General features: G+C 34.9%; 1 protein-coding gene across 1 annotated transcript; it reads right to left on the bottom strand.

The window, feature by feature from the left end:
* Positions 1-43,780: 43,780 nt before the first annotated feature.
* On the bottom strand, positions 43,781-119,714 carry Pfdn5 (prefoldin 5). The gene is made up of 5 exons (XM_090400513.1): positions 119,585-119,714; positions 98,260-98,394; positions 91,716-91,790; positions 71,261-71,366; positions 43,781-49,370 (listed from the first exon to the last, which is right to left on the bottom strand). Exons 1-5 carry the CDS (start codon positions 119,675-119,677, stop codon positions 49,294-49,296), a joined length of 486 nt encoding a protein of 161 aa, XP_090256639.1. The 5' UTR covers positions 119,678-119,714; the 3' UTR covers positions 43,781-49,293.
* Between the last annotated feature and the right edge of the window lie 21,666 nt (positions 119,715-141,380).

Consider the following 141,380-nt stretch of genomic DNA (forward strand, 5'->3'; position numbering starts at 1 on the left):
TTTTTTCGTAAAGTAAAATCAGGGATGCTAGTTATATTCGAGTACATACGGTAGCGCTTACCGCCCACCCTCGGAGTTCACAGAACCCCCAAGGGGACGTACCGCCCAGGTTAAAAACCACTGATTTAAGTGCAAGCACAAGTACCGTGAATTTTGGTAAATGCGATTATTATGTGCGAAATGCAAGCCTTCAGAAATGTATCGGTGGCAATTAATGCAATTTTCCTGCAAGCTGTGCCAATATTAATTACAGTTCACTTATATCAAATTCAGACTTTTACAAGAAAAAATTGCCCATTCCATCAAACGGTGTTATTTTAAAATGCTTAATATTGGAATTTGTTTAACTCGTTCCATGTTTTAAAATGTGTGCTTCTAACACTTTTAGCCAAGAGACTAATAATATATTATGTAAAGATTTGTTTGTCGCACTGGATTTACTTCACCACCACCACCGTATAAACTTCACTTCACTTCACTTCGTTTACTTCACTTCCCCCGTATAAACAATGCAGATATCTTGTAAACACCCGTGCTTCTAATTAATTTCTGAATTACAACGGTCTTTAAAGTAAATAAACAACATGCTCTGCCCTTTGATTTTACAGACCTCCAAGCGGGTTTAAAAGACTTATTTCCATTTCCGATTGCCATAATGTTATATTGTTGTGTTATGCTGTTTACTTGTAAGGGCCCTAAAAGTCCACGTGTTGTCGCTATGACTAAATTTAGAGTTGTTTTATTAAATACTCCCGGTAACGTAAGTTGAATGTTCCTGATTTACGCTCTGGCGTAGACCCACACTTCACCGTTGGTTAGTTACTCCGTATTCAGGGAGTGTCTTATGGCTGTAAATCCGTGTGTATTTACGGTTTACCTGTTCTGAGGGACGAAAAACCCGAGTTAACGGGTGAAAAAACTCTCTACCCCGTATAAGACCGGCTAACTCATCTTTCATGAGTTAGCCTAAAGCACAAATCACCTAAACGAATGATGCGAGAACCTTTATGTACGTTTGAATCATTTATCTGTATCTCAGTTTTTGTTTCTTGAAAAAAAAAAAAAAAAAAAAAAAAAAAATATATATATATATATATATATATATATATATATATATATATATATATATATATATACTGTATATATTTATTTATTTATGATTAGATTACTTTTAAGTCAAATTGGTTTAGAAAGAAACATTCTTTCTGAGAATTTCCACCACCTATGGTTTCAGTCTTATTTAGAAAACTGATGGCAAAGCAGTTCAAAGAAACGGCAGAGAACCTAATCAGGTATACTGATAATACGGCAATTGTTTTCTCATCAAGCGACTTGCCAACCGTAAAGCGTAATGAGGAATCTGATTTATTAAGCCTGCATACATGGTTCAGTGAAAACAAAATGAAAATGAGCAGTCAGGAAACTAAATTCATCCTATTTCAACTGAAGGATAGGAAATCAGTCTTGTCAATGAAATATCGTACCACCTCCTGCGACCCCAGAAGCATTTGCGAAGCTACTCAATGGGTCTACAGCAGTATTTCCCAACGTTTGTTGAATCATGCCTCACCTCAACGCCTCAAAGATTTTGATGTCCCCCCCCCCCCTCGTCGACAATGGTGAGTGTTTTGAGTATATCAGTGATGAGATGACGAATGCAACATCATTTTCTAATTGTCCCCCAAAATATTCAAATTGTCCCACGTTGAGAAACACTGGTCTACAGCTACCGATATTTGGACATACACGTAGATCATAATATAAAATGGAAAATTCATATTCAAGCTGTTATAAACAAACTAAGGTATACACATTGCATAGAACGCGTAACATTAAACGCATAGATCCTCATACCATTTTTACAGACTATATTATGCACTGGCATACTGAAAAATTCGGTAAGGAATTTGTAACTTCCGGGACCATACGAACATATCCTTGGCAAATTGTACAATTTACACAAAAGCATATTAAAGAAAATCTTCATGTTTAATTACATTGCAGTTAACAACTGTAATTCAATTCTCCTCAACATCAGTTATATACGAGTATACATTTATACCTTGTACGTATACCTTTAGCGTACTTATCTTCTTACATAGAAATAAACATTGGAATAGACTCATTAACCCTGTACCGTACCCTCAGGCACGATGGTCTAATTTTCCAGATACCTGAGGTATCTGGAAAATTAGACTATTGGACAATATGGGAGGTGTAACCCTAACAGAGCATATGCTGTTAGAACTGCCTGGGAAAATTTCATATACTTTGAAGTTTCAGCCAAAAAAAAAAGCTGGACAGAGTGTCAGGGGAAACCACCATGATTCAGGGAAAAGGTAAACGAAAATCGCAACTTGGAATGTAAAGAGCATCGCACATAAGAGGCACTTGATGAACATCTCTAAACCACGTCAATGTAACGATATATATAGTGACAGAAACAAAGAAAAAGTAAAAATGTACCAAACAAATAAATGACTATATACAAAAAAAAAAAAAAAAGAAAGAAAGAAAGAAAGAGAAAAGTCAGGTATAATGATAATGACACAGGAATATATGAAGAACAATATTGTACATTAAAATTACTGGACTGAAAGGCTAATAGAAATTAGACTCAAAACATTAAAAGGTCACATAACAATAATCGGGGCATATGCACCAGAAGATAGGAAAGAAGACAGGAATATCTTTTACGAAGAACTGCACAAAATCATAAATAAAGCAGACTACTTACTACTAGAAGAGGACTTAAATGCAGGAATAGGAAACAGGAAATGTAAAACAAACAGAGAGATCGGGTGAAGATGCATGTTATCAAAATAGTCACAAACTGCGAGATTTTGTCATTTATAATAATGAGAATAATGAACATAAAGAAATGCAGCAATATATACACTAGCATACAACTAACCAGTATACTGGTATACTAAGAAGTGCCTTGAGATATGCGGTGTGTCGTATGAAACTATCCTACCCTTTATCTGGTTTCTTCGAACATGAAATGGTTGTGTGAAATATGTCCAATAAGCCCATCACACGTTTAATCAATAATTTCCGAAGCGCATGATATACATGAGCCACTTTACGATATTTCAAGGATGAAAACGTTCTGCTTCACATTTTACTGATTTCGTTTGTTCACAAGAGATATAAAATTTCACATGTGTGAAAATAAAATAAATTACACCTATTTCGAAATATGAAATCAATCTTAGCAATACGTTTGTTATTACTGGCATTTTGCTATCAATCCGGTTACACAAGGTATTTTATTCAGGTTCTTTCATTTTTCTGAAAATATTGCAGAAATTTTTCGTGTTATTTTCAAATGCTTGCAAGAAAATATTACATATGAAAAACATGATGGTTTAAAATAATATTAATGGAAATACCGGTATATGAAGTTTGTTTTTGTTTTTTTTCGTGAAAGTCCAGTGTACTTTGTCATTATGCTTACAGTTAGATACTTTATTGTTAATTAGATGTATTATTATTATTATTATTATTATTATTATTATTATTGGCAACTCCAAGGAGTCCTTAGATTCATTGAGGGAGGCCCTCACATTATGTCAAGAACAACATTCACACAGTATCTATCATACTTCGCCTTGAACTCATTCATAGTCATGGCACCCACCAGTGGCGCACTCAGGATTTAATCTTGGAGGGGGCCGAGCGCTCAGGATTTAACCTTTGGGGGGGGGGGGGGCCGAGTTGAGTAGACGTTTTGCGAATACACACTACACATCGCATACGACCTATAACTGAGCATCTGCAGTGATCGCTAATTCATAAGTATCACACAACATAAATAAAAAAATGAATTTTAATTAGGAAAAGATTTTTGGAAATTTTTCTAGTGTTTTTTCCTTTTCTTTGGGGGGTGCCCGGGCCCCTTGTCCCCCCTCTGGGTGCGCCACTGGCACCCACAACAGACTCTGACAGCTTATTCCACTCATTCACCACTCTCCAAGTAAAAAACCTAGCTCTAACACCTTTCCTAACCACATTCTTGCCCAGTTTCCATGGATGGCCCCTAGTCCTCCCACCATTCCTGTTCTCAAAAATATAATTAATCCTATAGAAACCCTTCAGTAATTTAAATGTCTCAATTATATCATCCCTCTTCCACCTATCAACCAATTTCTGCAACACACAAATCTTCAACTTGTTCTGATAAGGTTCATTCCATAGACCTGCTATCATCTTGGTCTCTCGTCTCTGGATCCTCTCCACCTCCTCTCCATTAAGAAGAAACCCTGGCACCCAAATCTGGAGTATCTTGGAGTACGAAAGGAGAAAAGAGGGTTTAACTTTAGATACAAGCAGGGGTGTGCTGGAAACATTTTTAACAATCGGCTCGCTAAAATAAAATTAAAAAAAAAATTAAATGCGGCGGGTTCTCCCTTTGTGAGAATTATGAGAATGGCACTCAACTCTCCCCCCCTGGTTCGTCAGGAGCGTCCAATTGTATCACAACGCCAAGATGCCGGACATTCTATCCTCCCGAAAACCACTACTGAAAACCTTTTACTACCACAGACAACCATGCCAGCCAACTAATCCATCAAGCCACCAACTACAACCTTGGAGGCATTTAAAGATATAGAAGACTGAAATCCATCATTGCAGACACACCAGCAATCGCAAAAAGCTCACAAGGAGCGGCCGTGAGCCCCCCCCCCCCCACCACACTCATAGTTGCAAACCCAGATGAAGGGATCAAAAGTCAAGGACTCAGTTCATTCACCAAGGAAGTTAATGGTCCGTTAGCCGTTATGGGTTGAAGTGCGTTCCAGGCTACAGTTTCTAGCTGTTATCGGTTTAATATCCAGCTCCCAAAAATTCTTGAAAATTCAACAACCCACTGGAGCGAGCAGACTCCAGCACACTGTTGGATGGAAGGCTTTACAAAACACAAACAGGGATATCATTTATTTGAAATGTATTTATCGTAAATACATTTTATCTCAATACCTCAATGTACAGAGGCTCATAAAGAGGGGGGGGAGCGCATATTTCAACGATCGTCCTGAAACAACCAGTTAATAATTCGCTATACTAGATAACTTTTATTATTAACACAATTCTCCTGGAGTTAAAGACTCATCGAGGGAGGAGTTTTTGCGACAGACCTCCTTAGTAGGGTAGTCAGTCGTCCCGGTTTACCTGGGACATTTCAAATCCTTATCCTTTGTCCCAGAACTGTCTTAAAATCCCGGATTTTGTAAACGGAATCCTTAAAGAAAATAAAAATAAAAATAAATTAAGGGAAATGAATTGTAAACCAGAATCTGTAATAAAGCGTTGTTTTTGGTTTGAGCTATTTGTTGTGATTGATTTCAGCTTTTACATTTCAGCAATAAGCAGCAATCTTTACGTCGCTTATTTTTAGGTTTCCCCAGACTGATAGTGGGTCGCGATCATTCTTCATTAGAATGTAAGAGGACTCCAATTATAATTATTAATAGTATTATTTATCAATAAAAATGTAAAACATATATAATATGCATTTTATTCAGTTAAATAGTACACATATTCTAAAAGAAACGATAAAAGGAAATGACTGTGGGACACTTCGAATAATAATAATAAAGGGTCGACCTATTGATGGAAGGAACGCATCTACATTAGACGCTTAAACCACTTTCCATATAAAGAAACATTTCAACAGTGGATAATCGATAACAGCCCCCCCCCCCCCCCGAATACTTGCAAGGCAAGAGTAAAAATGGACGCACGCTTACTTTACCGTAGGTTTAATATTAAAAGTTATAAATCAAGATAACAAATTGTTAAATAAAATAAGTTATATTCTCCTGTCTTGACAAATATGCCTTCATAACGACATAATCGAAAAATGTGTGTCAAGTTACGGATTTTCCATGACTCAAAGTAGACAAAATATCAAAAATGGCTGAATTTAATTATTATCGCGCATGTCTGGCGGTTTGGTCGATGCGCTGGCGATGTAATAAAATAAAGACAATAAATAGTTTATAAATTATTATATAGTTATTCAGTTATTCTGTGAAATTTATTTTTATATAAGATACATTCTGAATATTTCTATCTTTTTTTTTTTTTTTTTTGGTGTTTGCGATATTCGTGTTTTCTAAATCACGGAACAGTGTGCTTCTTGCCCAGGTATAAGGGTAATACTAACCTGTATCTTTCAGGAGTTTATAGACCTCTATCCTATCATTCCTCTTTCTACTGTTTACCTGAATTTCATCGCCTGGTGTGAGACCACCTCTTTGCTTATTGGAGGCCTGAAGTTGCTTGAAAAAGATCCATGTTTCGTCTATAGAGCAGGGTTTCCAACCATGCAAAAATAAATAAAAATACAAAAAATAATAAACTGATGAAAAATTTGAAAAATCCTCAGTGTTCCCACGATACATATGTACTATTTGTTTGCTTGAAACCTTTCGTGGGGAAGCTACATAAAAAAAATAATAAAAACAGGTGATTAAATCTGCTTCAACGAGGACTTCTAAGGCCGGAACAGACCACTCTAAGCCTAAATCCTCGACAAGCATGATGATGATTAAATCTGCGCAAAGTAGTCAAAGTGCGGTCGTTTCAAGTTTGTTGAAGAGGCAAAATGACTTCCTTATCCTTATCCTTATGCTCACTTATACATCACAATTATTCTCTAAACTGCATTTTCGTTTTTTACAATGCGACATTTGAAATTCAGTTTCATATCCACCATAATGCCCAAGATCCCTGGCCTTATCAATTTCTTATAACATAATCCCACCAATATAATATATAGCTGGAAATCTCATCATGCCTACGTGCATACTTTACCTTAATAACATTGAAGTGATAGTCATAATGGTCCATACTTCTAGGCTGCTGAAATCCTTCTGCATCCCTGATTGCCCTGTCTATCTTTGCGTCACCAGCAAACAATTGCACATCTCCTGTTAGACCCTTCCCATAATGTTATTAATATATAGATTGAACAACAATGGTCCAAAGACTGATCTATGGGGTACGCCACTGGTCACCTTAAATCTGGTAGATTTACACTTGTCATGCACCACTTTCTGATACCTATCCATCTGCCACTCACTTATCCAAGCTAATACTTTATATTCCGAATTCATATTTTCCAGTTTATGCAAGAACCTTTTATATTGTATCCTATCAAATACCTTATCTGAATTATCGCACATTATTGAATGACAAACAATTCGGATTAGATTTTTGAATACCGTTGGAGAATCACACGGAATGCACAGGTATTCAGCATGATAGCTGAATACCCGTGCAGTGTGATCTCCCTACAGATATATTAGTAAGAAAATATTATGCCAGGGTTTGTGAACTTCTAAAGTTGGTCGTCCTACTCTTTAGTGTCCATAATTTCATTAACACATCTATTGTAAATCTATTCATTCTCTAATTCCATTTACGTATTCACTTACTCTAAGTAATATAATAAAAAAAATTCTTGAACTTGTTCAGCACAATCTTGTGCAACTTCTAGGAACGCCCCTAATACTTTTCCCTTTCCCTAGTTCTACCATTAAAAAAAATCTCTCCTGTTCCCATTCAGTAAACACCTCTCAACAGCTTAAGCGTTGCAATCATATTCTTCATTCATAGATTTACACATCGCAACTACATGGGAAAATGACAAGTCAAAATCAGCGGCTTTTCAGGAAATTGAACTGAGATTATTTGCGCTAAATTCAGCTATGAAACACGTCATTTTAGGACAATATGATAGATTTTACAAGTTGACCGTACTGTACGCAGAAGTGACTAATAGTAAAGAAATATTTATGATACAATTTCTTGGCTTGTGGCATTTTGCATTGTTCTTATAAAAAGCGCCATAATCCTAAATTTGTCATGCCTTCCCTGCCCAAATTATAATAGATCATATGGATTCATTCAAATGCTAATATTCCGGAACAAACTGCGGTCATTTCAGCTGAACGGAAAAAATTACACTTCTATTTTCTTGGAGTGATTACTGTAAATAACTTGCGTGGTTGTGATTAATTTAGTGCATCCATTCGCATGCTTTTAAGCAACGTACTTAAAATCAGCAATATTTGAAGTGTCATTTTTTCCCATTGGTTGCGATACATGAGATTATACAAATTAAGGTATTTTAAAGACGAAGTGCATATCGATAGTAGCATAGTTTGGTTACGAATTTCCGCAGTCCTTCTGAAATTCGTAGCAATGCGCCTTCATTTTTCATAAAATATCATTTCACTGATGCCCTTCTGACACAGGCCAAACCATAGCGTTCCTACCTCTGCGTATTGATATATCTCTTAGTCTTGACAGGAAAACGTGACAGGCGAAGTTTCTGGTAGTATTACGTGTGATATAACACAAATTAGTGCAATAATTTGGAAGATGAACGTGATTTGTTTGCCAAGCAACTTTCGTTTGCAGTTAACAGGTGTACACACAGTTAAACTATTCAATACATATTCAATACATATTAATAACATTATTATTGTTAAACTTGCACTTCGTTTGTAAAAAGATTGGCAAAGAACATTTCTCAATTCAGCATGAGAAATTGGATACATCCATTCATCAACACATCTATCGTAAATCCATTCACAATATAATTCATTTTGCTGCAGCAAATGAATAACCAGTTTGAAGGAAATATGGTTTTCCAATTTGAATGGAAATGGTGCTTTTATAAAAGATCAATTTATGGTGTTCCATGGGGCTTTTATAAGTATAATTCTCAAAAAAATATTTCTTTATACCGAGTGCCTGGGGATGGGAGAGAGAGAGAGAAAATAAAATAAAACCAGAATTAATTGCTTGACACCAAAAAAGTGAACAAGAAGTCGGGTAGCTCTAATGTAACAACTGCCGATACTCCTGTCCATTGACCATAATTTTTCTTTTTAGTTACCTTTAAAATTATCGGATTTTTTTATTATTTTCTCCTATAACTCTTTAGAAGTGAACAAAGGAGTTAAGTGAAATTTTCATGGCAGAGTGGCATTATCTGCTTACTGTTTTTTTTTTTTTTTTTTAAATTTTAATTATGAACATTTTACATTTTGAGTTGCACTGAACTTTAAAATTCGAAATGCATTATATATATATATATATATATATTATTTTGGGGACAGTAGAAAAGAAATTATGATTTTTTATTTTGAATGGGAGAGGAATTGTTATTCTCCATTTGATTGAAAGGATGTATATTATAAACAGTTCAGAAAACAACGGCTTTCGATTAAAAACAGACTTGTATATTTATAGTGAAACTACCATTTTTGTTTACAGTTAGTTCTAATAAATATTGCTTCTTCTTCGGAAATCTTCTAACAGCTAACGTCTTTTATTTGCTTGTCAGAAAGCCATTATACCGAAAATGTTATGTACTACTTTTTTTCTTTTTTAATTGATGTAATCAAGAACCTTTAGTGATTATATTTTAATTTAATAGTAACGAGAGAAGCATTTATTTCCCCCCAGACTAATAAGTTCGCCCACCGTTTGTAGATCTCTCCTTGGCATTTTGCCAAGAATAGTCGATTCATGCTGAAGGGGAGAAAGAACGTACGAATAGATCGCCAACATGCGAAATCACATGCTTTCTTGTCTGTCGCTGTAGTGGTACTAGCTTGATTTTTGTTGTCGCTTTTTTGCATTATTTTTTATTATTAATTTGTATGATGGATCCAGTACAGTCAACAAGCTCTGTTGTTAAACGTTTCAGTAGCTCTTGCAAAAGAATATTGAATAATGTGCTTACATTCTGCGAAAAAGAACCGTCTCCTTGTTTCCCTTTCTCAAGTCATAAAACGTGCAAGTGCAATTGCGGGCGTATCGGGATCGACTGTTAAAAGAATTCGTAGGGAATCAAAAGGTGAAGGCAAGCCAAAATTTAAATCTCCTAAAAAAAAGCGCCAGAGTAAAGAAAACCATCGAAACCGCAGCTTTGAATGATTTTGATGTAGACGTTATGAGAAGAACTATTCACGAATTTTACGTGGTCGAGAAAAGAGTGCCAACTGTTCCGAAATTGATTCCTGTGCTTAAAGAAAAAATAATTTTCCTTGCAAAAGATAAACTTTAAGGAAAATACTTCATGAAATCGGATTTTGTTTTAAAAAGTCCCAGAATAAAAGGAAACTTATCATGGAGCAAAGTGACATTGTTTTATCTAGAACGCAGTATTTGAGAGCAATAAGACGTTTCAGGGAGGAAAAAAAACCGATTGTGTATCTAGATGAAACTTGGATTGATAGTAATTTAAATTATGGAAAATGTTGGCAGTCAAAAGAAGAATGTGGAGTGCTACAAACCGGAAATGCCTCGCGGCGCATAATAATTTTGTGTGCGGGTGGAGAAATGGGTTTTTTACCGAATTTAAACTTACTATACAAAGCCAATTATGAGGCAAATGAATTCTACGATCTTCAAAAAGTGGGCAGAAGAAAAACTGATTCCAAACCTTCCTAAAAATGCTGTTGTTATAATTGATAACGCTTCATATCACTCTGTTCGATCAAACAAAGTTCCAAATTGGTCTAATAAGAAGTAAGTTCTTATGGATTGGCTCTCTGCAAATAACATTTCTCATTCCCCAGATATGCGAAAAATTGAATTGCTTAATTTGGTCAAAAGAAACTCGCCCACAACTGAACTATTTGAATTCGACACGATGCTCAAAGAGCATGGATTTCTAGTTTTGGGGTTACCACCATATCATTGCGATATCAATACTATTGAGTATGTTTGGGCAGAAGTGAAAAGTTTCATTCGCCATCGCAACGTAACTGGGGATATTGACATGTCGAAACTTTTTAAGTTTCAGAACAGGCGATTGAAAGTATTACAGTTCAAAACTGGGGAAAATATTGCTTTCATGTCACCTCATTGAAAAATATGTATTGGGACAGAGACGGAATTATCGAAGAATTATGCGAACCTTTGGTGATCAGTTTAAGTGAAAGTGATGGCGATTCGGACACCGATTCAGATGACTATGAAGATTAAAAGGATTTGATAATGGTATTATTTTCCAACCTTTTTTTGCATGGGTTTGTTAAAAGAGTCACAACAAGTCATACATAATTAATCGATTTAGGACATTAAAGTGTCTCAGTTCTCTCAACTGTAAGTTTAGAATATCTAAGTTCACTTGAAAAAATTTCTGTTTTTCATTATAATTATTTTTATTTTATAGAAAACTTTCTTAAAAATAAACTTAGTTAAATTTTTGTTTTATGCTATACCTTTTTTAATTTTGTTAATACTCCAACTGTTATACAAGCAAAATAGTTACACTTTAAAAACGACAATGTTCGTAAAAGAAAAGCTAAATTTTCCGACCTGTAATAATAATAAACACATACATCCCAGAAGACAGATTGATTACCCTATTATCGGAAGAGATTCTCCTTTTTCTGACATGAGCAGAACTGTCGAGGGACCTCTAATCAGTGGGCGAACTATAACCCTCGTATAACGCGAATGTTAGGTTCCATAGAAATGCCGCGTTATATAAATCGCGTTATGAGAGACTAAGATCATAGAAAAAGTAGGGTTATGTTCCGAAATCGTTATATATATAAACAATGGCATATACAAAAAATAGGTTTTTATTTAATGCAGGTAATTCATGTAAGTTAAGAAGACATAAACTATGAAACAAATACAGTACTATAAAATTATATAAGTTACAAATTGTACTGTGTAATTTGAAAATTTTAATTAAGTGCAAAGCGCGTTGCTCGCGTAACCGAGCAATGTTCTTTGCACTTACTGTTGACATCAGCAATAACACTTTCTCGAATGTTATGTTCATTTTGTTTAATTGTTCGAACTGTAGATTCATTTAAATTCAAAGTCCCTGCAAAAACTCATGGTTTTTCTCCATTTTTCAACCGATCCAAGATTTTAATTTTTTCTTCGAGAGAAATGAATTTTCTTTTCAACGATTGTTTTTTTTTTTTCCTTTCGTTGCAGTTTCAGTGGCCATTAGTATAAAAATAATTTTTTTTATATTAAAAAAAAACTTACATATTAATTATGTAACTCACCAGAAAATATAAAGTGCTCAGCTTGAGATTAACAAACTTATGATTTTTAATGCGCTTTCCTGGCAGAAAACGAAGATAATTTTCAACAATAAACACTTTATACGATGAACAGTTGACGCCACACACACACACACACACACACACACACACACACACACACAAATATATGTACATACGTGCTAAAGGGTATTTCCCCTAATATAAATTCGCTACTTATAACTACGTGCGCGATAAGGGCAGACAAATTTAACGAAGATAAAATTTAGTTTTTTAATAGAGCGGTGAAAAATATATGAAAAGATAAAGGGTTATTACAACAATTTGCAGACCGCGTTATATCGAAACCGCGTTGTATAAGTATCGTGTTACAAGGGTTACCTGTATTTACTGGCAGCGTACGAAGCATTCCTTTTAGTTGTTATAATATTCTTCTTCCTATTATTATTATTATTATTATTATTATTATTATTATTACAATAATACAAGAATGGTTTGAAAAGTTCTCGGCCTCGACCATAGATGGAAACACTATCGGCAAAGTTTTTTTCTAAGTGGGTACATCTGTCATAAGAATTCATATGAAATTGCAAGTCATTCTAACAAGTACAGTAGTTTTTGTTTTTTACAGCTGTCTGAAGCAAAAGTGTTGTCTGTATCCCTTGAAATGGATAAAATTGAGTATCGTGCGGTTATAAAATTCTTTGCAAAATAAGGTTTAACACCAAAACAAATTCATTCGAAGTACATAAGAGTTTACGGGCACTCTTCTCTTTCGTTTTCGACAATTAAGAAATGGGCTGCCGAGTTTAAATGGCCTTCAAGATGATCCAAGTGAAGGACGTCCAAAAAGTGTAACAACACCAGAAATCACTGATCAAGTGCACGATATGGTATTGGATGGCCGACGAGTCAAAGTTCGTGAAATTATGAGACTATATTCATTTCAAATGAACGTCTAGGATATATTTTGCATGAAGAATTGCAAATGAAAAAAGCTTTGTGCAAGATGGGTGCTGCGTTTGCTCACAGCAGATCAAAAATGCACTCGCATGAAAATCTCTGAACAGTGCTTGGGGCACTTTAACAAGAATAAATCTGATTTTGTGCTTCGATTTATTACTATGGATGAGACTTGGATTCACCATTAAACACCAGAATCCAAACAGCAGTCAAAACAGTGGACAGAAGTCGGTTGTTCAGCGCCAAAGAAGTTGGTTCCATCAGCAGGAAAGGTCATATCATCGTTGTTTGGGGATGCTAAAGGTTGCATTTTGTTTATTAATTATCTTGAAAAGGCTAAAACAATAACCGGGGAATATTATTCCCATCTTTTAACCAGACTAGACGAAAAAATTCATGAGAAAAGACCCAGTTTGCAGAAGAATAAATCATCTTTCATCAGGACAATGCACCTGCCCACAAAGGTGTTTTGGCAGTGGGAAAATTAAGGGATCTGCACTATGAATTGTTGGAACATCCATCCTGTTTCCCAGATTTGGTTCCCGCTGATTCTATCTCTTCCCCAATCTCAAATTCCTCCTCGCTGGTCAGCGTTTTTCTTCGAATCAATAGGTGATTGCAGCTGTAGAGGGGTAGATTTTGCAGCTCTTACTGAGAACCACTACAGGGACGAGATAATGGCGCTGGAGCAGGGCCGTCGCCAGATTAGATTGCGCCCCGAGGCAAACAATTAAATATCGCCTCTGATGGATCATAAGACAAAAATATAAGAAAATCTTCAATTGCTATTTTGTTTTTATTACAAGAGAAATTAATACAAAACGATTACATAATAATATTAATTAAATGTTTGCAATACAGGGATATCGTACAATAAAACTGTTTATAAAAGCTCTTCTAAATTTAAATTATAAGCTATGTCCGCATCTATCGGCAGGCTGCCTCTATGCTACACCCTGCCGACGGCACTGTGGTGGAGCATCACTGGAATAAATTACACTGGCCAACAAAAAAAAATTTTTTTTTTCTGCTGATTATGATCTGACACTTGTTTTTTTACTAATTTGGGTGCGCTGATTTCAAATATATAACCCATTTTTCTCTATAACGTCAGGTTTTTCCTCTATGGCATTTTCTTTTTGCTAATTTGTAAGTTTTTGATAGTTTTAAGGAGGCAGTACTATTTAGAAGATCAACAAAATCGATTTTTTAATATTATTTTCTGAAAGTATGTACTTTTAAAAATCTGTTCCTAACTTTTTATCAAGAAATTCAAAAAATTCCCGAAGATATAGCCTATTATTCAAAGCGTTGTGCAGATCAGAATCGGAGCGCTCACCGCTCTCGCTTGTTAGTAAACGAATAAATGCGTAAGAACCTGCAACGGCACGTACTGGCGCTTTGAATGCGAGAGAGGCCGATAACCGACCTAATACATTTAGGTGATGAAAAGTAGGCGATGACAACTGCCTAAAACAAATGAATGCATAGCGAACAAAGAACGATCGAAATCAGTCAATCGTTAATCGATCGTGAAAGTATGATGAGCGCTTATAACGTTTCAATAACGTCTCTGGTTTTTTTTGTCTTGTTAATTGCATGTTAGTCGGCAGTGAAGAAAATACATCATGTCTACTACCGAAAATGTGTCAATAGTGTAGATTCCCTCTGCTACATTTGTGGCAGCTGTATTTACTGTTCCCAGTCAAAGGACAAATATCACTGATTTCGTTAAGAAAGTGTACTTTGCATACTTTGACGTAAAACTTGCAGATCAGGACAATTCATGGGCTCCAAATAAAGTGTGTAAGTCATGTGTAGAAAATTTACGACATGGAGCAAAGGAAAACGCCGGTTGCAGGTTCTTACGCATTTATTCGTTTACTAACAAGAGAGAGCGGTGAGCGCTCCGATTCTGATCTGCGCACGGCTTTGAATAATAGGCTATATCTTCGGGAATTTTTCGAATTTCTTGATAAAAAGTTAGGAACAGATTTTTAAAAGTACATTCTTTCAGAAAATAATATTAAAATATCGATTTTTTTTGATCCTCTAAATATTACTGCCTCCTTAAAACCATCAAAAACTTACAAATTAGCAAAAAGAAAATGCCACAGAGGAAAAATCTGACGTGATAGAGAAAAATGGGTTTGATATTTGAAATCAGCGCACCCAAATTAGTAAAAAACAAATCTCATATAAAAGTCAGCAAAAATTGTGTTGGACTGTGTTATTCCAGCGATGCTCCAGGTATTCCAGGTATTATTCCATGCAGATTATGTTGAAAAATTAAAATAATTTTGAAATTATAAATTCGTTTTTTCATTGTTAGGCCGAGAAGTTTTCAAACCACCCTCCTACAATAATACCCCCACGAGGCTTTACTTTATGATGATCGGCTTAGACTCTTTTCAGTTAAGACCATTGTCCATTTACAGTCGTGCAAACGTGACTGTTTAACGATGTTCGTTGCTCGCTACATCTGTTTGTATTTTGGTGTTTCGCTGTAAATTATAAATTGTTTATAACTATTACATAAATTGTAAGCCAAACGGCTATTTTTCTGGCATCCTTAATAATAATTAAGGGGATACAAATCCCTTGTTGTTCAACTATCGGCGAATCCAACACCTTGTTGGATTCGCCGATAGTTTTTTTTTTTTTTTTCTTTTTGCCTTGGTGTTGTACTACCAAGTGGTCATTTACACTTGGATTCGCCGATAGTTTTTCGGTATATATGAAACTCATAGATTCGTAGTTCTCGATCTTAGAGTTTTGCTTACTGGCAGTTGAACAACAAGGGATTTGTATCCCCTTAATTATTGTTTATAACCATTGTTTATTTTACTGTTCTTAATAATGGCAGATACAATTCAAAGTAAGGGTACTGTCGCTTCCAGTGAAAAGAAACACCGAGAGAAGCCACAGGCTAAACTTACCTCGCACTACTGTTGTTGTAGTTGTTAATTGTTATTAACAAATTGTTAATAATTGTTAATTGTTAAGGTAAAGTGCTACGATAGTCTACAATAGTGAATATTACAGTTATCCGTAAACGTGACAATCTCATTGATGAAATGGAAAACTTTTAATGTTGTAGATTAGTAAACAAAGTGGTTGGCGCGTTCCCTCAAGCGAAGCCATTTAGAATAACTTGTACGTTTGTGAAAATTATTCTTTTTTTTTTTTTTTGCGTGACTGATGTAAACGAGTTCTTTATTTACGTCACTTACGCACATATATGACTGCTTAAAAGGTGTTTTAACCGTTACATGCATTTTACACGTTTACAAGTGATAAAGAAAGACATGCTATACTGTACCATGTGGTCCTGAACCTAACGTCGTATGACCAGGTATGCCTCTATTATTATTAGTAGTAGTATACGTCTCTGGAGTCAACGACTCATTGCGGAATGTCCTCCGTCATACAGGCTCATTTCATCATAATGCAACTTGAAAGCATTCGCTATATCCACACTCACCACACTTCCGGGCAACTCATTCCAACCATCTACAACTCCTCGTCCATTTGCTCACGCCATTTTATACAGCTTCCAGGGATGGTTTCTTGTTGTCCCCCCCCCCGGTCGCAGCCCAATCTATGAAAAATCGAATTCACATTAATCTGGTATGTAATGATCCGTATGTACAGATCATCCCCCCCCGCAACTTGTCCTTGTATCCAATAGACTCTGCAATTTACATTTCTTCAGTGCCTTTTGATACTTAGCATTCCAGAGACCAAAAAACCACTTCAGTCAATCGCCTCTGAACCATTTCCAACATCTCCTGATTCTTTTGAAAATCTGGTGACCAAATCTCTGCACAGAAGTCTGATAAAAGCTTTATATAGTGGAACCGTAGCGTCCTTATCTCCTTCATGTGAGTGTTTTCCTCATCATTGCCATAATGTGCTGTGTTGTCCTCACAATTTCGGCAAAATGTCTCCAAAATTTCAGGTCTTATCCACCACACGATATCGTCCCACAAATCTTATACTACGCATCCCATCTCATCTTCCAAAACTATAAAGCCTTACACTTTGCTACGTTGAACTGGTCCCTTTCATTCGCTCATTCAGAAAGTCTATTCAAGCCCACTTGCAAGGCTACAACATCATCCATTGCACAACATCCTCATAGTTCTTTCCAACTTTGCATCATCTACAAATAACTGTATATCACCACTCAAGACCTTCCCAATGTCATATCTACGATAGTATCATCTTGAAGATACTATCGATATGGACTGATCAGCTATACCTACGATAAGGTCTCCTGCCCTTAATCCTATTGAGCATATCTGGGATACTCTAGATAGATTTATTGTTGTTATTCCCCCCCCCCCCGCTCCCCGGAACTTTGAGAGACTTGCTTTCCAGGAGCAATGGTTGTTATTATCAACCATTGCTCCTTTACATCATTATAAATAGCATGAAACATTTTGCCAACCATATTTCACTGACTACAATAATCTGGACCACTGAAGCTGTCAATACCACTGTTTTATAAGATATAAAAGAGATGTCAATACATCTCTTTTTTTATCTTCCTAAACAATCTACTAAACTTACCACATCTACTAAATCTACCATTCTTCTCGAGAAAGCTAATAAACTCCATGACGTAAAATTCATTTCCACATACGCCCCTCATCCTCACTCTCAATAACGCTACTTCTCTCTCTTTCTCTCTCAGCCATTTAAAGCGATGCTGATATCTAACTGCTGGGATGAAAACATACCGCAAGCAGAGAATACCACAAAATCTGATAGTATATGGTCTAAACTATAGTCCTTGAACGGTGGTGAGATGGATGCTATTATTGAAACACAGGACAAAACGCTGACAAGATACGCTAAAAAAAAAAAAAGCCCAGCAGTACTCCAAACAAAAGAAACCTCAAAATGTAAACTACCCACAGCTAATTGTGATCTAACCAAGCAAAATTCCTTGTAAATTTAAAACAAAAACTTTAGTAATTTATCTCGTAACTGATCTTTTTTCTCTGCCAACTACATTAACGCTTCCGAAACAATCTTGTCCTTTCGGTACATCATATTTTTGATGATACCAAAATAATTCCAATATGATAGCGCTCTCGTTATGACTTATTTTCATACTTTCTTTCATGGTTACACAGTTGTCAACATTCATTGTGTAAAAATTGTGAAGGCTGATTCCCTCGTTAGAACAATTACTTTATTTACAAACTAAGATACCATTCGATATTTCGACCTTTATATCAAAGTGATTGAGAAAACACCCCCCCCACACACACACAGGGTAATTGCTTTATTAACCATTGTGTGATTTTTATTAACCCAAGTGTGATTTCATGTGAGGGAAAGAAAAAGGAGAAGAACGGAATTTAAATAAAAAAAATAAATTAAACAAATAAGTGAAGGAATATCTATCAATTGTTACTAATTTAAATTCACTACAGTCCTGTTATTTTTAGGTTCTCCTTGTGTAAATGCACATACACAAATATTGGAAGCTTAATGGAATGAAACACCACTGGGAAAGGATTAAAAATATCATTTAATTCTTCCAAAATGTGTCTCAGTCACAGAGATATTTTCAGGGAATACAATACAAAATTCTTTCGGAAGTTTTTTTCACTTGGTAATACTATGAATTAAAGATATCAAGAAATTATATAGTTAGTTTAATCCTTTATCCAATTGTAAGCAAACAAGTTTGGGCCTGAACTATTTTCAGGACTGGGGTAACTCGTATATAGAAGCTTATGACTTCACATCAGAGGCGTAGCTAGAGGGGGGGGGGGGAGGCAGTCCGCCTCGGGCGGCACGTTGAACATTTTTGAACTTTTGCAGTTAATTCTAAAATGCAGTCTCGAGAACTCAGTTCCAATTATTGTAATACTACAGCGAATTTTCCTCACAATTGCTGTAAGTGTTACTAGTTGTGAGGAGTTTTTCTAAATAAAACTGATTAAGAATTACTGTGAAATAGACTTTGACAATGTCATCGACTATTTTGCTAACAGAAAAGCAAGAAAAATAACGTTTTAGAATATTGAAATTAAAGTTTTACTTCAAATATAAACATAGTGTTTTAATTTATTTCCCTATACGTCGTTTTGACTTTTTGTAGTATTTTTGGTGTGTATTGAGAGGGGCGGCAAACTCAGGGACCGCCGCGGGAGGCAAATGCTCTAGCTGCACCACTGCTTCACATCACTTGCTTTAGTATTCCATAATACAAAGCACATATCCTTATGGGTATGTATAACGCTATCCATTTTTGGAAGGGTCACTGTGGGTGAAAAACGTATTTCTTTCTAAATTTACTGCGATGAATCATGGTGGTTTTCTTCCATTTGATTCCTTGTGAGTCGTATATAGTGCATTTTGTCCAAATTGCCAAATTGCCATAGTTATTTGCGCCTTGCATATGATGGGCAGATAGCGGATGGTGGGTGACTTAGTGCATCGATTAGCCTTTCTCAAAGATGTTAAGACACAGGATTATTATCCAATTAAATTAAAAATCAAGTTCAAATAAAAAAAAGTCCTCCGTATCTACTGGAATAGATCGCTGCTTCGCGCATCAGCCTCGTCTGCTTATGCAGCAATCAGCTCAGCTACTCTCAACGCTCTGCCATTCTCTTTGTATATTTCAGCAGCCTTTACTCATAAAAAATATTAAAAATGAAAAATAAATACATCAAAGAGTACAGCAATCTTTGGTATTCTAAATCTGGGCCTGAAGTTCAACCTCTTTATATCGTAATTAACCTGTCATCAAAAAGGCTTAATGAAGCTGCGTCAGCATCCGAAGTCTCGGTAGCGATTTTGCCGTTGAAAGAAGGTACTTTCACTAGACTTTGTGTTAAACATTGAATGCGGAATCAGTAACTAAGCCCCAGAAATAGCTGACATCATAAGAATGTTCTATTAGGTTTGACGACGCCAACATTTTTTCCAGAACTTCTCCAAAAAGGAATCTTACATCTTGCCAACTCAGTGTCCTCAAAAAGCTGCACAAATATTATTTAATAGTATAATCATCACCAGAGCGGATAAGAGTAGTGACGCAGTTGCCCTTAACACCTGCGAAGAGAATAAAAAATGAACCACTCTTAGAGACCTCCCTACCTACTTACCATTATATTATGATTCCACTAAATCTCAAGTCAAAAAACTACTCTACTCGAAAAGGTATGTTTCTGGCTTCTTGAAATCACAAAAAACTTAAACCCCCTCAGTTGTCTAGTTCCTCCCTCCGGATATACAGCTTACCTAAAATTTACAAAGACAACCCCCCCCCCCCCCCAAAGATCTCTTAGATGTTACGGATTCCCTGATATTAATTATCCCAGCAGCTAGCGAATTATCCCCTTATTGCGATACCACATCATACATGAAATCTCTACCCATTTTAAAATTTCAATTGAAAATCCAATTGTTAATAATACGGATATATCGGTCAAAGTTGACACCACTTCACTGTTTCAATATTCTCTTAAATGACACCTTAACACTTTTATAAAGTGTTTTCCTCCTGATTTCAAGGATCACTTTCCTTTGAATAAATATGGTTCGCGATTTTGCTCTTGGAAGAACAAAATATGCAGAGAGTATACCTCCCCTCGCCAATTTTTTTTATTTTATTTTTTTTTACATGGAGGATTTGAAAAACAAGCTATTAACTCTTCCCCTCACAAATTTATCTGACTAAGATATGTTCGATGATGTGTTCTCTATTTGGCCCGCGGCCCATATTAGACTGTTTACTGTAACCTCAATTGGCTACTCCCCTCGAATACAATTTACAATGAAAAAGGAAACTATGAATAGTCCAGTCTTCCTAGACGTCTTGGTAACACACCTTCCTAATGGTAACCTTTCCTTCTCGATATACAGGAAGCTCACTCACACAAGCAGATTCTTTCATCAAGTTTTTCATCATTCTCCTCTGTACAATATGGCATCTTAAAACACTAATTATTAGCCTACAACTTTTGTTCCAATGAGGCCTCGGTAAAACTCAATTACAGTATATACACCACACCTTCCTATATAATGGCTACATTTCCTACAGAATTAAAAACATCAATCCTTCCGCCAATTCACACCTTCTTCTTTGAAGGATGTTAGTGATGCTATCACCATACTTTTCAGATGTAGAGGATGTAATGTTAGCACCATCTCCTACATCCAAGGTGCATCAGAAAGGGGAAAAAAATACAGAATTCTAGAGTATAACCCTCTCCACAGTTTTCACTACTATTTGAAAGTAGTTACCGGCTCCACAAAGGGCCAATTCTCTCCTCACTCAATTCCTGGTGTATATGATTCCTAGATTTCTTTAAAACTCTGACTATTGTTTCCGAAGTACCTCGGATGTAGAGTATGATGAAAGCATTACTAAAATCCTTTGATGAGCGCTCCCTGTTCTTGCAATTTGGCCTACTGTGGACAGATAGAATATTTGGAGATCCCAGTTTACCTCCGAGACAGCTGACATATGCCCACAGAGGGTAACATACCCACCTACCTAGGACTCTAAGAGACAAATTTCATATGTTGTACTCCCAGAAGATGTCTCTGTGACTGAGACGAATATTGTATTGGTAGAAATAAATATTTTTAATTATTCCGCAGTGCTTAATTATTTTCAATTATTTAATTATTATTATTATTATATTTAGTTATTCTATTTTTAATTATTCCACAGATAGAGAGAGAGAGAGAGAGAGACAAATTTCATATGTTGTACTCCCAGAAGATGTCTCTGTGACTGAGACGAATATTGTATTGGTAGAAATAAATATTTTTAATTATTCCGCAGTGCTTAATTATTTTCAATTATTTAATTATTATTATTATTATATTTAGTTATTCTATTTTTAATTATTCCACAGAGAGAGAGAGAGAGAGACAAATTTCATATGTTGTACTCCCAGAAGATGTCTCTGTGATAGACGAATATTAGCATAAGTAAATATTTTTAATTATTCCGCAGTGCTTTTCCGCTCCATTGAGATTTTTAGGTTCGGTTTATTGTCTAGGTTTTATATGTAAGGAGGCTTTTGGGGTTCTAGTATTATGCTATTTTGTTATTATATTCCTAGATGCTATATGGGTTGCTGATAGGCCTTCCAAACTCTCATCATCATCATCCAATTCCTAACATGTAACTTTAGGAGAGTACAACATATTATGATAATGCAATGTCTGACAATTTACATCATTGCTAACTTCTATTTTTCTTCCAAATTAATCTATTATATTTCAACATTTCCAATATTATCAGATCTTATATTTTTGTCTTCTAAGGCACTTCTTACTGTATCAATCTAGTCATATATAATATATGACTAGATTAGATCTTCCCCTGAGTGTTTTTCATACCACCCCTGCACGAAACACTTGTTTGGAATTTTGTGATTACTCTCGTCGCAGTGGTTGGGAGCCATACCTCTACATCCAATTCTATGTTAAGGATTAACGGTAAGTTGCAGCACTTCTGTGTTAGATGGTGGCTCATGAGGTCACGTTATATGATGCTATATTCCTAGCATTTCTGTGTTGTAGAGCAGTGCATTTATTCATGCGTGGAGGATAAACGACGAGAAAGAAACCAATAGGTAAACCTATTGGTTTCATTACCAATAGTAATGGCAAGCGAACAGAGATGAGTATGGCACCGAATTCAGAGTCCCGTGAGTGCGTCTGGAAAATGTGGCGTTTAGTTGAAATCGTTCCATCGGCTGACGGCGTCGCTAATCTCCCTGAAAAGGCTGTTATCCCAAATGGGTGCGAGGCCCATAGCTGCTGCTACTGTTGTCTCCTTCGGGTGTGATCGCATTGGAGTAGGAGAACTTGAAAGTGCATCCTTAAGTGGGTGAAAAACTCCTCTTAAGGCTAAATACAGCAGTGAGACAGACAGCAAACAAATACCATGAAGGGAGTATTGCAAAGAACTTTGAAAAAAGAATACGAGAGTAGGGTCGTGTCATTGGGTCTTGAATAATCCCAAGGCACAATAAAAGTGAAGGTTGACGTTCAAATTGTCTTCGTTGGGATCTCGTGTCGCAATCACGGCACTTCAGACATAATGGCCCGTCCTACCAGCATCGTCGGTGGGGAAAAGTGAGATCGTATACGCTGGAACCCGAAAGATAACGTGAAAGGTAACTACACCTGGACAGGACGAAGCTAGAAGAGACTGGTGTAGGTCCACAGGGGTTCTGACCTGCAGATCTAGCGTCAGAGCCAGGTATAGAAAAGAAAATCGAATGGAACCATATAATATAATAGCTGGTTCTTTCCGAAATTTCCCTCAGGATATCTGATGCTCGAGGGAATCAGTCTCTTCCAATAAAGCAAATGATTTGAGTCCTTATTGTGGAAACGACCTCAACTTATTCTCAAACTATAAATGGATTAGAGGTCCGGCTTGCATTAGTTGAAGCACGGACAAAGGGTATGAGTTCCCAGCAGCACTCTTGGTAAACAGAACACTGTGTGATGAGCATCACGTTATGTCACCCAAGGCGGAATACTCATGAGAGCTCATGAAAAGTATTGGTTGCTATAAACAACAGGCGAGTGACTATGGAAGTCGGACTCTGCTGAGTGTGTATTAACTCACCATCTGAACCAGCTAGCCCTGAAAATGAATGACTGCCACAGATAAGCTTGACTCTTATAGGGCAGAGAGTAGGAAGGTCGCAGAGTGTGCGTGGAAAGTGTTGGGCAACGTCTACTTCGAGTTGCCGTTGGTGCAGATCTTGATGGTAGTAGCAGATCCTCATCTCAATAATCGTTTAACATACGATAAGTTGAGCTTCAAAAAAGGGGAAAAAAAAGATTACTAGCTTTAAAGGGTATATTTTGAGAACTAAAGACTGTTCCTTGTAATACAAAGGAGATCCATAGTCATTTTACTTGATACATACATACGCTATTAGAAAGATGTCAACTGATACCATGGCTGTTTATTCTTCACAAACAGCCATGGCGGCAATAACAATGCTCAGATATTAGGGGGACTTGTTATAATTTAAAAGCGTCGTAAGACGTGGTATTACTGTTCTATTTAGAGGTTAGGATGTCTGCCATACTCTTGCTCCGAATTCTTCAGTTATTGTTTAAAATGAACTCAATTATAAGTGGACTGATGTAGACCTGTTGCTTACCGATTTCCAAAAGTTGTTTGGGACTAAAATAATATCACCCCTCTTTCTCCTTTTTGCTAGTGTCTGCAGTCCACAAATTCTCAACCTGTCTACATAATCAGTATTCCACAATCCTGATATCATTTTTAAATCTCCTTTGCACTCTCTCAGCTGTATCAGAATCACCACAGAAACTAGAAGACCAGACCTACGCACAGTAGTCCAAGTCTTATCAAGGCCTTGTAAGGAGGCAAAACGACTTCCTTATCTATACATTTTAAGGTTTGTTTGAACATTGCAATTGTCTTCTGAGTTGTATCTGCAGTCTTTGCTGTATTGGCCCATCAAGTTCCTATCTACTAAAACACTTAGCCTGATCATTTTCTTCTAGAATAATCTCACCAATATAATATGACATTGAATATCGCATCACACCAAAGTGTGTGACTACATTTTCTAATATGTAGTCACATATGCAGTGCCATTTTCACATGCCCACAATTCTAGCCTGTTCAAATCATTCTGCAATGCTGTATATTAGCCACATTTCTTGATTATCCTTCCTATCTTTGCATCATCAGCAGCAAATTGATGTATGTTTTCTGCTAAATCTTTCACAATAGCATTAATGTGTAGATTGAATAACAATAGACCATATTTAATGTACAATAAGGACTGATCCTTATTGTACATTAAATCTGGAGACGTACATTCCCCCATATACCGCTTTTCGATATCTGTCAGTCATCCTCTTATCCACACTAATATTTTACAATCTAATCCCATATTCTCCAATTTATTATCCAATTCTTTGCAACACTTTTCCGTGCTGTATTCTGTCAAAAGTTTTAACAAAATCTACAAGCATCAGTACATCCAATTCCCTCGTTTAACCCAACTATTACATTCTTATAGAATGTGAGCAAGTTGCTGAAACATGAACTACCCTAAATAAACCCATAGTGTTCAATGTAAAGTATAGATGTCCTGTCAACCCATTTCTGTATTGGCGATCCCTGCCAACTTTTCGAAAATCTTCACCAGCACTCCAGAGATAATGATAGATCGATAGCTGGATACATCAATCTTTGTGCCATCCTTGTGAAATGGAATTACCTTACAATCTTTTCACTCCTATGTATTCTTCCCTGTTCTGAGACTCAAATTATATAGCCTGTTTAAAGAAATATCCAGTTCAGCTGAACACTGTTTTAGTATCTGTTCAAATTCGTATTCAGTTTATGCAACTGAACTAGTATCTTCATATACCTGAGTTTCTTCATCCATTGAAGAGCGAAGGACACTTTATCGTCCCTCTAATAACATCCTGCCTTATCATCTATCCCCCCAAATCGTTACATCACCTTCAAAGGCTGTTATTTCATTGTAATTAAGGTTTTTTTACTAATCCTCTAAAATACAGAATAATGAGTTCCTAATGGCGGAGCCTCCACCCTAGTTCAGTTGGTATATACAATGCACTTTTGGAAAGACCTGAGTTCAAACCCCGTTTAGGAGTCGAAGAACCTTTATAGGGGGCTTTTCAACTGAAGATAAGTAAACCAGTCTCATACAAAAGTAAAAATGATTTTAATCAGGCAAAACTGGACAGAAGAGCAACTAACAGACATAATACTCTGGCCTGATAAACAGGTCTCATGAGCTCAAGGTTGCATATTCCAGGTTGATAGCTTTTATTTCTCTTACTCGCGGCATAACGATAAAATTCTTTTGGGTTGTTTTTATCTTGCAGAGGCAGTTTCTTTTCATACTTAGACTTAACTTTCAGTACAACAGTTATAACTTTTCTGGGCTGTTCGTTATAATTTTCATATCTAACATCATCCTTGTGCACACAGAATTCTTTTCACATAATATTTTTCTCAAGAATCTCTTGCGTAAATCTGATTAAACATCCATTTCACTCTTACCTATTTATTCTTCGTACGCCAGGGACACATTCCGATATTGCTTCATTTAATATTTTTAAAAGCTTCCCATGCTCTGTCGATATCCTTCCCATTCATCCAGCCGATACCACAGCACAGTGATTTTCAACCTTTTCCATAATAAGGCACACCTAGACTAATTATGAAAATTCTGCGGCACACTAAAAATATATTCTTTTAATTTTTTTGATGATCTGGCAAAAAAATAGGCATAATTTTGATTGATTTACACACACAAGAGGAGGGAAGACCTGACACTAATAAATAAATGCGCAAATTACGACATTATTTCTTTCAATTAATTTGTTTTCATAAATCTCGCGGCACACCGGTTGAAAATCGCTGCCATAGCACTATCCTCAGTTGGTCATAATTTCCTGCTTTGTAATTCAGCATGTGACCTTTTCTGAATGGATCATTCACAAACTCCTCTTTTCAAGTGGGTATACCGCATGATTACTGTCACCATGCGGAAGCAGAATAGTTACATCTTTAACTGAAACACACTCTGACACTCTAATCAGCTCAATAAATGTAGTTTCATTCTTCTCCTGAGAATTTACTGCGACCAAATCAATGTGCGAGTAATCAAAGTCCTCCATTATGATTACTCGTTTCGCACCTATCATCGTTATTTCGTAATTCATTACGTAATCACTGTAACGACATCCCACTATGTATTTGATAATGTTAGACTCCAACTGACACTAGATGGTTTCAAACTCACGCCACATGGAAAGCTGTTACTAGTATTGCAGTCATAGGCCTCAACGCTAAATTAAATGACCAATAGTATTGGTCATTTAATGATATTGGATGATCAACATTATTTCCTTTTTGCTATTTAATGCACTTATTAAGCTTTGGTAATTTTAATTAATCAAATATTCTATACAATTAGTGTTTACCGTATCTTATCAAGTATTTTTATTAATTTATAACGTTAAACCAGGCCTTCTTATTAAGTGGAATATTAAGTAGTATTAATGTTAAATTTTCATTGTTAACTCCCTTACTCGCGGCATGCCGCGAGTAAGAGAGTTAACACGCCTTGCATTATTGGTGACCAACAATACATAGATTGAACAATACAGTTATTTGAACGATTACACAAATAATAACTCATTTGCTTCCATTACAGCACTACAATTTCTGCGTAGTTACCGAAACGAAACTACAATTACCGAAACGATATTATTTTCTAAGGGAAAAAAAAAAAAAAAACTCTACCAGCAGAGATATTCTATTTATTCTCTCTCTCTCTCTCTCTGGGTATTGAGTTTATTCAAATCCCGAATAGACAACACAACATATTTCCGATGGTAATTTGAGTTAGGACAAAGTTGCTTCTATTATGCATAGCATTATAGAAGCAACTGGTGCTTTACACCAGTAGTTAAATTCCAAAAGAATAAGCTCCGGAGACCTTAAAGTAAGGATCATAAATGTGAGGCTATTGTTGTCGCAACATTTTTATTTTTTTTAAAATTTTATTTATTTATTTATTCTGGAGTTAAAGCCATCCGGCCTTTATTTCGGATGATCTACAAAAGGTCGATTATACTTCAATATGATTTCGTGAGCTAAAGAGTTCTGTTCTTCTACAATGTGTCGCAATGAATTCTCACTTTTACTTCTAATAATTGCTTCTGCACTTTTGTGAGATTTGGTTTCTCTATGTTCGTAAATTTTCTTTCTGAGTTGCTTCTGTTGGCATTGTTTAGATCATCGTTTCCCAGATTTTTCCTACGATGGAACACTTCACAAATCCTGAAATTTTCATGGAACACCTTGATTATTTTGTAATGTATTAATAATTAATTATGGCATAATCATAGAGTATATACGGTGTGACATGTTGAAAAATATAAAATTACATTTGAATCAGTTATCAATCACTGAACTAATGAAATCTTGTAGCATGTCGTAGATTCCTCAGGTCAACATCATTAAATTAATTTGTGCTGATTTTCAGTGACATATCCATTCTGATCACCAAAAATTTATAATATATATTATTATAAGTACTTACGAGTGAATGCAGACTTTTTCTCCTGTGTGCTGGGAGTTTTTCTCTCCGTTTGTGCATCCTGGAGATCGCTTTGTAGGCTGGAGGTGGATGTCACAAACACCTTCGATAAGACATTTCTACACCAAAATTAAGCCAAGTCCCTTGTCTCTTATTCATATTAAAATTTAAATCTGTAGGCCTATTACTTTTAAAAAATCATGGCACTACTGTTTCGAAACAAGCACCTTCACCCTACAATACGAACTTGCGAAGAAAATATTCAGTATTACTAGATTTGAGAATCGGATACAGATTACCTTGAACTTCAATTTCAGTGGAAAAATGTTCTTTATACTTCCTTGCTTGTACCAACAACAAATTGGCTATTCAGTAATAAATTGGTATTTGTTAAAATTAAAATTATTATACACTAGTTTCCAAAAATTAAGGAACAAAGCAAAAAAATAGCAATAACTTGGAGTGGGTGAAGGGAAAAAAACATATGTAAGTCAGGTACGTTATGTAAAAAAGTGACGCTGAGTCTGGTTATCGTATACAATGAGTGGCGCTATCAGCAGTATATGAAAAAAAAATTGTCACTGCATAAAAGTGGCCGTTTTGGAGTGGTTTTCCATTTCGTGTCTGAAGTGAGAAGATGCTTTTCGTGACAGTAAAATTCTTGGATTGTGCAAAATTCTACAATATATCATTTAATCGATGAATTCAGGTGGTGAGCCATCATAAGACTAGAAGCCGGCCAAAGTCAAGCAGAGGTAGCTACATGGTTATGTGTGAATCGTTCCATGGTTAGCAGACAGTAGAACCAACTGCAGTGGGTGACTGATATCTCAGATTAGCTCCCGCCGAAACACCGAATCAGCTAAGAATGACCTAGCGTTGGCTACACTTACATTGGTATCTGCTTCCACTTTGGGCAGAAGGCTTCATGAAGATGGTCTCGTGTGGTAGGCCATCAGTAATCTGTGTGCCGTATCCCTACACCTCGCAAGCGTACGTTTGAAATGGGCTTGGCCCATTAATTATTTAATAACTGGACCTAAGACCAATGGAGTTAGTATTGTTTACAGACGAGTCAATTTACTGTACAAAATGATATGGAGACAGCCAAGGACACTTTATCATCTCTCTAATAACATCCTTCCTTACCATCTGTTACCCCAAATTGTCACATCACTTTCAAATGCTTATTTCTTTGTAATAAAGGTTTTTTACTAATCTTCCAAAATGCAGAATAATGAGTTCCTAATGGCAGAGCCTCCTTCTAGTTCAGTGGTATATACAATGCACTTTCGGAAAGACCTGAGTTCAAATCCCGTTTAGGAGTTCAAGAACCTTTATAGGGGCTTTTCAACTGAAGATAAGTGAACCGGTCTCATACAAAAGTAAAAAGGATTTTGATCCTGATAATCAGGCAAAACTGGACAGAAGAGCAACCAACAGACATAATAATCTGGCCTGATTAACAGGTTTGGTCTCATACAAAAGCTTTAGTTACTTCAGCTGTAACTCCAAACAGGCAATGGCCTTAGTCTTAATTGCTTCTGCCATAATTCATATCTAAATAATGTCTAACAAATTTATTATAGCATAATCTCATAGCAGTTCACTGCAAAACTGGTCCTAGACAGGGCTATAGATGATACAAAGCAAATGATATCTCTACCTTCTCACACACACACACACACACACACACAGAGAGAGAGAGAATTAAAGTGTTATAAAATTTTATTTGCAAAACAAAAGTGAAACCAATATATGATTCAGCTAACACCTTTAATTCCCTTCTAGGGAGTAGATGAGGCTGTTTTAGTCATATCTAACTTTTTGAAGACTGAGTGGGCAGTTCAATCTCCACTTGTATCCAATCAGAGATAGCTAGCTAAGGCTATCACTAATTTAAGTGACCTGCAGTGAGGAGACAGCTCAGCAAGTGCTACCATATCTCATCATCCCTAACCCTAACACAATAGTTTTAATGTCTGAAATAGTGTGGGTTCTATGGACTATTTTTTGAATTTAAGGGATGAAAAACCCGAGTTTCCGGGAGAAAATGTATGTATATATATATATATATCAGGTGAATATTCCGGGTGTGCGGTGCTCATCCATGAAATATCAGTACCACTGATATTAAATTTTTCGCATTTATTCCAGTTAAAGACTCTCCTAATTATTTGCAGACTTTGTGCAATTACTAAAATTGAACACAATATACTAATGCTTCATTGTCCTCTTCAGGAGGGTAATAAAGCATTATTGCTTCATGAAGATGGCACTTTTTGCCATGTAAACATTGCGTCACATTCGCGTTAATAGCTCTGGTGTGCTTTCAAAATGCATTCACCTTAGGGCCCTTCGAAAAGATGTAAAGAGGGTGCAGCGGCTCAAATTCTTAGCGTGCAGTATTTTTAAATCGCTGAGAAAGCGTGACTAGGTGAGCTAACATTTTGAGCTCACCCATCACCTAGCAGCTGTGATTGGTTATTGTATCAAGCAATCCAACTGAATGTTGTCACTTGTTATGAATTGAGCGCTTTCTGTATCCGATGGCTGTATTACAAACAGCTGTTACACGCTTAAATATAAAGAGCCAACAGGCTTCATTTCGGCAATATAAACATTAATTAAATTAAGGGTATATTAGATCCTACATTGTTTTAAAACCGAATAAGAAACTCAAAGATTGGAATCAGAGAGTTTCATGCCGAATATAGAATAAAAGACTAAAAGTATCGGCGAATACTAGCGTGAGCTAAATGCAAGTAGTCCTAGAACGTAGTACAAACACGGGCAACTCGTTGCAAAGGTGGGGAAAGTTCTGATCGCTATTCTTGGTATTTTCCATAATGTAAAAACACATTTCCTAGGAAATGTATACTGTTATTACATTATGGTGGCCAGACCGGTTTCAGCCTTTATTGAGGCTTCATCAGTGAGTAGCTAGACCAAATTAATACCAAAGGGTATAGCGAAAAGAACTTATATACTCTGCTATACGAGTTGTCCAAAAGGTGCACCCATTAAGTTACTTAAATATAAAGAGCCAACAGGCTTCATTTCGGCGATATAAACATTAATTAAATTAAGGGGATATTAGATCCCACATTGTTTTAAAACCGAATAAGAAACTCAAAGATTGGAATCAGACACGTTTTCTGGAACTGAAAATTTGAAAGTGGATGTTAGGAGAAAAATGATAATTGTTTTTTCTTTTGCTTGTGCAATACAGCATCTGTTGAGGTTCCAAAGTTTTTTAACAGTATAGAGACATTTTTATTCGTCTTCGGAAACAACAGACAATAAAAAAAAATCTATTCCTGAATAAAAATGAATATTCTATGTATTATAAGACGCTGTTGATCTACAACAAAATACCAGCGTAAAAATATTCATAATTTTAAATTATGACTCTTTTTTAATTGTTTATGTTAGTACCTTATTAGTTTTGGTTTCATAATACCTATTGTTGGCACTTGCGATGTGCACGTTATTGATGTTATTTTATCAAAATGAAATGCAAAACAAAAAACAAACAGCTAACGCCTTTTATTCTCTTATAGAGAATACGTGAGGCCTTTATACCCTATGAAATGCAAAGCATTTAAAAAAAAAATTATCTACTTACTGGATTTGGATAGTTGTGTTACTTTCAGAAATTTTATTGTGGTTTAAAATTATTAAGTGCTGTGTTTTGTAAAGACATTCTCATAACGCTAACGGAGACGACAAGTCAGCCATTATACATAACTTCTTGCTTGCCACTTTCATGGAGTGCGCATGCTCGCCAAGGAGTTTGATGGGTGATTGGCAGCTGACAGAGAGAGCGTTCAGTATCGAGGTAACAAAAACAAGGGAGCGTTCAGAAGTAACTGAGGAAAAACAAAAGAGAGCTAATGGAAGTTTAAGAACGCAGGCCGGCAAATTTTTGTTCTTAATGATAATTGAGTTTTTATGTGACAGTCGGGGACATATTAATAGAAGATTCCGAAAAAGGAATCGTAGAACTGTGAGCCTTTAAAGTAGAGGAGTTAAGATCGTAAATAAAATAAAATATTGCAATTGACGTTCATAGGAATGTTCAAGGAAACGCTGATTGAAAAGTTCATCTGTTTTAATGGCGTCGGACCTTATTGTTATTTATACTGGAAAAGGAGATGGAATTTAGCAACTTAGATAAAGCAGTAGAAGAAACGTTTTTTGCTGGTACAAAAATTGAACTGCATGAGGTAAGAGTACCTATACTTCGGTGAATTCAGAATATTTTACTTCAGAGTCAGGAGGAATAATGTGTGCTACATAAGGGTGATGAGTAAGCCTAACGCGAAACAGACAGCAAAGGCAGGTTATTAAAACGTGCATATGATTGGTGCGGTATTAACAAAAGATCGTGCAACCGAAAGATAAAAGCATAGCTGACAATTGAGTTGAAATGCTAACTCTCTTCAACCGAATTCCATATGTGAAACTGCCATAACATTCATTATATATATATATATATATATTATATATTACTTAGTTTTAACTCTTACGAATTTTAACACGTTCGGTTAAATTTTATTGTTGACTTGGGAAATCGAACTCACACACATCTAATTAATAACAATAATGTTTAGTTAGATACTGTGTTTGCTCATGCCACATATGATTTTGTTTCAGTTTATACATCATAGTTTCTGTATGAGGGGAAATGTGATTCATTAATTAGTGTGTTTTTATCCCAGTTGTCTGTAATTGCACTATTTGTTGAGAAATATATTGCAGACTCCTCATACCTTATTCACTGGCATAATAAAAGGACTTGTTTTTATTGCCTCTGCAGTATAGTGATTGTTAGGGAGGGGGGTTGTTTACCACTGGAAGCGAGTTACTGTCTCCCCACATGAACTTGTTTTAGCTTTTTTTCATGTGTGAAGTATATGCGAAACTGTTATTGGTAACAGAAAACTAGCTCGGATGACAGTGATACTATAAAACGAGTTTTGATATGTATATATATATAAAGTCAATATCAACAGTCCCTGATTACGAACGCGTGATGAAAGGGACAGGGAGATTTGAAGCTTCCCTGGAGAGCATTCGAAGTAAATACAATTAACCACTGCTTTGAAATTAAACATATGAATAAACAATATTTACTAATATTCATTAAGCGCCGAAATACGCAGGAAGCAAAGTTTGTGAACCAACACCAATGTGCGAATTTTTCCATTAAAATATAAAAAATAACCAAAAAGAAATAATAAAAGTTAAATACGTTTCTTTTAAAATAAAAAAAAAATCTACTTAGTCTTAAAACATTTTAAATTTGTTTTCATTATTTCACGGCCCCCCTGAACAAAACCTACGGCCCCCAGTTTGGGAAGCGCTGGTCTAGTAGACATGATTTAGTATATGTTAAATAAACCAGTAATAGGAGTCAGAGAATGGGTGATCTCTAAAGTGTAAGTTTCTTTTAAAAGGCCTTGGATCCAATTAGTTTTGTAGTTAGTTGTGTAATTTTATTTGAAGTGTATATATTGTTTTTGTTTTATTAAATGTGTATATTTTGTATTTTGGTCTTGAGTTGGTGATTTTTCGGATTTTGAAAGAAACAGTTAAAAGTCTTGCACCTATCGGAATTGAACCCTTGTGCATATAAATAAAAATATTCCGAAATAGAAATAATCGTTATTATATAGAAAATCTCATAACAAATGAGGATTGATAATAAATAAATAATCCCCTCTTTATAACAATTGGTAACAGAGATTAAATCTCTTTATAACACCAGCATAGCATATGTGAGATTGATAAGACAGAAGAACTGCTGATACTAAAAAAAACTAATGAATGTAGGATTCCCGAAAGTGTGGATAATTCCGATAATGATCGGATGTTATGTATACTGAGTCACAGTAAACAAAATAAAATTCTTGATAAACGGAGCGAAATATATACAAACCAGAGAAATACACATAACATGTGCAACAAATTTTACGAGATGATTTGCTGCTCCATCAAACCATATTTATTCCTGCAATACTATCGCTCTCTCTCTCTTGTTTTTTTTTATTTTTAATTATGCCATCATAAATTCACTTATTCATGTTTGGACTTTATAGGATCGTGCTACTCGCTCTACCCAGCAACTTATAGGACACACATATCACAAATGATAATTATTAATTCGTTTACCATTAATGAAAGTGTTTCTACTCACACTTATTCTTTGCTATTCTTACATGTCTTATAAACGATGGTTCACATATTTTCATCTTTGAGTATTTCAAATATACCATATACCAACCAAATATAGCATTCACCTTCATTGTTTTCTAATAAATCCTAAAAGAAACAGATTGTCGCGCCCCCACTCGACGCAGAAGTATTCAAAGTTATCCTGCAATTAATTGCATTGGACCAATTAAGATGAGCGCTGATGCGCTATGCACTCGCAAAAATTTCATACCTCGATAAAAATGCAATCACACGGTCATGTGTGTCCGCAGAGGGAGGGGGGATTTCCCCCGGGATCGAGTTAAAAATTCTACAATTTTTTATATATATATATATATATATATGAAATTGTGCAAAAAAACTGTATTAATTCTGAATACTTTTTTTCCAAGAATTAAAGATCATTAAAATCGATGAAAATGAAAATAATGTATTTATAGTTTACATCGACAAATGCTAAAAACGTTTATTAATGTAATTATTTAATTAAATCAATAACAATAAAAATTTATTGATATAATTATTTGTCTCCAAGCCCCCCCCCCCCCCCCGGAAAATTTTCTGCTGACGCACGCCCATGCATACGGTCAAATTGACGTAAAATTTGTAGCACGGGTTGAATAACCCACACCCAACCGAAATGGACACGTGCCCATTTCGGTTGGGTAACATACACGAAATCGCTGTATCTTATCCACAATCAGCCACTGAATTAGAAACCTTCATGCAGAGGTACCAAAACGTCACTTACACAGCGTTACTTGGTTACGTACGTCATCACGTGTTTTAGGCAAGTATTTCAGAATGCTGATGGTCAGTAATCATCAATAGTGCTGATCACAATGCGAAAATAAAAGGACCTTTTGGAGTTTGACTAAAGGACTTATTGTGGGTGCCTTTTCTACTTGAGTCATGATTTTGAAGATAGCAGAGCTGACTGGTTTCCCAAAAGGTGAGATATCCCAAGTGTTTAATGAATGGAAAAATAATCCACGTTTGTCTATGAGGACTATAGTTATGCCTCTTTTATTATCACTGTCATCTAAGAAGGCTTTATTATTATTATACTGTTATTGTTATATTATTATGTAGGCATATGAACGGCTACATGGTGATATTGCTGCTCCCGTTTTTATAGTTTTAAAATGGTTCAAACTCCTAATTACTTTCCAACATTTTTTTAATTTAAAAGTGTTGCAAAGTAATTCTACTTGTCATGCTGAAGACAATGATATATAATTCACCGAAATCAGCTAAGTAGAAATTTTCAGCATCCAAATTTTGAATGTTGAAAATTGAACACAGTGTGGCTCGAGGTGACCAACGAGCGAAGTACAAAGGATGTCGCCATCTTTATAGTCATTGTGCATTTGCTCGAGGAAAGAAAGGTGAGTCATGAAGTGCAACGAGTGCCTGAAGGATCTATCGTTCGACGGAAATCATATAACCTTAGAAATCTTCACTTTACATGTCCCAGCATTTTAGAAACAACCTGGCAACGTAATTCTATTGCAAAACGCGAGAAATAGAAGTGCCTACACTGCATGGAGAACAAAGAACGCTGCTACCTACCGATTATACCGGAAGCAAAATCAGATGATGAACTGAACAGGCAAAAAAATACAAGTCAGTGCTATAATTTGAATTCTCTAAATATTATTATTTGACACCTCCAGGGAGTCCAAAGACTTATCGTTGGAGGGCACCTGCTCTACAGCTCTGTCTCCACCACTCAATCCACCAACTGACTGCAACTACACCAACGCCATCTACTGCCGACCACCACTATTTCCACAGGCAATCACAAACATCCATGCTCACAGCGGGATTCGAACCCGCAGCCCTTTGGAGAGCGAACACACTAACCACTCGGCCAACCAGGCTGGCCAAACATACTACTAGAAAACTGTTTAGAAACTATAAAAGCCAGTTTAGTAGATCTTGTCAAGAACTCCTTGATAAGCAGAACGAACAAATAAGAAAAACATTTAGCAAACATGGGGATTTTGTTAAATAAAATAATTTTGCAGTTTAAAGTCCTGCAAACGGTAAAAGACATCACAACTAGTGTTAACGTACTAACTGGCAGGCAACATAATTGACATCCCCCCCCTACAGCATAACAACATTCAGACCATAAATCGAATTGCCAGGAAGAGCAAAAAGAAGGCTTGCCATGACCCGCACCATAGTTCGACTCACAAGCAAATTCACAAGAGACAATCTCATAAAAGCTAGCAGACTGAAAAAAACAGTGGCCAAGGACTTGAATGCATCACAAGACAATACACCAATCTTCCAATCTGAGTATTTAACACTATTGGACCAGAATCTATCGCACTAAGCAAGAAAAGCAAAACAAACAAACAAAAAAAAAAAAATACTAATTGTTATGGATCAAAGATGCCAAGATATTCTTGAGGAAGTCACAAACTTCAGTCGATACAAATCAAAAGCTCAGAAAATACAGATAGGCTGCCACAGTGAAAACAAAAAAATGAATGTGAACCATCAGACAGATGTAATAACACCAGAAAATATCAGCAATTGTACTTTTTACTCACTCGATGCATAAAAACAACACAGTTCAAAAAAGAGGACTCTGAGAGTCCTCTTTTTTAAACATATTAACATCAGAAAACATTGATTAATGTTAGAGGCTTATCTTAAGAATTATACCGGTGTTATTGATATATTCCTAACAGAAGTATTCGTTACTAATGATGAAGCAACTGCCTTCCAAATTTCAGGCTTTCAACAACATAGATCCTGCCGCCAAACAAAAAGAGAGGATGGAATACAAGAATTAATTTTTATCGAACATAAATTAATAGCAAAAGAAACTATCAGTTTGAACAAGTCGACAACATCCCTTAACACTAAATGCTATTTACAGGCAAACCAAACTTAAACGTGATAAAATTCTTGTACGAACTCAATTGCTGGCTTTCACGCCAAGAATTATGCACAACTGAATACCTAATGATAATTGTTGATATAAACATAAATAATGCAAACGAAAACCATAACAACTCTGTACAATACCTAGATATGCTATCTATGTATAACCTAATACCAACCATAACATCATGTAATAGAGAAGAAATAGACGGAAATGCTATCACTGCTTCTTGCTTAGATTATATAAACATCCGAGCACCACCAAATAGTTACACTGTAGCAGTCATAAGTGCAAATAGCAGACCATTACTTCACAGCTCTAAGCCTGCACACTAAGACAATATCCATGCAATGCTCTACATATAAAAAGCAACACAAAACAATAATAGACGAAGAAATAGTCAACCACGAAATAAGAAAAATCGATCGGAAACACATGGCGTCACCATACATCATAGATACCTTATACAACAACATTAAACTCTCACTGGATGAAATATTTACGAAAGCTGCAAAGAAAGTCAGAAAATTTGTTCAAAAACAAGCCAACATCCGTAAAATATATAGATATACACAGAAAGGATATCCTATGGAAATAATTAAAGCGAATATCCAAATGGAAATAATTAAAGCAAATATCCAAATAAAGCAGCAGCTTTAAAATCCGAATATAAGATAACGAAGAATCGTCTTACAATACAAAAAGAAACTATTAGAGAGAAATTAAGCTCCGCAGAAAATAATGTGAAACAAACCTGGCATCTCATCAACGAGATGCTGGATTGTACTCGCAATACCACCGCCTCTGAAACCATAAAACACGGCTTAAAGACGCTAAATCTATCCAACAACTAGCAAATGGCTTTAACCAATACTTTATAGACTCCATCCAAGAACTACAGAGAAATATCCAGCCAATCTAAAAACGTGATCCTCCACTTGGACCAAAAAAAAAAAAAAAAAAAAAAAACCTTCAGAATTATTGGAAATTAGTGCTAATTTAGTTCCTTTTACTGAAGAAAACGTTTCGCGATTGCAGTATGAACAGGACAGCCAAAGTGCTTCAAGTGATTTAATTCCAGTCTCATGCAAAAGAATTCGGATACTGTCAGAAAGTGAGGGCGAATAAAATTCGAATTTATGTTTTATTAGTGACACACTATTTTCTTCAAGAAAGATACATATATATACACACACTTTAAATAAGTATTTAAAATAAAAACAAATACTCCATTAAAATTAGCTAGTTTTATTCAATAATTTCCATGTGTTTTGTTTGAAAATAATCTTGAAAAAACTTATTGTTCGTATCGGGGTTTTCACATCTGGAACCATTCTTCTATTTTTTCATATGCACTCTATTCTTTTTTTACACGGTGTTTATCTGGAACCAATCTACCGTGTAAATGGAGAATGCAAGCTGAGACATTACATATCAACCGAAATCAACACACAGACATTATGGATCCCAACCAGCATTCGCCCCTGGTTTCATCATTGTAATTATTTATTATTATTATTGCTATTTAATTATCTATTATGGTTATTATTGCTATTCAATATCTACTATTTTATATATATATATATATATATTTGTGTTAAATTTAATATATATATATATATATTAAATTTAACACAAAAATATTAGCATACTTTTTGTTTTCAAAACAACGATGGTATTATGATGTTTTGTCAAACGCAAATACGTTCCTGACATTACAGAATAATTACATTAGAAGAGCTATTTTCTTTTCTCGAAAATGTTCTTCCGTTGACCTGTTCTACTAGCTGAAGTAATTTATATCTGGTGTAAAAATGGATATTAATAGTTTAGGAACTCGGGAAAAAAAAAAATGCCGTAACTGAATTAGAAACCTTTCTAGATCTGATTAAAGCACCCAATCAATAGCTATTATGCTTTAATTATGCGTAAATTAGCTTCACATTGTAAGTATTTCACATTTGGTGTTCCACTATAATGCTAAAGAATTTTGATAAGACTGCTAATTTAATAGTCGATAACTACTTCCCGGGTTATTTCAGAATAAGTCAACTGCGAATTCTGAAGATGATAATGTTTATCATATATAGAAAATATTTGTCATTCACATATTCAAGAAAACAAGATATTAGAAAAGTGATAGAGACAAATCAAAGAGGATCCTAATAGCATTAGGGGTATGATTGTAAACAAGGTGTCAACTTTGGCACTGGTTAGTGCAGTGTTTCCCAATGTTTTTTGGATTATGCTCCACCTCAATGCCTCAAAGATTTTGATCCCCCCCCCCCCTCAGCATAATAGCCAGCCAAGTTCTGAAAAACTATAATTTAAATAGATATTTCAAATAAAAAACGAACATAGTAGGTAAAACTATTTTTAATTTTACTTTCTTCAATGAATATAAATTTTATATTATGCTTTGTATATTATTATGTATATTATAAAAATAAATCGAACTGAACTTGGGAAAATAAAATCCAAGTTAATGTGATCCTTGAGCTTGATGTCTGCTGCAGTTTTTATTTGAGGTACTAGTTTAGTCATTTTCAATCTCAAATGCCCACAGTTTGTGATATCCAAATTTCTTTTTTTCAATAACAAGTCATTTACAGCACTAGACACATTCAACTAAATACAACAATGGGAAGGGCAACAGTAATTTTTTGCAAAACTAGTTGAATTTCAGTATATCGTTTCTGTCTCGTCAGAAAGCCATGCCATTGTTCCTTTTATATATATTGAATAAAGTTCTAATAGACTCATCATTTTCTAATTGCCGCCCAAATATTCAAATTGCCCTGACTTGGAAGGTGCACGAATATCGGGACTGAAGAACAAGATGAGTCTGGTGAGTCAATTCTTATTAATCCTAAAGCGGGTGCTTGTCAAAATATTAATGGATGAGATTGTAAAGCTCGATCTTTGAGTTTATAACTTTCTTTTAATAATAATAAAAAGGATAGCATTAAAATATGAATAAAGAAATCCAGCAAGTATTGTAGAAAAGGAGCAGTTTAGGAATGAATGTGAACAGCAAGCTTGAAATTTAGAAATGATTATTTAGAGATACGAGGTTATGGGAGAAAGGTGCAAGATTTGAAGTGAGAAACAGTTGCAGGCTAGAGGAGCAACAAAATACCAGCAGAATTTTAACATTATGTGGCTGGTAGGTGCAAGAGGATGATGCTTTGGTATAGGAGTGATCATAAGGTATTTTATGCTGATGGAGATGATTTTGTTTCGGCCAAGTTAAGTTAAGTGGTCGGAGATAGGTAAGAAGAAGTGTTTTTGATTGCTAGGCGATCACGGACAAAATGATTTTTTTGCCATATGGCATGTCAAAGAATTGCCAGTGCTTCTGACTTTGTTTTTAGTGAAGGCTGAAGTGACTCAAGAGCCAAGTTTTTGTTAATTAAAATCAAAAACATCAGAATACACGCGTATTTTCATTTCGACAGTACTGCTTACGGTTTTGGTCAGAGAAACAAGCAGTTCTGCAGTAAAATATACTTTGTAACCCAACAGCAAAACTTTCAACTATCTCTGATACAGAGTATTTAATAATATGGTAATCTGCCTTTTTACTTGTATATAAGAAAATATATGTCATCTGCATTGATTTAACCTTGTCTATAGCATGACTCCTACTGATGTGGCTTGCTCTGATTAGGGCTCTTTGGTGGGTGTTTGCTCTGAGAAATAAGGTTCTTGGTGGCCACTTGTGAAAGTTTGTTTGGCTTCGTTGTGGGTTTTGCCTGCCAATTGAGCCAAAGCCTTGGTAAGTGGTGTCTAGCAGAATCGCTGTTGGTTTTCCTGCAGTGATCCAGATTGAGTAATGAATTAGAATGATCCTTTCGGTTTAAAGCGACCCAAAAGGATCATTTTAACCTCACCATTTTGAATATAATTTCCTCATGATATGAAACCAGTCTGGGGAGTGGCTCTTCCATATTTTTGCATTATGGAATAGTGAGATAAATGATGTGAAGTCGACAGGGTCTACATGCAGATAATCATCAAGATATTTCACCACACACACACACACAAACTTTATTTGCTGATACTTAGGTAAGGATTAAAACAATATAGTTTCTGTGTCACATGGAGGCGATATTAGATCTTTAGTTAATTACAGTGTTTGGCATGCACATAAAGTATGCCATCCACACTTCACGTGAGAAAGGAGGGGCAGAAATTAACTTTGATTTAGAGAACAGATGAGAATAGCAACTTCAGGCAATAAGTAAGGTTATGGCGTTTCACCAGAAAATGAAAGTAATCGACCAGCTAGGAGCTCCATTTGGGATTTTCACCAACAATGGTATGGTTTTAGTCCACAATACTTGCTTTGTGACCAGAGCTCAGTCTATGCAAACAAGTCACATTATGACAAGGTAAAGTTGGCTTAGCTGGAAGATACTGTTACACATCAACGTTAGTCCTTTAAAAACTTAAATGAGGTCAATCCAACTTCCACTGTCTTCATGATGTTTCCTGGTTGGCAGTGGGTGGGTGTGCCAAAGATTTGCGACTCGATCCTGCATCCTCTCATGATGTTCTCAATTTCTCCTTGTCAGATTGATGGGCTTTAAAGCTGCAGTTCATTGTTCTCAAATGCATATTTTATTAGCATGATCTTCCAAAACTGCACTAAGATCATTTCGCTTATGCAGTGACAAGCCTACTTATAAGATTCCTGAGATTTATAAGAATCTCTGCAGACATTGTTCACATCTTTGACTTCATCTACTCTGCTACTTCTAATATTAAAAGAAGTTCTACAAAAAAAAAGGTACAGCCATGGGTAGTCCTCTTTCTCCAACACTTGCCATTTCTTGCAACAATTTGACCTTGCCTACTGCACAGTATCTTTCCTAAAAGCCCCTAACATACAGGTATGTGGATGATATCCTTGCATTTTAGTTTGGTTCCTTTACACAAGATTTCATCACAATGATCAGAATCCCCTATCGCATCTGGTTTACTGTAACAAATAATCGAATTGCTACTCTGAATTTCCTTCTTCATTAATCAAATGATAGCTTTCGCTTCATCTTTAGAAAGATAATTCATACCCAACTTTACACTCATGCTCATTCAAATGTGAGCAATAATCCACGTGTGTTCTTATCAAGGTCTTATAAAAAGCCAAAATGACTTCCTTATCCTTACATCAAGGTTAACTTCAACATCACAATTATCCTTTGAGTTGTATTTGCAACTTTTGCTATGTGAACTTTGAACTTCAAATTCCTATCCACCATTATGTCAAGATCCTGAACCTCATCAGTTTCTTGTAGAATAACCATGCTAATATATATAATATGCTGCTGGAAATCTCATTAGCATATTGGCGAGATTTTTGAGTATATCGGTGATGAGGTGACAAATGCAACGTCATTTTCTAATTGTCCCCCAAAATATTCAAATTGCCCCACATTGAGAAACACTGCATTAAGTGGTTTTCAATCTTTTTTTGACATCTTAATACAGCTTATATTACTTTGGATAAGTTTGTCAGCCGAGTGGTCTATATAAATGCAACTTTCTTTCGGATTTCTGCAGAATTTCATGGGAATCTTTATTTACTGAAAACGGGCACTAAATATTGATCTAATAAATATAATAAATTTAGTTTAATCCTTTATCCAAGTGTGAGCAAACAAAGTTTGCACCTGAAAGTATCTTCAGGACTGGGGTAAGGTGGTACAACACTCCTATCTCAGTATCTCCCATAATGCAAAACACATCTCCTTGCGGATATGTCTAATGTTATGCATTAAGAGAAGTGCCACAACCCAGACTACTTTCGACCTTTATTGAGGTCTCTTCAGTGGGAGCCAGGCCCAAGTGAAGATACCAGGCAGAAGCATTAGCAGGTCATCTCTACCTATAGGAGTTGCCAAATGGTGTGCCACCCTTACTTTGTTTGCTCACAACTTGGATAAAGGATTAAACTAAATTTATTATACTCTAACCAAGTGAAAAATAAACTTTCAACATCTTTCTCTAAATCCAGAGTAATTCATTAAAAAAGGGTGGCACACCATTTGGCAACTCCTATAGGTAGAGATGATCTGCTAATGTTTCTGCCTGGTATCTCCACTTGGGCCTGGCTCCCACTAAAGAGACCTCAATAAAGGTCAAAACTAGTCTGGGTTGTGGCCCTTCCCTTAATGCAATGCATAACATTAGACATATCCGCAAGGAGATGTGTTTTGCATTATGGGAGATACTGAGATAGGAGTGTTGGTAGCTTGCTCCACCTTTGCAAGGAGTGCCCTGGTGTTGTACTACCTTACCCCAGTCCTGAAGATACTTTCAGGTGCAAACTTTGTTTGCTCACACTTGGATAAAGGATTAAACTAAATTTATTATACTCTAACCAAGTGAAAAATAAACTTTCAAGATCTAATAAATAATAAGTATAGTCTTGAAAAACGGAAATAAAAAAGGTTTGTTTCTGTGATTAAGGCAGCATTTTATCAAAATGGTAACTACAAGCAGTCTTCAATAAACAAATCATTTTTATGTCTAGTCATTTATGAATAAATTCAGGAAAAAAATTATTAAAAAATAATAAACCACACGGCAAATGTGCAGACAGATTTTATGGTTAATCAACATATCTCAGAAGGATCACATATAAGTTGTTGGAAATACATTTGCTATTTAAGGATTCAAGGGCTGCTTGATAAATGTTTCTATAGCACATTAGCACCATTTGAATTTAGGATTACATAATTGGGCAACCCTTCTCAGAAACTGAAACGTGATGTAATTTTTTAAGCTGCTTCATGCTCCAATAAACTGGATAGCAGTTGTTTTTTTACACTTGGCAATGATATTCAATTTGGCACACAGATTTTAACAAACATCAATATCACAGCAGATTCAAATTAAAGGACAGTTAAAGCAAGGTGAAAACATTATTAAACTAGTGACCCACATCAGGATGAAATATTTCATGAACTATTTACAAAACAAAACTAATGAATATCTAACCAAAATAAATAAAAAGTAATAACACAAAAATCTTAAAATTTGCAATCTGTGAGATATACAAGGTGTGTTCAAAAAAATACTGAATTTTGCTATAAAGACTATTGCTCATTTTACATTTTAAGCACTGTCACCATCAAAGTAGTCCCCTCTACTGGCGATACACTGTTTCTTCCATTGTTGGAATGCTTCCTGGAACACACTTTCTGTGATGGTGCACAGTTCTCTTATCACATTGTCCTGAATCTCCTCTATGGTTTGGAAACGACGTCCTTTCAACGTGGTTTCAAGTTTGGGAAACAGGAAAAAGTCTGCTGGGACTAAGTCCGGAGAATAGAGTACAACAGATGCCTGATGTTTTGCCATACTGGATGACTGCACATCATTGTCTTGGTGCAACATCCACGTCTGTTTTTTTCCACAATTCAGGCCTCTTTCTGCGCACAGCATCCCTCAAATGTACTAAAAATCCCGGTACAACTCTTTGTTTACCATCTGACCATGTGGTACAAATTCAGGAGACAATGTCTTTCCAATCAAAAAACACAACCAACATCACCTTGAACTTTGACCTGCACATCCATCGACACTTAAACCACTCATACAGTCCTCGTATGCTTGGTTAAGCAATTGAAATGTCTCTGTAAAATTTTTACAAAGTATGCAGCAAAATTTCACACAGACATTGTTCTTCAAGCTCTTTCATGTCACTAATTCAAAGAACAGCTTGTGCATGTGCTCACTTCAGCAGACGTAACTCAACGACTAATGCTCATAGCAGAATGGAGCAAATGGCAGTTCGTTGTCAAAACCTACAGCTTGGTGCATTCACCAGCTACAGCATGTCTGTGCCAGTTGGCACACTATTTAAAAAGATGGGCAAAAAGTAACTTCTTCCCAATTACCTTGAAGGGCTGGGAATTATATTCCTTGGAAAACACATAAGATGGTGCTGTTCCAGAGGGCAAAAGTGGAAGGAGAAAGTTATTTCTGGGTTTGGAGATGCACTATGTGGGAGTGTTGCTAAACACATCCGACAGAGTCAGGATATTATTGGTGCTAATTCTGATGAACTGTCTGTTTGAAAGTCAGTGAAGTGTATTAGTGAGAGAGGGGTCATTAATCAGTCTAACTGCCCTTTTCTGTACAGAGTCCAGTATCTTTAGAGAGGTCTCAGAGTAACCACCCTAGATATGAGAGTAGTATTCAATGGTTGGACAGATTTGTATAAGGTTAGCTGTTTGGAAATCACTTGAGACTTGACAAACTTTCCCATGGTATTTGTCTGGATAAGGGTGCCAAAGAGAGATCACCTATTGATCAACAGTGACAGAATCCATACTGGCAGTTAATTATTACTCAAGAGTCTTCAAGGTAGCATAGCAGTTGAATGTTGATAGCTCTTTCCATTACTTTAAAAAGTAATGGAAATGATGGTGCTCTTTTTAAGGACAGATTGAAATTTACAGACTGCAGGTAGATACCAGTGGAATAAGAGTGTAAAAAGTCCACATAGAATGAGATAAACTCTAGAGGAGAAATCTTTAGGACAACTGGAGGAATGCCATCAGGGCCAGAAGATTTTTAGTATCCTATTTCAGCAATGCAATTTTTTACCTATCTTCTTCCAGCAAAAGGACACACTGGGGCATTGAGTGTTTGGAATGGCTGGGGGGGGGGGGGGCATTTACCAAAATCAACAGTGACAGAATTGGAGTAGGAAGCCAGGAGGTTGGCTTTTAATGGGTAATAATGCAACAGAACCATCAGTATGCAACAGTGGTGGGAGCAGTGTTAGAAGTTACAACCAACAACTTTGGATAGAGAGACCATGGCTGTCATTTCATAGGGAAATTTGCTTCCTACCATTAGCTCTTTTAAAGTCAGTTTTTGACAAGTTGATAGTTTGCTTGCAGCTATTACAGGCTTTGGTAAAGCAACACAGGTAGATGGAGTTTTGTACGCAAGCCAGTTATGGTATGCACAATTCTTCTCTTTTAGATATTTGGCACACTTTGAGAGAATCAAGGCTTAGACAAGAGTGAGGGAATAAATGTTCCAAGCTGATAATTATTTCAGCAATATGTTCAGCACAAAAATTTGGGTCACATAGCTGGAGGCAATAATCCAAGGAAATGTGGCATAGTTGTGTACATCATCACACTTGCTTTTCTTGTAATACCATACAATGCATGGATGGGAGTGTGTTCGTGTAGTTTCATGGATGATCAGGAGTTTGTAGTGCAAAATGTCTAAAGGACAGACAACATTCATAGTGTACTTGGATTGGTCAGTATTGAGGAAGAGATCCAAGGTATTCAGAGAATGGTTGGGATCGTCTGGTGTTCTGGTAGGCATGTGTACTATTTGCATAAGGTCGTTGGTGATGGCAAATGTCAGTCTCTCTACCTGCTTGATATCTGCAGTTGGAATAAGAGGGCAGCCAGCTGCTATGAAGACTGAGAAAAATGACCTCATTGTTAAGTAAGTTGGACTGAAGAATACTGTCTTTTAAGGAAGGGAAATCAAAAAAGTTTAGAATGATTGGTAGCATTAGTAGAGCAGTGGAGACAGCAAATGAATGTGACAATGGGGGTACAAAGATTTTCAGCCAAAGGAGGTCAAAATCTGGAGTTCCAGGTTGGAATTCCTTGGCATGTTATATCAGAGCAAACATTTGCACAAACCTTACTTTTGAGGCAAAAGAAGTCAAAGAATGTGTAACTGGGAAAGCTTGGGGGAAGTGGAAATATGCATTTGTCAGGAAAATGGGCCTTGCTGAGGTTGCAATTGAGACATGTATATTGGTGTAGTGTATTAGGAAGGTTCTGGGAAGTTTTCTGTTGACCGCATGGGTCATGCACAGTTATCTCGGTAATTCTTCCCACTCTAAATCTCTTAAAACATCCGTAGCAGCTGTTCAAAATCAAGGAACATATATTCTTCATTTATCCCCATGCTGTCTCTTGGACATTTGAAACCCTCATACATTTCTAAAATTTCAAGCAAAATCTGCAGGTCTTAAAACCCAATGTTAATAAGCTTTTCTCTCTCTCCTCAACCTGCTAAATATAAAAAACTCATAAATAGAGAGTGAACAATCTTTTACAGATAGGATTACAATTTAAAAAATAAAAATAAAAAATCACAAAACTGTTTTTTATTTTGAAATGTGAAAACACAATCATCATCACAATTATTGGATTTAATCCATATCCACTGTTATTCAGTCAAAGCTCGGTTCAGTAGGTTAATAAAATTAACCTACTTCAAGAAATAATTATCCAGCCTTAGCTGGTCTTTAAACTGTTCACCTTATTAATATGAGTAACAAAGGACTACACGTCAAAGAAGTACACATGATTTGCAAACTTTATATCTGTCCACATAAAGGTATAAAAAATGTATGTCAACATATTCTGTTTAAAGTTTGTGTCAGTGTGCAACTAAGTACCTAAGTTTCTTGATTTGTCATATAATAACTGGGAGTGAAAGAATCAATTTGATATACTGTTACATATTAGATTCAATAAATGATATAAATTAAAATCTAAATGCAATGTCTGAAATTAGATAAAATGCACCGGAAAAGTAAATTTTAGTTCCATAAAATATAACATTACGTACATTTATGTGTTTAAGAATTTATTAGTCACAACACAATTAGGGCAAATATCATGCAGTTTTAAATAAAGTAACAAAAATATCCTACAAAGTGAGAAATGATAATTCCTTCATTTACTGTACACATTTTCATTAAATTATGCCAAATATATTCATCTACTCATATGAGGTTGTCAAACACTGAATATTTTATCACAAAATTTTGCAGCTATGAGGGTGTAGTAAATTGCAAATTAATGATATAGTGATAAACCACTCACAAAAACATTTAGTAGCAATTTTAACTTATGGAATGTTTATATGTATTAATCTCGATGAAGGAAGAGCTGACAGCAAGGTACACAAGAAAATTTTCTATCTATAAATGTAATGTTCCTTAATTTTTAGTCAGAAAATTTCAAAACTGATTTCAAAATTCAAAGCTATTTCAACTTTTCTGGAACAAATATAGATTCATAATACAGACTAAGATTTAAATTATTATTTCTCAACCACTACAAGAAAATCTTGTTTCAATGTCATTAGTCTAGAATATTGAAAAACTCATGTATTAAAATTTCATTCTCAGTACATGTAATTTCAAATAATAATAGTATAATAATAAAAAAACATTGTTATCCATAATACATATATCATTTAATCAGACTGTCTATTTTATGATTATCTCTAGATTTGAAAAAAGATCAAGTTTCCTTAAAAATAACAGATTCGTCAAATGAATGGTATGGTTGAAAACAAATTAATTAATATTCAAAATTTTTAAGTATTATCTATTTAAAAATACTGATATGTCTACTGAGTAGCCAAAGGACTGTTTTATGAATCTAACATACATAATAAAATATCCAGTACATGTGTTAATTTCATACAAAAAGTAACATGAAAAAAAATTACGGCGTTTTATTTTTTTTATATAAGCTACACAAAACCATTATGAAATGTGATTGCTCTTTTATAATAAAATACATGCAGTTTTATGACTTACATAAAAGGGAATGTACAAATACTCAAATTATATAGTGAAAAAAAAAACAAAAAACTGAGATATTAATAACACGAAGGTTTACATGATGGGAAGTTGGATATGATTTTCCAAAATTAAATCTTACCACATCAAAACAAAAAACAATACTTTATAACACACTGGAGTCAAGCAAATAACAGAACTTCAACTTAGATTGCAGACTATTTCCATACACTTTTTGATCTCAATGATGCAATCCAATGTGAGATAAACAAATAAGATTAAAACTTTGAAGTCATCAAGTAGAACAATTTCACAATTATAAATATATATCCTTCAATAGAAAAGAAGAATATCTTAAAAACATTAAGCATAAATTTATAGTGATCAAAGTTTATTATACAGCAACTGTTCTATACATCCAAGAAAATCTCAAGATTTTGAGGCTGATGCCATCTGTTGAGTAGCTAATGTAGCTTGCAATTTGGCCTCCATTGTATCTATTACCACTGCACAAAAGGAAAAAGAAAGAGAGAAAACATTATATATCAGAAGAAATAATAATAATAATATTGTGTTGCTAATAAATTATAGCTATTACTTTTTTTCTGATCCTTTCATTTGGTGCAATTTTCAACTGGGAGAGGGGAGAAGGGGGAATCAGCTCCCTGTTTGAAAAGTGTTCAAAGTATCCTCAACTTTACAAAGAGCTTACTGTATATTTCCTAAGGTTCAATCCAGATGACACCAGTAGAATACTGAGCAGGCTGAATACTAAACAAGTCTTGTGGTCCTGATGATATTTCCCAAAAACTTATACTTCAGAATTAATCCTATCTTGTATCTTTACAATCTTTCATACTCATCTGTCACTACTTAATAGAATGGATGAAATAAAGCCTATATATTTTTTAAACCCATCTCAATCAATCCACAGATCTCATCCACATCACCCACTTTTGGACACAGGCAATGGAAACGTTTGAAGAAATTCAAGTGATCACTCATGACATTCCACATGTATTTAGCTGTGGCAGACACAAAGGCCTACATACCAAACTATTATCTTATGGTCAACCATCTGCTTTTCACAACTGTTTCTGATTTGCTCTCTGATAGCTACATGTCATCATAACAAAAGGCTTAATTTTTTTCCGATTTCCCGACCAGCAGCAATAAATCTCGATTCCAGAATTACTCAGGGAATTGTGCTTTTGTTCAAGCTCTTTCTCCTACCCATAGATGCCCTTCTCCCATTAACTTCAAATCCTTCACATACTTTTGCTGATAACAGTAAATTCCATTCCTCTTTTTTTCATTTGATAAACTTTGCAAGCCTCAAATATCCCAACCTTCAAAATCATCCATAACTCTAAACACTGATTTTGCCACATTTCAAAACTAATTCAACCAAAACAAAGTATTGTTTTATTTCATGGTGGAAAAAATAAAATAATATAAAATAAAAAATATCACAAACCTGTGATGAATTCATCACTAAAAACACACGTAATAACTATTTAATTCGTAAATATTTATTTAAACTACTGTAATGATGATGTCCCAAGATACTTGGGATGAAATATTTACAAATTAAATAGTCATTACTGTGGTTATTACGTGTGTTTTTAGTGATCACACGCTTTATATTTTTTCACCTCTAGTAATACTTTGATCTCCAAGCAAAATTAGACTTCTTGCACATCTAGCCTTTGCTGGTATAAGCACACCACCTTCATAAATTAGGCTGCTGCAAAAACCAGTGGCCTTTTCTGCTCAAGACAAATTGTATGTGTAAAACTTTTAACACTGCAAATCTCAAATATATACTCTAAATTAAGAGAATCTCACATTTGGCAGATGGCGCATAAAAAAAAAAAACTTCCTAAAAATCGGAGTCCAGTTAACTGATTAATTACCCCACTCACAGTCTTAGCTTCAATCATTTTCTAACAAATCAAGATCAGATTTTTGCCATACAAAAAATAGCTGAGAAATCTAGGCACAAGGTGCCAAGAGATATTTAGTTCAGAACATTATACAGAGCAATATGTTCTCTATATTTAAGTTGTAAATCAGTAGTTAGAATTGAAAGGAGCACAGAAAAGTGGTTTCATGTGAAGATAGATGTGAGACAAGGGTTTACTATCTCTACTCTTCTTCATCATCTACATTATGAATGAAAGTGGCATTAAACCCGATATCAAAATTAGAGATAACTTAGCTCTTTGCTTTAGGCAGATGATACACTCCTAAACAAATCTAGTGCAAGTTTCCAGGCTTCTTTAACTAAGCTAAACATAAATTCTTTGATGCTTTAGTCAAATTGGTCCTTGTTGGGGATCTAAGTAGCAGAGTAGGAAATGATTGTCAGACATACAGAAATGTTTTGGGAAAATTTGGAGAAAAGAGCAAAGCTAATAATAATGGCAAATACCTGTTGGATTTCTGCTCAGGACATGTACTGGTTATTACTAACACCATGTTCCAACATAAAAATGTGCACAAATTCACATGGAGGGGCATGGAATAAGAAAAGTCTCACTGACTATGTTATTGTTGATAGTGATGTTTTCTTCCTGGTACAGGACACCAAAGTGTACAGAGGATTTGAAATTGGAAGTGATCACTATTTAGTCTTGAGCAGGATAAAACTGAATTTCATATTGAAAAGAATAACATGTAAGAAAGTTTTAAAGCGAATAAAAGTTGAGCAGCTCTCAGATGTGAACTGTAGACTAAAACACACAAAGATTATAGAAAAAAAAATGAAACAGTTTGAGAACAGGAACCAAACCTTGGAGATTCAGTGGCAAGCCTTGAAGAAAACCCTGATTGATTCAGCCAGAGAGACATGTGGTGAGGTTGTCTGCAAGGAGAGAAACATCTCCATGGTAGACAAAGGAAGTAAAAGAGGCAGTGAAGGAAAAGAAGAAAGCATATCAAAAGTTCTTGTCAAATAAGTCAGCTTGTGCTCTTGGAGAATACAGAGACAAATGTAAGAAAGCCAAACATTGTGTAAAACTAGCTAAACAAAAGTCATGGGAGGATTTTGGCAAGAACATGGAAAATAAATTTCAAGAAGGTGGGAAAATATTCTGGAGGTTGTTGAAGAAGCTTAAAAATGGAGGAAAGAGTGCTGTAAAAAGAGTTAGAGATGATAAAGGTGACATGAAAAGGGAAAAAAAGATATCCTTGAAATATGGAGTAATTACTTCGAAAAATTGCTAAAAGAAACAAACAGTGATAGCATAATATTAGGTAAAAAACACTCAATACAGTCAGGAATACATATCCATACTTGAAGTAGAAAAAGCCATTACAGGCATGAAATGTGGAAAGGCAGCAGGAATAGATGATATTCGATCAGAAATGCTGAAGTATGGTGGTATAAAAGCCTTACAGTGGCTGCACTGCATAGTTCAAAAGGCCTAGACAGAGGGACGAATTCCCGATGATTGGAGTAGAGCTTTCATAGTATCCATATATAAAAAGGGAAATAAAACTGAATGTGCGAACTACAGAGGTATTTCTCTACTGAGTGTTCCTGGCAAGATTTATTCAAGTATACTTGAGCAACGGTTGATAAGAATTGTGGAAGAAAAGCAAGCTGGATTCAGGCCAAATAGAGGCTGTCAAGATCATATCTTCACTTTATGACAAATAGCTGAGAAAGCATGGCATATATAACAAAGAGGCATATAATATATGCCTCTTTGTTATAGAGGCATATATTATATGCCTCTGATAATATATGCCTCTGTAATAAGAGACATATAATATATGCCTCTGTTATATGCCAGGAATATAACAAAGATCTGTATTTAAGTTTTGTCGATCTGGAAAAGGCATATGACAAGGTGCCAATAGAGAAGCTATTTAATACTCTACAGATATATGGTGTCAATGGGCCATTATATCAAGCAATGCTTAGTCTTTATTTGAGTTGTAAGTCAGCAGTTAGAACTGATGGAAGTACAAGAAGATGGTTTAATGTTAAATCTGGTGTGAGATAAGGATGTACACTATCCCCTCTGTTATTCATTATCTATATGGATCACACTATGAAGGAAAGTGGTATTAAACCTGATATCAAAATTGGAGGTGTTAATCTCAGCTCTTTGCTTAATGCAGATGATGTTATACTTCTAAATAAATCCAGTACAAGTTTGCAAGATTCCCTAACTAAATTGAATAACTGTTGAATAATTGTGTAATAGATATGGTATGAAGGTCAGCAATAAAAAGACAAAGACAATGAAAATAGGTAGAATCGATGAAAATGTCAACTGCATTGTGAACGGAGAACCTGTGGAACAAGTAAAACATTTCAGCTACTTAGGCACGATTCTCAGTGAAGATGGTGAATTAAATATGGAAATAGACAACGGACTCAACAAAGCTGGTATGGTAGGAAGTCAATCCAATAAATTCATATGGAATAAGAGAGAAATTAGTCGGAACACTAAATTAGCTGTATACAAGACAGTGTTCAAACTAATTTTAACTTATGGATCTGAGAGCTGGGTCAGAACTAAAACACTTGACCAAAGACTGCAGATATGAGAGTCCTGAGAAAGATTAGAGGCGTGAACAGATGGCATCAATGGCAATATCATATTAAAAATGAGGATATTAGGAAAGAACTTGACATTGTCAGCATCCAAGAATGCATTAGCAGAGCTAATCTCAGGGGTGGTATGGTCACTTAAACAGAATGGGTGAGGAAAGATTAGCAAAACAAGTGTTCTTCGCCAGGTTGGCAGGAAAATGACCCAGAGGAAGACCAAGAAATAGGTGAATTGATACGGTACAAAGTGCCTTAGATGATAGAAATATAAGATCTGATAACATTGGAGTCTTGACAAGTAACAGACTGATTTGGAGGAAAATTGTTAATAGGAAGTTAGTAATGATGTAAATTTTTAATGTAGTACTATCATATCCTGTACAACCCTTGAGGGCCACATGTCAGGAATATGACGATGATGATGATGAATAACTATCACAAATTTGGCATGAAAATCAGCAATAAAAATGCCAAAACTATGAAAATAATCAGGAAAAATTGAAAACTTCAACTCCATTCTCAATGAAGAATCTATAGAAGTAAAATATTTCAGCTATTTAGAATAAGGCAAATTAAATACAGATTTTTTTTTTGTATCTCCAACCCATTAAAGATTTAAAGAGTAAGGATTTTTTAATATTATTAATTAAAGAATGTATTACTTTGTTTTTTCAGCATTTAGTGTTATTCATTTAAAAAAAAAAACATCACCTATAACAATATAAAATGATCAAGCAAAGACATCTTTGACACGTCTTTGCAAGATAATTGTATTTTTTAAATAACAGTATTAAAAAGAATCCGTATCATGTAAAATTTTCCAGCATTTAATTTCCAGCATCTAAGCTAATTTACGATGTGAGCTGTGAAATTATTTTTACCACTCACAACAGAAATTCTTATCATCATCATCATCAAATTTCTGCCATGTACCCTCAAGGGGTGTACAGGATATGACAGTACTGCATGAAAAAATTACATCATTCCTAACTTCCTATCTACAATTTTCCTCCAAATCAGTCTGTTATTTGTCAAGAATCCAACATTATCAGATCTTATATTTCTATCGTCTAAGGCACTTTGTACCGTATCAATCCACCTATATCTTGGTCTTCCTCTGGGTCGTTTTCCTGCCAACCTGGCAGAGAACACTTGTTTTGCTAATCTTTCCTCTACCATTCTATTTAAGTGACCATACCATCTGAGATTAGCTCTGCTAATGCATTCTTGGATGCTGACAATGTCAAGTTCTTTCCTAATATCCTCATTTTTAATATGATATTGCCATTGATGCCATCTGTTCACGCATCTAATCTTTCTCAGGACCTCTCATATCTGCAGTCTTTGGTCAAGTGTTTTAGTTCTGACCCAGCACTCAGATCCATAAGTTAAAATTGGTTTGAACACAGTCTTGTATACAGCTAATTTAGTGTTCTGACTAATTTCTTTCTTATTCCATATGAATTTATTCAACTGACTTCCCACCATACCAGCTTTGCTGATTCTGTTGTCTACTTCTATATTTAATTTACCATCTTCAATAAAAATCGTGCCTAAGTAGCTGAAATGTTTTACTTGTTCCACAGGTTCTCCATTCACAACACAGTTGACATTTTCAATGATTCTGCCTATTTTCATTGTCTTTGTCTTTTTATTGCTGACCTTCATACCATATCTATTGCAACAGCTACTCAATTTAGTCAGAGAATCTTGCAGACTTGTAGCGGATTTATTTAGAAGTATAACATCATCCGCATAAAGCAAAGAGCTGACATTAACATCTCCAATTTTGATAACAGGTTTAATACCACATTCCTTCATAATGTGATCCATATAGATAATGAATAACACAGGGGATAATGTACATCCTTGTCTCACACCAGATTTAACATTAAACCATCTTCCTGTACTTCCTTCAATTCTAACTGCTGACTCACAACTCAAATAAAGACTAAGTATTGCTTGATATAATGCCCCATTGACACCATATAACTGCAGCGTATTGAATAGCTTCTCTCTTGGCACCTTGTCATATGCCTTTTCCAAATCGACAAAACTTAAATACAGATCTGTGTTATATTCCCATGCTTTCTCGACTATTTGTCGTAAAGTGAAGATCTGATCCTGACAGCCTCTATTTGGCCTGAACCCAGCTTGTTCTTCACCAAGCTTTTCTTCCACAATTCTTCTCAACCGTTTCTCAAGTATACTTGCATAGATCTTGCCAGGAACACTCAGTAGGGAAATACCTCTGTAATTCTCACATTCAGTTTTATTTCCCTTTTTATATATGGGTACTATGAGAGCTCTACTCCAATCATCGGGAATTCGTCCCTCTGTCCAGGCTTTCTGAACTATGCAGTGCAGCCACTGTAAGACTTTTATACCACCATACTTCAGCATTTCTGATCGAATATCATCTATTCCTGCTGCCTTTCCACATTTCAAGCCTTTGATGGCTTTTTCTACTTCAAGTATGGATATGTATTCCTGACTGCATGCCTGGTCAGTGTTTTTTATCACTGTGCTGTCATCACTGCTTGTTTCATTTAGCAGTTTTTCAAAGTAATTACTCCATACTTCAAGGATATCTTTTTCTCCTGTTTTCATGTTACCTTTATCATCTCTAACTCCTTTTACAGCACTCTTTCCTCCATTCCTAAGCTTCTTCAACAACCTCCAGAATATTTTGGCACCCTTCTTGATATTTATTTTCTATATTCTTGCCAAAGTCCTCCCATGACTTTTGTTTAGCTAGTTTTACACAGTGTTTAGCATCCTTGCATTTGTCTCTATATTCTCTAAGTGCACAAGCTGACTTATTTGACAGGAACTTTTGATATGCTTTCTTCTTTTCCTTCACTGCCTCTTTAAACTTCCTGTGTCCACCAGGGAGTTCTGATTTTTTTATCCTTGCACTCAACCTCACCACATGCCTCTCTGGCAAAATCAATCAATGTTTTCTTCAGAGTATGCCACTGAATCTCCAAGGTTTGATTCCTGTTCTCAAACTCTTTCATTTTTTTTTCAATAATCTTTCTGTATTTTAGTCTACAGTTCACATCTGAGAGCTGCTCAACTTTTATTCGCTTTAAAACTTTCTTACATGTTATTCTTTTCAATATGAAATTCAATTTTATCCTGCTCAAGACTAAATAGTGATCACTTCCAATTTCAAATCCTCTGTACACTCTGGTGTCCTGCACCAGGGAGAAAACATCACTATCAACAATAACATAGTCAATGAGACTTTTCTTATTCCTAGCCTCTTCTCTCCATGTGAATTTGTGCACATTTTTATGTTGGAACATGGTGTTAGTAATAACCAGTCCATGTACTGAGCAGAAATTCAACAGATATTTGCCATTATTAGCAGCTTTGCTCTTTTCTCCAAATTTTCCCGAAATATTTATGTATGTCTCGCAATCATTTCCTACTCTGCTATTTAGATCCCTAACAAGGACCAACTTTTCCTTTTTCATTGTGTCAGTTGCTTTTTCTAAAGCCTCAAAAAATTCCTCCACTTCTACCTTAGTAGAACCTTCTGTGGGACCATAGGCACAAATAAGTCTCATTGGCCAGTTCCTCATTCTCATATTTGCCCACATTACTCTACTTGAGACTGACTGCCATTAAAGAAGATTAGCCTCGTATTTTGTGTTGAATACTATGGCTACTCCTTCTTTTCCTTGATTGTCATTGCCTGAATATAACATTTTGTATTTATTGCTCAGAAAGATCTCACCAGTTTTGGTCTTTTTTGTTTCAGTCACCCCTATTATGTCGATCTGGTACTTATCTAATTCCTCAGCTAGCTCCATTTCTTTGCCATTCAGGCTTCTTACGTTGATAGTACCGATCTTTAACTCTGGTGATGTTGAGTTGGGGTTTGTTTTCAGATTTGTTCCAGTAGCTGACTTTTCGCTGTTCGCCCTGGTTCCCTGGCGAAAACAACGGGGGCCTTGTTTAACCGGGCGACGCCCCAGCCGGCATACAATTTTGTCATGTTGTACCATCATTTTTTATTTTGATTTAACCAATAAGAATACAATTTGGTCGGCTAAATCAAATCCCAGAAATTCTTAAGATAATACAATTAAAATTGCACAGCTACTTAAGGGATGAAGGTGTTGCACCATAAGTATAACACATAATGGTGGCTCATTTTTATGTTATGACAATGATGACAGAACAACTGCTGGCAATGGGGGAAGATATGGAGGGTTGAGTTTTTAATTGCTACAAAATAACAAACATAAGAGAGAAAAATAAAGTTCTAAATCTTAAAGGAGATGAAATGTAGGAAGAAAGCAAAGATGATTAGCTCACATTATGACTAAAATCACAAGTGTTTTTGTGATTCTTTAAAAGGGTACACTACATGTTTGAATTAAGGATTTCAAATCCCAAAGTTTTATTTCCAACTCTCTGGAATTAAAACTTCTTTAAAAAATTTGCTGGCAGCCACTTGTGATCAAATAACTTGAAAGTGAATGAGCTGTTTAAAAAAAAAAAAAAAGTGTATATTATGCAAAATATATATATATATTATGCAATAAATATATATATATATATATATATTTTAAACGCATTTAGAAAGAGGATGCAATTTCACTTGTCTTTGTTACCATAACTGTGGCAAGTGGATTACTAGAGCCAAGCACGTGCGTGTGTGTGTGTGTGTGTGTAGTATTTTTTAATCAATTGTATACATATTCCAGACTCCTAGCTCCAGAACCAAAACGTGAAATATTTTTGAGTCACTTCAGGCCAATATGCAGGGCATCTCACACCTAAAGGATGTCTGAAGATGTCCAAGGTGTGATTGAACCAACAACCTGTTGAGTGAAAAGGAGTAAGTTAACCACTCACCCAACCATGCTGACAATAGACAACAGAATGAGCAAATCTGGTATAATGATGCATCAAATGAATAAATTTATATGAAATAAGAGAGTTCTGCAAGTTCTCCTGACTAAAAATCAAATAACTATTGTAATAAATTCGGTATGAAAATCAGCAATAAAAAGACAAACACAATGAAAATATAGAACAAGTAAAACAGTTCAGATTATAGGCACAATTTTTAGTGAGGATGGCAAATTAAATATGGAAATAGACAACAGAATTAGTAAGGCTGGTATGGTAGGACGTCAGCTGAATAATTTATATGGAATAAGAAAGAAATTAGGCAAAACACTAAATTAACTGTATACTATACAGTGTTCAAATCAATTTTAACTTATGGATTTGAGGGCTCAATAAGAAATAAAAAATTTCATCAAAGACCAGAGACAACAGATATTTGAGTTCTGCAAAGGATTGTGGGAGTGAACAGATGACATCAATGGTAATATCATATTAAAAATGAGGATACCATGAACAAATTTGATATTGTTAGCATGCAAGAGTGTGTGGGAACAGAGCTAACACTCAGGCAGTATGCTTTCAATGGTCAATTAAACAGAATGGATAAGGAAAGCTTAGAAACCAGAAAAAGACCCAGACAAATACCAAAATCTAAGTGGACTGATACCGTAGAAGTCTCTTAGAAGGCCAAAATATAAAATCCAACAATGCTAGATAACAGATTAATTTGGTGGAGGACTGTATAGGAAATTCATTGTAACGTAACTCTTTCATGTTGTACAATAATAATATCCTAACAAATCTGCCTGCGAGGGATACATATCAGGAATATGATGATGATGAATAATTTCAAGGTTATTTAGTTCAAGAAAATTAAGTATGCAGTAATATATTTGTTTGTGATGAAGACATTCTGGTTCCAGACTAACCATCTCACTTGTTATCTAGTTGTAGAAACATACTTTTGCAGCAAAGTTTTATAGAAGATTGATAGTGGCAAATGAGCTAACAGACAAGTAAGTAGCCAAGTAACAGACAAATGAGAAGAAAATTAAGAACAGAACAGAGACCAGAGGATATGTTTCAGAATTTTGTATAAGATTATATGAAATTGCAAGCAGATGTGAATCCTGCCTTTCCACATTTCAGGTTTCTGATGGATTTTTTGACGTAATTACTTTGAAAGATTGTTAAATGAAACAAGTGATATCACCGAGGTAGAAACACTTAACAGCAATGCAATCAGAAGTCAAAAAATCCATCAAAAATCTGAAATGTGGAAAGGCAGGTGGACATGCACTTTTCTTTCAAAGTTCAAAAAAATGCTATAAGGAAATTTTTAATGAAATGTCACGATCATCTTGAAATTTCAGTATGTTGTTTCACCAGCAAAACAAAAACCACTAGCCATTTTCATCAGGATGAACAGTGAAAACTCAGCTACTGCAACAAACTTCAATATCAATAGAAATGATGACAGACAATCAGTGTAAAAAAGGAGAAAAAAAAAGTGAAAATGAAAAATTGACCTGTATCACAGTGACAGGTCACAGGTCACTGTGATACAGTTCACACAAACTAGTGCCAAAGAAAAGAATAACAGTGGTGAGATTCCACTAATGAATAATTAGCAAATGATATATAAAAGACAATAAATAACAAGGAAAGCAAGAAGTAGCTACAGTATTGAACACATTAAAAGAGATACCATCAAAACTAAATAAAACACTAAATTAAAAAATGACAAGAAAACTGAAGACAAAGATATTTTAGATGTCTAGAGTAATTACTTTGAAAAATTGTTAAATGAAACAAAGTGTTGGAAGTTTTTTCCCCACTTGGTTAGATCACAGAGGTCAAAATGCTCAACAGCAATGCAATCAGAAGTCGAAAAATCCATTAAAAACCTGAAATTTGGAAAGACAGCTGGAGTAGATAATTAACCAGAAATGCTCAAATATGGAGATATGAGGGAGAGGGGCTGAAAAGTTCTGATAAACACCTAGAACAAATCTTAAAATCCTTTAACCCCCATGTTTCATGAAATTTTAATAATAATTTGTTCTTTTAGGATATATATAAGAAGAGTTGCTTCAATATCATTTTTGTTCTAGGTGTTTATCAGAACATTTTAGCACCCAACCCCACACACTCATATAAAAGGAGTAGAGCTTTCATAGTACTCATCTATAAAAAGGGAAATAAAACAATAAAACTAAATGAAAGAATTACAGAGAAATTTCCATACTGTTGTGTTCTCAGTAAGATTTCTGCAGACATACTTGAGAAAAGGCTAAGAAAAATTGTGGAAGGGAAACTTAAAAAAGAATAAGCTGAGTTCAAGCCAAATGGAAGCCAGGTTCAGAGTTTCACTTTAAGACATAGTTGAGAAATCATGGGAACATAACAAGGATCTGTATTTAAGTTTTGTAGATCCATAGAAGGCATATGACAAGGTGCCAAGAGAAAAACTGTTTAAACTTCTACACTTATATGGTAATAAATGGGACATTATATGAGGAATAGTCTATGTTGTTCAAGTTGAAATTTGTCAGCAGTTAGAATTGGAAAAGGTACAGGAAGGTGATTTGATGTTAAATCAGGTGCAAGACAAGGGTGCACATTATCTCCACTGCTATTCACCAACTATATAGATCACACTATGAAGAAAACGGTATTAAGCCTAATATCTAAATAAGTCCAGTACAGGTCTGCAGGACTCCATGACTAAACTGAATAACTGCTGTAATAAATTTGATATGAAAATCAGCAATAAAATTACAAAGACAATGAAAATAAGTAAAAGCAGTGAAAATGTCAATGGCATCCTGAATGGAGAACCTACAGAAGTAAAACATTACAACCATTTAGGCACAATTTTTAATGAATATGAGAAATTAAATATTGAAATAGATAAGAGTTAGCAAAGCTGATATGGTAGGAAATCAACTGAATAAATTAATATGGAACAAGAGAGAAATTAGTCTAAATAATAAACTAGCTGTATATAAACAGTGTTCCAACCAATTTTAACTTATGGATCTGAGAGCTGGGTTAGAAATAAATCACTTGATCAAAGACTGGAGACTACAGACACGAGAGTTCTGAGAAAGATTAGGGGAGTGAACAGATGGCATCAATGGCAGTACTATATTAAAAATGAGGATATTAGGAAAGAACTTGGCATTGTTAGCATGTGTTTGCAGAACTAATCTCAGGTGGTATGGTCACTTAAACAGAAAGGTTAGCAATCCTGCCATCCTGGCAAAATGTTCTTTGCCAGGATGGCAGGAACCAGAAGAACATGAAGATCGAGGTGGATTGATATGGTAAAGTGCCTTAGAAGACAGAAATATCAATTTCCTGACAGGTAATCCCAACTGATGTTCAGGTTACTATGATAGCACTACATGATTAAGTTTACATTAATCTCCTATCAATAATTTTCCTCCAAATCAGTCTATTACTTGTGAGCAATTCAATATCATCACATCAAACATTTTATGCTTCTAAGGAACTTCTGACTGAATCAATCCACCTCGACCTTGACTTGTTTTGGTAATTTTTCCTCACCCATTCTATTTAAGTGCTCATACCACCTTAGATTAGCTCTGCTGACATTCTTGAAAGCTAATAATGTCAAGTTCCTTTCTAATATCTTCATTTTTAATATGATTCTGCTACTGATGCCATCAGTTCATGCTCCTAATTTTTCTCAGAATCCTCATATCTGTGGTCTCTAATCTTTGTTCAATTGCTTTATTTCTAACCCAAATCTCAGATCGATAACTTAAAACTGGTTCACAACTGTCTTGTATACTGCTAGTTTAGTGTTTTGGCTAATTTCTCACTTATTCCATATAAATTTATTCAGCTTGCTACCCATTATACTAGCCTTGCATATTCTGTTGTCTATTTCCAGATTTAACCTCAAACTGTAACTAAATACCTGAAGTATTTTACTTGTTCTATAAGATCTCAATTAAGGATGTGGCTGAAGTTTTCTATGCTCCTGCCTATTTTCATAGTTTTTGTCTTTTTATTGCTGATTTTCATGCCAAATGTTACAGCTGTTATTCAATTTAGAAAATTCTGGAGAGAGAGCACTAGATGTGTTTAGGACAGCATCATCTGCATAAAGCAAAGACCTAAGTTTGATATCTCTAATTTTCTAATACCTAGCCTGATCACATTTTCTTTCATAATGTGATCCATGTAGATCAGTGGGTGGTTTGATTACTTAAGGGGGTGCTAAGAGGCAAGCAGGCAGCAGGGGGACGCTGAAGGTGTGCTGCAAAATGTGCAATAATTAATTGCGGCTGTTTGATTATTATTATTGTTGTTGTTGTTTTCAAGACATTTTTTGTTGTTTACAATGTTGTTGTTTTCCAAGACATATACTGTTTCCAAGACATTTTTCGAGTTTTTTGTTGGTAATTTCTGAAGTGGTCCTTTTTTACCTTAATAGTACTGAGTGTGTTATCATGTATTTTCCCACATTCTTATTTACTGAACAAAAATGTGAAGTGTTTAGCTATGTAAGTGTTGTGTCACAGCTTGGCAAATTATAGGTTCTGTTATATTGTGAGGATATAAAGATAAAGATTATTATTTATAAAAACTGTTTTCAGATATGTATGTACACTTATTTCTGCATGTTCCAGAATAGAAATAGTAGATGCAGATACGTCAAAGAAGAAATGTAGGCAGTATAGCTTTGAATACCTAAAATATGGATGCATACCAGCACCAACAAATCAGCAGCTGCCAATGTGCCAATTTGTGAAAGGGTCTTCTCAAATGAGGCCATGAATAATTGAACATTTGAAGAAGGTACATCCTGACAAGGCAAGTAGATCAAGGATTTACTTTCGTTGGAAGTTCCAGATTAGATAATAAATCCATTTTCCGATACTGAGGTAGTGGGAGCCATGGAGGAAAAACTAACTGAGCTGCAAAATGACTTTGAGCTGATGCCAAAATTTAAGAAATCTTATGAAGAGTTTTGGTTGTAGAAAGAGATCTGCTCTTTCTGCAAAGAGATTTCAAAGCCGAATAGAGAAACTATAAAAGTTTTGGCGGATCCAAGGGTAAGCAAACTTTTCATGACAGGAGCAACTCGTAGTAAACATGGAGTAAGCTCTGATCACTATCCTTAGTATTTCCCATAATATAAAACACATCTCCTAGTGGACATGTATGATGTTATGCATGTCCACTAGGAGATGTCTTTTACATTATGGGAAATACTAAGGATAGTGATCAGTATTACTCCACTTTTACTACGAGTTGCTCCTGTCATGAAAGGTTTGCTTACGCTTTGATCTGCCGAAACTTTTATAGTTTCTATATTCGGTATGAAACTTTTGTAGTTTCTCTATTCGGCTTTGAAATAATGTTGGATTCAATATCCACTTAATTTGAATAAGACTCCAGATAACTCAACGTGGAGATTTAAGACAACTACTAAGTTATATTAAACCAGACATAGGAAAATTATGTCTCCATGAAGTCCATCCATCACATTAAGGATTTTCAAAACATTCAAGTCAATAGCTGCCTTATAATACAATGTTTTATTAGATTTTCATGTAAAGTTGCTATTAAAGTTAAATGGGTTTTTTTGGATTTAAAATAAATTTAAATTATAAATTAATATTTGTTTTTAAAATGTTATTACCATTCCTGTGGGTTGTGTGAATCACTTTTCTGAATGTAGGGTGGATTCAGGTAAGACACGGGGGCACTGACGATGAGTTTATGGATTCAAGGGAGCAGTAGCCCGAAAAAGTTTGGGAACCACTGATGTAGATGAAGAATAAGACTAGAAATAATGTGCATCCTTGTCTTATCCCTGATTTTCCATCAAACCATCTTCCTGTATTTCCTTCAATTCTAACTGCTGACTGACAACTTAAATATAGACTATATGTATTGTTCTGTATTCAACTCATATAATTGAAATTGAAGTGTTTTGAAAAGTTTTTCTCTGGGCACACCTTGTTATATGCCTTTTCCAGAGCTACACAACTTAAGTAAAGATCCTTGTCATATTTCCAAGATTTCTCAACCATTTGTCTTAAAAGTGAAAATCTGGTCTGACAGCCTCTATTTGGCCTGAACCTGCTTGTTCTTCTCCAAGTTTCTCTTCCACAATATTTCTCAATATCTTTTCAAGTAGGCTTACATAAATCTTACCTGAAACAGTAGAAAAATTTGTCTGTAATTTTAACATTTGGCTTTATTCCCTTTTTTATAGATGAGTATTATGAGAGCTCTCCTCCAATAATTGGGAATTCGACCTTCTGAAGCCCTTTGAATTATGAGTGTAGCTGCTGCAAAACTTTTATACCTTCATACTTAAGCATTTAGTCAATTATCATCTACTCCAGCTGCCTTACAAAAATTCAAGCTTTTTAATGCTTTTTTTTTTGTCTCAAGTTGATATGTACTCCTCTTTGCATTCCTGTTGAAAGTTTTCAAGTACAGTTCTGTCACTGTTGGTCCATTTAACAGTCTTTTAAAGTAATTACTCCAGACATCTTAGAATATCCTTGTCTTTAGTTTTCATGTCACCTTTATTGTCTCTGATTCTTTTTACAGTACACTTTCCTCCACATTTCTAACTTCTTCAATAGAGTCCAGAACATTCTGCCACCTTCCTGATATTTATGGAAAATAAATATCAGGAATTACCCACAACTTTTGTTTAGCTACTTTAATGCAGAGCTTAGCTCTCATACATTTTCCTCTGTATTCTTTTAGAGCATCTTATTTGCTAGGAAATTTTTAGTACGCTTTATTCTTTTCCAGGACTGCTTCTTTAACTTCTTGTGTTCCCCCATAGTGTTCTTATTTTTCTATCCTTGCGGACAACTTTATCACATACCTCCCTAGCCGAATCAATCAACGCCTTCTTCAGAATTTGCTACTGAGACTCCAAACAATAATCAAGGTTTGGTTTATTGTTTTCAATTTATTTCATTTTTTCTTCAAAATGTTTGTATGTATAGTTGCATCTACAATTTACCTATAAAAGCTGCTAAACTTCAATACCTTTTAAATTCATGTCCTTTTCAATGTGATATTAATTTTTATCCTGCTTAGCACTAAATAATGATCACTTCCAATTTCAAATCCTCTGTACATTCTTGTATCCTGAACAGCTTGAAGACATCACTATCAACAATGACATAGTCAATGAGGTTTTTTTTTAATTTCTTGTGTCTTCTCTCCAGGTGAACTTGTGTACATCCTTAAGTTGGAACATAGTGTTAGTAATGACTAGTCAGTGTCCTGAGCAGAAGTCCAGTAAATACCTACCATTATTATTAGATTTGCCCTTTCTCCAACTTTTCTCAAAATGTTCCTATATGCCTGGTGGGATTCATTTCCTACTCTGATGTTCAGATCTCCAACAAGGACTACTTTTTCCATTTTCTTTATGTCAGCTGCTTGTCTAATGACTCAAAAAATTCCCCCACTTCTTCCTTAGAAGAACCCAGTATGGGATCATAGGCACAAATAAGTTTCATTGTCCATTTCCCCATTTTGAAGTTTGCTCAGATCACTCTACTTCAAACTGCCTTCCAATCAAGAAGTTTATCTTCGTGTTTGGTGTTGAATGCCATCACTACTCCTTTCTTTCCTTGATCATTATTGCCTGAAAATAGCATCCTAAACTCATTATTTAGTAAGATCTCAACTGTTTTTGTCTTCTTTGTCCATGTGTACTTTTTCAATTCTTTTCCAAGTATGATTTCCTTTCCATTAATACTCCTTATATTGAATGGTTCTTATCTTCAGTTATTCTGATGTTGGGTTTATTCTTCTTCTTTTGGATGTTGAGTTGGAGCTTTTCCAGTAGCTTTTCACTGTTCACCCTGGTTCTCTGACAAAACCAGTGGAGACCTTGTTTAACCGAGTGATGTCCCAGCCATGATGAAATCTCATCATGTTGTATCATCATGTGCATTTGTAGTTTAAGCCAACATAGAGTACAATTTGGTCGGCTAAGTCCCTTGCCAGACCATCCTCATTTGTTCAGTACCCAGCAGATACCTACTAACAGGAAGCATCATGTGAAGGTGAGGATTGGACATTAGGTCAGAAGCCTTAGTCAGTTCTCTGCATTCTTGAGCGGTGATCTGGGGATCTCCTTCCAGTTATTTGGCTATAACCCTTAAGCAATCTCAGACAGAAATATAACATTTGATGATACTGGAGTATTGACAGAAAACAGATTAATCTGGAAGAAAACTGTCAATAGTAAGATAGTGATGATGTAACCTTTTCATGCCTTACTATCATATCCTGTACAACCCTCAATTTCAAGTAGAGGTATATGGGCAAATTTCAAGAGGGTTTTATTCATCAATGAGAGGTTCTATTGAAAAAGAAGTGGAGGAATTTAAGTCATCAAGACAAGGCAGCTATAAAAAAAATAAAAATAAAAAGCTGTTCTTGCTTGAAACAACACAGTAATAAATTAATTCCATACAGAAATATTTGGAGAAAACAACAGCCATAACTCTGTTCAGAATATGTTTCACAGAAAGATGGGCAGTAATCAACACTGAGAGAAAAAATAAGAAGTCTTGTTTGCAATGTTGTTCATAGTGATATATTGGTTCGGGATACCAGAACGTATGGAAAATTTGAAATTGGAAGTGATCAAGATTTCTTTCCAGAAGGATAAAAATGGAATACCATACTGATATTGAGATGAAAATATATCTTCTATTTTAAAAAAGGATCAAAGTCAAGAAGCTTTCCAAGGTGAACTGTAGATTCAAATATTATTTAAGGAAAAATGGAATAGTTTGAAAACAATAAAATTCTAGCAAACTCCAAGAAAACACTGAATAATTCAACAGGGATGTGAATTCAAGAAGTTAAAGCAGCAACAGAAAAGGGAAAAAAAAAAAAGTCAAAGTAAGTCAGCATGTGCTAATACAAGAAAGCAAAAGGAATGTGTGTAAGAGTAGCAATACAAAAGTTATGGAAAGACTGGTAAGAATATAAAAGATAAATATTATCTTCCATATTTATGAGAGATAATATTTATTATTTTTCATAATAAATATAATGAAAGTGGCAAAATGTTATAAAGGCTATCTCAGTAATGGAGGAAACAGAAATCAGAAAACGGTAAAAAGAATCAGAGATGATAAAGGTGACAAACTACTTGCATAAAAAATAGTCAAGTTCTAATTTAAGCTTACAGTTCTAAGCATATTGAGAGAATGAACAGATGGTATCAATGGCAGAATCATTAAAAATGAAGACAACTAGAAAGGAAATGGCTATTTTTAGCATTCAGGACTGATGAGTAGAGCAGAGAGACAGAGAGAGAGAAAAGGTTAGCAAAGCAGCTGTTTATTGATAGGAAAAAGACCTAACAGGAAGATGCATTAAGAAGTGTTTTCTTCTGATCCCCTTTTTTATAACCATATTTGGTTATGGGCCTTCCACATTTCTTCCATCATGTGGATATCACCAAGTGATTGTCTATTGATCCCCTTTCACCCAGGCAATATGTCCTGCACATAATCTTAAAATCACTTCCTCTGTATTGAATACTCTTGTTTCTTGTCATATATCTTTGTTCTTCTTATACATTAGACAACGTATATTGTTATTTTAATTAAAAAACTTTAATCAATACTTCCTATATTTCGGTAATGTTACATTACCATCTTCAGGGAACATAAATTAATGATATGTGCATGCAGGCACTAACACTTAACAAATATGGCTGAAGTCGGTCCTAGAGTCCTAAAAGGTGCCACCTATGGGCTAAATTGGGTAGTGTTGGCTGTTGGGCTGATGTTCTAAGAATGCAAGCTTCCCATATTTGGGGCAGTCTAATGCATCCAAATTTATTGAGGTTTGGGGAGTTTTTTTTAGCGCTGAGGCTGATTCCAGGAATAATCTCTCATATTTATACTTGCTGTGGTGTAGTAAGGAAGCTTTCTTCCAGCGTATTTTGTGACGGGTGTCCAAACATGATGAGCAAGTCCTGAGTGGCTGTATTGGTGGAAACGGATATAATCCTTATGTTCAGATATCCTGATATTAGCTGTCCTGCCTGTTTGGCCATAATAAGACAGTTTGCAACTACAAGAGACCTGGTATGCTCCAGGTATGTCTAGTGGAAGTGGCTGGTCCTTGGGGGAGCGGATAAGAGATGCTAATTTTTTATATGGTTTATAACAAGTTGTCAAATCATATTTTTTAGGATTTTTCTTAGCTTTTCAGAAGTACCCTGAATATAAGGAACGGTGATAGATTTATAGTAGTCCCTGTTAGGGGGGGGGGGGATAATTGGTTTTAATATTTTTAGGATTTTATGGGGGTTGTAGCCATTGGCTACAAAGGTGTTAAGAACATGGTTGTTCAGTGGTAAGGGCATTGTTATCTGAACTGATTAACTTTGCCCTGTTATATAGAGTTTTTATAATCCCATATTGTTGGGGGTGGAGTGATTGCTGGTGAATGTATCTACCTGTATGTGTAGGTTTTCTGTAAACAGAGAAAGCCAGGGATCCATCAGGGTGGCGTGTAATCAGAGTGTCTAGGAAAGGAAGATTGTTATTGTTTTCTTTTTCGAAGGTAAACTGGATCCTGGGGTGTTGACTGTTTAAGTGTGATAAGAAGTTGTGGAGTGTGTCCAAGCCATGCATCCAAATAGTGAACACATCATCTACATAGCGTAGCCGAGTTTAAGGCTTTTTCTTCAAAGGTCTCCATAAAGAAGTTGATTAGAGGTGGAGAGAATGGAGAACCCATAGCTGTCCTCTCTATTTGTTTATATGATTTTCCCTGCTGAATGAAATAGCCTGAGTTCATGGTAAACTGAAATAGGGCTGAGATATCGGGAGGAAACTTGGCTTGGATGAGGTTCAAAGTATCTTTGAGTGGGACATTGGGGAATAAAGAGAAGACATCAAAACTGGCCATTATGTCAGTGTGTTGGAGTGAGAGGTTTTCTATACTGGCTTTAAAGTGGGCTGAATTTTTTTATGTGTGAAGGTGTGTTGCCAGTATATTGTGTGAGCACTCTGTCTAAATGTTTGGCTAATTTGTATGTGGGGAAATCAATGCCATCCACAATGGGACATAATGGCATATTCTGTTTATGGATTTTTGGAAGTCCATATATTCTGGGGGGTCTAGAGTTAAAAGGTTTTAGTTTGTTAGTCACTTCCTCAGGCCAAGAAGTAACCTTATTAAGGAGCCTATGGAGTGTCCTGATTTGGGAGCTAGTGGGATCATATTCTATAGGGAGGTAAGTAGACCGATCTAATAGTAAAGAGGAAAGCTTACTTGTGTAGTCAGTTTTGTTTAGAACTACAGTGGCATTTCCCTTATCCACTTTAGTAATTATTATTTTACTGTTATTTTTTATTTTCTGTAGAGCTTTGAATTCTTCTTTAGATAGGTAGCTTTTTGGAGGTTTGGCTTGGGTAAGAACACCGGCTACGTCTAGTCTGATATTTTGGCAATGTGGTTGGGAAGGTTGCGGATACCACGTTTGTGGTATCTGCAACCTTTAGCCAACTAGGAGGGCACCTTTTAGGATTCAAGGACTGACTTCAGTTGTTGTCTTCAGCTATATTTGTTCAGTGTTAGTGCCTGCGTGCACATGTCATTAATTTTATGTTCCCTGAAGATGGTAACGTAACATTACCAAAATATAGAAAGTATTAAAACTGAAAACTTTATTAATAAGAGACCATACGATTTAATGAATAAAATACAAATTGCCAACCAGTTTCACTAGCTACTGTCTAGCATTATCAAGGCTGTACTGGTGTAAATACAAATGCACCAAGTTACATGAATACAGAAGCGTTAGTACCTATTAGGCCATTACATTTGATAATTCTCTTTTGGAAGTGTGCATGCATTAGTCAGAATCCGGTGCATGACCATGTGTTGTGCGGTTTTTCATGAATTGTAGTTCTGTTAAGCTGAGAGAATTGATGAGAATTTTCCATATGTCTTTAAGAATAACACCCTGATTTCTATTTAAATTGCTGCCTGTGTGTAGCACCACTGCTGATTCTTTAAAAGTTCTGTGTCTGTAGTCATCCTCGATGTAAGGCAGAGAACTGTTTTTCCGGTCTATAACGTGATTGGATGTCGAAAAATGGTGAGCTAAACCTGATGTGATTATTCTGTTGTGATTTACGTCTCCTACATGTTCTTTCTGTCTTATTTCAAGACTTCGAGAGGTCTGTCCAATGTAGGATAGGCCACATGTGCATGGAATTACATATACTCCAGGATGTTTGAAGAATGGGACTTCATCTTTAGGTGATCTTAATACACGGGCATCAATTATTATATAGATTTCATATGTGTGTGTGTACGTATGACAGTTGTGTATCTTTGTTCTGTAGTCTTATGTTTAGCATGGCTCTCTACATTTTATGCTCAATATTTCTCATTCTGTCCAATATTTTGGTTACTGAACATGTCTCGGATCCATATATCATAACCGGGATGACAACACACTGGCTGAAAAAATGACAAAGTGATAGAAAGAAGGATCAAAATATGAGATGTGACAATACTGGAACCATGGCAAATAGAACTAATTTGGAGGGAAACGGACAATAGGAAGTTAGTAAGAACGCGAGTTTTTTGTGTACTCTTAAGTATACTGGACATGCCTTGAGGGTACACATGATGGAATCAGTTCCTGATGCATCATTTTTTTTGTGGATTTAACTAATATATTCATAACAGTGACTAATTATTCAAATTAAAATCATCAATAAGGAAAAAAAATGATTCTGAGGTTATAAATTTGAAGAACCGTTAACATGCAGATTCTAAAAATTTCAACTTAACATATATAATAAATAGTATAACAATTTTTTTAATAAGTCTTCACTACATTAAATTAAACAATTAGAGAAAATAGCTGGAGTAAAAAAATTTTCTAGCTACCTTCTCGCATTGTTATTTTATCCTGTGCTATTTGCTGAACTTTCTCTATTTGATTTGAAAGAAATTTCACTTTTCTTTTGAAGTAATCCTTTGTTGCAGATACATCCTGTATAAAAAAATGAAGAGTGTGAGATTAAGTCAAATATCATAATGTATTATCTATACAAAAAGGATTTATATTAGATAAATTCCTGGTACATTGGGTAAATTTTAAACTGAACTTAAAATTAATAATCAAATCATTCTAGGCCGTGAGGGTGAAGTCGTTTACCAATCAGCATCCAGAAGAACACAATTTTTTCGAGTTTATAAGAACAACAAACAGGCAGATTTATTCTGTATTGTCTTTTTTTTTTTGGATTTAACTAATATATTCATAGCAGTGACTAATTATTCAAATTAAAATCATCGATAAGAGAAAAAGATTCTCAAGTTATAAATTTGAAGAACTGTTAACAAAGTTCACTTAAAAGTTTATAAGCGATGTTTTTTTTAACAACTTGTCATCAGTTGACTCCTGCTACGGAAAATTCGCGGATACTGCAGGAAAAGCTTTTTATATTGGATAGCTAACTGGCTACAGTGACTTCTGCAGTTTAAAATGCCAGGCTTCAAGACTTAAGTAGTTTGTCATAATCATGTTTGCTATTAGTGATTCAACAGTAAATATTTTAAAAAATATTTAAGAAACTTTAAAGAAAGACAGATTTCCAACAAATGGGAGATGAATATTACAATACTAATTTTATACAGAGAATAAAATCTATCAGGAATAAACTTATTGTGCACTATCCTAAACATGCATACAAAAATTATCAAGGAATTAGAATCAAGACAATGATTCTGTAAGGCAAAAATCATGTGCTGATAATATATTTGTTATGAAGTAAATAATGAAAAATTTATAGAATTTAATAAACCAATATTTATGTGTTTTTATGATTTAGAGAAAACTTTTAACAGAATGAGATTACAGGAGATCCTGAAAGTATAATATCAAGATAGCAAATCATCAAAATGAATAAGATATTACAATACAAATATACTGAAAAAACCTGTGAGGAAAGAGATCAGTCAAGGAGCTTCTTTTTAAGGTCATGTTTATTTAATATAATTATGGATGAAATAATAACAATCAAGAAACAGAAATGGAACAAAAATAAAAAATAAAAAAAGTTAAAATATACAGATCGTGTAGTATTATTTGCAAGAAATGAAGATGATCTCCAAAAGCAGTTACTTAAATATAAAGAAATCCAAAACAATGGTAATTGCAAAAATACCAATAAGATTCCATGCTGGAACTAAATGAGAAAATACTGTAACAAATAATGAAATTTAAATATTCAGTAAGAATCTAAAAATTAGTAGTATAACCACTATTAACAAGAAACATTAAACAAGAAGCATGTAAAAAAATAGAAACATCAAAAATGCAATAGATGAATACCACATGTGAAATGAAAACATACTCAGAAAAATAATTTATAAAACATCCAACAGAATAAAAAATTGAAAGGATTTGAAAACTGAATAGATTTGAAAATCAAGATGTAAGTGGAAAATATTATAAAACTAAATAATTATGGAAGTCATTTATATAAAATTGTTTATTTGTAGAATTTTCAGCTATGTTTCATAGCCATTTTCAATACACCACAGGTAGATAACCAGAAAAAGAGAGAATAATTAATTTGAAAGCTAGGGATGCACTATCAACTGCAGGAGAACAACTCCATCTGCATTAATAGATTAAAAAAAAAAAAAAAAATGAAAGGATTATTGAAGTCAATTACTACTCATAAATGAATGGATAAAAAAGAAATTAGAATGGAATAAACATTTTAACAGAATGGACATAAAAAGAATAGTTAAATTAGCAAGAAACTGTAAACAATACAAAAACACTAATTGGTAGACTAAGAAAACCATGGACAGACTAACTGCATTAAAGCATTCAAAATACAACAAGCTGATAAGCAGGATTGTATTGCTGGGAGATTGTCTCGCAGCAGCAGTTGACAAAATTCAACTACCTAAATCTTATTTAGTTAATTAAGTTAATTATCAAAATGAAATGATAATTAACTTCCTATTTTAACTTTTTGTGTGTTCTCCCCATATGTGGAAACCTTTATGTTAGACCATGGTGTTATTAATGAAGAGATATCCAGCAGGTACTTATTATTATTAGCTTAGCTCTTTTCTCCAAATTCACAAAACATTTCAACTTGTATGGAATTCATTTCTTACTCTCCTCTTTGGTATCCAACGGGAACCAGATTTTTTTTTTTTCTTTACTTGAAAATTTCTCTTCTGCCCTAATAGAAACCTTCTTGGGATCACAAATCTCAGTATTCAAGTTTACATTTTGAAATTTGCCCACATCACTCTACTTGAAATTATCTATTATACTTGACCAGAAATCATATTCATTTTAACCTTTTGCCAAGCACAAGCAGAGTTTGTATGTGAAATATCTTCATAACATGTCAACCTGTATACAGAGACTATTGACTTCATATTAACTGCTTTAATAATTGTCTATCACTGAAACTGTCTACCATTCAAAATGTACAATACCTGCTCCTTTCTTCTTTCCACCTTCTCCAATAGTGCATCTGAGTATACAATTTACTTCTGCAAGTTGATTAACTTCTGATTCTTTTTAAAACTCTCCTACAAGTTTTTCTTTTCAACATAATACTCATTTTTATCCTGCTCAAAACTAAATGATGGTCATTTCAGCATACATCATAGATCCTCAATTTTATTAAATTCCATGTAGCCAAAATAAAAATTGAGACTTTAAAATGATGCATTTCAATTAATTCATTTAGCCATAATCCAAGAATACAGATAGACAAACTAATGTAATAGTTTGCAAATACCATATCATGATTTGATGCTCATCTCAAGGACATGTGAAAGTTGTCATTTAGAACTGGAACATGTACATTTTTTTTAATTAAAAAAAAAACACGCATCAATAAATTCTATGGTTTATGATATCCCACAAAGCAGGAGGACTGTTTTAGCCTTAACTTGAAAATCAAATCAAAAGGAAGCCAGTATTCATCTTTCATCATTTTTGTGCTTTTCTACAAACAAAAGACAGTATGCATTTTATTGTTGACTTTGCTATGGCACAGGTTAAAACCAGAGTCCTTCCAAAGAGAAAATAATTACATGGCTGCAAATAAAAATAGTCAGAAAATCCAAAACATCTCCAAGTTTTTAAGATTTTCTGAATAAAAAGTTTGCTTACATATTTTTCTGTTAAATTAACATCAACCATTTTGATATCAGTTTAATACTACTTTCCTTCATAATGTGATCCACATAGATATCTATGTGGATCTCATTTTATCTGCACTGTTGCTCAAAATGAGCAACACTGGAGATAAAATGTGCACCCTTGTCACACACTTGATTTAACATCAAACCATCCTGTACCTCCTTAAATTCTAAATGGTGACTTAGAGCTCAAATAGTGACACATATTGCTTGATGTAACATCCCATTTACACCATATAGCTGTAGCAGCATTTTGAAGAGGTTTCCTCTTGGCACCTTGTCATATGCCTTTTCCAGATCTATGAAACTTAAATACAAATCCTTGTTATATTCCCAAGACCTCTCAACTATTTGTCTTAAAGTGAAAATCTGACTTTCACCACCTGTTTGGCCTGAATATAGCTTGTTCTTCACCAAGCTTCCCTTCCACAACTGTTTTTAGCTGTTTCTCAAGTATATTTGCATAAATCTCACCAGGAATACTCAGTAAGAAAATATCTCTGTAATTCTCACAATTGTTTTATTGCGCTTTTTACAGATGATACTATGTTTCTATGAGATACTATGAGAGCTCTGCTCCAATCACACAGAATTCGACCCCCTGACCAAGTCTTCAGTGGTGCAATGCAGCCACTGTAAAACTTTTATACCTCTGAATTTTTGAATGTATTAAATGAATGTTTGAACATTTCTGAATAATGAATATTTGAGCATTTCTGGTCGAATTTCATCTACTCCAGCTGCCTTTCCACATTTCAGATTTTTGATGGCTTTTTTTTTTACTTCAAGTACGAGTATGTAATCCTGTTAGGTGTCTTCTGCCACTATGCTGACAGTGCTTGCTTCATTTAGTAGTCTTTCAAAATAATTACTTCAGACATCTAGAATATCTTTATCTTCAGTTTTCATGTCACCATTGTCATCTCAGATTTCTTTCACAGTACTCTTTCCTCCATTTCTATACTTTTTCAACAGTCTACAGAATATTTTGCCACCCTCCTGATATTATTTTTCATGTGAAATTTTACCAAAATCTTCCAATGACTTTTGTGTTAGCTTGTTTAACACAGTGATTTGCTTTCTTACAATTTTTTTTGTATACTCTAAAAGCACAGGGTGACTTACTGCCAGGAACTTTCAATATGCTTTCTTCTTTTCTTTGACTGCCTCTATAACTTCCCGAGTCCACCATGGAGTTCTGATTTTTCTATTCTTACACACAATCTCACCACATGCTTATCAGGCTGAATTAATCAATGTTTTCTTCGGGGTTTGCCAAAGAATCTACAAAGTTTGGTTCTTGTTTTCAAACTCTTTTATTTTTTCTTGAATGAAGCTTGTGTATTTTAGTGTAGAGTTCACCTTTGAAAGTCTCAACTTTCGTTTGTTGTAAAACTTTCTTAAATACTTTTTCTTTTCAATATGAAATTGAATTTTATCCTGCTCAAAAATGAAATAGTCATCACTTTCAAATTCTCGTGTCCTGAACTAGTGGATAAACACTGCTATTAACAATAATAAAGTCAACAAGACTTTTCTTATTCCTTCTCTCCATGAGAATTTGTGTTGGAACATGGCATTAATAATAATTAATCCATGTCCTGAATAGAATTCAAGCAGGGATTTACTATTATTATTATTGGCTTTGTTCTTTTCTTCAGATTTTCCAAAAACATTTCTGTATGTTTGATAATCATTTCAAACTCTGCTTCTTTGATCTCTAACAAGCACCAACTTATCTTTTTTGTTATATCAGCTGCGTTCTATGATGCCTTGAAATATTTCTCCACTACTTCGTTAACAGAACCTTCTGTGGAATTATAGGCTCAAATAAGCCTTATTGTCAGTTTCACCATTCTTATATCCCCCCTCCCACACACACACACATCACTCTATATGATATTGCCTGTCTTTCAAGAAAAATGAATGATATATCTAATTCTTCTTTTTCCTGATTGTTATTGCCAGAATATACATCTTATTTGTTGCTTAGAAAGATCACATCTGTTTCTGCCTTCTTTGTTTCACTAACAACTATTATGTCCATCTGGCACTTATCCAATTTCCACTGATGCTTCTTACATTGAAGGTACCAACCTTCAACTGTACTGATTGTTGATTTGAGATGTCTTCTAGAATTTGTTCCAGTAACTGACTTTTCTCTATTTGCCCTGGTTACCTGATGCAAAAAAACAGGGGCACTGTTTAACTAGGCAATGCCCCAGTCAGCATGAAATTCTCTCATGTTGTACCATCATTTTGCATTTAAGCCAACAGGAATATGAATTGGTCATAAAAATCCCAAATTGCCAGCCCATCCTCACTTATTCAGTATCCAAGAATAAGATACCTAACAGAGTACATCATGAGAAGGTGAGGACTGGACATTAGTTCAGAAACCTGGTCAGTTCCACATTCCTTATAAGGCTATGTGGAGGTCCCTGCCAATTATATAGCCTTGACCTTTAAGCATCCTTGTGGATTCTTATATAAATGCCTGCTAAAAGAAATAGCAATAATTTTTTATTAAACCATACAGAAAAATGAAGAGAATATTCAGCCATTCTGCTATTGTGTCAGAGAGAAAATTAGCTTTGCATAGTCAGTGCTGCTAGGTGTATAAATATTCCAGAATACTCCAAACATTTGAATAATACTTCTCCTAATACTTCTCTATGGAAGTGAATGCTGGAATCTCAAAAAAAGCTGAAGAGAAAAAATTCTTAACTACTGAAATGGGTTGGCTAAGAAGATTACTCAGAGTATCTCTGCTAGATAGACTATGAAAGAAGATGATGCTATTTGGGTAGATGACTGACAATGCACACAATGACAATGACAAAAATTTGAATTCTATTGGCTAGCAGTGCTTCACGTGATGCACAGCATACGTGCTTATGTGAATTAAGGCTATGAGTTTATAATTGTCTGCTACAGTTAATCAGCGATCTTTGAAGCACGGCAGTGCACTAAACATGATCCAACAACAACCTAGCAACATAATCTAGCTGTGAGAGAATCCCTTTTTTATTTTTTTTATTTGCAATTGTATCATACACTAGTCTAGGTTTTTTTGCATTTTTATTCAAACATTTTTATAAAATTTTTTATTAATAATATATTTATTCACTCAGACAACAAGAAAAAGAAAAATTGCTGATGAGTGATGAAAATTTCAAGAAAAATGGGAATAGAATTACTTCTGTGCAAACAAAGGACAAAATTATGTGCATTATTTGTAACAAAACAATTAGTGTTGCCAAGGAATATAATATAAAAAGGCACTAAAATAAAATTCACAAAGAACTATATTCATGCTTTGCGGGTAAACTGAGAGAAGAAAAATTAACAAGAATGAAGAATTCACTTCAAAGTCAACAATGAATATTTTCAAAAATTATGAAAGACAATGAATCAGCAGTGAGAGCCAGTTATGAAATGAGCTATTTATTAGCAAAACATTCCAAACCTTTAGTGACAGTTCCTTAGTTAAGGAGTGTATGATAAAAGCAGCTGAAAACATAAGCCCAAAAATGTGTAAGTATTTAGTAATATTTCTTTGTCCAGAAATACTGTGATCAAAAAGAATAACCGAAATGGCAGATAATCTGTGTGACCAGTTATAAGAAATATCCACAGATGTACAGTGCTTTTCAATTGCACTTTGTTGTTCAAGTTTCGATGTTCACAACATAGTCAAGTTGCTCTGTTTCTTCGGACTTCCAACGACAATATGAACATTACTGAAGAGGTCTTGGAAATGATTCCCATCCATGGAACCACTACAGCAGAAGACATTTTTGATGCCATGTGGAGCATTTTGGAAAAATACCAACTTCCTCTGAACAGGCTTATTTACCTATACGAGATGCCAAAAGGTGTACCACCTTTTAATTTAATAATAAGGTGGTACACCTTTTGGAAACTCGTATAGGTAAATATGACTTCTCCATTGCTTTTGCCTTAGTATCACCACTTCTGAGTCTGGCTCCCACTGACGAGACCTCAATAAAGGTCGAAAACGGTCGGGGTAATGGCCCTTTCCTTAATGCATAGCATTATACATGTCTGCAAGGAGATGTGCTTTGCATTATGGGAGATACTGAGACAAGGAGTGATGAGAGCTTGGTCCACCTTTAACACGGTTGCCTGAAACTTTGATAATCACACAGATTATCAAAGTTTAAGCCTGAAGATACTTCAGGCTTAAACTTTGTTTGCTTACACTTGGATAAAGGATTAAACTGAATTTATTAAATGTCAGACTTCAGGGGAAGGATCAGTTAATAAACAAAACCAATTTACGTTTTAGATGTAAATTGGTTTTGTTTCAAAATCATTTAAAAGAGAATATTCTGAATTACTTTCAGTGTGAACAGTTGAACAGTAAAAATCAAGGTTTTACCTTTTCTCAATACTGTCCCAAACTAGAAAAGATTAAAGAAGAATTTGATAGGCGATTTAAAGATTTTAAGGAGCAAGAAGAAGTTTTTACAGGTCGTTTTTCCCTTAATTTTGAAAAAGTTCCTATTTGTATTCAAACAGAACTTACTGATTTCCAAAATGATTCCATTCTAAAACAGAAATACCAAGAAGTTGGTGTTCCAAAAATATACAGTTATTTAGGTCACAATATCTGGAAATAAAGTTTGCAGCAAATATTCTATGTTATTTTGGAAACACCTATTTATGCGAACAATTATTCTCATGTATGAAAGGTAACAAAACAACCAACAGATCAAGGCTAACCAATGTTAATCTTTCTGCCATAATGAAGATTGTATGCTCTCAATCTTTGAGTCCAAATTTTGGCAAGCTGGTTAACAATAAACATTGTCAAGTGTCAGGGAAAAAATAAAATACTACAATTAAATTACTTAAAATTACTATAATTATATTATGCAAGTATATATATTTTAACCCGAAAATATCATTTTTCCCCAAAATATTTTCATTAACATTTAAAAAATTCCCCCACCCAAAAAAAAATATAAGTATTTTTTTTCAACACAAACACAAAAAATTTCAAACTAACAAGAGGCTCTGTAAATTTTTGCGATGGTTATTAATGAGACTTTATACTGTTTTAGACTGTATAAATATTTTATTTGTTCAAATAAAATTTAATTTCAGTTTAATTTCATTTAAATGCTATATATTGTAAATATTAATATACATACATACATCTTCAAGGCCCACTCTTCCTAATTGGGTTGTGGGGGCAACAGCTGCAAGAGGAACTTCCAATGGTCACGATCCTCTGCCACCAAGCTCAGGTGTTCTGGTGGGATTCCCAAACGTGTCCACCCAAGGTTTTGGATATAATCTATCCAGCGAGTCCTTGGCCTTCCACGTGGCCTCCCACTCTCTGGCTTGGCAAAGAGGGCCTGCTGAGGGAGCCTCTCTTGTGGCATTCTGACCAGGTGCCCGTACCAGCGTAACTGTGATCTCTCAACATGGGGAAGCAGCGGTTGAGTATTGAGGGTTTCCTGAAATGCAGAGGTTCTGACTCTGTCGAGTTTTGTCAGCCACGCAACCCCTCGAAGGAACCTCATTTCAGCCGCTTGGATTTGTGTCCGCATTCTTTTGGTCATTACCCAACTCTCATGACCATAGGTGAGGATGGGGACATAGACTGTATTGAAGACAGCCAACTTTGCCTTCTGGCTTAACTCCCGCTTCAATACTACCGAACGGCCAAGCTCCCGCAATATTGAGCTTGCTAAGCCAATTCGAGTATCTAGCTCTACGTCCCATTTTCCATCATCCGTGAATATGGACCCAAGGTATTTAAACTTCTCCACCTGTCTCATTGGGACTCCACTTACATTTAGAGTGCACTGGGATGGTTGTCTTGAGACCACAAATGTTTCAGTTTTGGCCACACTGATCTTCATTCTGGCGTCTGCACAAACAGCTACAAACCTATCCAGGGTCTGCTGGAGGTCATCTGTGGAAGAGCTAAGCAGAACTAGGTCATCTGCAAAAAGCAGACGTCCAATGCTACATTTTCCAATTCTAACACACTCACTGCCTCGGCTGTGCCTATCAATCCAGTCTATAAATATTATGAAAAGGAGGGGGTGACAGAACACACCCTTGGCAGAGGCCAACGGAAACTGTGAAAGGTTCAGACTTTGTGCTGTTTACCCTGACACAAAACTCTAGGCATTCATACAGGGACTTGATGGCAGCTAATAGTTGACCATCCACTCCATGCTCCTGTACTACTTGCCAAAGCTTATCCCGAGGAACCCGGTCATATGCCTTCTCCAAGTCCACAAAACATGTGTAGACATTCTTGGCATATTCCCAAGATTTCTCAAAGACTTGCCTTAAAGTGAAGATTTGGTCAGTTGTGCTTCTAACAGGATGAAAGCCACATTGTTCTTCCTGGAACTTTGACTCAACTATGCTCCTGCACCATCTTTCCAAGCACTTAGCATACACTTTCCCAGGCAGGCTGAGCAGAGAGATGCCACGATAGTTACTGCAATCCTTCTGGTCTCCCTTCTTAAAGACTGGTATGTCTTTAAGAAGGGAGATGCATGTCTGCCATTGCTTTGGTAATATAATAAAAAAAAATTTTTTTTTTTAGTTGTTATAATCATTATACTATTATTTAATGTCTTGTAATGACTTAGAATAAATAAAATTTTTATTATTAATTTTCCAATTTATTTATACTCATTCTTTCCCTTCCCTTCGATTCTAATTAGTGCAGATTTTTTAGTAGAAAATTTTTTGCGGCCCATTTGAAATACATTTTTATAGCAAATGGCTAGTGGTCCAATTGAGTTTGACACTCCTGGATTAGTGGTTATTGTGAGTCTTGAGGCACTCCAGCATTAGTGGTGAAGTTCAAAGAGAAGGAGTTATCTGTCACGACTGGTAGAGAATGACCAGAGAGAAAGCTGACACTACCCAATTACAGAAAGCAATAAGGAGACAAAAGGATGGCAATTTGTTAAGTAGGCTTTAATACCATGAAAGGTCAAAAGCTTTGGAAATGTCAAGAGCAACAGCACAAGTTTCTTTGAACCTTTCCATGGTACGTGTTCAGTGGGGCAATGTAATCGAAGAGGTCAGTTATGGATCTTCAATGGCAGAATTCATACTGGTGGTCACTGATCAATTGGTGGGCCTCTAGTAGTATAGGAGTTGGCTAGTGATGATTTTCTCCATTATTCTGGAGAGGACAGAGGTTGGGATTTGTCAGTAGTTTGCTGGTAGCCTTTCATCACCCCTTTTTCAGAATAAGGATATAAGATTGTTTCCATGCATTGGGATAAGTACCATATAAGTATAATAAGTATAATAAATTGCAGGATAAGTGTTAGCTCTGGAGTACAATGCATGAGAACAACTGGAGAGTGAGAGATGCGATCGGAACCAGAACCTTTTTTGTATCTAAGTTATTTAGTAGTCTCCTGATTTCTTTATGTTGAAAAACTATAGGAGGCACATGGTGCTTGCATTCCAGTATGGTAGGAGGTGATTTCCTTTGGTCATCTATGCAGGAGTTTGAGGAAAAGTGATGCCAGGAGGTCAGTTTTATATTTGGGTGAAGTAACAGTGGTACCATAAAGAAGAGAAAGAGATGGAAGTGCAGGGTAGCAGAAGTTGGTCCAATGGCCTTAGCAAGGGACCAGAAGCTTTCATTTGACAGGAGACAAGTTTTCTGCTGTTGGCATTTATGAAATCGGATTTGGATCCGCATATGTTGCATTCTCTGATATAGACAGAGTATGAAGCTGGAGTTCTAGATGTGAACCACATGCTGCAAGCTGAATTTTATTCTTCGACTGCTCTGATACATTTTCTGTTGAACCAGGGCTTGGATAGTGGATGAGGATTATGGGTTGAATGAGGATGAAAGCCTTCATACCAGTGAGAATAATTTCAGTGACTCATTCACAGCAGGTGTAAGGGTCAGGTGAGTGAAAGCAGTAGTCAGACCATGGAAAGAAGGGGTAGAAATTCCAGACGGCATCCTAACTGGCTCCTTTGTAGTGCCAGAGGATGCAAGGTTAGGAGTGGTTGGAGGAAGGGCGTTCTGTGAGAGAGGAAACTCTTGCCAGATTGTGGTCTGGGTTGCTGAGATGAGTGGTGGAAGGATAACTGGTCAAAAAGAGTTCCCGAGCATTTGCAAAGTGAAGAGAGTTATCAGCAATTCGAGTGAGAGATGTACAATTTGTGTTAGGTCATTACTTATATCAAAGACTTCTGCTTCTTGTCCTACTCAGTTAGTGATGTTGGAATAGGAGAATCAGTTGGAACTGTGGACATTGAGGTCACCAAGAAGATACTATTTGGTGGTCAAGTTTCATGAAAAGGAATGTGAAAAGATCTGAGTGGATATCAGTGTCAGAAGCCTGGTAAATGCAACAAATGAATTACTAAATGGGACAAGGAAACATTGAGCCACAGATGGTCAAAAGCAGAGGATTAAATTAGTATCCCATAATGCAAAGCACACATCCTTTCAGGTGTGTATAATGCTATGCATTAGGGAAGGGAAACCACCCAGACCAGTTTGATCTTTACTGAGGTCTCATTAGTCAATAGCCAGACCCAGAAGAGATACCAAGGTTGTAGTAATGCAGAAGCCATATATTTCCCATATACAAGTAGTGAAAAGGTGTAACACCTTGCTATTAAAATGCTCTGGATTAGTTTTTTCACTTGGTTATCCATTAAATTAAAGTACCAAGGAAATTGATTAGAAGTCATTAACTTCTATATACAAGCTTCCTAGTCACAAAGATACTTCACATGCAAACTTTGCTTACTTACACTTGGATAATGGATTAAACAAGATAATTTTTGGCATCTTTAATTCCTTCTTTCATATTTTAAAACTATTGCTTGTTTAACATATGTATGGCAGACTAGAAGAATAGTGAATTCTGCATTCTAGAAGAATAGTGAATTCTGCCTGGATATTAGAAGAAGGAATTACTTTCTTTCAGATTTAAGAAGGCTAAGAATATTTGAATAGGTTTGTAAGCAACTGATATCATGATTGGAGTGGTGCAGTAATCTTGACGGAAAGATTTCTGATGTATGTGGTGGATACAGTCTTTGTACCGAACGTTGGAATTTAGATCGAGAAAGAAGTATTAGGAAAATAGTATCCTCTGAATGATATTCTTGGAATATCTATCAAGGAGGAACTGAGAGAGAAAAGTCTAGTTTAACTTTTTAAAATAGAAACTGCTTCTTTTATTGTGTGTGTGAATTATGCTTATTTTTTGGGAGAGAGAGAGAGAGCTGATGCATGAAGACAGCATCTAGCAGGATGGATCAAGTTAATGCCCAATGAAATAATGCATTCTAGTTTTTTGAGATTAGAACACCAGGAAAAGGTAGCCAATCTTTACTCTAATTCTAATGTTAATTGAATTGTTGGATGGAATGAACTAAGAAAAAAGAAAGTTATTTAAAATCAGATACTATAAATATGTCATTAGCATATCTTGACCAGATAGATGAAGAAAACTGCAGAAAGGGGATATAAGGACTCTACACAGCCAGACCAAAAAGCTGTTTGTAAAAATGACTGGATTGAAAATGGTAATTGAGCAGTCTCGTTACATCTGGTGAGAAAGGATCTTCAATAGTAATGCTAAATATTTCACCTACGAATACAATGTAGCTAAACCTGCAAGGATGTCAAGACAACACATGGAAATGTCCCTTTAAAAAAAAAAGAAAGAAAAAAAAAAAAGGACTATATTAATGATGAAAGATTACATCTGTAGTCTTAGATATCTAGCAAGATATTTTCATAATAAATAAGTAGGTGAGCTTACCCCACCAACTATGGTTCTCAGAGGAAAATCATTCTTGGGAATTTAAGGTAAGACTTCATAACCCGGGAGTTAAAAGATGAAGAGACAAGTTTGTTTCATTTCTATTGACCAATATGGCAAAGTTGCAAAGCCAATTTAATATAAGTTTCTTTTTGAGTCATCACCCAGGTAGGATCAATCATTGTCTAAAATGGAGTAAGATGAAGGATTTGCAAGCATGAGAGATTTTGGAATCATAGTTTGCAATGTCATGACAAATTTCACATCGCCTTTTTCTGCCCTGAGGATTATAATTTTTTTTCCCCCCTAAATTAGTGATACTGCTAAAAGATGTGATAGAAGATGATAAATGAAAGACAATGGCTTGTGATGCAACATCATTTGCAGATTTCTGGGGAAGACAATTGGCTTTTTTTTCTTTTCTTTTTTTTTTTTGAAAAGATTGACCAGTGTCCTACAGATCAGCATTCATTATGTTGGCTTTATAGCAGCATAGATCAAAGCATAAATAATCATACTTGTCAATAGCAAATCCAGTAGAATAAATTATTTCAAAGAGAGTGAAGAAAGTATTAGATTTATATTAGATTTATTAACCTTTTTTTTTATTCAACATGTTGTTTCATTTCATTATAATTTCATTATCTCTGCATCTTTTTAAAAAATATATGATTTTGCAAATGACAAAATCTTTTTTAAAAAGATAAGAGAGAAGTCTTTGCACCTTTAAATTTTTTAAGTAATATAGTGCTTGATTTCACCATCAAATATATTCATGCTTATTAGGAAAATTTTATAACTACAAGTTCAGCAAGGGGAAAAAAGATTGCAAATTTTAAAAAAATCAGATAAATTGTTATAAAAGTAACAATCAAAACACAGCATTGATGATGTATAATGCATGTTGTATGTCTCTTCTAGGATTATTTCAGGTGACTATTGTAAAAGCTAAACTTGGGTATGTTAAAAGAACTGATTAATGAATTTCTAACGTCATAGATGAATCCCTGTTTTCTGGTAAAGGAGCCATGTGAATGAATGATATCTAGAAGTCATTATCAGATCTCTCAATGTGCTTGAAATTTTGCCAGTAATCACCTCCAAACAATCGTAGAAGACAGTTAATGTGCATCAAGCATCACTGATGCCTTCTTTTGGTACTATTCTAATACTTTATATGTAATTTTTTTTTTAATTTACCACCACAAAGAACCAATTGTCCTTAGTGTGTGAAACTAGTCAGTGTATAATTTCTATTGTACATAAGAACTATTAAACTTTTTTTTTTTTTTTTTTTTTACTGAACTTGCAGCCATAAAATTTCACTAATAAACAAGTTATTTTTAAATGTATAATTACAAACAATGTTTTGCATGCATTGTCAGGATAATATTTAACAAGCACATCACATCCTAATGAAAAATAATGCTACAATTGATTCCTAAAAAGAAATTCAACCAGTCACTCCAAAGCAATTTTATTAACATGAATGTGAAAATGAGTAAACTTTCCTGATAGGATCTATCATCATCAAATTCCTGACAGGGTGTACTATCATAACAGCATATTATGATAGTACTACTAGAAAACATTACATCATTATCAACTTCCTATTACTCTGTTATCCATCAAAACTCCAATATTATCAGATCTTATATTTTGGTCTTCTAAGACTTCTTAATTTATCCATCCTACTAGACATTGGTCTTCTCTGGGTCGCTTTCCAGCCCCACCCCTTTGGCAAAGAACACTTGTTTTGCTAATCTTCAAGCTCCCATTCCATTTAAAATGAGCATACGACCTGAGATTAGCTTCGCTAATACATCCCCGAATGCTAATAATGTCTAGTTCTTTGCTAATATCTTTATTTTTAACATGATACAGCCAATGATGCCATCTGTTCACTTTCCAAATCTTTCTCAGAACGCATGGATAGGCTTATGTGTTCGTCAGACATGTTATGATAGGTTTCACGGTATAAAAAGAACACAGATGGTTAAGAAAATGACTATTTATTAACTTAAAAGCTAATATTTCGCTGGTAATATATCCAGCATCTTCAGAGCACACAACACAAAGTTTGTTGCAAAGGCAAGACAACCATAATCCGGTGTAACAGTGGGGACAGTATAAGTGATTGCAGCATGCAACACAAGACTAGTCCTAATATGGTGCCATCTAGTTTTTTTTTTTTTTTTACCTAGATGGCACCATATTAGGACTTTAGTCTTGTATTGCACGCTGCAATCACTTATACTGTCCCCACTGTTACACCGGATTGTGGTTGTCTTGCCTTTGTAACAAACTTTTCGTGTTGTGTGCTCTGAAGATGCTGGATATATTACCAGCGAAATATTAGCTTTTAAGTTAATAAATAGTTATTTTCTTAACCATCTGTGTTCTTTTTATACCGTGAAACCTATCACAACTTTCTCAGAATGCTCGTATCTGTAGTCTCCAATATTTGATCAAATATTTTATTTCTAACCAAGTTATCAGACCCATAAGCTAAAATTGGTTTGAAAACTGTCTTGCATATAGCTAGTTTAAGCATTTTGACTAATTTCTCTGTTATTGCACATGAACGTATTCAATTGACTACATAACATTCCAACTTTGCTAATTCTGCTGTCTTCCAAATTTAATGTGCCTCTTCACTAAAAATTGTGGTTAAATAGTTGAAATGTTGAATACTTTCTATTCTCCATTCTAGATGCAGCTGATGTTTTCATTATTTCTGTCTATTTTCAGTCTTTGTCTTTTTGCTGTCATGTTGGCGGCTGAATGGATTGTATACAGCACTGAGAAAGGATTAAAAACTGAATTTAATTCTTCCTATATTTCATCTCAGTCAATGAGACATCTTAAGGGATTACAAAAAAAAAAAAAAAAAAAAAAAAAAATGTAACAAAAACAAATAACAAGCAATACTAAGCCCAACCACGTGGGTGACTCTAAAGTCCTATCTAGGTGGAGCACCCTTTTTGGGCGGTTGTAGGTGGCCTGGAATGTAAAGTGGGATCTCTGATGATAAGCGTTTCCCAAATCTTAGGAAGCTTGATACAACCATATTTCTTAAGATTTGGTTGATTCCTGAGAGCTGCTGCTGATTCTAAGAATAGTCTTTCTCTTTTGAATTTGCTGTGGTGGAGCATGGTGATTTTTTCCCATGAGATCCTGTGGGTTGTATCCAAGACATGGCCAGCCAGGCCTGACTGACCATAGTCGTGCTTGCAAATGTATGACTTATGTTCCTCCAGGCAGATAGTAGTTGATCTGCCTGTCTGTTCAAAGTATATCAGTTTACAGGAACAGGGTACTTTATAGACTCCAGGCACTAAGAGAGGAGGGAGCTGATCTTTTGTAGAGCAGATAAGGGTAGCAAGTTTGCGGTGGGGCTTAAATGCTGTGTGTGGGTTGTACTTTTTTAAAATCTTGGCCATTTTTTCAAATGTGCCACGGATGTAGGGTATGATGAGGGCATTTCTAAACTCTTTTTGAAGAGAAGACCGAGGAATGGGGGAGGACCTGATTATTTTTTTAATGCTGTGATCACTGTAGCCATTGAGGAGGAAAGGGTTGTGTATGTGGTCAGGCTCAGTTGTAAGGACGGTTCCACTGGAACAAAGATCGTGGGCTCTCTTGGTAAGAGTTTTAATAATGCCATATTGTTGAGCAGGGTGGTGGTGAGAGCGTTTATGGATGTATCTGCCTGTGTGCATGGGCTTCAGTGCCTGGAGTCTATAAAGTACCCTGTTCCTGTAAACTGGCATACTTTGGAGAGACAGGCAGATCAACTACTATCCGCCTGGAGGATAAGTCATACATTTGCAAGCACGACTATGGTCAGTCAGGCCTGGCTGACCATGTCATGGATACAACCCACAGGATCTCATGGGAAAAAACCACCATGCTCCACCACAGCAAATTCAAAAGAGAAAGACTATTCTTAGAATCAGCAGCAGCTCTCAGGAATCAACCAAATCTTAAGAAATATGGTTGTATTAAGCTTCCTAAAATTTGGGAAACGCTAATCACCAGAGGTCCCACTTTGCATTCCAGGCCCCCTACAACTGCCCATAGAGGGCACTCCACCTAGATAGGACTTTAGTGTCACCCACGTGGTTGGGCTTAGTATTGTTTGTTATTTGTTTTTATGTTACATTATTTTTTTGTAATCCCTGAAGATGTCTCATTGACTGAGACGAAATATAGGAAGAATTAAATTCAGTTTTTAATCCTTTCTGAGTGCTGTATACAATCCATTAAGCCTCCAACACGATGTCCTCACAGCACTTAAGCCTCTACACACAGTGTAGAGGCTTAAGTGCTTTGCTGATTTTCATATCAAATTTATCACAGCAATTACGCAATAGGTTATTCTGCAGAATTGTACTGGATGTATTTCGAAGTATACCATCAACTGCATAAACTAAAGAGCTGAGATTGACAACTCCAATTTTGATAAAGTTTAATACCACTTTCCTTCATAATGTGATCATTATATAGATCAGGGTTTCTCAAACTGTGTTCCACGAGAAGTTCTGGAATTTGTCATTTTAGTTTTCTAAGCATTTTTTAAGAATAAATATTTTATAGTAGAAATATTCTGAGGAGAATAATATTCGTGAATATGTCAAAGCTCAGACCAAGAAGGCCTAATAACATCTATGTATCGTTAATTTCCACACATTGAAACTTTTCAACATTCGGGAAAAGAAATACCGTTGTTTATGACGGGTCATAAAAATTGCCTGCAAGTGGATTATAAACAATGGGTGGCATATCTTCTGTTCTCAAAACTGAAGGAAATGACATCTGCAAATATCAGTGACCAAGCAGCATATTTTTAAACATGGAAATAGTCATGAATTATCGTTAATTTTCACACATCGAAATCTTTCAACATTCGGGAAAGAGAATTCCACCGTTTATGACCGATCATAAAAATTGCCTGCAAGCCGATTACAACAATGGGCGGCGTATCATCTGTTCTCAAAACTGAACGAAATAACATCTGTGTTGCAAATATCAGTGACCAATCAGCAAGGAAATATAAAGAAAATTTTTCCACTGAAATTGAAGATCAAGGTAGTAGTCTGTATCTGGTTCTCAGATCTAGTAATACTGAATACTTTCTTCGCAAGTTCGTATTGCAGTGTGTAGGTGCTTGCTCTGAAACAGGAGTGCTGTGATTTTTTTAAAAGTAATAGGAATACAGATTTCAATTCTAATATGAATAAGAGACAAGGCACTTTGTTTATTTTTGGTATTAAGAAATCTCTTATTGAAGGTGTTTCTGACGGAACAGATAATGAGTCATTCACCTCAAGCCTACAAAGATCTCCAGGATGTACAAAAGGAGAGGAAAACTATCAGCAATCTTCACTCATAAGTACAGGTATCCCTCGATTAACGCGGTTAATTAATGCCTCAATGTTACCGTGTATATCAAAATTGCGTTAATCAAATGTAATAATCAATGGTAAAAATTACAATTCATCCATGATCGATTACTGTATTAATAATTTGTTTAAAATACGTACTCTTTTAGGAAAGATAAAAAATGAATGCAAAGTAAATGTTTAATAAATGCTTGTACCTACATTATTTACTGCAATTTTTTTTTTATCAAAAGAAGTTATCAAGAGTCGTTTGAAGAGTTTTAATTTTTTTCTTATCAGCATAAATTCTATGATAACAAGCAAAATGACTCTCCAGACCTAGGCAAACAAGCAATAAAACATAAAGAAAAAACACTGCAAATATAATACATGATGGTACAAATTAAGTGGATATTGAATCCAACATTATTTCATAGCCGAATATATAGAAACTAAAAGTTCCAGCAGATACAAGCATAAGCAATCTTATGGGCAACTCGTAGTAAAGGTGGAGTAAGCTCCAGATCACTTTCCTTAGTATCTTCCATAATGTAAAGCACATCTCCTAGAGGACATGTATGATAAATAAGCTTTGGTTCTCTATTTCAGTAATGCAAGATAGTTTATTTATTTTCAGTTACAATCTAGAAATTATTGAACAAAGAATAAAAAAAAAAACATACTATACTGACATCAGAGGTCGCGGTATCTCTCAGATACAATTTACTGTCAAATATCACAAACCTTTACATAACATGTGTTAAACTAAACTGACAGCAAAAAACAGTGCGGAATATTACTCACAACATATGAATGCACAACTACGCCTGATCTCCAAGCTATACAGTGAATTGTGTAAGAATATTTATATTAAACATTTTGCATGTGTCTGTTAGATCAGCTGCGAGTTCCGCAGGGTTAAAGGCGCACGTTAATCAAAACTCTTGCCGCAATTAATTTCGGAGCGTTAATCAAATCCCGCGTTAAGCAAGGGATACCTGTACTTATAATAATAATATAAATATATTTGGTGATCAGAATAGGATATGTCAATGAAAATAAGCACAAATTAATTTAACGATAGTTTATTAATTACTTGAATAATTAAATCAATTAGCTTGATCAAAACATCAATCAAATCAAACTTTAATTGATGTTTAATTCATTATTAATTATTAATTAACAATAAAAATCAGCTAAATTACCAATTAATTATTAATTAATAAATTAAAAAATAACCAAGGTGTTCTGTGAAAATTTCAGGATTTGTGAAGTTCAGTCGTAGAAAAAATTTGAGAAACCCTGATATAGATGATGAACAGAAGAGATAATGTGCACCCTTGTCTCACACCTGATGAATTTCCAAGGTTTGGTTCTTGTTTTCAATCTCATTTTTTCTTGAATAATGTTTGTATATTAGTCTACAGTTCACCTCTAAATACTGCTTAACTTTGATTTGCATTAAAATTTTCTTACACACTCTTCTTTTTAATGTGCAATTCAATTTTATCATGCTCAAAACTAAACAGTCATCATTTCCAATTCAAATGCTCTGCATACTCATGTCCTGAACCAATGGATAAACACTGCTATTACCAATAATAGTCAATAAGACTTTTATGGTTTAAGCCAATAGGAATACAATTTGGTTGGCTAAATCCTAAATTGCCAGCCCATCCTCACTCACTCAGTATTGAGGTAGATACCTAACAGAGGATACAAAAAAAAAAAGTGAGGATATTAGGGCAGAAGCTCTGGTAGGTTTCCTACATTCCTTTAAAAGCTATGTGCAGGTCTCTACCCAGTTATCCAGCTTTGATCCTTAAGCATGGATAGGATCTATATCCATAAAAATAAATAAATAAAATTATGAAGTCTAGTGACATACTGAGTAACATATAAATATGACTAAACGTGAATAAATTTTAGTTTTTGTAAGGAAATATTTCTTTTGCTTACCTTTTCAACATAATAACCAGTTCCAATATCAATCATCACCTTGTCTACTTCAACAAGATAACCAGGAACATACATCTTGGACAAAATTAAGAATCAAATATTGTGGCCAGAAACGTAGCACACACCTTAAATCAAATTCATATTTACAAGCATGTTATATGCTCGGACAACACCTAGATTTTAGAACCAACTTTTCAGAAAAAAATAATAATAATATGTATATCAAAACTGGTGATTAGTTTACGGAATTAACAATGCATATAAAGTATATTAATTAAAGGTAACTTTAATGAATAACTTCTATATTTCGGCAACGTCACATTGCCATCTTCAGGAACATAAAGATATGGTATGTGCACGCAGGCACTAACACAAAGCAAATGAGGAAGAAAGCAAGAAACTAATATTGTTCCTAAAGTCCTAATGGTGTCCTCTGGCAGGCTAATTTGGTAGTCTTGGCAGTTGGGCTGAAGTTCTCATAATGTAAGTCTCCCAAATTTGGGGTAGTTTCATGCACCCAAATTTGTTGAGGTTAGGAATGTTTTTTAGAGCTGCTGAAGATTCTTTGAATAAGCTTTCGTATTTAAACTTGCTGCGATGAATTATTTTTGTTTTCTTCCAACGAATTTTATGGTGGGTATCTAAGGCATGGTCTGCCAGCCCAGAGCAGCTGTACTGGTGAAACCGGATGTAGTCTTTGTGTTCTGAAATCCTGATATTTGTTGTTCTGCCTGTTTGGCCAAAGTAGGACAATTTGCAGCTGCAAGGGACCTGGTATACACCAGGTAGGTCTAGGGGAAGTGGTTGGTCTTTGGTAGAGCGGATAAGAATCGATGGCTCTCAAGTTTGAGTTTCCAGGTAGGGTACCCAGCATCATCTGGTCAGTAAGTTTTCCAATGAAGTTCCAGTGACAGATCGACACACTACTAGAGCTCAGTTACCACATATCTCGCAGACTAGACAAGTTCCATGTCCAGTTTTCGATGGAGAAAATTTCTATAAGAGACCGCCAGTCTAGTCCAAGCAGCAAAAATCAACCAGGAAGAAGAGGCTACGATCTTGATGGAGGTTGTTTTAATTTATTTGGATTCTATATTCAAGGAAATGTAAGTAAGAACTGTTCTGTAATTATTAAGAAAGCATAACACTGAATTGTACAGGTGCATACAAGAAATTGCATATAAGCAGGCCGTAACTAAGTCACAATCTTTGTGAGAAGATTATATGTTAACTTGTTTGTTTAGATAATGAATTTACAGGTAACCCTCATATAATGCAGTAGTTATACAACGCGGTCTAAAATGAAACCCTTGTTGAACATGGTACAACACGGTTCTGATAAAAACACTGTTTACAAATTGTACTAACCTCTATCTTTTCATATGTTTTTCACTGCGCAACTTAAAAATCAAATTTTATCTTCGTTAAATTTGTGTCTGCCTGTATCCTGCATGTAATTATAAGTAGCGAATTTATATTAGGGGAAATACCCTTTAGCACGCATGTACCTCAAGTGTTTACCATATAAAACGTTTATTGTTGAAAATTGTCCTCATTTCTGCCAGGAAATCATCATCATCAAATTCCTGCCATGTACCCTCAAGGGGTGTACAGGATATGATAGTACTACATGAAAAAATTACATCATTACTAACTTCCTATCTATAATTTTCCTCCAAATCAGTCTGTTACTTGTCAAGACTCCAACATTATCAGATCTTATATTTCTATCGTCTAAGGCACTTTGTACCGTATCAATCCACCTATATCTTGGTCTTCCTCTGGGTCGTTTTCCTGCCAACCTGGCAGAGAACAACACTTATTTTGCTAATCTTTTCTCTCCCATTCTATTTAAGTGACCATACCACCTGTGATTAGCTCTGCTAACGCATTCCTGGATGCTGACAATGCCAAGTTCTTTCCTAATATCCTCATTTTTAATATGATATTGCCATTGATGCCATCTGTTCACGCCTCTAATCTTTCTCAGGACTCTCATATTCTCCAGTCTCTAGTCTTTGGTCAAGTGTTTTACTTCTGACCCAGCTCTCAGATCCATAAGTTAAAACTGGTTTGAACACTGTCTTGTATACAGCTAATTTGGTGTTCCGACTAATTTCTCTCTTATTCCATATAAATTTATTCAATTGACTTCCCACCATACCAGCTTTGCTGATTCTGTTGTCTACTTCTATATTTAATTTACCATCTTCAATAAAAATCGTGCCTAAGTAGCTGAAATGTTTTACTTGTTCCACAGTTTCTCCATTCACAACACAGTTGACATTTTCAATGATTCTGCCTATTTTCATTGTCATTCTCTTTTTATTGCTGATCTTCATACCATATCTATTACAACAGTTATTCAATTTAGTTAGAGAATCTTGTAGACTTGGAGTGGATTTATTTAGAAGTATAACATCATCTGCATAAAGCAAAGAGGTGACATTAACATCTCCAATTTTCATATCATGTTTAATACCACTTTCCTTCATAATGTGATCCATATAGATAATGAATAACAGAGGGGATAACGTACATCCTTGTCTCACACCAGATTTAACATTAAACAATCTTCCCGTACTTTCTTCAATTCTAACTGCTGACTTACAACTCAAATAAAGACTAAGTATTGCTTGATATAATGCCCTATTGACACGATATAACTGCAGCGTATTGAATAGCTTCTCTCTTGGCACCTTGTCATATGCCTTTTCCAAATCGACAAAACTTAAATACAGATCTTTGTTATATTCTCATGCTTTCTCGACTATTTGTCGTAAAGTGAAGATCTGATCCTGACAGCCTGTATTTGGCCTGAATCCATATGTTCTTCACCAAGCTTTTCTTCCACAATTCTTCTCAACCGTTTCTCAAGTATACTTGCATAGATCTTGCCAGGAACACTCAGTAGGGAAATACCTCTGTAATTCTCACATGCAGTTTTATTTCCCTTTTTATATATGGGTACTATGAGAGCTCTACTCCAATCATCGGGAATTTGTCCCTCTGTCCAGGCTTTCTGAACTATGCAGTGCAGCCACTGTAAGACTTTTATACCACCATACTTCAGCATTTCTGGTTGAATATCATCTACTCCTGCTGCCTATCCACATTTCAAGCCTTTGATGGCTTTTTCTACTTCAAGTATGGATATGTATTCCACACTGCATGCCTGGTCAGTGTTTTTTGCCACTGTGCTGTCATCACTACTTGTTTCATTTAGCAGTTTTTCAAAGTAATTACTCCATACTTCAAGGATATCTTTTTCTCCTGTTTTCATGTTACCTTTATCATCTCTAACTCCTTTTACAGCACTCTTTCCTCCATTCCTAAGCTTCTTCAACAACCTCCAGAATATTTTGGCACCCTTCTTGATATTTATTTTCTATATTCTTGCCAAAGTCCTCCCATGACTTTTGTTTAGCTAGTTTTACACAGTGTTTAGCATCCTTGCATTTGTCTCTATATTCTCTAAGTGCACAAGCTGACTTATTTGACAGGAACTTTTGATATGCTTTCTTCTTTTCCTTCACTGCCTCTTTAAACTTCCTGTGTCCACCAGGGAGTTCTGATTTTTTTATCCTTGCACTCAACCTCACCACATGCCTCTCTGGCAAAATCAATCAATGTTTTCTTCAGAGTATGCCACTGAATCTCCAAGGTTTGATTCCTGTTCTCAAACTCTTTCATTTTTTTTTCAATAATCTTTCTGTATTTTAGTCTACAGTTCACATCTGAGAGCTGCTCAACTTTTATTCGCTTTAAAACTTTCTTACATGTTATTCTTTTCAATATGAAATTCAATTTTATCCTGCTCAAGACTAAATAGTGATCACTTCCAATTTCAAATCCTCTGTACACTCTGGTGTCCTGCACCAGGGAGAAAACATCACTATCAACAATAAAATAGTCAATGAGACTTTTCTTATTCCTAGCCTCTTCTCTCCATGTGAATTTGTGCACATTTTTATGTTGGAACATGGTGTTAGTAATAACCAGTCCATGTACTGAGCAGAAATTCAACAGATATTTGCCATTATTAGCAGCTTTGCTCTTTTCTCCAAATTTTCCCGAAATATTTATGTATGTCTCGCAATCATTTCCTACTCTGCTATTTAGATCCCTAACAAGGACCAACTTTTCCTTTTTCATTGTGTCAGTTGCTTTTTCTAAAGCCTCAAAAAATTCCTCCACTTCTACCATAGTAGAACCTTCTATGGGACCATAGGCACAAATAAGTCTCATTGTCCAGTTCCCCATTCTCATATTTGCCCACATTACTCTACTTGAGACTGACTGCCATTCAAGAAGTTTAGCCTCGTATTTTGTGTTGAATACTATGGCTACTCCTTCTTTTCCTTGAGTGTCATTGCCTGAATATAACATTTTGTATTTATTGCTCAAAAAAATCTCACCAGTTTTGGTCTTTTTTGTTTCAGTCACCCCTATTATGTCGATCTGGTACTTATCTAATTCCTCAGCTAGCTCCATTTCTTTGCCATTCAGGCTTCTTACGTTGATAGTACCGATCTTTAACTCTGGTGATGTTGAGTTGGGGTTTGTTTTCAGATTTGTTCCAGTAGCTGACTTTTCGCTATTCACCCTGGTTCCCTGGCGAAAACAACAGGGGCCTTGTTTAACCAGGCGACGCCCCAGCCGGCATGAAATTTTGTCATGTTGTACCATCATTTTTTTGTTTGGTTTAACCAATAAGAATACAATTTGGACATTAGGTCAGAAGCCCTGGTCGGTTCTCCGCATTCCTTTAAAGGCTATGTGGAGGTCTCCTCTCAGTTATACAGCTTTGACTCTTAAGCACCCCCGGAAAGTACATTAAAAATCATAAGTGTGTTCATCTCAAACTGAGCACTTTATTTTCTGGTGAGTTACATACAATACGTAATGCTTGCTTTTTTTGTGTAAAAAATGATTTTTATAGTAATGGTCACAAACTACAACGAAAGGGAAAAATCAACATTGAAAACAAAATTAATTTCTCTCGAAGAAAAATATTCAAAATCTTGGATCAGTTGAGAAATGAAGAAAAACCAGGAATTTTTGCAGGGACTTTGAATTTAAATGAATCAACAATTTGAACAATCAAACAAAATGAACATAAAATCCAAGAAAGTGTTTATTGTTGGGTCAACGATAAGTGCAAAGCGCGTTGCTCATGTATGCGATACTCTAATGGAAAAATGGAGAAATCTCTAATGATTTCGATAGAAAATTACACCTCAAAAGAAAATTCCTATCCAAGGAAATCTTATTAAACAAAAAACTCTCAAAGTTTATAAACATTTATAGTGCAGACCAGGTGGTTCAATGCAGATGAATCTGGGTTATATTATTGGAAAAAAGTGCAAAAACGCACCCATATTTCGAAAAATGAAAGATCAGCTCCTGGATTCAAAGTTTCCAAAGATAGAATTACTCTACTGTTTTGTAGTAATGCATCAGGTGATTACATGATGAAACCAGTATTTATTAACCAATCCTCAAATCTTCATGCTATGAAAGATTAAGATATGCACTATTTTATTTTGCCTAAAACATTATGCATTATGTGCAATGAAGTTTAAGTACAATTTGTAATTTTCATAATTTTATACTATGTATTTGCTTCATAGTTTATGTTTTCTCTTATGTGAATTAAATAAAAAATATTTTTTGTTAGATATGTCATTGTTGTTTATATAATTAATTAAAAAAAAAAAAAAAAAAAAAAAAAAAAAAAAAAAGATTTCAGAACACAACCCTACTTTTTCTATGTGATCGGAAACTCACATAACGAGATTTATATAATGCGGCATTTCTGTGGAACCTAACATCCGCATTATACAAGAGTTTCTTACTTAGTTGTAAGAAAGGGAACAGTTATTAAGGAAATGTATGCAGCTAGGCAATAATTAGGTTACAGTCTTTGAGAGAAGATTTTGTTAAATTTTATATGCAGTAGAGAAATATGTGCATGATTATGACTTAGAAGACAATTACATGTTTATGTCTAACGAATTAATTTAGCATTAAGTGCACTGTGAATTTTGTTGTATAAACTGCATTCCCTGTATGTTAAAACGTTTATTATTATATATCATATAATGATATATAATGGTATAGATATCATTATATATCTATAATGATATGTCTTTCCCCATACCATTTTATGCCTAATGACTTGGTAAGCCAAGTAACTTGATTTTATAAGCCCAACTAATTTCAGAATAGGGATCAGTCTACAGAGTTTACTCTCTGTGTGTATTTTCTGTGGCTAGTTTGACTATGTTGTGGGATGGAAAATCCTGTCACTTCCATATGAGAACAGTGTATATAATGTAATTTATGATTTTAAATTTACAAATATACAAATTTTTTTATAATCATAAAATTTAGAGAGCATTCTTGCAGCCTCTGCAAGAGTACTGCTCTATATATAGAGCTTAAACTGTATTCTTTATCCAATCACAAACTTTCATAGTTCACTGAAATTGAATTTCATATTATTTGTAATTCCCAAATTCTAGCATTTAATGAAGGATACAGAACCAGTGAGAGGTACTAGTACTTCTTTCCCTTCAGATGCTGGATTAAGTTTTTCTATGCATTCTGCTGACTCTTGAAATTTTCCTTGTGCAGCCTTTAACTGCTGAAGGGAAGATCCAAACAGTTCTATTTCCTTGAGACCCCAAAGAAACCAAAATCAATTTTAGTAATGGCACAAAATGAATGGAATGTGTAATAAATTACTCAACCATTTTACTTAATAAAATTTAATTATATACACTTACCAATTAATTCAATCAACACCTCAGTTTCCTAGGTTATTAAACTGAAGAGAAATTCTCCATGAAGTCTACAGAAACCTTTCAACATAATAAATCTCAGATTAGCCTTGATTGCAAAGTGGATAAAGCCTACTTGACAAAGTTTGCACCTGAATTATTTTCAGGACTGGGACAACTCATATATTGAAGCTAATGACTTCACATCACTTGCCTTAGTATCCCATAATGCAAAGTACATATCCTAATAGCTATGTATAATACTATGCATTATGGAAAGGGTCACTACCCATTCAACCTTTATTGAGATCTCATCAGTGGAAGCCAGACTCAGTGGTGAAGTCATTAGCTTCAATATACGAGTTGCCCCAGTCCTGAAAATAGTTCAGGTGCAAACTTTGTTTCCTTTGTAGATTTAAGGCCATGGACTTAAATCTACTATGATATGACTAATCTGTCAATGTTTTCAAACAGCAGACAATGTGGACACTTAGTCCTTTTGTGTCTTGCTTAGTGAAAGTGGCATGAAAAAAATTCTAGTTTCTAGAGCTATGTTGTAATAGGTTTCACGGTATAATAAGAACACAGATGGTTAAGAAAATAACTATTTATTAACTTAAAAGCTAATATTTTGCTGGTATTATATCCAGCATCTTCAGAGCACACAACACAAAGTTTGTTACAAAGGCAAGACAACCACAATCCGGTGTAACAGTGGGGCTAGTAAAATGGCGCCATCTAGGTTAAAAAAAAAAAAAATCAAAGTTTTGAAATAGTAGTCCAAATGATAGTCTTAAAAAGTTTGAAAAGTATAAATTAAAAAATAAAAGTAATAAATATTAATTTGGTCTTAGGATGACTGTCTCCCAAATCTTTGGTAGATTTATACAGCCATACTTGTTAAGGTTTGGAGTATGTTTTAAGGCTTCTGTTGATTCCAGGAATAACCTCTCTGACTTGTAGAAGCTTCTGTGCATTACTTTTGTTTCTTTCCAATTGATCCTGTGTGCAGGGGCATAGCATGGTCTGCCAGACCCGACTTACCATAGCAAAAATGTCGGATATATTTTTTGTGTTCACTGAGGCGGATGTCCACATTTCTTCCTGTCTGTCCGTAGTAGGCTTGATGGCAAGAACAGGGCACTTCATAGACACCTGGATGTGATAAAGGAGTGTATTTGTCCTTAGGTGAATGGATGAGAGTTGCTAATTTTATATAAGGTTTAAATACTGTGCGTAGTTGGTGTTTGTTAAGCACCCTAGATATCTTTTCAGATGTGCCTTTAATGTATGGGATGGTAATGGTTTTGTTGTATTCTTCTGTGGTAGATGGAGGGGATTTATGGGTAGCATAAATCCCCTCCATCTACCATTGATAAAAAAACCATTGATTAAGAAGGTTTGACGTAGGTGAGAAAGTTCAGCAGTGAGAGCAATGTCATTGGAACAGATTGCTCTAGCTCTATGGGTTAGTGTTTTTAAGATACCATATTGTTGAGAAGGGTGATGGTGTGATTGTTTGTGTAAGTATCTCCCTGTATGTGTGGGTTTTCTGTAAACCGAAAATGACAAGGAACCTTCTGGAGGACGTGTGATCAGTGTGTCCAAGAAGGGCAGGCAGTCATTGGCTTCTAGTTCCATTGTAAAGTGGATTTTAGGGTGCTGGCTATTTAGATGCACTAAAAATGTATTCAATGTGTCTGGGCCTTTCTAGAGCTATGTTCCTTAATTATACTTTTTTGGCCCATCCATGAAAGATAATAGTTTTCTGTACTCTTCTTCTTCTGCAGCTTGTCTCACTTAAGTAGGGTCAAGAAAGAAAAAGAGTTTTCTGTACTCTTAACAAACGATTTTTATTTACTTTGGAAATGTCCAATTTTTAATTTTTATTTTCGTTGGTTCTGCAAAGTGATGGTTAAGTATCCCAGAGTGAGTGTAAATTTTAGTATTTTGCATTTTATAGTTTATTATTATGTTACTTTTAACTCAAAAGTGTTTCTGCTCTTACATCGTTATTTTTGTGAGTGCTTCAGCTTTAATACTATTATTTAACTTTAGTCCTTTGGTAATCTACTTATGCTTTAAGTGAGTTGTTTTAATGAATGTGTGTAGAATCAGAAACATGATAAGTCCTATTTCCCTTGTATATTAATTGTCTTAGTTAGAATAAACGTGTTTGGTTTTGTTAATAGCTTACCTGATCTTTGTTGGCCAATGTACTGTCTCAAAAACAAATTGAACCTGTGTGACCTAAGTAAAGTAACAGCCACGACTGAGTAATTCGGAGTTGCTTGAGATAAAATTGATTTAAGGATTATTATACATGCTTAGCTAAAATATTCTCTTGTATGTAAAGGAAAGATAAAAAATTCTTTTACACAATCCTTAATGGAGCAGTCATTAACAAAAATAAATTTTTAAGGATTAAATTTCAACGCAGTCAAGTATACTCTCACATGTGCTAGTACAGTAGACTTAGGAAATGCCACTGGCTGGGACCAAATTCTTAAGCTACGTTGCTATAATTCCAAAGTAATCCTTAAAAAAAATTATTTTTGTTAACGACTGCACCATTAAGGATTGTGTAAAAGAATTTTTTTATCTTTTCTTTACATACAAGAGAATATTTTAGCTAAGCATGTATAATAACCCTTAAATCAATTTTATCTTGAGCAACACTGAATTACTCAGTCGTGGCTGTTACTTTTCTTAGGTCACACAGGTTCAATTTGTTTTTATGAGACAGTGCATTGGCCAACAAAGATCAGGGAAGCTATTAACAAAACCAAACATGTTTATTCTAGCTAAGACAATTAATATACAAGGGAAATAGGACATATCACGTGTCTGATTCTCCACACATTCATTAAAACAACTCACTTAAAGCATTAGACAAAGAGATTATTTACACTCAACTTATTAGACATGTGGATGGATTTTTGCACACATAACCTTACTCTCATTATAAATAATAAACGGAAAAATTATACTATACATGTTCTAAGCATTATATAACACAAGCACTATTCAAGATTACAATATTCTTAGATCTGAAATAGGCGACTTCAAATTTTACATGACGTCACCATTCCAGAATCTAAAAATTAACAAAAAATATATATGCATACTTATCTTTTAGCACAGTGTAACTATGTTTTTTCTTGTAACAACATCTTGTATGATAAACTGTGAATTATGTGAATTTAAATTAATGTATCTACATGTCTAGCATGAATGTAAGTCAGCAAAAGGGGCAGATATGAGAGAAATCATTAGTGAAAAGATTGCCCTAATACTTTAAGAGCAGCGTAAGCATCCGTGGACATCACATCTGAGAAGACATCATGACGTTCCCGGAAACAAGGTCCCGTATGTTGATCGGTGAAGTCACCCAGCCTGAGACCAATGGGTGAGACGATAAGAGAAATTCAAACTTGGAAAGGTGGTGCTCTAGGGGGAGCATATAAAACCCGCGACACGGAAGTAAGTCACCCCCATTTTTTCTTGTTCCTGCATTTCTCTTCGTGTGCTCCAAGAGTTCATCGCAGTTCAGCTCTCATTTTTTGAGGGCTGACTCACGAAAAGTTCCGGCATGATGCCGCAGCAGATTTCGGCAAGATCAACCGTAATGAGAGGGCAATCGATGTAAAACCCTAGCAGAGAGATAGCGCCCAACTCAGGTGAGCACGTGCAACCCACGTGGTGATAAGATTGAGACAACCAGAATCGAAACAAAGAAAGGAGGACGGAAGAAAACCGATAAAGAATAGATAAGTACCCTCACTTGTTCTAGCCCCTTTTGAGAATTGACTAACAGTGTTAAGAGAATGCATCTTAAAATTTGTAATGGAAGAAAGAGTGAAGAACTAAGATTTATGTAAATGACTATGCTTTTAAAATGAACTTTAAGAACTTTCAGTTAGATAGAGATTCTGTCGTAATTAATCCGAGAGAGATTATAAATGTGCTAAAATGCCTAAATGTCCAATTGAGCTGTAATTAAGAATGTATTATATGTTGAGTAATTGAACTTGCTAACATTTTGAAGTCAATGCATAATTGTTTTAAGAGTGAGAGGGTGAGAGAAAGGTAGAAGATTAAATTAGAATTGATAACTACTTTAACTTGTATGGCATTATATAATGAGTTTAATAAATATTTTGGTTCCTTACTTACATGTGTTTCTGATCATGATGACTGACCCTTCTCATAAAACTTCGAACCTGTGATCGTGTGTCTGTGCGGGGATACCCCAATTGAAAATAGTAAGGTACGACTGCAAATAAAATAAGCCAGAGAACCCAAGGCTTCTAAGAATTCAATTAACATTATTAGTGGCACCTGATATTCTATGATTACCTAAAGGCTGAGTTTATCTCTAACCTTAAGGCCCAGGCTGGTGCAGATAAAAAATAAATTTTGCCTGAGTGACCAGGATAACTCATGGAATTCAGGGAACAGGTAATTTCTGGTGGCTCTTAAAAGGTTAAATTACATAAGAAAAGGTATAAGAGAAATGAGACATAACGTTAAGATTAATATTAATGAAGATCACATAACAATGGCGCAACCGGCTTAACAAAGCGGTACATGCGATAGAATTTGATATAGCGGCTAAAGTAGGAAAGGATAAAGTTAAATATATTGCCTCGATATATCAATATCAGAGAGATATGATGCAACAATATTCTATTATACACATTCAAACTGACTTTCGGCTTTCTGACCTCTTCAACACATTATGCCATTAGTTAAACAGAATCAACACCTATCGTCTGTACACACAATCTAGACTAATAATATAAAGCAATCTACTTACAAGCTCACTATATCATTGTACAGTCCTGAATCCAAAAGGGTTAAGGGTGAATTCCGCTGGCCCCTTTCTTTTTCTTGCACAATGCCTGTAATCAGGCACTATCCGGCGGTTGTCGTCTTGCAAATTCCTTCCTTGTAACTTCGATGCATTTTTCCGTCAATGTTAGGAACTTTGTCAGCTGCTACAAATCAGCATGCACATGAATCGGAACATTCGTCGAAGAATTTCACGGAAGGATATCTTGCAACACTTCCAGCTAACTCCCCTTGATCTCCAGAACTACTGCTCGTGGGAACGCGACTCTTCCCCTCCTCAAAAGGCTTGCAACAGGAACAAAAAATAAGAGCCTTTTCGCCCCTCGATCTCCACCTTATATATCATTGGCCGTCCCTACAAAAAATTTCCCGGATTTATTTGGAGCGCCCTTATCACCCACCCACACTTACGTTAGGTTTTGGCGGCAAAACTCATAATCTGGTGACCTTAGAGACTGTTGTTGACCTTCAGTTTACTAGCCTAATCCTGTCGGAGCTTTTTAGTTATAATTGCTTGTGGTTACACATTCGGTTATTCTAACATTATATTACAAACATTTATTACATTACAGTAGGTTACATACACTTAATTATAAGTATTTTATGGCCTATGTAAAATATTTCTATTTTTCACCACAAGAGATTTTACATGAGAAGACTGTGCATTAAGTGTGGCTCTTATGAGAAAGTTGGTAGTATGGGCTATGCTGACATCAAATGTTGCAACTACACTCAGACCAGATCCACTCCTGATCAAGTATCCTATCATATAAATTAAAGATACCAAGAAATTATATACTTGGAAATTATATACAAATTTTTCGCCTGAATTATTTTCAAGACTGGGGTAACTCATATATCGAAACTAATGACTTCACATCACTTGTCTTAGTATCCCATAATGCAAAGCACATATCCTTACAGGTATGTATAATGCTATGCATTATGGGAAGGGTCACTACCCATTCGACTTTTATTGAGGTCTCGTCAGTGGGAGCCAGATCCAGAGGTGAAGTCATTAGGTTCAATATACAAGTTGCCCCAGTTCTGAAAATAGTTCAGGCACAAACTTTGTTTGCTTACACTTGGATAAAGGAATAAACCAAGTGGAAAACTTCCAACAAGTATCCTATCATGCAGAATAAGAGATTGGTGTTGTTGAACCCATCTCAAACCTTCCATCAGATAATGAATACACTGCTCCTGTCATGCAGATCAACTATATAATAGAATGTAAACAAGTATACTTCACTAAAATGTTCTTTAGAAAGATTCAGAAGCAGATTCATTACAACTGGAATTACTAAGTTTACTGCTGAGACAGTACAGGTATCAACTAAGTACAACCATATGTAGATTATCAGGTCCACTTCAACAGAGGTTCCCTCATAAGAGCAGATGCAGTTCATTATTAGGATGTCCATTAATGAATTGTGCTAAGAGAAACTGCTATAGAAGTAGTTACAAAATCTTGATCTGTACCTGGAGATGACAATGGTTCCTTGCAATTAGATTGTCTGCATATTCATTCATTTTCTTTCTTTTGAAAAATAAACATTTTAGAACCCTTCTACCTTAGCAGTTTCTGAAGAGGAGTAAGATAATATTTTGGTCCCACATACTTTTAAGTGTGCAGTAACCATAGTTGAGTCAGTCTTTTAAGGGACTCACTTTGTCTACTTTATTAAAAAAAAAAAAAAAGCAACTACTGGTAGGTGAGAACTTTGATTTCTTCACATGTATGATAAGAAGGGTTTCTTGGCTGCTATTACTGTAAATTTTGAATGGGATAATCATTTCATAAGGGAGTCACAGGTTTTCTCAGAAATCCTGAAGAACATGTTTCTAGTACTGGAAATGGGTAAGAATGAAGATGACCTGTACCACCTCAGTACATGCAACTGAGGAAGAAGTCCTTTCTTATGAGCAAAGGACCTCTTATTGCCACTAAACATTAATGGTAATATGAAAGTGAAAGTGGTAGTATAAAAGTAAAATTCATTAATGGTCCATCAACAAACTGCAGCCAGGAGAAGGTGCTATGAAAGAAGTCCCAAAATTAGATTTACACCTGAAGATGACAACTTACCTAACATTTTTAATGATTAATTTCTGAACACATTTTTCTCTGTTAAGAAACTAATTTCTTAATGCAACATTAACCTCCAATAAACAATTCCATTAACAAATAGCATATCATAACAGCATTTCATATACAAGTTATAGTTATTAGACAGACATTCACAACAATAAATAATAATTTTTATTATCCAAACAGTTCAACTGCAAATCATCGGTGCATCAACATAATCACAAGATGAAACTAGAACAAAAAATTCCTATTCATAGAGCTGAACTACATATCAAAATGCCACCTTGCAGGTGATCACAAAATAAAATAAGATTAGAATTCAAGTCAAAATCTCTGCCCACCCTTTTAACCAAAACCAACAACCTTCACCCATGTATCAACACTTCACCATGGAAAAAGAATGGCAAATTAGTCCTCCTGTACATCCTCATTCCTTGTACCCCTTCTGGAATAGTTGCTACATCTGTTCACCATAAACCTACCTTCACAGATGGCTATGTAAAATTCAATGCAGCTTGGAATTTTCAGAGCACCTTGCATCGACTTTTACAAAGGTCACGTCTCAAAAGACTGTTATAAAAATAACCTTTGTATGTCACTGTATAAAGAATGCTAAAAGACTATGTAAATAATCCAATGGGAATTAACTTGCTCAAACTGAGTAAACAAAGAATGTCTAAATTTGGTAAGAACAAGGATAATGCTTTGCCACCGAAATCTTTATGTTATTGCTCTAATTAAGTGTATAAGAAACTTTTGTTTCCGAGTTCTGTACATGACCACCCTCAAGGTCAATGTTAAAAGGGTTGGTGCGGATCAGACAAGGTTCCGCTCTCCAACAAAACGGATTTAGGTGTGCACTTAAGAGAAGAAAGGAATAGTCGGTGCTAGTTGTAGATCAAGGAGTCGCGCTGAAATATTCGGGGGCCTCAACCCTTCATGCAAAGCTTCGAAGAAGGAGGGATAAAAGCCATTAATGAGAAGATCGGATATCGGCAGTTGACTATCGAGGACACGACTATTCGGCTAGGTCACACCAGAGTTCGGAAGGAAGTAGAGAAGTGAAGGAAGCTGATCCACCGGAAGCTATCTAGATCTATGACGTTGCAGCGGAAAGTTGCTGGAAGCTATTGACCAAGGAGCGAACCTCAGCACCAGAAAAGAATGTGCCGCTGCCTGGACAAGATTGCATGTACTCCGTATGTTGGATCCCCTCGCCTGAGCTCATGAGTGCCAGAAAATTGCATTCCAGACCCTGCCAACATCTCTGATGAGACGCCGGTGACACGAGATCCTATAGGAAGTATTCCAAAAACCTGAGAGAGAAGAAAAGTTTAGGACTCTAGAACGGAACCACGAATAAGCGCGCAACGAAGATGACAGAGTTTATGTGAGTTGTTCCTTTCATATGTTTTATTTTATGCGTAATATAGGAGAACTATTTATAGTGGACTGATAAGTATAAGGTGCTAAGAATAAGCAGTGTCTATGAGTGAATTTGTTTTCCTTGTTAATAATTGGAGTACATTTATGTAACAGCGTGGTACAGCAATTTAATTTGTAGTAAATATACCAGGATTTTAATTCAGTGAGCAGGAAAGTGTATGATTATTATGTTGCAAGATTGCTAAGGAAGTTTTAACATTTTTTTCTTTAATGGATAAGTAGGAGTAATCTCCCTATTGCAAAATTCGTGTAATTTATCTTAGGAAATAAATAAATGGGCTTATTCCTTGTCACTAGAGTGCCACCTGATCTTTGATTTACAACGCACTATTTCAAAATAAACTCGGGCCTGTAAGCGGGAAACAAACAGGGTAATAGAGACGATAATATGTGCATGTGGACCATGACTGTTGGAAGATGTTAGAGAGAAAGAGAACTGCCAGACGTATTACTAAATCTTATGCCGAGAAAAAGGATACTGGTGGCGCAGTCTAAACAAATAAATTTTCAGTACTCTTAGGCATACAATAGGAAGCACGGAAGGTAGAATAAGTTTTGCATGAAAGAGTAAATTACGATACATAGATAGTGGATAACACGAGAGAAAGGGCAATAGTAAAATATCTCAAAGGGGCGTAGCCAGAAAGGATATATAGGCAATAGAAAGATAACACAATAACAATACAGCAAAGATAGAGCAATAAGGGAAGACAATAACAGACAAGAAAAAACATCAACAAATATTACAATGGCACAAACAACAGATGTTTACAGCTACATACAACAAGATTCAGCACATCAACCATCTAAAAAAAAAAAAAAAGGAATCTTCAAATCTTTGCTCAACAGAGCACATGTTATCTGCTCTTCCTGAGCTCTTCAACAATAATTGAACCTTGAGAGAGCGCTGAGCGAGCCCTATCCCATACATCACAAGCATCTCTGAGATGATTGCTAAGATCCTGAAAAGATGCAATTTAGTTCTTATATTTTTTCCCTATCAACAAAATCTCCTCTTGGTTACCATCCACAAAAATAAATAATCCCTGTCCCCTATCTCTTCCTGGTGTTTATCAAGTTCAGTGTGAGTGTCTCCAATTGTATTTTGGACAAACAGAATATTCTTCTGAAAAATGACTACAAGAACACCAATGTTATATCAACAACAATAAATCTCAAAATATGGCCTTGTTCGGCATGGGGTGGACAGTGACCACAACATCCTCTGGATCAATATTTGCCCAAATTTAAATCAGAATCATTCAAATTCTTCAACTAAACTTAATTTTTATTTCGATCACTTCATTCTGGCTTGAATTATAATCTTATTTTATTTTGTAACCACTAAAGGATTAACATTGTTTATTCTAGCTTCATCTTGTGATTATGCTGATGAATTGATGATGACCAGTAAGTTTCTGTTTGAAATATTTGCAATAAAAAATTATATTTATTTCACAGAGCTGAACTACATACTAAAATGCCATCTTGCAGGTGATCACAAAATAAAATAAGATTAGAATTCAAGTCAAAATCTCTGCCTATCCCCCATTCCCCCCCCCTTTTTTTTTTGATGAAGTGTCTAAACGTCATTATGTCAAAAGTGCAAGTAACCCTTGTATAACGTGGTACTTATACAATGAGGTGTCTACAAATTGTAGCAACCTTTGTTCAAACGCAGTACTTATACAACGCGGTTTCGATATAAACACTGTCTACAAATTGCAGTAATCTTTATCTTTTCATGTATTTTTCACAATACAACTTAAAAATCAAATTTTATCTTCGTTAAATTTGTGACTGCCCGTATCACGCATGTAGTTATAAGTAGCAGATTTATATTAGGGGAAAATACCCTTCAGCATACATGTAAGTCAATTGTTTACTGTATAAAGTGTGTTTATTGTTGAAAATTGTCTTCGTTCCTGCCAGGAAAGCACATTAAAAATTATAAGTCTGTTAATCTCAAGCTGAGCACTTTATTTTCTGGTGAGTTACATACCAAATTAATATGCAATGCTTTTTTATGTAAAACAATTATTTTTATAGTAATGGCCACTAAAACTGCAACGAAAGGGGAAAAAACCAACATTGAAAAGAAAATTAATTTCTCTCGAAGAAAAAATGAAAATCTTTGATTGGCTGAAAAATGGAGAAAAACCACGAGTTGTTGCAAGGTCTTTGAATTTAAATGAATCAACAATTCGAACAATCAAACAAAATAAACATGAAATCCGAGAAAGTGTTATTACTGGGTCAACGGTAAGTGCAAAGCACATTGCTCATGCACATGATATTCTAATGGTAAAAATGGAGAAATCTTTAATGATTTGGATAGAAGATTGCACTCAAAAGAAACTTCCTTTTGATGGAAATCTTATTAAACAAAAAGCTCTCGAATACTTAAAAGAACTTGATGAAGATTCTTCAGAGGAAAGCTCTCTGCATGAATTTTGTGCCAATAAGGGTTGGTTCTAAAATAAAACTTTAAAAAGAGTTTTTTTTTTTTTGCAAATTAAAATCCAGCGAGAATCAGCATTAGCAGATGTAGAAACTGTCCGGAAATACCCAGGAGAACTTTTAAAAATCATTGAAGAAGGTGGTTATATTGAAGAATTCAGTTTAAAGAAATTAGCAGAAGGATTAGACTTGGCAAAAAAATTAGGAAGTTATTTTACGGATAATGATCCCTCAATGGAGCGCTCCGGAAAATTCACAAGACAATTGGATATTTGTTTAACTCCATATTATGAACTTAATAAAAATTGCAGCATAGTGGTAAGCAAGGTCTTATTACTGACTTATTGATAACAGCAGAAGACCAATGAGAATTATACAAATGATGTCCAAGAGATTTCAAGTGATGTCTGCCACTCAGAAATAAAGATCATCTACTAAATGTTAATTTTGAAGAAAGTGATGACGATTAAAATATGCACTTTATTTTATTTTGCCTACAATATTGCATTATGCATTATGTGCAATGCATAATTTGTAACTATGCATAATTTGTAATTTTACGTACAATTTGTAATTTTTATAAGTTTATATACCATGTACTGTTTATTTGTTTATATGTTTTCTTGATATGTATACATGAATTAACTTACATGAATTACCTGAATTAAATAAAAATATATTTTTGTTGGATATGTCATTGTTGTTTATATAATTAAAAGGGAAAAAAAAAGATTTCGGAACATAATCCTACTTTTTCTATGTGATCTGAGTCTCGCATAACGCGATTTATATAATGCGGCAATTCTATGAAACCTAATATCCACATTATACAAGGGTTACCTCTATATTTATAAATTAAGGGTCAAAAGTACTTCCAGTAATCCCTAATACCAAAGAGAGCCAGTGGGTGTACATTTACTGATTAAATACAGCCGAAAAAAAAAACATCACAATGATGTTTTTTTATAATAATGATGGACTATGAGGACCATTAAAAGAAAAAAAAATTAGTTAATAATTTTATATACTTTTATAAAATTATCAAAACTTTGTTTATGTTGCTATCATACTGATACAGTATACAGATAATGTTCTAATACAGAATATGTAAAATGATGCTTTATGAACTTTCCTCTTTTTAGAAAAATGTTAAACACTGTGTACAAAAATCTTTCTACCAATAAAAATAGCTTTTTGATACAGCCTAATATATAACATGCACAACTAATCTTCCACTACTCTGAAGACTTTCATACCAAAACAGTCTTTCATCTTGTAAGTACATTCTTCCATTTTTATTCTTCATTCTAACAACCTTTTAAATTTCATACATGTATTTTTTTTAAGATTTTCTTACATCTTTTAAAACTGTTTTTTACAGAATTTAATCAATTTAGTTTAATCCTTTATCCAAGTGTATGCAAACAAAGTTTGTGCCTGAAATTATCTTCAGGAATGAGGTAAGGTGGTACATCCCTTGGCAACTCGTAGCAAAGGTGGACCAAGCTCTCATCACTCCTTGTCTCAGTATCTCCCATAATGCAAAACACATCTCCTTGAGGACACCACCTTACCTAATTTCTGAAGATAATTTCAGGTGCAAACTTTGTTTGCTTACACTTGGATAAGGGATTAAACTAAACTGATTATAGTCTAACCAAATGCAAAATAAACTTCCAACATCTTTCTCTAAATCATTCAGGAGTAATTTAATAATAAGGTGGTCTGTCTCACACCGGTTGGCAACTCATATAGGTAAATATGACCTCTCCATTGCTCCTGCCTTAGTATCACCACTCTGGATCTATCTCCCACTGACGAGACCCCAATAAAGGTCGAAACCGATCTGAGTGGTGGCCCTTCCCTTAATGCATAGCAGTATACATGTCTGCAAGGAATGTGCTTTGCATTATGGGAGATACTGAGACAAGGAGTGGTGAGAGCTTGATCCACCTTTGCTACGAGTTGCCAAAGGATGCATCACCTTACCTCAGTCCTGAAGATAATTTCAGGTGCAAACTATGTTTGCTTACACTTGGATAAAGGATTAAACTAAACTGATTATAGTCTAAACAAGTGCAAAATAAACTTCCACCATTTTTTTACAGAATGTTTCCAATTCTCTCTGCCATATTTTATTTATCGGTATCATAATATATTCATTATTTCCTTTATTCCACTGTTTTCGTATAATTTCAAACTTCAAATTTTATATCTATTTTAAATTCATACTTTAACCAATCATTCAAATATAGACATTTAAAATTAATCTCCAAAGATTTACTACTTCAGAAGAGATAATACCACAAAGGTAGACCAATGATATCATTAAACCATTGTTCTGATTAATGTCTCTCTCTTTTTTTTTTTTTTTTTTTTTTTTTAAGTATTTTTAATTTAAAGCAAACTGTGGCCGGAAAAAAAAAAAAAAGTTCATTATTCTAGGGAGCTTCGTACTGAGCTAAATGAGCTTTATTTATTTATTTTATTATTATTATTTTTATATATATATATATATTTTTTGAAAAGCACTCGTTTTCACCTTGAATTTTCTGAACAACAGAGAGGGAGTGCTTTTGATTATCCTCTAGAGTACATTACACTTTTGGATTATCTTGCATGGGGTACTTGAAAAATCAGGATTATAGTTGCAAACTGCAAACATTGGATAAAATACTTCTGAACTGCTACAGAAAGAATTGCAACAGATTAATACCAGCTTTTTATCTAATGGTTTCAAGGATTCTTTCATTGAAAGAGCTTTTAACAGTTATAGTACCTATATCTCTTCAAGTACAGAAATAACTCTAATTCCTATTCCTTATATGCAAAGAATTAGTGAATACGTAGTGAAAGTTTTAAATCCACTGAATATTTTTGTTGCTTTTCGCCACAGGGCAGTACCATTGTTTTCAGATTTCCCAGCCATCCCATCCCTTTGTTTTAATAAAAATGGCAATTTTGTCCTGTTTTTTAATTAAAACTATAAATATACTTTAATATTGGTCAATCATAAATCATTATTCATAACCAATAATCGCATATCAATATCATGGATACCAGTAATTTATATAAACATGGAGTCACATTGTTCGAAACTAAATATCAATATCTGCAGTGATTTATTCAGAGAAAATAAAAAATACATGTTGGCAACACTTGCATGCCTTAGACACACCATCTGTTCTGTTATAGCATTAGTTTTTGTTTTGCCTGTATGCTAACCAGGGGCTTTGTTATTCAATGCCAGTAGTTTAAATTTCATATTTTTTAAGTTTTAAGTCTTATTTTTTAAAACTTTAAATCTATCCTTGCAATATCAAAGAGGCGAAACTGCAGTTTTAATTACGATCTCCAGAAAGAATTCAAATTTATTAAACTGGACAAGCTGTGTAATGATGGAACAAAAGTGGTATGCAAACATTTTTCTGCTGCTAATGGAGGCAGAAGCAACATCAACCAACATCTACATAGCGAGAAACATAAGGATGCTGAAAAGACCCTGGCTTCAGTTAAAAACATCAGCTCATTTATGGTGAGACGTGATGCTCTATAATCTGAAGAGGCAGATTATTGGTATTGGTTGTGCGGTAGATAATTATACATCAGTGTGTGCTGTCAACTGTTTACCAATTGATATTGAATGTTTTGCAGCGAAAGTATACAAATACTTCAATATATACAAAGTCAGAGTTGAAGAACTGAAAACCTTTGTGACTATGAAACAATTATGCTAAATTGTTAGAGAAAGGAAATGCAAGATTTTTGTCCTTGGAAAAAAGGACAAAAATCTCAAGAAAAACGCCCTGTTAAGCTGCGAAAATTGTTTCAAGATCCCTGTTTGAAATTGTGGTTGTCATTTGCAAGAGATCAAGTGTCTACATTCCAAACAAATATTAGTTAATTGAAAAAGATAATATTTCAGCTACAGAAGTAGCCATGAATATGGAAAATCTTGTAAACAATTAAAAGAGTCCAAAAAAAGCGAAGTCATTGTGATTATTGACATCACATAACAAATCTTGTAAACAATTAAAAGAGTCCAAAAAAAGCGAAGTCATTGTGATTATTGACATCACATAACAAATGAAAATGTTAGTAGATTTAGGAGAAATTAATGTGGCTAAGTTTTTTGAGGCAGTTAAGAATTTCTATGAAACCAGCTTAGAATATGTCAACAAGTAGAAGTGCAGTTTAGGAAATACTAAGAAGTTCAAGGGTGCTACTAAGAAAGACTCTGGCTTCCTGAATGGAAAGAAATGCAAGACAGCCTGAATAAGGATCTCATCACATGCACAGAAACAGAAGAAACTCGTGTATTCGATCAGTAGACCCTCATAAAATCTATAATTGTGAGGCAGTTGGATACATGGAATAAAGAAAACATTCCTGTATCTGATAGATGCGTACAGATTTTTTCTGAAATGAGCAAAAAACACCTAGACTTTCAAGACTTCTGTAATATCGTAGAGTTTATTCTTTGTCTTTCAGGAAGTACAGCACCAATTGAGAGAATGCTTTCTGATATGAACAGTATGTGGTGAAAGGAGAAATCTAGATTAAGTGTTGAAACAATGAGGACTATGTTAGTTGTAAGACAAAATTGTGTGATTGGAGTGTGGGAAGTTTTATGATAAGGTGTTGAAACACTGAAATATGCTGCATAAGATCACTTCATCGGAGAAATATTCGTGGTATAATCGTGGTGAAATACAGTCCCCCATCTACATCCACATAAATTTTTGTATGGGTTCTGTCACTGAAGAATAATGGTAAGCTCAATATGTTTATGTAATAAAACTTTTTCTATCGTCTTACTTTTTCATGAATACAGAATATTACATAACCCCCATCCCGTTTTTGCCATCCCAATGTCCCATTTTTTTGTCTCAAGGAAATTTAAAAAAAAAAAATATATATATATATATATATATATATATACATATACTCCATATACATAAAAAAATAAGCCGAAATTTGAAACGTTTTTATGTCACGTTTCTTGTCTCACCAGCTTACTGGCACTTACCAGCCCTGAACTCTGGGGTTTGGGTACTGTAGGTGAAAAGGGGAGCCCCCCCCCCCCCAGTATATGTATATTTAAACAAAATAAAGTTAGGAAAGATTAGCTGATTTAAAAAGTACTGTCTCCCACAAAGGGGATAAACATAGACTATTGGATCTGTTTAAATTAGGAGAGTGAAGTAAACTTTCACAGGTTTCTTTACAAATACAGAAATAACTCTAATTCATATCCCTTATATGTAAGGCAGTGAAAGTTTTAAATTCACTGAATATTTTTGTTGCCTTTCACCCAATCATAAAAATCTCCATCTTTCTCTCTTTTCTTAAGAATGAGCTTCCACCTCTCAATTATCCAAGCATCTACCAGATTCCTTGATCTTGTGAGTTATCTTATTTCGGCCAAACAGGAAAATCTGCTTTTATTCAGCTAACATAAGTCTTATATTAAATACCATGAGCATGAACAGTCTGGATGCTATCAACATTAGACAGAGTTCATTGGAACAAGATAAGAGTTCTTCATAAAAGTCAGTTCCCCATAGAATGGCTTTATAAAGAAACGTGTGAAAGTTTACTTCACCCTCCTAATTTAAACAGATCCGATAGTCTACGTTTATCCTCAGCTAATCTTTCCTAACTTTATTTTGCTTAAATATATATATACTATATAAATACGCAGGAACAAGATTCAAAGGAAGACTCTTATTATTTTTAAATAAAATTTACTCAACTGGTATCCCCCCAATAGAATGGAAAAAAGCAATTGTGATTCCTATCTTTAAGAAAGGTAATAGAGATGACCCTAAAAACTACAGAGGTATCAGTATACTAAATTCATGTTACAAAATATACAGCAGAATCTTAAATAACAAACTAATGAAATATTCCGAAAACTTTATTCTAGAGGTACAAAATGGATTTAGAAAAGGACGATCATGTATAGACCCAGCCTTCTGCCTAAAATTAATAATAGAGAAAAGAAGAGAATATAATTTAGAAACACATATTGCATTTATTGACTTTGAAAAAGCATTTGACAAAGTTAAAAGAAACATTATTTAACATATTAAAAGAAAGACAAATACCAAATAATATCCTAAAAGCTGTTACAAGTATATATGAAAATAATCAAATACAAATAAGATTAAATGATGAGCTATCATACACAAGTGAGATAAACCAAGGGGTTCAACAGGGATGACCCTCTCAACAACTCTTTTTAATATCTACTTAAATGAAATAATAATAAAATGGAGTAAAAATTTACATCAAGGAATTAAACTTTCACCTACAGTTAACTTAAACATTCTCCTCTTTGCAGACGACCAAATAATAATTACAAATTCTGAAGATAACTTACAGAAAGCTATTTTAAATCTAAATGAGATATCCAAAGATTATGGTATGATAATATCAACGGAAAAATCAAAAACTATGGCCTTTAAAGGACAAGATCCAGCAAGAACTAAAATAGTATTAGATAACAAGATCTTAGAACAGGTGAATTCATTTAACTACCTAGGATGTATGATCACTTATGAAAATGAAAAAGATATAAACATAAAAATTGCAAAATATTTAAAATTAACAGGAGTAATTAACTCTATATTTAAGAAACCTAGTTCAAAAACAAACCAGGCTAAAAGTATACAATACATTAGCCCTACCGGTCTTAATGTATGGAAGCGAAATCTGGACAATAAAACAAAAAGACAAACAAAGATTAACAGCAGCAGAAATGAAGTTTATGAGAAAAACTGCAAAGTATACCCTATTTGATCACAAAAGAAACGAAGATATTATGAAAGAATTAAACCAAGAGCCAGTAATTGAAAAAATTAAAAAATATAAACATAGATGGATGGAACACGTTCAAAGAATGAAAACAGAAAGATTACCAAAACAAGCCTTAAAGTACAAGCTATTAGGAAAAAGAAAACCAGGACGTCCTCTTAAACGATTCAACGATGAATTCTAAGGCCGGAACAGGCCATACTAGGCCTAAATCCTTGATACGTATGATGATGATGAATATATATATACTAGCGGGACTCCCCCCCCCCAGCACCCAAACCCTCGAGTTCAGGGCTGGTAAGCAGGTAAGAGCCAGTAAGCTGGTATGACAAAATATGTGACATAAAAACGTTTCAAATTTCGGCTTATCTTTTTATATATAGAGTAGATATATATATATATATATTTTTTTAAATAAGTTAGGAAATTTACTGACCTTTTAAGTTATCTTACATTAGTTACTTAGGTGGTGCTTTTTAGAAGTGTCTGTTAATGTTCAATTGCAGTTTTTGTGATCTTGTACCAACAATACTATGATACTTAGGTGAAAATTCTACACTAATATTTAAATATACCAGCTCACAGTAATTCATTACTGAAACAAATTTCTAAGGTCATTTAATCCTTCCAAAAGGCCTTCTTCTAATGAATGCTATCATATGCTTCTCTAAAATCTATAAGCAAAATAACAGGAACAGGTTGAATATATTCCCATTATTTTCATTAAGATTTGTTAGAGAGTAAAAATCTGATCAACTGTGGATGGTTTTATTTTTGTTTTTTTTATTGTTTTTGAAATCCTGCTGATATTCACCTATGTTGTCTACAAGCTTTGCAAATCCATACTAATCATAATGACTTTCTTATACACACACCTATCTGTACTATTTTGAGTCTTATGCATGTCAAATTCCTGACTGCATGACATGCATTAAACCAGAAAAAATAAAAGCTGATAGTTTTATATAAATATACAAAGTGACTAAAAATAAATATAAATTAATATTTATTTTATGGCATGACATCTTATGAGTTTAGTGCTTTATTTTTATGTACATACTTTTTCTTTTAGGGTTACATGGTGATCAGCATTCATATTTATGAATTTAGAAACACAAAACACACCTATTGAAATGATTATTTTACTTATTATTAATAAAATAACACTTGATGTTTCGATCCCTGTATTGAGGTCATCATCAGAAAGATATATGGATATAGGAAACCAAACTAAATGCTCCTGCACTCTATAAAGGTAAATTAAATCTATGCTGTTAATTAATCTTTTTCTTGGCCTGACCTCTAGTGATAAAAAAAAAATTAAATAAATAAATAAAATGAATAAAAAGGCTACTGCACTAACAATGCAAGTGTTTTATAATTGCAAATACATGTTACAGGATGAAAGATGGATATTCTTGGACAGCCAACCCTTCTATTTCCATATGAGACTAGCTAATTCACTCACCTTTCACTGAAAATCCCTTGTAAATATATATGGGTGCTATGAATATCAAACATAGGTCTTTTCAATCACATTTAAAGGTGTCATCAATACATATATAAATAAATGAAAGTTGTCACAAAGGCAAAAAATATGGGCATACATCAGCAGTCCTGGCTCTCAATAAAACAGAGAAAAATCACAATTTATTGCCATATTTTGTTGAGTTAAAAGGAACAAGGTATAAATACAGAAATATTACATAATATTCAAATAATATACCCTACGAGCATTATGAAATCATATTTTAACTTGCTCAAGCTTTATAATGACAGCACCAACTATAACTTCATACTCCAGGACCAGAGGTTATAGAGGTTTGGTATGTGAAATGGGAAAGTGTGATAAAAAGTAAAATGTAATTGTGCTTCATTTGCTTTCTAGTTATTAAGGCTTATTACTCATGATTAAGTTTAATGGAATGAATACAGCACAGAGAAACAATAAAATATAAGTTTATTAGATCCTGTATTTCATCTCTGTCATAGAGATATCACCAAGGATACAAAGATTTTAAAAGCACACACAAAAACACTTAAAACAATAACTGGAAGAAAGCCTGAAGTCCCATAAGGAGCATCCTCCATGGATGCTGTTGGCTAGCCTTAGATGTTGGGCAGACGGCCTATTCTGGGGAAATTAGTTTAACACAACCATATTTATTAAAAGTGGGATGATTTACTAATTTACAACTGATTCAAAAAAACATCTTTGAAGTTTATATCTATTGTGGTGAAACACAGTTTATTTTTTCCATTTCATTCTGTGGAAGGTATCCAACGGATGATCAGCTAGATCAGATTGACAACAGTTATAGCAGCAGATGTATTTGCCTTCTTCGAGGCAGATCTCCCACTTTGACCATAAGATAATTTGCAAGAACAAGTAACCTTATAAACACCTGGAACACAGAGGGGAGGGAATGGGTCTGGATCCTTAAGACAGCAGATAAGGGCAGCCAACTTCAGATAAGGTTTGAAAGTAATCTGTAAAAAAAGTCTGTAGTCTATCTGACAAGAGAGGGATATGAGAAGGGATGAAAAACCAAATTGTTAATCTTAGCACTACAACCACTGCACAGGAAAGACTGGTGACTGAAGAAAAGTTCAGGTAAGAAGTTTGGGTGGAACAGGGGTTGGAGGTTCTGTTGACAAGGGTAAAAATAACATAGGGTTTATGTTAATGCTTTATATGCTTTCTGATGACTCTAACTCCATTTGTAATAGTGACTGTTTTTGTTTCAAAGGAATGATATACTAGCTTCACTGACTTTAAAAGGTTGAGCTAGTTCTCAAGGGCCACAATCCAAAGGTTTAGTTTCTTAGTGTGTTTTTGTTTTCTTTATTTTATTTATTTATCTTTTTTTTGATGTGACATAATATGAGGGTAAAAAAGGAGGGCTACAGGCAAAAGGTGTTTGCTTCTTGGCTTTTCTGTATGGTGCGGATGTGGAACATCCTTTTTTTTTTTTTGGTCTTAAAAAAGATGGTTTACTGGCCACCTAAGATACATTTCTCCGATCTGCATAAAAAATCGTGCACGATTTTTTTTTCTCAATAACCTAATACTATAAATCTTTAGTTCCAGAGAATAAATAGTGAGGTTTCGCTTTAGCTATGGATATAATGCTTATTTCAGAGGCTTTACACGTGTTTGTCTCATATCTATCTTTATTTACAACTTGTTGCTTTTAACTCAACAAACAAATAAACAAAACCGCGGAGTGCTAATGTTTACCAAAATATGGTAAATATTAAAAAAATAGAAGAAACTGCATACAAGATAATCCAAGCAGTGCAAATAACGCATGTGTATACTTAAAGATTATTAACGACAAGTATCACTCCAAAGCAAAATGATAATACATATATATATAAAAAAATAAGTAAAAAAGTTAAGGAAACATTACCTGATCTAACTGTTGTTTCAGTTGAGTTATCTGAGCCAAACCCAATTTAGATATATCAATCGTCACTGGTTTTCCACCCGCCATTTTTTCCATTTATCCGAACAGAGTCCTCTATCTCCCAAGATGCACTGTTCACTATATATTGAGTGTATTATACTCGTACTTTACTGGGATCTCTTTGGGATGTCGAGGAAGAAATCTTTTTTTCCTCTTCGAAATAAACAAATGTGACAGTGTGTATATAAAAATAAATAAATAAATAAATCAGAAAAAAGTGATTAACGATAACCGAAAGTGAAGATGAATGAAAATAAAGGTATCCCTAACATCTCGTAAATAGAGAGAAAATATAAGAATGTCATTGTCTCATTACTTAGATTTGAGTAAAGATTTGATTAGTAATGTGTCAAATCTTTGATTTCATAACATTTGAGTATAACTTACTAGTGCTCTAAGATTTGAGTAAAGAGACAATGACATTGCATAAAAAAGGGGCACTCCTAAACGAAAGTGAGCTATATTAGCCATAAAGTCTATTTTGGAGGAGTAACATGGAAATATTCCCACAAATAATACCTAAAATATAAGAATTTTGTCTACTCCTTCAAATCTTAAATACTACAGCTATCTCCCTACTATTTTGCTTTAAGGCAAAAATATAGTGCTTGTACCTACTCCTGACTTAAATCAAGTGTGAATATCAATTACTAAAGCGATGAATAAAATTTTAATGGCTTAAAGGTTGGTCGATTGGTAGAACCTCTGTTACTAATGGCTCAGCAAAAAGTTAAGGATGTTTGAGCTCAGTTGGAAGGGGAAACAATCGTTCGATGTTGTTGGCACACTCGATGAGTCTTTGGACTTCCTGGAAGTGTCAAATAATAATCCTCAATTTTTTTTTTATCACAACTACTCTAACAAAAACTTAAGGGAGAAGTGGATCACTCAATTTTTTTCTATCTATAATAAATTTAGTTTAATCCTTTATCCAAGTGTAAGCAAACAAAGCTTGCGCCTGAAGGGCCACTACCTCTTCCCATAATGCATAGCATTATACATGTCTGCAAGGAGATGTGCTTTGCATTATGCTTTGCATTATGGGAGATACTGAGACAAGGGGTGATGAGAGCTTGGTTCACCTTTACCACGATTTGCGTCGTGGTAAAGGTGGACCTGAAGATACTTCAGGCACAAACTTTGTTTACTTACACTTCGATAAAGGATTAAACTAAATTTATTATAGTCTAACCATGTAGAAAAAAAACACTTCCAAATTTTTTTCAATATTTCCAAATTCTTTCATCCTGAACACTGTCCAGTTCAAGTTTCTTTTTTTTTTCCTTACTTGATCTCTCAACCCTTTCTGTGGGTTTTCTTTTTGGTCTCTTCCTTTTAAATCCTTTTAAATTTATTTTCATACACTTTTCTTGGTATGATTTCTAAATTCACTCTCTTCTTTAACACCTTCTAGCAGTGGCGGCACTTACATAAGCACTGCACGCAGCAGCACCCCCAAGGAGAAAATGAAAAAGTTTAATTTTATTTGCGTTTATAAGTAATAACAATGCTTACAACATTATATAAATGCAATACAACATGTTAACGGTTACAGCTTATGTTTTGACATTGATTGAATAGTTAATAATTGGAATTGTTCGATTAAAGCTTTAGATTACGAAACAAATGCACTGCGATCTAACACCGATATTCGTTTGCGCTTGAAATTGCACGTTACGTCATTCCTACACTGCCCAAATGGCAGTATCTTTAGTATGCTTACGCGCGTTATTTCTGTGAGATATGAAATGTTTATTATTGGTGCGTGTACGTCGTGAACTATTTTTTGTCAATCTTATTTTATTTTGTTAAAATAACATATAATTATTTATTTATTATAGATACATGGCTGAATTATGATGAGTGTCACTGTTGAAAATATAAAATTAATTGATTTTTTCAATTTTTCAAAAAGCAATTTTTAATATGTAAATTTATTTATTAATAAATTCGTTACTGATTAGGAAAAAAAAGTTTTTTTTTTTTTTCCATATATGCAGCACCCCCACTTAAAAATTTCACAGCCGCCACTTCTAGTCTCAAAACATTCATAATGTCAACATTTAGTATTCCAACTTTCCTTGTTTTTTTGTCAACATTGCCAACAAACTGTTCATTTACATTGCTTGTATTCAACCTATGTCTCTTTTATTTTATATATAAGGAGACTTCAACCCAGAAGAAACTTATGGGTTGAAGGCATCTCGATCTATATTTTCTTCAGCTGCGAATGTTTCTTTAAAATGATTACGGTAGTCCATATTTTTTTATTGTTTGGTGCTACTTGTTGTAGTTCCATCCTTTTGCAATATTGAAACTTGTTTTGAGTTCGTGTGTTCTTGTTATCTCTTTAACTATTTCATAAATGGTCTTGGAGTCATGTTTTTGTTGCTTCTTCACATATTTCTGCTTTTCTTCTAAGTATGTGATTTTTGCGAATCTTCATTTTTTGTCTATTTCTTTTTTTTTTTTTCAATTTTTGTACAATATTTTATTTTCTTCATTATCTTCTTTTGAGAGGTTAATTTTGGATATTCTTTTTTTCTCCCATAAGTCATAAATGTCTGGTGTAAGCCAATATGTATTTACTCTTGTCTGGTAGCCCAGGTGTTCTGTTGCTGTTTCTTTAATAATTTTTTTAGTTTTTTTTTTCCAAGACTCTGAGTGTGTATCTAAAGCAAGACTATTTAATTTTTCTTTCAATGTCCTCTTATAGTTAGAATTGGTCAAGCTACCTTGGAGTTTTTAAATGTCTGTATTCTTTTTTTTTAGATTTATTCTCTTTCTTTTCAAACTGAATTTTAGTTTGGCTAATAGTAATTCATGGTCTGTATCCACGTCAATCATTTTTAATATTTTGATATTTTGGAATAACGCTTTTAATGACTGTTACAGAGAGATAAAAAGATAAACTAGTATCTTTTTAAAGATATATTTAAAAATATACTAGTTTACTAGTTTCGTTGAATAGATCAACATCCTCAGGTATCACAATCAAAGAAGTATATAAAAAATTACAGAGACTTAAAATTCTAATAACAGAACAAGTATAAAAAGACAGTAGCGTGTTTGAAAAACAAATGTGAGTATGAGTTCCAAACAAACGTATACTACGCGGTCGCGAGTGCGCCAGTACTGAATAGAAGCAACGTGTGCGTCAGAGAGATTGTAACTCAGGCTGTTGTTGATATGATTGTTGATATGATAGGAATCTAGAGAAATTTCCCTGGATTTGACAATCTTTCTTTCGAATTCATCGTAGCACACATGGATGTTAGAAGTTTGATTCCAGTTTACAATGTGTTGGCGGCCTTCGTCTGAGTTAGCTGAAAAGGGCATACACTCTCCTACTTATAATCTCTCCAAATATCTCGCGAGTTTTCTAAGAAATCTTTCTGGAATTTCCACTTCACATATTGAGTTTTTTTTTTTTTTTTTGATAATTTGTTCTTGAGAAGATCGAGGACTTCTTGAGCAGGTACATTTGTAAAGAGAGAAACAATATCAAATAGCTGATTTTTTTGCTGATATTAAAATCTCTGCAGATTTTGTTTCTAAAATCAAGGACATCAAACTTAAAAAAAAAAGATTTAATGGCCAGTTTTGATATTGTTTCTCTCTTTACAAATGTACCTGCTCAAGAAGTCCTCGATCTTCTCAAGAACAAATTATCAAAAAAAACTCTTTGCTCTCCTCTCCCATTGCATAAAGTCAGGATACTTCAAATATGCTAATAAGATCTACTTACAAAACTGAGGTCTGGCTATGGGCAGCCCACTCTCTCAGATTCTCGCGGATATATTTCTCAACGATTTTGAAGAAAAAGCTATTAACTGCTTTCACTTCAAACCAAAAGTCTGGTACCGCTATATTGATGATATTTTCCTCATCTGGGAAGACGGTGTCAATAACCTCTATTTATTTTTAGACCACCTAAACAAGTGCCATGAAAAAATCTCTTTCACCTTCGAACTGAAATCAGATGACTGCCTTCCCTTTTTAGACCTCAAACTTACCAAATGTGCTGAGAGCATTAAAATCTCAATTTTTAGAAAGCCTACTCATACTGATAGATACCTTCATGCTTCCTCCCATCACTATCCCACACAAAAATGTGGTATTACTTCCATCTTAGCCCACCGAGCCAAATCATTACTTACAGAAGAAACAGATTGAAAATGAACTCATTTTTCTTAAAAAAACTTTTATTAACAATGGTTTCTTTCAAAAGAAAATTGACAAATTTCTTTCCCCCTGGCACTCAACTACTTCTGAAGATCCCTCTTCCCCAAGAGCCTTCATCTCCTTGCCTTACATCAGCTCTCTTTCACCAAAACTGGCCAAGATTCTCAAGAAAATTAACTTCAAAACGTGCTTCACTACGCTTCCAAAACTTCGTTCATTATTTAGCAAACATAAACAGAAACATCTACCTTCTCAGGTTCCAGGAGTGTACAAGATTTCATGTGATTCTAGAAAGCCATACTATGGACAGACTGCTAAACCCATCCTTCTACGTTTGGATGAACACCGTAGAGATATCTCCTATAACAGGACTAGAGCTAGCGCTCTCTCACTCTAGCCACGTTCTCTTTTCAGCTAACTCAGACGAAGGACACCAACACATTGTAAACTGGACTCAAACTTCTAACATCCATGTGTGCTACGATGAACTCGATAGAAAGATTGTCCAATCCAGAGAAATTTCCCTAGATTCCTATCATATCAACAACAGCCTGAGTTACAATCTCTCTGACGCACACGTTGCTTCTGTTCAGTACTGGCGCATTCGCGACAGCGCGTAGTATACGTTTGTTTGGAACTCATACTCACATTTGTTTTTCAAACACGCTACTGTCTTTTTATACTTGTTCTGTTATTAGAATTTTAAGTCTTACATATATATATATATATATATATATATATGTAAGACTTATATATAGCTTGAAACCAGGTTTAAAATTATATATATATATATATATATATATATATATATAATTTTAAACCTGGTTTCAAGCTATTTTAAACTTAGTTTCACTCCATTTCCCAAGTAAGCAAACAGACAAATAAGTCAAGTTTGTGCGTGCAGGTGTTGCAAGTCTAGCTGACCCTGCACGTAGTGCAAGACCAATGCAACTCATGGTAAAAGTAGAATAAGCTCTGATCACTAATCTTAATATTTACCCTTAACGCAAAGCACATTTCCTGGAGGAGATGTATGATGCTTTGTATTAAAGGCAAGGGGTGACTACCCAGTTACAGAGCTTATAAGTATTTTACCAAAATAAGTTACCATAAGGTGTTTTAACCTTACTTATTAAATTAAAATCTCAGGAACAGATATAAATGTAGAAAGTATTTTACCTTGGGTATAATAAATGTTAAAGATACCAAGCTATTTTAAACCTTGTTTTACTCCATTTCCCAAGTAAGCAAACAGACAAATAAGTCAAGTTTGCACCTGCAAGTGTTGCACGTCTAGTTGACCCTGCACGTAGTGCAAGACCAAGGCAACTCATGGTAAAAGTAGAATAAGCTCTGATCACTAATCTTAATATTTACCCTTAATGCAAAGCAGATCTCCTGGAGGAGATGTATGATGCTTTGTATTAAAGGCAAGGGGCCACTACCCAGTTTTAGAAATACTGGGTAGTGGCCCCCTATATATATAAGTAATGATTTCCAAAACTTCGTTTTGGAAATCATTACTTACTGAACAAATAGAATTGAAAATGAACTCCTTTTTCTTAAAAATATTTTATTAATAATGGTTTCTCTCCTAAGAAAATTGACAAATTTTTTCCCCCCACTCACTCAACTACTTCTGAAGCTGCCTCTTCCCCAAGAGCCTTCATCTCTTTGCCTTACATCAACTCTATTTCACCAAAACTGTCAAAGATTCTCAAGAAGTTTAACTTCAAATCTTTCTTCACTATGCTTCCAAAACTTCGTTCAATACTTAGCAAACCTAAAGAAAAACATCTTCCAACTCAGTTTCCAGGAGTGTACAAGATTTTATGTGATTGTGGAAAGCCATACTATGGCCAGACTGCTAAATCCATTCTTCTACGTTTGGAAGAACATCGTCGAGACATCTCATATAACAGGACTAGGGCTAGCGCTCTCTCTCTAGCCACGATCTCTTTTCAGCTAACTCAGACGAAGGCTGTCAACATATTGTGAACTGGACTCAAACTTCTAACATCCATGTGTGCTATGATGAACTCGAGAGAAAGATTGTCGAATCTAGGGAAATTTCTCTAGATTCCTCTCATATCAAGAACAGCCTGAGTTTTAATCCCTCTGACGCACACGTTGCCCCTGTTCAGTACTGGCGCACTCGCGACAGCGCATAGTATACGTTTGTTTGGAACTCAAGCTCACATTTTGTTTTCAAACACGCTGTATTTTTGTACTTGCTCTCTTATTAGAATTTTAAGTCTCTGTAATTCTTTATATATGTCTTTGATTGTGATACCTGAAGATGTTGATCAATTCAACGAAACTAGTGAACTAGTATATCTTTTCAAATATATCATGTCATCTTTTTGTCTCTCGGTATCAGTCATTAAAGCTTTTTCACAATATTCCAACCGAGTAAAAATAAAAATGATTTCTGAAAAAAAAAAAATATATATATACATATATGTGTGTGTGTGTGTGTGTGTGTGTGTGTGTGTGTGTGTGTGTGTGTGTGTGTGTGTGTGTGTGTGTGTGTGTGTGTGTATTCTTGATCTTTTGATCTTCTACTCGGTTGTAATGATACATTTTAAAGAATAAATTATAAATGACTTTAAACCGAGATAAAATATTAAATTTTAATGATAATGATACAACTAGTTTCAGCCTTTTACAGCCTTCTTCAGGTATCCACTAAAGGTAGAACACAGTAAGAAATAATTGAAGTTACAAAAAACTGAGAATTACAGGCAAAAATTGCAATACATAATTGACACAAAAACGTTGTATTATTTAAGTCGTTCTACCTAACGTGCTATTGTTTGTTGTATGCATGCTTGCAGGTTCTCGTGAGCGCTAGTATTGAACAACTGCAATATGGCTATCAGGGATGTTATAACTCAAATTGCTGTTCAAATGTTCAGGATTAAGGAGGATTTCTCTGGAAACTCCACGATTTTCCTTTCAAACTCATCATTACAGCGAAAAATGTTTTCGGATTTATCCCAGCAAACTGAGTGTCTCTGTAGATCGTCATAAGGGTTAGAGAAAAGAACGACTGGATAGCGCATATGCATGTGGTCTTTTATAGGAGATGTCTCTCTCTTATGCCCCTCAATACGCGGTTCAATAGATTTGTTAGTCTGTCCAAAATAAGGAATATTACAGTCGCACCATAACTTGTAAACACCTGGATATTTCAGGTTATGATGAATAGGCTTCGGATGGCTTATAAGAGAACGGACTTTAGGGAGTGAAATGAAAAACGTCCTGATGTTGCAATTTTTAAGGACGAGCCAATTTATTACAGGCTGAACTAATGTAAGGTACTGATATGCTACCTTTAAAATCAGTAGTTTCCGTAGTACAATGCCTAGGAGGATCCAGAAGAAATTTCTTAATTGTTTTTTCAGAATATCCATTTTGTTTAAAGGTAAGAGAAAGTTGTTCAATTTCTTTTTGGAGTTCATCTGGTTCATTTAAAAGAGATTGTGCTCTGTGTCCTAAGGTAGAAATAGTTCCGAGCTTTTGTGGTGGAAAGTGATGAGATTGACAGTGCAGATAGTATGAGTTGGTTTTCGGTATATAGAGATTTTAAATCTATCAGAGCATTGTGTAAGAATTATGTCCAGGAAAGGAAGGCAGTTATTTCGTTCTAGTTCGGCAGTGAATTTTATGTTAGGATGCTGGTTGTTAAGATGTTGAAGAAAATCCATGAGAGATGTGTGTCCGTGACTCCATATAATGAAAATGTCGTCAAGATAACGTCTCCAAAGTTTCGGCTTAAATAAGAAGGACGATATGGCTTTTGTTTAAAAATCTTCCAGGAAAATGTTTGCTAGAACTGGAGATAAAGGGTTGCCCATTGCTAGGCCTTGGGTTTATTTGTAAATGGAGTCCCTATATCTGAAGTAGCCAGACTGAATACAATGCTTTAATTATTATTATTATTATTATTATTATTATTATTATTATTATTATTATTATTATTATTTTAACGGTGTCTCCATGGAGTCAAAAGACTCATCGCGGGAGACCCGACATTGACACACTAACCATTATTTACACAATACCTGTCATCCCTCTCCTTAAATTCATTCACAGTCTGGCAAAGCATTCCACCCATTCACAACCCTCCAAGTAAAAAATCTAGTCCTAACACCCTTGTTAACCACACTCTTACACAATCTCCAGGGATGGCCCCTCGTTCTCTCACACCCTACATTGGTCTTAAGAATATCATCAGTATCAATCCTGTAAAATCCCTTTAACAATTTAAATACCTCTATCATATCTCCTCTCCTACGTCTATCAGCTAGTTTTTGGAGCCCACAGATCATCAATCTATCCTTATAGGGAACATCCCACAGACCTGCAACAATCTTTGTAACCCGCCTCTGAATCCTCTCTACCACTTCTGCATCACGAAGAAATCCTGGCGACCAGATCTGTGCACAATAGTCCAAATGCGGCCTTATTAATGCCTTATAGAGTGGAACAATAACTTTCCTATCCCTGCTTGTTAGTGTGTTCCTCAACAACCATGTAATTTGATGTGACTTAGCAATATGCCCTTTAAACTTAAGTTCTCTGTCCACAATATCTCCCAAGTCTCTTGTCTCATCAACTTCCTGCAGTTCAGTTCCGTTAATATAGTAAACAGCATGCGATGTCATCCTCCCGAAGTGCATCACCTTACACTTAGCCACGTTGAACTGACAGCCATTTTCCTCAGTCCATAGCGTCAGCCTATTTAAGTCATCCTGTAAAATATCCACATCATTTGAATTGATTATCGCTCTTCCCAATTTTGCATCATCAGCAAACAAGTGGATATTTCCATTCAAGGTATTTCCAATATCATTGATGTACAAATTAAACAATAGAGGACCAAGAACTGAGCCCTGAGGTACACCACTAGTCACTTGCCTTTTCCTGGACTCAGCTCCTCCGTAAACCACTCTTTGATATCTGTCCGCCAGCCATCCTTTAATCCAAATCACCATCTTCGGATCCAAACACATTTGCTCTAATTTATGTAACAGAGTTCCATGTGGAATCCTGTCAAAAGCCTTTGCAAAGTCAAGCAGTATCACTGAGTAAGGATTTCCTTTATCCAACTCCACTGTTACTTTATTATAGAACGTAAGCAAATTACTTAGGCAAGACCTACCCTTCACAAAACCATGTTGCCTCAATATCTTTTTAGACAATTTGTCCTTAAGTAATATTAATACCTCCTCAGTAGGCATGTTAGTAAATAATGAGATAATGTCAAAACTTGCCATGATATCATATTCACTGACTGAAATATTTTTGATATGAGAAACGAAGTCTGTGGTGTTTTTGATGAATGAAGATTTATTAGAGAAACACTTGAGGTATTCTGCAAGACGTTTCGAAAGCTTATAAGTAGGACCATCAATTCCTTCCATAACTGGGCGAAGAGGGGTGTTTTCTTTGTGTATCTTCGGAACTCCATAAATGCGTGATCTAAGTGGGCGAAGAGAATGTAAAGAAAGGCACATATTGTGAGGAAGTTATTATTATTATTATTATTATTATTATTATTATTATTATTATTATTATTATTATTATTATTATTATTATTATTTCGGGCTACTCCAGGGAGTCCTTAGACTCATCGAGGGAGGCCCTAAACATCATGTCCACACAACTATTTGACATTCGCACAGTATCTATCATACCTTGCCTTGAACTCGCTCACCGTCATAGCACCCACAACAGACTCTGGCAGCTTATTCCACTCATTTACCACTCTAAAAGTAAAGAACCCAGCTCTAACACCCCTGCTAACCACACTCTTGCCCAGCTTCCATAGGTGTTGCCTAGTTCTCCCACCACCAGTGCTGAGTGTTGTTCAACTGTAGTCTTTAACAGATTGTTAAAGACTACATTTGAACTTCCTCACAATATGTTTGTTGTATGCATATGCGTGAGGAATATGCATACAGCAAACAATAGCACGTTAGATAGAACGACTTGAAAAATACAACGTTTTTGTGTTAATCATGTATTGCATTTTTTGCCTGTAATTCTCAGTTTTTTGTAACTTCAATTTTTTATTACTGTGTTCTACCTTTAGTTTGAATGACTATATACCGATAATGAAAAAGAAAAGGTTTAATATTAAGATACTACTAGTTTCGTTGAATAAATCAACTTCTTCAGGTCTCACAGGCAAAGAATTATATAAAATAACAGAGACGTGATAAAATTACATCAACCGATGGTATAAAACACAATAGTACATTTTAAAACAGGAACGCGTGCTAGAGTTCCAGTTGAAGTTTACTACTTGCATGAGCTGTCAAGAGTGCGCTAATACTGGACAGTGGCAATGTGTGCGTCAGAAAGATTGTAGCTAAGGTTGTTGTTAATATGGGATGAATCGAGCGATATTTCTATAGATTCGGTAATCTTTCTTTCGAGTTCATCATAACACGCATGTATATAAGAAGTTTGCGGCCAGTCTACGAGGTGTTGACCGCTTTCATCCGAGTTGATAGAGAAGAAGATGTCGCTAGAGAGAGCAATGGCCTTGGTCCTATTGTAGGAGATGTCTCTTTGGTGTTCTTCCATACGTAAAAGGATGGATTTAGCTGTCTGTCCACAATATGGTTTTCAACATTCACACAAAATCTTGTGAAGACTCCTGGATACTGAATAGGAAGATGTTTCACTTTATGTCTACTTAGTGTGGAGCGAAGTTTTGGAAACGTAGTGAAGCATGTTCTAATGTTGAATTTCTTGAAGAATTTTTGGCATTTTTCTGGAGAGGGAGCTTATGTATGGCAACGATATAAAAGCTCTTGGGGAAGAAGAAGAATCTACAAGAGCAGTTGAGCGATGGAAAGAGAAAAAATTATCAATCTTTTTAAGAGAGAAATCATTGTTGACAAAAGTCCTTTTTTAGTAAATGGAGTTCATTTTCAATTTCTGTTTCATCTGTTAGGAAAGATGTGCCAGGGTTGAAATAATACCAAATTTTTGCGGAGGGTAGTGATGAGAAGAAGCATGAAGGTATTTGTCTGTGTGTATGGGTTTTCTAAAAGTAGAGATTTAGATATTTGCAGCGCATCGCGTAAGTTTTAAGTGCAGAAAGGGGAGATAGTCGTTGGATTTCAGTTCGTAGGTAAAATTGATTTTCTCGTGAAATTTGTTGAGGTGGTCTAGAAAAAAATTGAGGTTGTTGACACCGTGTTCCCAGATGAGGAATACATCGTCAGTATAACGATACCATATTTTGGGTTTTAGAGTCGAGGAAATAATTGCTTTATTTTTCAAAACCCTTAAGAAATATGTCAGCAAGAATCGAAGAGAGAGAGGACTGCCCATAGCCAAACCTGAGTTCTGTTTGTAAATCTTGTTTTAGTATTTGAAGTATTCTGAATTTACACAGTGAGAAAATAAGGAAAAGAATTTCTTGGACAGTTTGTTCTGGAGAAGATGTCTCTGATTTTTTTAAATTCGGTATACTTCAAATAGGAAAACAATATTTACAAAAGGAACTCAGGTTTGGCTATGGGCAGTCCGCTCTCTTCGATTCTTGTTGGCATATTTCTTAAGGATTTTGAAGAAAAAGCAATTAATTCCTCGACTCGACGATGTATTCCTCAGCTGGGAATACGGTGTAAACAGATGTTAGTGACGCTGTGCATTTCATATTTTTGGTTCGATATTTGTGACTTCAGATCAAATTAGGGAAGAAATATTGGCATTTGTGGATTACGATTGGTGCGAAATTACAATGCCTCTCGTTTGAAGCAACATTTAAATGAAATATGAAGACCACGCTGCCATCTTTCCATTGCATTTTGGATCAGGAAAATTTATGTGCTCGTATGTCTGAAAGTGATGAATTGGAAAATATGATGGACATTGTTGTAAAACTTGAGTTATATTAAAAGTGGAAGATCTTGCATTCATCGAAAGTTTGCTGAATATTTGAAGAGAAGCGATGTCCGCGCTTTTGATGATCTTACTGATTTTAAAAATGTTAGATGGTTAAGTAGAGGAGAAGTATTGGAAAGATTTACTTCCTTACTTCCTCCAATAAAACATTATCTTGCTGAAAAAGGAAAGACTACAAATTTCCCTGAAACATAAACTTTTTCACGGCACTGTGATTTGCACTTTCTGCATGACATGTTGGATCCCTTGAATAATTTGAATATAAAGCTTCAGGGATGGGGTAAATTAATAAGCAGGAAATCGCAGTCTGTTCATGAATTTCGATTAAAGCTGAACCTCCTTGGAGAACAATTCCAAAACAATGATTTGACACATTTTGCAAATTTGAATAGTTTTCTAGAAAATGATAAGGACTATAATTTCTCTAATGCTAAAGATAATCTGTATGTAAACTGGTTCAAAAATTTGAATAACCTTTCTCCAAATTCTAGGCATATCTAGTTGTGGTGTGACGCTTGCATCCTCTGGGCTAGGGCTTCCGAAGATGACTTATAGTTCAAGTCTAGTCGCCAAGAGGAGAAATTTTTCTAAACCTTTCTTCGATTAGTTCCCGATTTAGTTGATTTCTGGCACGAGCGAGCGGGTTTTTTCTCCCAGAAAGTAGGGTTTTTCGTCCCGTAAACTGAAGAAAATCGACCGTAGAACTCATACTATTTCAAACAGTAACATAATCTGTAAAGGTTAGGTACCAATAGATGGCAGCTATTGTTTCTCAGTCTCTTCATAGGTGTGGTGTTAGCTATAAGTGATAGACATAGGCCATCATTCTCTGATTGAACTGCCCACTGTCACCAAAAGCTATATAGGGTTTAAAGGTCTCGCTACTCACTACTCCTATATTTGAAAGATATTTGTTTTTTTGCATGGTCGATTTCAATTAAATTTAGCAAATTCCAGTAAGGAAATTAAATTTTTTGTCTTTATATATGCATGGATCTGAAGACGAAATTCTTCCCCTGTGTAGAATGCATAAAAGGTAAACAGACATGTTGTATCAGAGAGATTTTTTTCTAGAGAGATTTTCTATGCTAGATTTCCTCTAGTCTAGATATAGATCTCGGCTCTAGAGCTAAGGTTCTCATAAATATTATTAAGCCAAATAAAATAATGAAACTTGATGAAAAAAACCTTATCAATTTTCATGATTAAGGTAAAGTTGAAATGCAATTATTTTGATTAATCAACTTTTTTATATTTTTGCATAATGTGGCGAATGTTGCTTTCATTTGGCACAGATGTGGCAACTACGAAAAATATTAGAGACATCGTATTAGATTAGTTTTTACAATAACGATGGTAATCGGAAATTCAACTCTAATCTATTTAAGAAATAATTACTCCTGACGTTTCCTCCAAAACTTCTGATTCTTGATCCCACAGAAAAGTGCAATGGCCAAACAACACGCGATTAACACAGATTTGCCTATTGGATTAACGAGCTACTATTGTATCAGTCTTTTTCCAATGCCTGCTACGGCCTCGTTACTTCTTCGTGATCAGATTGAACCTGATATGTTGAAAACAAGATAATTCATTTCTACTGCTTACTTCCCAAAGGTAATTGAGAAATAGGCAGAAAACTAGCTTTCATCATTAATGAGAACTGAAATCATAACTAGTGAGGAACTCAGTCGAGAGTTCGGCAAACAACTGCATTCATCTCAAGTTTCCGAAGTTCTTTAAGTTTTGTGGTGAATTTTTCTGAGCTGAAAGTTTAAAAACCTGTTTCTTAGAGAATACAAAAATTAATGTCTGTGCCAAAGATAGATTTAACTCATTAAGCATATAAATATAAATAAATTACTAGAATTTTAGTTTGGTTGATAGCATATATGATTCTCCAACAGAGTCTGATTCCCGCAGTGGGCATCTACGGCTTTTGATGTCTTTGTTTGATACTAGACGGTCATTTAGTGCGAGAATAGGAAGTTGTTCCATGTTTTCTTTGTATGCAGCGCATTCAGATTACTTAATACTTTATGCATCCATAGTATTGATACTGGTGCGCTACACACACAGACCACTAAATTAGAAACCTTTATGTAGATATACGTATACATCCTATGCAGCACATCTTACAGATTTTAGAGAAAGACAACGTATACTAGAATATTAATTAAAAACTTTTAATTAATACTTCTTAGACTTCAGTGATGTTACATTACCATCTTCAGGGATCACAAAATAATGATATGTGCATGCAGGCTCTAACACTAAGCAAACATGGCAGAAGAAAACAACCGAAGTCTGTCCTAAAGATGTCCCCTAGTGAGCTAAATCAAATTGTCTTGGTTTTTGGGCTGATGTTCTTAGGATGCAAGCTTCTCATATTTGGGGAAGTCTAATGCATCTAAATTTCTTGAGGTTTGGGGAGTTTCTTAGAGCCGAGGCTGATTCCAGGAATAATCTCTCATATTTTACTTGCTGCAGTGTAGTAAGGTAGCTTTCTTCCAGCGTATTTTGTGGCGGGTGTCCAAAAATGGTCAGTAAGTCCTAAGTGGCTGTATTGCTGAAGCCGGATCGTCCTTATGTTCAGATATCCTGATATTAGCTGTCCTGCCTGTTTGAGTTTGACCATAGCAAGACAGTTTGCAACTACAAGGGACCTGGTAAACCCCAAGTACGTCTATCTAGAGGAGGTGGCTGGTCGTTGGGGGAGCAGATAAAAGATGCCAATTTTTTATATGGTTTATAGCAAGTTGTCATATATTTTAGGAGTTTTTTTTAGCTTTTCAGAATTACCCCCGAATATAAGGAATGGTGATAGATTTAGAGTAGTCCGTGTTATGGAGCAGGGGAGGGCAATATGTCCTGCACATAACAATCTTAAATTCACTTCCTCTTTATTGAATACCCATGTTTCTTGTCTTGCATCTTTGTTCTTCTTATACATTGGTGATACATAACTGTCAATTTAGGGAAAGCCAACGTATATTGTCATATTAATTAAAAAAAACTTTAATACTTCCTATATATTTTTGTTGGTAATGTTACATTACCATCTTCAGGGAACATAAAATTAATATGTGCATGCAACACTAATACTGAACAAATATGGCTGAAGACATCTGAATTCGGCCCAAGTCCTAAAAGGTGCCACCTAGTGGACTAAATTTGGTAGTAGTCTTCGCTTTTGGGCTGATATTCTAAGATTGCAAGCTTCCCATATTTGGGTAAGTCTCATGCATCCAAATTTGTTGAGGTCTGGGGTTTTTTTGGAGATGAGGCTGATTCCAGGAATAATCACTCATATTTATATACTAGCTGCAGTGTAGTAAAATGGCCTTTTTCCAGCATATTTTGTGGCAGGTGTCCAAAGCATGGTCAGCAAGTCCTGATGGATGTATTGGTGGAACTGGACATAGTTCTTATGTCCAGATATCCTGATATTTGCAGTACTGCCTGTTTGGCCATAGTAGGACAGTTTAAGGGACCTGGTATACTCCAAGACATCCTTTTATCCATCAGGCGAATTGTTTAATGGATGACAATGCTACTCCATTACGCAAGACTCGTTCAGTAGTGGTACAGCGAACATTGCAGACTTCAACCATCTTCCTTGGCCACTACAAAGCCCAGATCTCAACTCAATTGATAATGCACTGGACATATATTTGGACAAAATCGTCTTGTCAAATCTGAGCCAGTTAAAAGGACTGTCAGGTGATCGCCTGGCATGTTGTAGATGTAAATGCATTTCAACAGATTGTGGAATCTATGCCAAACTGCATATGTGCTGTAATTCAGGTTAAAGGAGGTCCAGCATAGTAATAAATAAGTTTTTAATTCAGTGGCCAATATGTGTAAAAACCTTTCCAGGAGAGATATACAAAATCCATGCTTCTAGCAGTGTAACCTTGAAACACATATTGTCTTCCAATATCAGCTACTTCGTTTATTCTACCACAGATAACCATTTACATTAAGTTCTATTAAATTCCAATGAATTTAGTAGTTGAATCAAAAATCAATATTTTGATGTAACTGTGGAAATAAGAATCTGCTGCCAGAAAAAGACCAGTATAAGTTTGGTTGTATTTGTTTCCACACAAAAATCGGAGTTTTTGACCTTGCAATTCCTAAAAATCGAATGTGGAATTATCAGTATATTTCAGACAATAATATACTTAGGGTTTGGTACCATGTGATGTAGTCTGCTGTACCTTCTTTCCCACATACGTACAAAATATTTGGCAGCCTTGATGTCAGCTACTACTCCCAGTAATGGGTACAGAACAACTCCCTATTCTTTCAAAAACAAGTTAGGGGTAAAAGAGTTTGTCTTCTACTACAGGATTTATGTGAACTAATCTAATGGATTTTTCCATTAGATTAGTTCACAGGCACCGTGAAAACATTTGCATCAATGCTACTGAAAGAATATCCAATATCCGACTATAGGGGCCAACTAGAGGAACTTTTTTTCTAGACCTTTCTTTGATCTGTTCTCAGTAAGCCAATCTCTGGCTCGGGCAAATAAGTTTCTCCCAAAACTGACAGAACTCTCACTAGTAGAGACAATGTCAGGAACTTTGAGAGAGAGAGAGAACCAGTTGTCTGCCTATACTTTCCTGAAAAGCAATTTACTGATAAATTGGTAAATGCTTCAATGATGGACTACTGTCTGCCCACTCCGTTTGCAGATTAAAATGGGTTAGAGGATTTTTTTTTAGAATGACCAATATATATAAAAGAGTTTACATAGAAAAAGTGGATATTAAAGATCCATTAGTTCAACCCGAATATACTTGTAAAATATATTCGGCTTGAACTAACGGATTTACAAAACTATTAATTTTGTAAATCCGTTACACGTTTTCCAGAGGGTAATGTCTGAATACAAGAGATTAAATGCTGATAATTTTTTATGCCAAGAAAGGATACTAGATATTCCAAGAGAATAATTATAATAATAAAAATCATCTAATCAAAAGGTTCGGGTGTTAACTCGATCTCAATTTTTGTGAAAAATTAGGATTGAGTTCTACCATCACTGAAGTTCAAGTTATCAGTATGCAAGCAGAATGGTTTAGACAAATGATACTTTAGGATAAATTGAGTTGATTAGTAATGAAAGATCAGTATGTGAATATAAAATAAATTTAAGATTTGATATAATTATGCAGACTGATTCTTATGATATGATGTATATGTTTACAAAACTGTTCCAGTGGTCATATGTTCAGTGATGGCCAAGAAGTTTAGAGCAACAAAATTAACTTACTTCCTCATTTCCATTCCAATATATATAATTGATTTCCATTGTTTAATTTATATCTTGTTCATGCACAATTTATTCGTAGACTTCCTGCAACGATGAATTTTTTTTTCTTTTAATAGTTACCTGTAGTCTGTATAAGGAAATGAAATTGTAAACAGAGAAAATTACAAGCTGACAATGCTTTCTCATTTCCCTTGATTCCATCATAGCCTGCCTTGGGTTAGATGTAAATAATAGAAACACATGAACTGTCCAGAGATCAGTCTGAATAAATTACATACTATTGGAAGCAGCTTTCTTTTACGCATTCTAGTGCAACCTGTATGGTTGCACTAGAATGCGTAAAAGAAAGGTCTGCATATCAACAATATAATTGCTATCCTGTAATTATAGTATACAGGAAAATATACAATATTTTCATAAATAGCAGGTATAATGGAGGAACTGATCAAAACCTTCAGTACTTATTAGCCTGGAGTGAAAGGCACACCATTCTCTGTAGGTGCTAAAGATCTAAGGCAAAAGAGACTTTGTTAACTAACAAAGGGATACAGAATGGCACAAATAAACCTGCCAGTGAGCAGGGCTTTGTTGGCATGCTGATAATTTTACTATAGAAATAGCAAAGCTTGTATAATCTCTCAGATTCAAACCAAAAAACTGCCAGATTGATACACACTTTTTGATGGGTTCTAAACGTGGAAGATATTGCTTGTCATCCAGCATGGTTGATCAGCAAGGATTTTGATTGCAGTTAAGTCATAAATACATAAATCACATGCAGCTAATATCACACGATATTAACTGCATGTGACTACACTGAGATATGAATGTAATACTAAAAGCTAGTGATAACTAAGGTGAATGAGAATTCCTCATGTTTTTGGTAAAGATAGTCATTTTAAGTTCAGACTTGACACTTTCTTTAAATAAACATTCACACTTCAAGCGGCAATGAAATAATATGCTTCATAGCAGGAAAATTCTATTTAGTATCTGTGGTGCTAAGCCAGACCTCTCAGGTTTATTATAAGCAGTGTAAAATTATTGAAAAGAAGAACATGTAAAAAAGTTTTTAAGTGAATAAAAGTTGAGCAGCTCTCAGATGTGAACTGTAGATTAAAATACGCAAAGCAAACATTATTCAAGAAAAAATGAGTTTGAGAACAGGAACCAAACTTTGGAGATTTAGTGACAAGATCTGAAGAAAACATTGATTGATTCAGCTAGAGATATAGTGAGGTTGTCTGCAAGGATAGAAAAATCAGAACTCGATGGTGGATACAGGAAGTTAAACAGGCAGTGAAGGAAAAGAAGAAAGCATATCAAAAGTTCCTGGCAAATAAGTCAGCTTGTGCTCTTAGAGAATACAGAGTGTAAGTTTTTATTTAGGCTGTTGAAAAAACTCAGAAATGGAGGAAAGAGTGCTGTAAAAGGAATTAGATGATAAAGGTGACAGGAAAACTGGTATCGAAAAATTGCTAAATGAAACAAGCAGTGACAGCAAAGTGGTAAAAAACACTCAAAAGGCATGCAATCAGGAACACATATCCATACTTGAAGTAGAAAAAGCCATCAAAAGCCTGAAAAAATGTGGAAAGGCAGCAGGAGCAGTTCAGAAGGCCTGGACAGAAGGATGAATTCCAGATGATTGGAGTACAGGTCTCATAGTATCAAAAAAAAAATAATAAAAAAATAAAATAAAAAATAAAACTGAATATGAGAATTACAGAGGTGTTTCTCTACTGAGTGTCCTGGTAAGATTTATGCAAGTATACTTCAGAAATGGTGCAGAAGGATTGTGTAAGGGAAGCTTGATGGAGAACAAGCTGGATTCAGGCCAAGCAGAGGCTGTCAGGATCACATTTTCTCTTTATGACAAACAGTTGAGAAATCATGGAAATATAACAAAGATCTGTATTTCAGTTTTGTAGACCTCAGGAAAAGGCCTACAAGAGGAAAACTATTCAATAATTAGTCTTTATTTGAGTTGTAAGTCAGCAGTTAGAATTGATTGAAGTACAGGAAGATGGTTTGGTATTAAATCTGGTTTCAGACAAGGATGTACATTACCCCTCTGTTATCCATTATCTAAATGGATCACATTATGAAGAAAAGTGATATTTATCCAAAATTGGAGATGTTAATCTCAGCTCTTTACTTTATGCAAACAATGTCATACTTTTATCTAAATCCAGTGCAAGTCCACAAGATTCCCTGTCTAAATTGAATAACTGCTGTAATAAATTTGGTATAAAAATCAGCAATAGCAAGACAATGAAAATAGGCAGAAATATTGAAAATATCAACTGCATTGTGAATGGAGAACCTATAGAACAACTAAAACATTTCAGCTACTTAGGCACAATTTTTACTGAAGATAGTAAATTAATATGGAAATAGACAATAGAATCAGCAAAGGTATGGTAGGAAGTCAAATGAATAAATTTATATGCAATAAGAGAGAAATTAATCAAAACACTAAAGTAGCTGTATACAAGACAGTGTTCAAACCAATTTTAACTTATGGATCTGAGAGCTGGGTTAGAAATAAAACACTTGACCAAAGACTAGAGACCACAGATATGAGTGTCCTGAGAAAGATTAGGGGTGTGAGCAGAGGGTATCAATGGCAATATTATATTAAGAACGAGGATATTAGGAAAGAACTTGACATTGTTAGCAGAGCTAATCTCAGGTGGTATGGTCACTCAAACAGAATGGGAGAGGAAAGATAAAACAAGACAATGCTCAAGACAAAACAAGTTCTCTGCCAGGTTGGCAGGAAATAAGCCCAAGGTATAGGTGGATTGATACAGTAAAAAGTGCCTTGGAAGACAGAAATAAAAGATCTGATAATCTTGGAGCTTGACAGATGACAGATTGATTTGGAGGTAAATTGTTGATAGGAATTTTTAGTAATGATGTAAGTTCTTCATGCAGTACTATCATAATATCTTATACACCCCTTAGGGTACATGTTAGGAATTTGATGATGATGTAAAATTAATGCTCCTGTATTTCGTTTTACATAGAATGACCAGTCTGTCCAAAATAAAGATTACAATCACATGGAACATGCTTGGAAGTGCAAGAATGCCACCTGTCCTTTGAAAATGCTAATGAATGTACATGAAGTAACATGATCATAAGTGTCATGCAGCTGTCTTTCGATGACCACCATAATAAAGGAATGATGGAAAATTGTAGTCAGCAACATAAAGTTACCATACTAAGGAAAACATTGTGATATTGTTACCCTTTAACAAAATAAATCTCATTACACTTAAGATAAATTTTGGGGAATCATCCTCTTGGCAGTAATTCAAAGAAATGGTTGTTGCTTATAATAAAATGAGAGCCTATAAGAACAAGGCACCTTTCTTTTAATATACTACCAATCCTGTCTGTATGATAAGCCTCTATATGTAAAATGTAATTGACCCAACATACAGGAATTGTAGGAGACATAACACCACTGTGCAATATTCATAATAGGAAATGCAGTTATTTTATTATTATGTGACAACTCCAGGGAGTCCAAGGACTCATCATGGGTGGGCATTCTACTTCACAAGATACATCTCACCCTTTCCACTATTACTTAATTCTCCTACTACGACACTACTACATCAATACTATCTACTGCCCATGATCATCACCTGCAGTAGTTTTTTTTTTCTCTGTAAATTGCATGTATTTTGAAGGCCAATTTGTCTGTACGTGGGATGAAAAACTAGAATGTGTGTGTCTGCAATTGCCTCAGGATCACCTATTATGTTCTAGGATTCATTAATGAAGTGACATGGGTCCAAATCCCTTGTTTTGCCCCTGATCATTAATGTAAGATGTTTCAAACACATAGGTTTGACATGGTAGGGTATTGACCCACTCCAACCTGTGGATTCAAATCCCATCATGTTATGGATATTTGAGAATGTCTTTAGATTGCAGAGATTGTAGGTAAATTTCACCATCCAATATGAGATCACCACTTTGCTTATTGGAGAGCTGAAGTTGCATGAAAAATTGAAGATTTGCAGATTATCTACTCAGAGTGCTAATGCTAACGTACTAAAGGTTTACCTTTAGTGGCTGGAATTCAGAAAAAATTAATACCTCAGTTTTCTATCAATCATTTTTTTTTTTTTTTTTTGGTACTTATCAAGTTTCATGAATGCTGATGTATGATGCAAAGTCAATGTTCCTTACTAGAAATCTTTATAAATGAACTAAATGTGTGGTCTGTACCTATAATATAATCAGAAACAACCTGTAAAATTAGTCTCCCACACTCAAAAAAGGTTTTCATAAACCTTTGAGTGTTTTAATAATTTTTTTTAT

The sequence above is a fragment of the Typopeltis vanoorti genome, chromosome 11, assembly GCF_054136105.1.
Source record: "Typopeltis vanoorti isolate ZY-2024b chromosome 11, IOZ_Tvanoo_1.0, whole genome shotgun sequence".
NCBI lineage: Eukaryota > Metazoa > Arthropoda > Arachnida > Uropygi > Thelyphonidae > Typopeltis > Typopeltis vanoorti.

Coding starts and splice junctions, on each gene's coding strand:
- Pfdn5 (XM_090400513.1), bottom strand. CDS start 119,677: ATGGAAAAAATGGCGGGTGGAAAACCAGTGACGATTGATATATCTAAA. Junction 91,791..98,259: donor TAGTACCTCTCACTGGTTCT/GTATCCTTCATT, acceptor ATTTTGTCCAAG/ATGTATGTTCCTGGTTATCT. Junction 49,371..71,260: donor TAAAATAACAATGCGAGAAG/GTAGCTAGAAAA, acceptor CCTTTTGTGCAG/TGGTAATAGATACAATGGAG.